The sequence below is a fragment of the Mercenaria mercenaria genome, chromosome 16, assembly GCF_021730395.1.
Source record: "Mercenaria mercenaria strain notata chromosome 16, MADL_Memer_1, whole genome shotgun sequence".
NCBI classification, from domain to species: domain Eukaryota; kingdom Metazoa; phylum Mollusca; class Bivalvia; order Venerida; family Veneridae; genus Mercenaria; species Mercenaria mercenaria.
In genome coordinates this window covers 14098472-14217896 of record NC_069376.1, presented here as the reverse complement: position 1 = coordinate 14217896, position 119425 = coordinate 14098472, and the positions used below count along the sequence as shown (strand labels likewise).

The window sequence follows — 119425 nt, the reverse complement described above, 5'->3', positions numbered from 1 at the left end:
TTGTCCATGGTTTTGTAACAACAGGAAAAGCATGTATTACCGGTATGCTCAGTATTACAGAATGACCATGTACGCCTGTTTTGTGTGGTCGATAACAGTGGGGAGCATAGTTAATATATATACTATAGATAACCATGGCTTAACCGTGTTGTCCATGGTTTTGGTATCAACAGGAAGAGCATGGGTATATATCAGTATAACAGATCTCCCAAATAATATCTGGACTGTTATTGTGTCAATAACAGTGGAGCAATAATAAATATGTGTACTATAGATAACCATGCCCTAAACTGTTGGCATGGTTTGGTATCAACCAGGAAGAGCATGGGGTATATATCAGTAGTACCAGATGACCATGTTCTTCTGCTGGGCTTTTTGAGATGTGGTATTCGATATACCAACTGCTGGATCACGATGAATATGATTACTATAGATAACCATGCCCTAAACCGTTGTCATGGTTTGGTAACAACAGGAAAAGCATGGGATAAAACAGTAATACAGATGAATATGTTCTGGCAGTTTGTTGTGGGTTCGATAACAACTGCCTGGATCAAGGTAAATATGCAGTACTCAAGATAACATGGCCCCAACTGTTGTCAAGGTTAAGAACGAAACAGGAAGACAAACGGTATATATCGTATTACAAATAACCATGTTCTGGCTGGTTGTTGTAGCAACATTTTCCCCCATGCTAGTTTTACTTTCAATCAAGAGCATTGCACCTATGAATACCAAAAATTCTAAGATAAAAACTAAAAGGTTAAAATTTACAGAAGAAGACCTGGAAATGAATTGTTTCTATGACCTACATTTCCACCTTTATCCAACTGAAACTCCCAAGAAGAGGAGCTTCTATAAAATCTGCTTTACTGGCCGATCTACAATGCAGAAACTTCCCATTATTTTAAAAAAAAGGAAGGACGCTTCTCCTAGCTGTTGTTCTGATGATACAAACAGCTTCCGCATATTTCCATCATTATTTCAAAGATGTTCATGTCTGAAAAGCAGCCAGAGACTAGCCAACAGAACCAGACCAAGTTGGGAATAAGAAATGACTTCTGATAAAGATAGTTTGATTATAAGTACCAAAAGTTTGATTTTGTTTTAAAGAGAGTACAATATCCTAGCAACCGAGGGGAAAATATTCCTTTTAATACAAATATCTAGACTGGATTGATTGAAACTTTTGTGAGGTGTAATTGTTATCCTTCCCAATTTAAAATTAAGAAGCATAATCTGTATTTAGACAGATAATCTTACACAAAATTACCAACTCAACATTTCTATTTGTAACTAAGTGGCACACCAAATTTTCCATTATCTATGTAAACATCATGTCATTATAGGGATTGATAGTTTATTTGTTTATAGTAGCACATGTGACAGTATGGCATCCAATAAAATCAACATTATTTGCAATTTTTTTTTTAGAGTACTGAAGTGCACTTAAACACAGGTGAATCTTCGAATTATTTGCAGTTTGTTGTATGCCCCAGAGTGATTAAGTTACAATTTTAACTATTATAAAACCCAATTAATTTAAAAGAAACCATCCTATATTTATTACAACAACAATGTTACTATAAATAGAACTACACATACCTAAATATTCCCATATCTATTTTGCGTTATAATCTTCCACTACTATTTGAAAAATGGACTATATATACCGTTCTGGGCGTTAAACACACCTTCGATATCGGTATTACAGATAACCAATGTACTGTCTGTTGTTGTGGTTCGGGTAAAACAGCTTGGAGCAAGGTATATATGAGTACTATAGATAACCAAGGCTCCCGACGTTTACAATGGTTCGGTAATAGCATCTGCCGCATGGTATGAATTCTGATACAGACACATGCTCCAACTGTTGAACCACAACATTACAACCAGTTGGTGCCTAATTATCTTATAGTACTGAAACTGATCTCCGGCTGGGTTGGTATCGGACCAATGACAACAGTCAGAGCATGTTTATATGCTATAAGTACTGATACAAACAATGATCTAATAGTTGTTAAAAAACAACCACGATGAAATAGTGGGGGTCCTGGTACAAACCCATCTGTAGCAGTTGTTATACAACCACGGACAAACAATTGTGGCCTGGTTACGTACTTATTAGTACGAAGAAAACCATGTGCTCTCTCTGTTGATACCGGCAATGACAACAGGCGTCGGATTTTACTATAATTTCAATTGTACTGATTACAGAACAACTCACAAAGCTGTTGCTAACCGGACCATGACAACAGGCCGGCGGAGCAAGGTTTTATTGTACTGAGAAAAAACCACGCACTAAGCTGTGTTTACAAACAACCAACGACAATAGATTTGGGGACCCTCGGTTATCTTAAATAACTGATACAAGAATCAAGCTGGTGTTTGTTGTAACCGACCATGACAACAGTTGGAGATAAAAGTACTGATACATACCATTCTCCAGCTGTTGTAACGCAACCATGACACTTGTTGGGGCCTGTATTATCTATAGGTACTAATACAGACAGACCATGCTCTATAAATACCTGTTCTTACACCAACCATGAGAACAGTTGGGGCCAGTTATCCTTAAGCAATGATACCAGACCATCATCCGTCCATTGTTTTCCGGCCCATGACAACAGTTCCAGCATGTTAACATAAATACGGCTACCGATCATGCTCTTACTTTAATTTTACTTATTTTGTTGGTTTAAGTCGCTAACCGACACAATTATATCGGTCAAAAGGCGACTTCCCCCCCACTTTGATGGTGAGGAAGACCCAAGGTGACCCCTCTGTGCTTTAATTTCATCACGAGAGCGGACCACTGGTAGAAATCACCGTCGACCACTAACGTAAGCCAGCTTGATGGCTTCCTAATCATAGCAAATTACAACGCCCCACCGTTAGGCTCCGAACCCCCCTCGATCATGCTTCTATACTGTTGTTACACATGCACATCCAGACAACCGTTGGGGCCTGATATCAAAAGTAGTGATGAGGCAGAACATAGCTCCACTGTTGTAGCACACAACCATGACAAACAGTTGGGGGTGCCATGTTATCTAAGTACGGGTACAGAAGATGCTCCAGCTGTTGTAAACAAAACCATGAAAACCCAGTTGGGCCCTGGTTACATTAGTGCTGATACAAACTATGCGCTAGCTGTTAGTTACAAACAGCCATGAAAACATTTGGGGCCTGGTTACTATAGTACTGATACAAACAGATGCTCTGTCTGTTCTTGACCGGTCCATGACAACAGAGATCCGAGCATCTTTATCTATGTATTGATATAGGACCTTGCTCAGAGCTGTTGCTTTCCTTGTTCTCCGGGACCATGACAACAGCCAAGCCGGTAATTGTACTGATAACGCCGGCCACATCCTCTGGCGTTGTAACACAACCATGTAGGGAAGTTGGGTCCTAGGTATCTACATACTAATACAGACCCATGCTGCGTAGCCTGTGTTAACCGGACCAAGACAACAGCCGGAGCATGATTCATACTATAGTACTGATGTACAGACCTAGCTCCACTGTTGTTGTCCGGATCATGACAACAGGGCGCTGAACATGTTTTATTCTATAGTACTGGCTCAGATATCATGATCCAGCTAGTTGTAAACGTCAAACCTTGACAATTGTTGGGCCTGTTTTATCTATAGTACTATACAGACCATGCTCTATACCTGTTCTTCTTTTCTTTACAAACAACCATGAAATCAGTTAGGGGGCCAGATTATCAATAGTACTGATGACAGATTAAGCTCCGTGCTCTTTGGTACCGAGAACCATGACCAACAGCCAGGAGCAAGTTTAACCTGTAGAAGTTGTACAGAACATGCTCTAACTGTTGTTACCCAACCCCTACAACCCAGGGGGGGGGGGGGGGGCCCCGGCCATGACAAACATTTTGAGTCTGGTTTATCTAAAGAACTAATACAGGACAATGCTCCAGCTGTTGTAACACAATCCAAATGACAACAGTTGGGGCCTGGTAGTCTAGAGTAATGATCAAAAAAAAACCATTCAATAAGGAGCGGTTGTCACACAACCATGGCAATAGTTGGAGGGGGGGCCTTTGTTATCTAAAGTACTGATACAGAACAAGCTCCAGCTGTTTTAAACAACCATGACAACAGCTGGGGGCCAGGTATCTAAAGTACTGATACACAGACCATGGATGTAGCTTTGCAAAAACAACCATAATCAAAAGTTTAGCATGTTTTATCATTCTAAAGTACTGAGATACAACAATGCTCCCAGCTGTTGTAAACACAAACCTGAAACAGTTGGGTCTGGTTTTAATTAGTAACGATGACAGATCAATGCCTTTAGGCTGTTGTCAACACAACCATGGACAACAGTTTGGGTCCATTGTATATCTACATTGTCTAGTACTTATACAAACCAATGCTCTATTTACTGTTGTAACAAACCGAATCATGACAACAGCCGGAGCATTTAAAAAACCAAGTAACTCTGATTTAATTATTTAATACCATACTCCAGCTGTTGTAAAAACACAACCCTGAAAACAGTTGGGAGGGGGGTTGGGGGCCTGTTAAATTTAGACCTGATTTAGGAGACCATAGCACCATAGCTTTTGTCAACCGGTGAACGACAACAGCCGCCGCAGCATATTTATATCTTATCTATTGTAATGAATAGGACTATGCTATCTAAATAGAAACTGTTGCTACTATATCGGGACAAAAACAACAGCGACCGGAGCAGGGTTTATCTATTGTAACTGATACAAGGACCATTGCTCTTGTTGCACTTGTACAATAGAACCATAAAACAGTTGGGGGAGTTTGGGTGGGGTTGGGGCCTTAGTTATTCTAGAGAAACTGATACAGACCTAAGTTTTCTAAGCTGTTGTAAACACAACCATGACAAAACAGGTGGGGCCCAGGTGTCTTGGGTGTGGGAGTTAGTAATAATACAGATTAAATCACCTCCGGCTATTGGTTACCGGACCATGTCCACAGTTAGAGCCTGTTTACATATATTACTGCTACCGAGAGACCATGCCCTAACTGTTGTTACACCAATCATGACACAGTTTGGGGTCTGGAATTATTCTTATAATACGAAACAGGGACACATGCTTTAAGCTGTTGTAAAGAACCGGACCAGACCACAAACAGCCGGAGCATGTTCAATCTATATTACTACATACAGAACCCATGCTCCAGGTGTGTACACAAACAATGAACAACAGTTTGGGCCTGTGTATTTATAGTAATAATAAATACAGACCATGCTCCATACTGTTGTTACCGGTCCATGTCAACAAGCCTGGATCATTTATCATTGCACTGATATAGTACCATGTTCTAGCTGTTGCTATGGCATACCGGACCAACCAGGCCGGAGCATGGTTATAAGATGCTATTGTACTGATACAGGCCATGCTCCTACTGTTTGTAAACACAACCATGACAAAAGACTGGGTCCTGGGTATCTGTAGTAAACTAATACAGAAAGACCATGCTCTAGTTGTTGTTTAACCCAACTATGAGAATAGTTGGGACGTGGGTCATCTACAGAACTGATGCAAGAGAAAATAGCTGGTTCTGTTGTTGTTGGCTAACCATGACCAAAAAACACCGTCAGCCTGTTTATATTAATCTATAGTACTAATAACAGAACAATGCTCTAGCTGTAGTAAACACAACCATGACAAAACCAGTTTGGGGTGGGCCAGGTTAATCGTTAGTACACAACATCTCACAGATCATTCTATATTCTCTACACAGGCGGCGGGGCGTGGTGCTGGGGATAGTAGAGGACCGGGTGGGGGCTACCGTCGGGGCCAACAGGGTCGGGGGGGGGGGGGGGGGAGCGTGAGGGGGGTGGGTTTGCACAAAAGGGGGGGGGGGTGGGAAGAACACAATATACGCCCACGATAGGATGGGGGGTGACAAACGAAGGGGGGGTTTGGGGGGGTGGTGTGGCACATAGCGATTCGTGGGCTATACACAGATTAGAGTGGAGGTGGCGGGGTGTGGTATTAACGTTTAAAAGGTTTGGTATTGTAGGTTAGACGAACCTTGCGGTAAAGAGGTGTGGTTTTAAATACATTTATAACGGGGGGCGGGGTTCGAAGTAGTGATGGATGACAAGACTGGTAAAGTGGGGTACAATACCAGGAGACAATAATTGGGGTCTGGTAGAGAAAGTAATGGATGCAGACCAGTGATGTAGCTGTTGTAACACAACCATGTAATTCTGGGGGGGGGGGGGATTGTTATGCTAAAGTACTGATAGACAATACTCCAGCTAATGTAACACGCAGAAAGCATTTGGGCCTGATTATATTTAAGACAGATACAGACCTGCTCTAGGTGTAAGTCACACAACCAGAGAATAGTTTTGGGGCCTTGTTTATCTACATTACTGATACAGACCATGCTGTAGCCTGTTGTAACCGACCATGACCACAGCCGAGCATGTTCATCTATAGTACTGAACAGGACCAGCTCCAGCTGTTGTTACAACAAACCATGACAACAGTTGGGGGGCCTGTTTAGTCATATACTAATACAGACCATGCTCCCATCTGTTTGTTACCGATCCATGACAACAGCCGGAGCAATTTTATCTTTTGCAACTGATATAGACCAATGCTCCAGCTGTTGCTTAGTCCTGACCATGACAACAGCCGGAGCATGTTATCACTAGAGTACTTGGGGGGGATACAGACCATGCTCCAGCTGGTGTTTTGCCGGATCATAACAACACCGGAGCATGGTTTATGTATAAGTACTGATAATATCATGCTCCAGCTGTTGTAAACGCAACCTTGCACTTGTTGGGAGCCTGTTTATTTATAGTACTAATACAGACCATGCCTAAGCCTGGTCTTAACGCAACACAAATGACATCAGTTAGGCCAGGTTATCATTAGTAACTGATACCAGATTATGCTCCAGCTGTTGGTAGAAGACCATGTCCACATAGTCAGAGCATGTTATACCCTAAAATTATAGCTTATACAGAACATACTCTAACTGTTGTTACCCAACCATGACAACAGTTTAGGGGTCTGGTTATCTATAAGACTGATGCAGACAATTCTGCAGCACCCAGACCCTCCATACGACGACGACACCAACCATGACAACATTTGGGGTCTGGTTAGCCTTAAGAATGATGCAGACCATGATGTACCTGTTTATAATTTAGTACTGATACAGAAACCATTGCTCTAGCTGTTGTTACCGGGTCAATGACAACAGCCGAAGCATATTTATCAATTGGAAAGATTATAGACTAGGCTCTAGCTAGCTGCCTACCGGACAATGACAACAGCCTGAGCAGGTTTTACTATGTACTGATTCAGACCAACCAAGCTGTTGTAACCAACCATGAGAAAAGTTGTGTCGTTTGGTATCTATATGTACGAAATACAGAACCATCTACTTAAGCGTGTTGTTACACAACCATGAGATTTGTTTGGGCCTTGTTACATTTTTTAACCGATACAGACCATGCTGTAGCTGTTTGTAACCGCCTCAATGGACAACAGCCGGAGGCATGTTCATCTATTAGTACTAATGCCAGACCATGCTCCAGGTGTTGTTACACAACCATGACAACAGTTGGGCCTGTGTATTTTATAGTAATAAGATACAGAACCATGCTCCATCTGTTGTTACCCCGGGGGGGGGGGGGGGGGGGGGGGGCCATGACAACAGAGCGGAGCATTTTATCTTTTGCACTGATACAGACCAGGCTCTTAGCTGTTTCATCTAGCCGGACCATACACAACCGGGGCTGTTTATCATTGTACTGATTTATACCCAAACTCCAGCTGTTGTAACACAACAATGACCACATTGTTGGGTCTGGATATCTATAGCAACTGAAACAGAGCATTGCTCTAGCTGTTGTTACCGTCATGACAACAAGCCGCCTGCATGTGTATCTATGTAATGATAATAAGGACCTAATGCTCTAGCTGTTGCTAACCGGACAATGACAACAGTCGGAGCAGGTTGATCTATTGTAAAGATACAACCATGCGCTAGCTGTTGTAACACAACCATGAAGAAAAGTTTTGGGCCAGGTTATCGTTAGTTACTAATAACAGATTATTCTCCGGCTTTATTGTTACCGGACAATGTCCCACAGTCAGAGCCTGAGTTTACATTATAGAACTGCTAACAGACTCATGCCCTACTGTTTGTTACAACAAACATGACAACAGTTGGGGTCTGATTTAACTAAATAACTGATACAGACCATGCTGTAGCTTTTTGTAACACAACCTTGACAACAGTTGGGGGGTCTGTATATACTAAAGTAATGATGTAGACCATCTGAACCGTGTTTATTGATGTACACACAACCAGACCAAAATTGGGGTCTGGGCATCTAAAGTACTGATGCAGCGACCATGATGTAGCTGCTGTAACACAACCATGACAAAAGTTTGGGCATGTTATCTAAAGTACTGATACCCCAATGTTCAGCTGATGTAACACAATCATGAAAGCATTGGGACCTGGTTATATTTTATTACAGTAACAGATCATGCTCTAGTTGTTGTAACACAACCATGACAACAGTTGGGTGGGCCGTTGTTATCTATAGTACTGATACAAACAGCACCGGTCAAGGACAACAGTCGAGCAGGTTTAACTATTGTTACTGAGACAGGACCATGCTCTAGCTGTTTTTGTAACTCAACCATAAGACAACGTTTGGTCATTGTATCCCATAGATACTAATACAGACCATGCACTAGCTTTGTTTTACACAACGCAGGAACAACAGTTGAAGGCCTTGTTTATAATCTATCGGGTACTTATACCCAACCAGTGCTCTATCTGATTGTTCACCCCAACCATGACAACAGTTGAGGCCTGCTATCTATAGTACTTATACACATCATGCACTATCTGGTTGTTTACACACCATGACAACCGTTGAAGGCCTTGTTATCTATAGTACCTTATACACACCCATGCTCTATCTGTTGTTACACAACCATGACAGCAGTTGGGCCTGGTTATCTATAGTACTTGTACAGCAGACCTACTTTAGCTGTAGTTAACGACCATGACAATCAGTTGGAGTCCCCCCCTCTATTTACTGTATTTATGAATACAGATCCTTGCTCTGACACATGAACACAGTGGGTGCATGGCTAAAGTAATTTCAAAACATAACAAACAACGATTGTGTAGAAAAAAAAATGATCAAATATGATCAAATTCTGCACAGTTTAACTTGTTGTGTTAATACCATCGATATAGCTATTCATAATTCAAACGTGAGTGCCGTAGAAAGTATTGTGATACCTTAGATCCTTCATATATATGTCAAATATTGAAGCATCCATTTCGAATGTAGTTGCCACAAAAAAGTAATTTATGAAACCGTAATATTTTGCCTCGTAAATGACTTATAGGCCTGCTCCATGAGGGATATGTCACTGGGTGAGAAAACTGTATACAGCGTAACCGGACTCGAACCGCGGGCCTTTCGCTTACAGGAACGAACTCTTTGACAGGAGCTACCCGGTCCCTTACCCACATTTTATCCACTTCAAACATAGTTTTTTGAAATTTAGAGAACGGGGGCATTCATTTTTCTCGTTAGTTTATCATAAGGGCAATGACTGTGAATTTAAAAGCAAAATAACTCAAAAAGACGCATATGTAAGATAGAATATTAATGCATAAAATCAAAAAACATCAGTAATTAGGTCAGGAAATACAAGCAGTTTTTGGCCTTCCTCTGAAGTGCAGGTCTAAACTAACAATTTAAACTTTGAAAGCACATGATGTCCTACAAAAGGAAAACACTAAGTATACAGGGAGTTTTGGGGGGGGGGGTGGGGTGTGGGCATATGTTTTATATTGATAACATTATATTAAATGTTCTGCTGGCGATTTTGTTTATTTGTATGTTTGTCTACTTGCTTTACATGAATTGAATATTTGAACCATACTGTGACTTCCAAACTTTTCTATTTCAATGTAATTAATATTTTGAACAAAATTGCATTAAACGTGCAGTTTCATGGTGTAAGCGTTAATAAAAGAAAAAATATCGAATTCAAATTGCCACTAAAACCAGATCCAGTTAAATGCAACAGAACATCGTTATTTCATTGTCATCCGCAGAGACGTGCCACTTGATAGTTTTCAAGGCCACATAAACGGAAAAAAAATTGACACCATCAGCTTATAATCATTTCGTTGTATGTTACATAACGTTTGACAACCCTACTAAGTCATAATGTACGGTAAGGATACGTCCACAATATGGAATTTAAATGAAGATGTATAATGTTGGAATTTTCCGACATCTATAAAAAAGTAACCAATTGGGGACGGCATGCGTGGCGAGGCGGATGTGCAGCAGCTCCAAAAGTATTATTTATTAATTTTTTCGTGCAAGCCATGCGCGCCTGTTGTCGTGTTATCCCTCTCCCGACATAAGACAAGATCCACCAAGCTGTTCATGAGACGCTAATAAATGGCTCAGCAGCCCCTAACAGGGTCAAATGTATCCCAGCATGAACAAAAGTTGGCCAGCGACCTAATAAAGATGCTACAAATCAGTTTTGATTAGAATACATGAGAAAAAATCAATTAAAGGATTTTTTTTTATTTATTATTATTATTTATTTCTAAAATAGGCCAACTGATCCCGCTTTAACGAATGCATATTCGCTTTTCATGAATCTTTGGACAATGACGTCACACCTACAAAAAAGTGAAGGTCAAGCAAAACATACAATTGTAATTATTTCAATATTTCTGTTTCATAAACAAAGTTCGACCGTAGTCATATCACATAGATAAACTGTATGCAGCGTACCTTCATTTCAGTGTAATGAGATTCAGTCATTATGTAGCATATATATAATGAAACAGATTTCAACTGAGTTCAATATTTGCATACCATACTAAAGACAAATATTCATTTATAATAAATCAGTTAAATAATTTAACAAATATATCAAAGCAAACAAGTACTCATTTTAATATGCAATCTGAATAAGTCACAAAAGCAAGAAACCTTTTCATATACAGACGACAATTGTAACAAGGAAAATCTTTTAAAAAGCACTTCTCTACATAAAAGACTCTTATCACACCCTTATTCATGTGATACGCAGACCGTATTCAGCTCTTTCTTTAATTTCATATATGTTGGTATTTGAACAGGTTTTTATCATATTTATTAAACTTACTTATCATTTTGAGATATATCAATATTCTTGCTAAATATACTGAGCCAAAGTTAGCTTTAAAACTGTGAACAGCGTCGTTTAGGATAAACGCTTTGTCTACATTTCACTCAGCGTAGCACAATCAACAGAGTGAAAGAAATTGACACTCTCGTCCAATCAGGAAGAGTGTTGCATAAATCTTCCATTTTGATAAATTATCTATAATGCGTTATCAAGTAGTTTGATTTGCAAACTGAAGTCACGTGGTATAGGTAACGAAAACGAATTTAGACGGCGTCACTGAAAAAAGATGAATATACAAGTTAACACATTTAATTTGTCGTTAAAGTTATCGATATTTTTTTTGCCCGTTTCCGTTTGGATTTACAAATAGAGCTCTGTTTAAATTTTTTACTAGCATTTACATGATGATCGTTTACTCAACATGTTTTTAAGCACAGTATCTTGACGACAGATTCAACATCAAAATGAAAGTAATTTGATCAATCATATTGCCATTGTCCGTTATGGATGAAAAAGTAAACATTCACTATATGGACACACACACTCGGATAGAAAGTTAGTCCGAATCCTACCAGCCTCTGTGATGGGTGTATGCGATACCCAAACCAAAATAGAATCCTTCCTGTCACAAAAAGAACGACCAAAGTCGGAACCACGCGCGATAACGAATCGTCGATGTATGTAGACAGAACTAATTGCCCGCTGATGCTGAGAACCAGCTGTTCCAATGTGTTTTGTAGATACTGTTTCTCCAAGGCAACAAATGCTTCCCCTTTTCCGTAGATTTGGTCAATAGCAACTGTGAAAATTCGTTTATTAATGACTGCTATAATTCCAAACATCAGTGTAAGAACTGGGATTGTTTGCCAACGGAGAGTAAACACGAGTTTGTCCGCCATTGTTTCGAATCGAACGCTCTTGTCCGGAAAAACGTAATATCCGGTAAAATATATACTTCCGGTAAGAATCAGTGATGTAACGATAGCCTTGACGGCCTTCTGGCGGTCCTGCATAGAAGATTTTGCCATAGTACTGGAGAAAAGCATTAGTTTTGTTATTAATTCGCACGTCTGAGATTTTAGATTCGTTTTCTTATTCCAACACAGCTTGACTTACAAAGACAAATACACTGAATATGCACCCAAATTTCGTTACACTTACTCTATGCGATGTCTTTCTTGTTGTTTTTCAACTAAATTGAAACCGATTGCAACTATTTACATTTATCATTTAAACACATGTAATTTGCAATTTATAATCACGGTTAACACTTAAACTCCTTTTGAAAACTATTAATAATGCACTTTTCACACTTTTTGACTGCGATGAATGCAACCGCATTATGCATGGATAAACAAGAGGTTTATAGCATTTTGCAATGTAATCGGCTCAGTGGAAATGCTATTTTCACAAATAAAACGTTTTAATTACTTTTATGATAGTTGAATTTTATTAAAGTGGAAGTGCATCGTTTAACAAAATATACCAAATAATTTGGTGAAGTAGACATTGCACGAGATAGAAAACCGAGTATCGACATTTAATGTTCAAAAATGCACAGCCGTATATCGACGACCATTGCCAGCCATGTCCAGTTCTAAGATCTGCATATTAAATGTATTAAACATTTTACTATTCTAGCATGAAACGGCTGTTTTAAAAATTGTTGTTTTGTTTTCTTAGCACGGGCACATTTTGAGTTTATGTTTAAACATATTTTATTGCAAATATATACATATATAAACAGATAACTACGTCAATTGTACATATAATAGGCAAAAGGGTCGACCCACAAGTTCTCGCAACGTTAGTAACGGGTCTTCCCAATGACAATTAATCAAGTACATGTGTGGTCAATAATAAATTTACAATGTCATAGCTACAAAAATAAGGAAAGAAAAAAAGAGTTGAAATATGTATATGGTACAAGTACATGTGTACTTATATAAACAAACACATTTTTGACAAGTGGCAATGTATAGATAGATATAAGAGTAAGAATGGTGCAATTAATTTGCATTAACATGTACTACATTTAGGTAAAAAGAGTTTAAAAAGACAGAAACGAGTACATGCGACTTATATAGACAAACATATTTGTGACTAGCCAGTGTACAAAAAGATGTAAGAGTACAAAAAAGATGCAATTCAATTGCATTAACATACATGTACTACATTTGGGGAAAAAGAACATAAAAAAGAAACAAATGGGGTCTTGTCACAAAATACAATATAAGTTTTGGTATCTAGAGATTGAACAATTTGATGGTACATATCTAATAATTGATAAACTGTAGAATGTCCTTTCAAAAAGCCGGACTGGTTAGAGTAAATGAGTTGATTAGCTACCAAATGGTTATACATATGTTTGTGTAGAATTCTTTCCGTAAGTTTTCCTAAACAACTTAAATCGGAATAAAGACATAATGTAAAAAGCTAGAAAGGACAGTAGGTAAGGGTAGATTCCTCGGAAGCACAGAGCATTAAAACAGCATCAGAGCCACGCAATTGCAAAGTAGGCCCACAACAAAAAGAAGCTGAAACGGAAATCATTGCAGATCGGTTTCTTCAAAAATCCAAAAAGTAAGTTTAAGGGTTAGGGTTAGGGTTTAAGAAGTTTAAAGTAATATATAGGTACAGATGTTTTCTCTTAAAGGGACTGGTCTGAGATACAGGGTCACATTCTCTTTCATATTCATTATGTATACTATACGCATATACTGCATTATTAAATCTATCATAATGATAAAAAAGTTTTTAAGATATCAAAACGTCAGATTATAGATATATATAAATCCTTAACTGCATTTAAAATAAAAAATAATTAAAAATATGAGACAATAGATATGTTTTATCAATAAATGAATGACTGCATGATATCATAAAATCAATTTATGATATCAGGTATCACAAAATGAATATATGTGCTCACAAAAAAGAGTGATTTTTGCAGTAAAACTGCACCCTGTATATCAAATGCAAAAGCGCCTCCGTTTTAGCGATAGATGAAAGGTTGATTGTTAAATACAGCTGTTTTCATATTATTTTTTTACCTTGGAGCGGGCCACGTGTTATGCTAATATTTGCTAATATATTAATAACGACATTTCGATATCATTAACAGTGATTTTGATAAATAATAAATTACGGATATACTACTTTAGGCATTTTAAAAATGCCACTTTAACACATACTTCAAGTAGGAGATTTTGTATAACAACGGAAATTGTAGGAGGACTGTATATCACACTTCTCATAATATCCTACTATTTCACTTCCTATTTCACATTTACAAATTACGTTTTGATATAGACGAAATATACAACATGGACATATGGGTCAGTTTTATTACGACTATTACTGTGATACTATTGACCACTGTCCCGGACATACTTCGTAAGTACATTTTTTGTCTGTGAATCATTGAAAGTTAGCATTTATAGTGTAAAACATCCTTGAAAAACGCATCATTTCACTCAGAGTACGGGATAACAAAATTCGTAAAATTTGATCAAAACCATGAATATTTGTTTTATTTGGCATGTAAAATCAAAACATATTTCACTTGTAAACACTGGATTTACAATTTCTCATCTGATGGTCATGTGGTGAAAGATATTTCGATCTTACACGGAAAGGAAACAATGATACATCCTTTATTGTGTACAACTGGTCTTAGTCATTTACGTATGTGATTCATTGATAAACTACTTTCATTTTGTGTGTTTGAAAATTTATAAACGCATTATAGCGAGCTCGAAGAGCAGGCCCGAAGGGCCTGCTCGAGAATCGAGCTTTACGGTAACGCAAGTATACTTTCACACTTGGTGATGGATTTGAACAGTTTCGTCGGAAGTTTTAAAAAAGCGCACCCTAGCGGACTGGTGCTCACAGGAAGTACTTCTTTCCGGAGTGAATGCAGAACTTCATTCAATTGTTAAAAATTATTCATCACTCAACAAGAATGAAAGAATGATTTCAGGTTGTTTGAAAAAAATATTATTTGCATTTAAAAGATCAAGCATCGGCCAGAAAATGCAAAAAAATTCATTAATAAGCAGAAAGAAACGGGAACGCGGTAATGACGTCACCGTGACACCGGCTCCCATAAATTTTGCAACGTATGATATTCACTGTTATAGGCATGGTGACACTAAATGTAGACTTTTTTCAAGCGAATAGGTTCTCCTGAATTCTTGTGACTAGTGAATAGTTTGTATGTGACAAATAAATGATGCATAATATGCGGAAACCCCGAGCGGGGCCGAAGGCCCCGCGAGGGCTTGGAGCTCCTTTAGACAACGTGTATGATGTATGCGAAATAAATGAAAAAATACTGAAAACAAAATAGAAAATCTATCTATACCATGCAATTTACATTTCGTCTCCAGCCCGGGACGCCGCCATTTTTAAAAATCTTAATTATCCTGGCGCTTATGGCGTTGAGACTGCGTTAAGCTTTTAAATAATACAGAACGGAGAAAAATTTGACTGGTTTACTGTATTTTTACGCTCGACGTCATACGGCGCTCATTCAATTATGTACAGAAAGCACCCCAATAACAAAGATATTCTTAATAAAAATCCGTTCCAGTCTCCATGGACGTCTGCAAACATCGTTGTCGTCTACTGCATATCGTTGTCAGCAACAGAGAGACCCCTTATTTCTACAGGGTATTCCTTGGCATGGTTATTCAAAATATTTATTTCTAAAAACAAAATAGAGTGTCTTTTTTAATTTGTATCAATTTTTACAGCGTTTCAACTGGAAACTGACATAATGAAAAGATAAATCTAACTGAAAATGTGAAAATAGATCTAGATTCTAATCATTTCAAAGTACAAAAAGGATGTCTTCGTCCAAAGAGCATAGCTGTAGTTTATATTCATTTTTTTTTCTGTAGGGAAGTGCCAAGAAAAATGTGAAATTAGATCTTTTACTTCAATGGACAACCCATTTTGCAAAAATATGGGTCCCTCAAAATAAAACAATTTATTATATTCTACAGTTCATCCAGAAGAAAGAAATGAAATTAGCAAATCTACTTCAGTAAATGAATATTCTGCTCAAATCTGCTTATAAAATGGTACATATTCCACCAGCTTTTCTTACAAAGTATTCAGACTTTTAAAAGATAAACTTCGTTATCCCGTTTATACAAAATCTGAGACCGATGAACAACAAATTAAACTTGAAAATGATATTGAGGAAATAAACACACACATATCATTTTAAATAAGACATACAAATGCTATTCTGTTAGATGGGACAGAGTTAATTTTAAAAACAAAAAAGAGGCAGAAATGGTAAATTTAAAGAGAAGATAAGAACGGTGTCTAAAAAACCTATATAATGGTGTTCATGCCGATTCCAGCTAAAGAAAAACATGGTTTAGTTTTTTCTGTTAGTCTATAAAAAAAGACTAACTTTCTTTTGATGAAAGTGAATCTGAAAGTGATAACGATGAAAGGTCATGGAACTTCAAACGTGTAAATAATTACTTAAAACTGTTTTGTTCTTCTACAAGAAAATATTGAATATGTAGTTAAAGAATTGTTCGTAATGTTACTTGTTCGTATTATTTTTTACATTTAATTATGTTCAACGGTGTATGACATGTTAGTCACTAACTGTAAGGCTCATTAATTTGTTTACTTAATAAATCTTAAGTGTTAGAGTTATAATATTTGAGGTCTAAAATAGCAAGTTTTATATCCTTATTTCTTTTGTCAAATTAACAATATTCCAAAATATACCTATTGCATAAACCATGCCATGCCAAGCCACAAGGATGAACTATACAATTATCTCTATACATAAGAATTGAGGTATATAAATGAAACATTATATACTCTGCTAAAGTAGTTTTAAATAAAATTTATTAGAATTTCACCTCAATAAAAATTCTTCACAAACTATTCCTTAAGATATCACATTCATATGTTATAAGCACATTCATATGTTAAGTACAATTTACATCACCTAAATTAAAATCAAATTTTCATCCACTTTGATAATCTTTATGTTTTTTTCCTACTATTTTAGCAACCTGGGAATTTACTGCCAGACGTACTTGATTGAATACAAATAGCCGTTATGAAAATGGCCTACTAAAGTACGATATACATAGAGTGGCAATAATTTATTTTTCATATATGGGAGTAACCCCTAGAAGTAAAAACTCTGGGTTTCCGCATTATAGGTAGCACCTAATTTCATATTATTTTTAGATAAATCCGATTTCTTTGAGCTCGGTTTGAGGCTTTGCGTTAGTTCATAGTAGCTCGCGTAGCTCGCCTTACGGCAATGTGTACGCGAATATAACAAAATGTGCCGAATGGGACAAAGTGATGTAGCTGAAAAATTTTCCTCTCGTCTGGGCGCCGCCATTTTGGGTGCCGCCATTTTGTTCTACTTCCGTCAAAGTCGGGAAAATCGTTTTGTTTTTTTAAATTTTATATTTGAGTTACAATCTCTATGTTCATTAGGTGTCTTTATTTTTAAAAAAGTTATGTTATGGAAATAATTTCAATTTTGCTTTTATTTTACAAAGCGCGTGTCCCTAGAGGACAGGTGCTCACAGGAAATGCTTTGTTGGCAGTGAATACAGAACTTCATTTGATTGCTGAATATTATCCATCACTCAAAAATAATGCAAGAAAGATTTCCAGTTGGTAGAAAAAAATATGATTTTCTTTTAAAAGATCAAGCATTGGCCAGAAAATGGGATAAAATTTCATAAATAAGCATAAAGCCATAAGAACGCCACAAACAGGTAATGACGTCACCGTGACACCGGCTTTCCATAAATTTTGCAACGTATGATATTCGCTGTTACAGGTATAATGACACTAAATTTTTGTTTCTTTTCAAGTAAATATGTTCTCGGAATTGTTTTATGCAGTGAATGGTTTCTTTGCCGTTTAAGCTACGCTCGCTCAGAGGCTTTGCCTTTTTCATATTAGTTCTTTCATGAAGTACTGTTTAATCAAATTAAGTTTTGTTCTTAATCATATTTGACTTGTATCACGAAATTTTCGTGTTTATAACATACTTGTAATAAGAAATTCATACTTACAAATACAACATACCCGAAGATTATAAGCCTGTCGCCATTTTACGATCACATGGTTTTACCATCGTCACGTGATTTCTTTGGATAATAAGATACATAATAAGATAAAGGTAAATAATTCGCTTTATTACCTGTTTTCTGTGAGTGAAGTATTGAATTATAAAAGGGAAATATATAAAGTCATTTCACTGTCAAACACATGTTTTGTTCACAGAAATGGAAATGGTTATAACTATAGGCTACAGTAAAGCAGAAGACATGGATGAAAAGAAAATTTGTTTTCTTACGTGTAAAATAAAATACGTATCTTTCACTCGTAAACCCCCAGATCTTTCATTTGAACATATTGAATCTTAAAGAGTATTTAATGTTGTTTTTTTTTGTTGTTGTTGTTTTTTCCACTAAATTGTACTTATTGTACTTAGTGGCATCGTTAAATAGAAAGGATAGAACTTTCATATCATTAATATGTTAGAGAATGATATGTTAGACTGTCTACAGCTAAATGTGCTAATCTGTCACACTACATCGTATAGCGTTAACGGACGTCCAACGTAAAAAAATTCAATCCGTTCGTGTTCGTTCGCATGCTTTTCTTTTCCGTTTCTCATGCGGCGCCTGCACTCCTTGTTCGGTGGAAGGTTTTGAGCATGTTCAAAATTTAGAACGTACACCACCGGACAAAGTTTTCCGTCAGATGTACGGTACCAATGCGATGGTATGCGTTTTTTTGTTACTCGTGCGTTACCTATTCTGTACTTGTCCGGTACGCATCCGTTCTTGTCCGGTGGACCTGATTCACGGCCGGACTACTACTGGAAATTCAACAGATGTAACGTATGTTCAACGGACGATAACTGACGAGAACGTTTTGTCAGTTTCTCATGCGTTGCGCTTACGTTTAACGCGGTACAAATCCGTTACTAGTACGGTGATATCCGTTAATTTAACGTTATTCGTCCTATATATGTGCGTTAATCTTGCGATCATTGTGCGTTTTATGCGCGCCATACACTGATCGCGAGAGCACCGAGCAGCAGCGGGGATGCCTTTCGTCACCGGATAACTTTCACCGCAATTTTATATACGTTTGGCGTCCGTTAGCGCTATACGCTATGACTGAAGCATAAGATAAAGTTATACATATTACCATTGTTTAAATTTAGTATTGTTTCATAAACTAACTATAAAAAAAAATTCGGATACGTTTCTAAACATATAGTCTACATCAAGATCCACGGGTTCTCATTCCAACAAAAACGCTAACGGACATAATTTTCAAACAAATGAATTCAATAGAGAACAGATACCTTTTTCTGTAAAATTCATTTTCCAGGAATCATACCCAATGGTTCAAAATGTAAAGAAAAATTTGAGTGATATAAAAGTTCATATTTTTACCTGAGGGTCACTCCAGAAGCATTCCAACTATCGTGAAAGACGTTATTCAACTTTTTATGATTCGAAACTTGTGTTTTCAAATGCACGTGACTTCATTCGAAGTCACATTCATTTTTCAGAATTGCATAATCATAGGTTAATTAATGCAATGCAGACGTTCTCTAGTATATATATATATATACAAAATTATATGCAAAATTTTCCCATATGGATTTACTGCATGGTGCTTTATTACACTCTTGCTAGTGTGAGAGAAGCGATGTGTAATTCCGTTCTACGCTCGAATTGCAGTAGGTAGCATTAACTGTTACGTGGCGTTGTAAAAAGCACCAGTCCTGTTACAGATGTAACGTGTAAACAAAATCAAAGTACATCTTGAATTTCCAAGGACCAACTGCACTTCGAGATATACGTCCACTTGAAAAAGTTAAAATTAGATAATTTAGTGTCTTTTACGCCCCTTTTAAAAACATCATGTCGCCAGATTCTGTGTTGATACTTTTTGTCAGGACACTCAACATGTTTTGTTTTCCTTAATGTTCTGTACCTTTTAGTTATAGTTTTTCCGAAATAAACGCATATGGAAATGCAGTATAAGTTTCTTGACACAGAATGTTTTAACATTATATACTGTAATGTACTTTATATTTTGATATGCGTTCATAAATTTGTCTTCAAACAGCAATACAGCCACCTGGATTTCTTGGATGCTACAAAGACAAGTTGGGGAGAATATTTAAGAATATCAACAAAACACTCGATTACAATATATATGAACGTGAAGATGTCGTCAATAAGTGTATCAAATTTTGCAGATCGTCTAAAAATAGATATGCAGGCGCAAAGGTAATTAATGCCAAACTTTCTCGGTGTACAGACTGTGTGTAAAACTTATGTTCATTCTGAAAAATGTACTGACCAGCGTTCTGTCATGTTAGAAAAGTTTGACGACAAAACTGTAAGTTACATTAAACGAATTTTCACGATAATTTAATCTATATATACTAATGCATGTACCCGCGGTGCTTGAAGTGTAGAGCTTAGACTTTGAAAAGCTTATTTTCGCTTTGCTTTGGTATTGTGAAATATGAATAAATTGCAAACGGAAAAATAGTAGGAATCTATATTATGCAACTAATATGGTGGTTCAGGAATATGAATATGCTAGATTTATTTGCCTTTCTTAAGACTTAAGTAAGTGTCAGATTTAAACGAAAAAAATAATAAAAACGCTATCTGAGTGTAATTGGTAGAAACATGTTTTTATCCTTAAGTTTATGTCTGGTCTATCCTGTTATCAGAACAATTTCAATTAATCTAATCAGAAATAAGGTGTTGCTGTAATTTGCTTATTTCAGCTCTATTGTAAAGAATGCTAATTTATTTAAAAATATGAATGAGTAAGCTTCCTACAGAAAATACTGGTGAATTATCAATATGAACCGTTTCAACTCCAGCGGGGTTTTGAATGCAATAACTAAGGACTTAGTGAATGCAACCATATAAACTAGACCGTATGATATAAACTAATTTTACTTCTGTTTTAAGTTTCACAGTCAAAATATGAAATGTTTTTGCGGCACCGTTATTCACAGCAGTGATCCAACAAGCTGTGAAGAGTACTGTCCAGGAAACGGGAAGAAGGAATGTGCAGGTCCTGAAGCTATAGGCCTGTACGATACCTGGCGTAAGGCATACGTATTCACGTAAAACAATAAACGTTTCAAAAATATTTTCTTTAGTGTTGAGGTTGAGCACATATTATTACAATAGGCAAATTTATAACGTATTTTCCGTTTACGACTTCGGAGTTGTTTTCTTTTTTTTTTTTACATGAAGCCATGTACATTTTGTATGCGCTTTAGAATGCCGAATTGCCTAACAACATAATCTCACAGTAATAGCCAGGTCCTATTACTCATTAAAGGTCCACTATTTTGTGATGCACGTGCACTTCATCTAAGAAATCAGGAGTCTAGTTTAAATAAAGGTCGTATAGTGAGAGGAAGGGCTAAATTTGACCGAGGCAAATTAGAAACTGCATTTTGTGTGTGTGTGTGTGTGTTTTTTTTTGTTTTGTTTTCTTTAGAGTTATTATACTACCAGAAGCAGTCATTTCGGTGCTAAGCGCCAACGGCAAAAAGCATGGGTGTTACCCTTCCGTCGGGGTCCGGAGAAAATATCATAATATGACACAGTGTTATCGCATACAAGTGCATCGTTTTGTTTTAAAGTACTGTCTAAGATATTTTGAGACGGAGAATACAAAGCAGTTGAGGTAGAAAATTGACAGAGACGAATTTTGCAGAAAATATTGACCTAAACAAGAACTTCAGTTGCCCCAATTTAGTTGTTACGGCCGTGACAGTCTTAGCCTTTAGCCTGCTGGCGGCAAATGATTCTGCCTTTGCGACCAGTGCAGACCAAGATCAGCCTGCGCATATTTGCAGGTTGACCATGGCCTGCACTGTTCGCCCTTCGGTCAGTAAATTTTAAAGTAAACACCTCTTCGAATAATAATTGGTATTGCCTAAACTGAATGATGGACCAGTCCATTTTGAAAATTAGCAGGCTAAGGTTAGATAATTATTTTACTGAGCTTGTTGTAAATGAACCAATGAAGAAATTACTGTTTTTCGTCAACAAGTAATGTTTCAAATAATTTTTCAAAATCGGAACTCAAATGCCTATTTTGTATTCTCTCTGAACAAATATCCGATCCGATGTATTGTAGCGTGTGCAGCTGAACCCTGTAAGAACAGCGCCACCTGTGAAGATATCGACGCAGACAATTATAAGTGCAGTTGCACTAAAGGATGGAAAGGTGTTAATTGCGATGAAGGTAAGAATATTATAGATCTACCATTTCTATTTATAGTTATAAAGACACATCACAGAAATATACTGCTAGGGTGATCTGGTTTAAGCGCCTGTTCCGCAATCAGAAGGTCTCGGTTTCCGGTCCTGCTAGAGTCGGTTCTTGCAGGGAGGTCAAATATGTATCAGTTGTTCAAGGTTCTTGTAAACGAAGAAAGGCCGGTTGGTAAGACGCCGGCAAATAAATACATGTATTTAATACAGACTGACTATATCTGCCTGGTGCATAACATTAAAAATAGCTTTTTTGTAGTACTACGTCAGTGTCTCATAAGCCAACTTTGTTTGCCCTTTCAAAAGGGGGAGCACAATAATAAACAAACAATTTGAATACTTTACCTTTACACTATATGTACAATAAACAAGAGCATTTGAAAAAAAATTTAATTCTCTTGACTGTGAAGCTTATTTTAAAATGCTTTGTAAAAGATAGGTTTGTTCTTGAAACATGATTTTCTTAAGAGTAACGCAATACGATGCATCCATATTTGTTAGAAAATTAGTCTCAATACCGAATATCTATGAGACCCGCATTTGGTTGACATTTCAACGGTCTGGAAATCTGCATACACTACATTATCAAGTGGCTATCAATGTTGAGAACTTTTATGTCTGCTACTTGTTTCTTGTTTATCCCATAATAGCCACAAACGAACGCCGAACAGCAGGTATTTTGCAACCATTTTACTAATTAATTCCTTAAAGGGAGGTAATTCAACTTCTGTAACACTCACAGACACTTGGGGGTCAACACCCCTCCCCCTCCCATGCCGCCCCTGACAACCCTCAGTCAATACATTTTTGTTTTTTAAAACAAACTGAGCACATGCCTTGATCATCCAACGACTTTTGTTACCATTTCAACATGTTTGAAAAATTCCCATACTCTATCAATGCTCAAAAAAACTAAAGACAACTTACTTCGCAATGTAAACACGATTTTCTTGACCAAGGAATAGGAGAATAGATTCCAGCTTGATGTTGCGCAGTCAAATTTACTACACAGAGCCGGGATACAGACGTTATCGTTAGCGGTTAAAATAAAAATACTTGCTTTGAAAGTCAATTGCCTCGGTGGTCGAGATAGTACAGATGCTGGTTCTGAAAGAAGTTTTTTGGGCAGGGCTACGGGTTCGCTCCGCGCTTCGGGCATTCTTTTTTTTTTTAATATAATATTTTCATTTTCTTTTTAAACAATTTATTCTCAAGATATAAAAAAATATCTAAAAAAAAAAAAAAGGATTGCCCACATAGTGCGGAGCGAACCCGCGGCCCTGCCCAAAAATAAGCTCACAGAACCAGCGTCTGTACTATCTTAGCCACCGCGGCAGTTGACGTCATGAGCGAGTATTTTTATTTTAACCACTAACGATATTGTCTGTGTCCCGGCTCTGTGTAGTAAATTTGACTGCGCAACATCAAGCTTGGATCTATTCTCCTATTCCTTGGACAAACTATTTTGTGTTGAAAACGCTCAGACTAAGTTGTCTTTAGTTTTTCTGAGCATTGATAGTATATGGGAGATTCTTTAAACATATTGAAATGGTAACAGAAGTTGTTGTATGATCGAGACATGTGCTCAGTTTGATTTAAAAAGCAAAAATATATTGGTTGAAGGTTGGCAGGGGCGGATTGGAAGGGGGGGGGGCAGGTTCTGACCCCCAAGTGTCTGTGGTAACACTATGAATATGTAATGTCACTAAAAATCTGGAAGTTTTTCTATCAGATATGTTTGCAACGCTATTTATATAATTCATCATCTCATCAACATCTCATATACTCTCATTATCACCATCATTATCATCATTATTATCATCATCGTCAGTAACTGTCATGCTACGGTAAAGCAAGACAATGTCCGTTCATGTTTAGTCCAAATGTTGGACAGTCTCAGTCAGTGAAAGAAAGTTCGATCTTTCACTGAAACAAAGAAAAATACTGCAGACATATAAAGACACATTAATTGCTAATATTTCAGGAGAGGAAGTCAATCACCCAAACGCTGTAGAAGTTTTGGTTCCCACGGTGCTTACAATTGTTGCGGTTATTGCAATAGTCATATTCTTGATTATTAGGTAAATCAATATGTTTTTATCATAATTAATTTACATAACAGCCACCCTTATCGGTCGCCACAGAAACCATGACTACAAATTTTAACTGATTTTGCAAGGGCTGTCATTGTTTGAATCATGACAAATTAACTCCATTGGAATCATGACAAATTAACCCTTTTTGAATCTTGACAAATTAATGCTGTTAAAGTCCTGACAAATGAACTCCATTGGAGTCGTGAGAAATGAACGCAGTTGGAATCTTGACAAATTAACTCTATTGAATTGCAGCGATTATAATGGTTTCGCAGATATGTACAATTTGTTGCATTGAATATATAGCTATGCTTTTAGTAAACGGTCCCTTCGGAACTAGAAATGAGGACTACCTTGACCAGATGACCCGGACCGTAAACGGGTGATCTGGCCATATTTCAGGACGACCTGGGCTATGTTTTAGAAAGGTCTGGACCACGTGATATAACAATATACGTGTATTATCAATGTTTTAGAATAAATGTACCATTTATTACTGTAGGCGGGAGTTAAGTGATGTTTTTGTTACTGAATATGTATACCTTGAGACTGGAGTCAAGACATTTAATGTAGAAATCTAATTGGTATTATAAGTAACCTTGATGTATGGCAATCGCAGCTTTTCGTGCACTGCTCCAAAGCTTTGGAACTCCCTTCCTGTCAAGATCAGGGAAGCTGACACGCTAGCTGCTTTCAAAAGCCTGCTCAAAACCCACTTCTTTGTACAATATTTTGTTAACTGACCGATACATTTATTTTTTTTTATCTTGTTTTTTTTTTTTTAAATTATACTTTTTTTCATTCATGATTTTTGTTAATGTGGAATGCATTATCTTTGTATACGTATTTGTTTGTATTTTTGCAATTTATTCTGTAAAGCACTTTTAAACGTGTACAAGTGCATGAAAAGAGTGCTATATAAATGTGGTATAATAATAATAATAATAATAATAATAATAAGTGTTATATCGTGTAGCGATAAAACATAGGCAGTTAATTGTTCCAGTAATTTACTCAATTTGATACTAATAGGTTATGGCGAAGTTGCTTACAGCAAATCTACGGTGCCCCTAAAGTGACATGTTACACACTTTTTTCAAGTTAGGTAATGTGAGACTTTTTTTTATTTCGTTTAAACGAAATGATTTCGTTTAAATGAACTGGTTATTTCGTTAAACGAAATAACTTATTTCGTTTAAACGAAATCATTTCGCTTAAACGAAATAAATAAAAGTCTCACATTACCTAACTGGAAAAAAAGTGTGTAACATGTCACTTTAGGGGCACCGTACAAATCTTATGCAAATGGATCAACTTTTTCATTTTTCAACAGATACGTTCAAATTTTTCTTGAAGTGGGTTTCCATAATTGCTAATCACATATCTTTTCAGGCGAAGACGGAACAAAACTACAACAGATATATCTCACAAAGGAAGTGCTGGTGGAGTTGACAATCAGTACGTTGGATACCAGAGACATCCTTCCCAGCAACCATCTATCATCTATACTCCGGAATCGTATTCATCTCCCTACGCCGAAATTCCACTGGAAGGCTTTAACAGAAGTTCGAAAAATGACCCTAGTGCCGCCAGCATTAAACCCGATAACCAATATAATGTTCCAAATGTGCAATCGTCTCCAGCCCTGGCCACGTGTTCCAATTACTCACATCTAGAGATAAATCAAGCAATATTGAATTCAGCTGAATCGAACACGTATTCACATACGACCGTGCTAAACGACAAAAATCAAATTAAGCCCACATCATCTACAGATGGTGTAGAAAACACTTATAACATATTGCAGATTTCCTCTAAACCGAAAGTGGCCAACAAATCGGCAAATGATATTTCTGATGCTTCAGTTTACAATCATGCAAAAGCAGGAGGTCGAAATCCAAAGAATACCGGCATAGACGATTACTCCCACTTAAATACAGTAAACAGATAAAACTTAAAAAGAACATACATTTAGAAGCCAGTTCACTTGGCGGACCTTTATTTACATAGATTATATAGTTTGACATTAAATGTGTGACACAATCTCTACTGATTTCCCCTTTGCAACCAGTGTAGATCATGATCAGTCTGCACATCCATGTAGTTTGATCATGATCTGCACGATTCGCTATTCACTTAGTATATTTTTGGTATGCTCCCCTTTTAACAGTAATTGTACCCTCCAAATTGAAAGATAAACGAGTTCGTTATAGAAATTTAGCAGGGTAAGGGTTAGACATTCTGCGTTTGATTTATCTGTTAAATATATCGTTCTCATACGCTATCCTGTTTGATACGATATAAGGTAATGGATCCGTATTCAGACTCGGCAATATTCGTAAAACTACTCGGCAATTTTCGTAAAATTACTCTCATTATGTAATTTGGCATTCTCCGGACGTAAAAAAAACGTCATTGGTCGGTTTTCATAACATTTCTATTACCGTAAATGTAATGTTAAATATGTAAATTACCCGTAGTGCCATACTTATACCAGTATAATCTACGTCATAACAAGTTACGCAATATCATGAAATTATATATGTTACACAGCAAACTATGCATACATAATACTAAAGCTCGATTACATGCCGATCTATTTGTAACTTAGGTTTTAGTTTTAATGACCCATACAGGTTTCCGTATATTCGTAGTTGAAACTTCTATACAACAACCTTGTGATCGCAATCCACTTGTCAACCTTGTGAACTTTCCTTTTTTCGGACAAGATAGACATTACAGTGGACACTGACACATTCTTCTTGTAAATGTTTTAGTATATTAAATTAGCAAATATTCTTAAATGTTATGATGAACCATTGGTCAACCATGAGCTATCCAAGGAAGACAACAGTGGATGAACTTATTGATTGAAGTGATGTTTATAATATTCTAATCTGCAAAATTCGCTTTGTTCTTGTATGAAACCATTTCAAAATTAAATCGGTAATTAGATAGATGTATAAAAATGCTATAAGATGTACATGTAAATGAATCATAACGGCAATGAAAGTGAATATTATGTTATACAAAGGAACGGTAATTCAAGTCTTGATCTGCTCATTCCCTCCCTTGGTATAATAATGGTATCACTTTGATTCGCTAGTGATTTGTGATATCTAGTATGTTAATAGTCTATACAAAATGCAAAAATTAAGTATGCACGTGATATATGTAAATGAATGATTTTAGTAGTAATGGCAAGTGAAAACAGAGATATGATTCATAATAGCAGAGCTACCGGCGCCGCAAAGCGGCGCCGACAGCGTCGCATTACAGTTAGACGTGTGAAAAAGAAAATGAATAAAACTGTGTATAGAATTACTAATTTACTATCGAGTTGAAAATTCGTGGTAAGTTTCTGGAATCGGTGTTGTTCGGGTTTCTTCCAGTACACAATGCTCATAGTAATTAATCAGTAAGACGTCAGTAGACGCTTGCTCTTTACGGTTGACTAAAGCGTTTCGCTTACTGCTTTGAACGTTGAATTAATATGTAAATGAGCGTCTGATAATAAGAATTTAGTGCTAAATACATTTTCTACGAAGACAAAATAGATAAGATACAATATTTTCAATGCAAAACGATTTTCATCACGCTGTCATAACCGAAATTCATTATATAACTTATATTTGTGTTGATGACGTCATACTTCCACATTGGTGCAGTGGTTAGCGAGTTCGCATTGAAAACCAAAGGTCGGGAGTTCGATCCTCACAAGAAGCATTTTTTTTTTTAATTTCTTTTTTTTTTTCTTTTTTTTTTTTTTTTAGTTTTGGAAGTATTGTAAAAACTAAAGGCATTCATGTGAAATTTAGCAAGTGTTTTGTTAGTGATGTCTGGTTCCAATATACTGTCTATACAGTAGTCAGTAGAAAAACCTTCATTTTTTTCAAAAAACAAAAACAAAAAAAAAAAGGTTTTGGGATCAAAATATACAGGCACTGAACTGTGAAAAGCACATAATGCTCTTCTCCCCGTTCACATATATATCATCCACAAGCTTAAAAATCGCTCACCAGAGTTTATCACTAGGAAAAAAACTACTGATTATGAATTATCAGTAAACATAAAAAAGGTTCCTACTATACCGTCCCTATTCTTTAGTGCTAAAAGATTAACCAAAAAATGTCATAGACTGCTTACTTAGCAGCTCAGTAAATAAAACAGGGGTTTTCGAGAATTTCGGCACACAAGAGTTTTTCTCTGGGTAAAATTTTCATCATTAACTTTTAGATGGCTAGTCTTTTGGGTTTAAAACTTTCTTAAATTCGTAGATCTATATAGCATATTCGCTTGTCAAGATTTAATCTTAATGCATTCTAAGACATTCAGTCAAAAATCATGAATTATCATTAATTCTTAAAATTTTAATAGATCTAAAAGAACATAAACTTCCTCAAACAGATCCATAATTCCAGATAATTCCAGCAGCACTCCTTTAATTTTCAAGGGGCACTGGTGATTTTTCAAGGGAGCTCTGCCTTCTAGGTAGCACCTAAGTTCATATTACGGTCTAAGGGAAACTACTCGTTACCTGTAAAGCTGATTTATTTATTAATGACCGTGCTTGCCTTGGTATAATTTTTTGATATCGCCTTATTCCGTAAATGGGATATATATTTACGGCTCTGTAACTGCATTGTACACTTCGTGTAGTACCAAATTTACGCCATATCATCATGTAAATTTTGGCTCATGGGTCTTAAGACCTTCTGGTTGTTTCTAGAAATAAACTCTTGAAACTTTTTTTTATAATACTTGCAAGAAGATAATGTTTGACCAATTAAAGTATGACCAAAATGAATATTTGAAGGACGTCATGCAAAACAGGTATCTCAATATATAAAGAAAGGATAGGGGCATACCGTTTGTGTTTATACTTTTTGACAAAGTCTGTAAATGTTGTAAAGTTTGAAGAAAGTATATTATAATATCATTGCGTTGAAAATTATCTTGATGATATAAGTAGTTAAATACATTTAATATTTTCTGTATCATAATATAAAACCATGTACAGTAATGTATTGAAAAGTAATGTATTGCATTTTGTAACCCCATTTATGCGAAAAGTGCTATAGATGTTTTTACACAAGTTATTGGTTGCTATGCTAATCAGCGGATGTTTTGATTTTAACGCGCATGCGCTCTTTACGTGTGGCAAAAGAACTCTCAACCATTAGAAAACCTACATAGAATTATCATTATATTACGAATTGTTTTGCCATTATAAAGATAATTTCAGTCAAGCAATTTATTATACATTCTAACATGGCTCGATTTGATTTCCAGTTAAACAAAGAAGAAAATCAAGCTCGATATATTCTGCGATAAACAACGGTTGACGCGCGGACCGGTAAGAGAGCATTATGACGTCATAATTGACGTCATATTGCCGCATGACGTTCGATACATTACTCCTCGCGTAAAGGAAGTCCAGTATAATATCTATTAAAATATAATAATGAGCATGTCAGAATGAAAACAATCAAGGCTTTCTTGTTATTTATCGTCTAATTTACCACGGTTCATCGTTCAGATGCTTCAGTATTTAACCACTCGGGCTAACGCCCTCGTGGTTCAATTCCTATGCATCTAAACTCTGAACCGTGGTAAATCAGACGATAAACAACTCGAAAGCCTTGATTATTTGCTAAGTATACTTTGATTAAAGACATGTATGTTTATTAAACATATCTTACCTGAAAAGCCTGTTTTATTCTTATTTTCGCCAGGAAAGAACAAGCATTTCCAGTCTTTTCATCATACAAATATAAAACTTGTTCCTTACATTTAAAAAAAATCATATTCTTTCATTATATCTATTTTTCCCACAACTTCAAATAGGTATTTCTCCGCCTTGAATAACATCTACATTATTTGGGGTCGCGGCTCCATGTCACTGAAGTTGCTGTTTTAAGTGATATACCGGAAATCATTGCGTAACTATTATGCAAATGACATGATAATACATAGGTCACCCGAGTAATCAAGACCGTAACTTAATTTCGGGAGTCTCCCCTAATTAGAGCGGATCATAAAAGTTACTGAAGCAAATAAGATGGCTTTGATGTGATATGCATTAATGCCTTCGGTCATCAATGCCATTAAAAAACGCACTCGGATTGATATATCACGTGGCGGAGCTGTTTTGTGAATCAAAAAGCATTTCACGTGATATCTAGTATTTTAAAATCTATGAGAATATACTTTGGAACTTTAATGGACATTTCCTTTTAAAACGATGGAAGTGTAGTTAAAAAAAAATCTAAGATATTAATCAAATCAGGGATTATAACTACACACTGAAGGAAAATACCTGTTATATATCTCTATTTTTTATTTCTTATGTTGACATGCTGGATCATTTTCATATCAAAAATGTATCGCACAGAAGTAATTATCCGTGATTTAATAGAATAATTAAGATAAACTTGAATTCCGCAAATAATAGAACAGATAAGGAATGTAAGTGTATAACACCTCTCCCCGCTACGCGCCCCCTCTCTATGAAATCTGACCGCCGCATTCACCATTCCAACCACTTTGATAATGTCAAATAAAAATCTTTCAAATAAGAAGAAACAATAGAAATATAAAATAACAATTTTAAGGTGATTATTATTATTTTTGAAAACTGATTGAATTGATCCCCATTTGAGAATAATTGGATACAAAACCAAAGGCTGAACTATTTTAATTGAACATTTTATTTTCAACTTCGACTTTTAATTATATTTCAAGTATCATGTAAGCTAATTGCGACACGTGATAAGTTATGTGAGATCACGTTAGGAAATAAAACAAAATCTTGTTATTACTTAATTAATTCATGGAAAATATCATTTTTTCATTTTTCTTAACCAAAATTTGTCGAGATCAAACGTGCTGAATAATCCAAAATCATCAATGATAATGCGCACTAGTTAAAGCTGTGGGATTGCAAAGATCTACATATATTTTCCTTTGTCTTTCGGTGGATATTTACTGTAAAACAAACTCATTATTGATCGAATAGAATTTAAAACACAATATAAATCTAACGTAATTTATATTGTGTAGTCATGTCTTTTTGCCCTACGTAGAGTGCGCATGCGCGAAAATTGTTTCCCGTTGCTAAGGAAGTAGCTCTCTGTAAAAAGGTCTATATATATATTTCAGTGTTACAATAACGTGTTAGATTTTCAAGATTAGTATACTTATCACATACCTATATAAATTCAGTAAAAAAACGGCATATGTTTCACAAGTAAATATGAAAAAGCAGAATAAAAATCGGTATTGTATCTTTTGTATTGTATGTTGCCGGTCCGCATCCTTACTTCTTGCGTAAATTTCTGCATGTGAAAAATCTATCTAGCAGGCTAAGATAAAGATGCAAGCTTCAGTCATGTGCCTGCCCGTACTTTAAATCATGCACGAAGTGGTACCTTCACCAAACAGCTAGAAAGTCGCCACATGACCTGAATTGAAGTAAGGTGACTCTGAGTTCAACAACAACAATTACAACTGGCGGTGATTTGGGTATGACTATTATTGTTTGTAGGCCTTTCAGTGTATATCGCAAACTTCGACACCCTATTAAAGCCAGTGGAGCCTATGGGACCTCTGTATCAGATACACAACGGACGCTTACATGTATAAATGCTGTGTAAAGCAGTACAAACTTTATTTAGGGGAGAGGTGGCCTAGTGAGTGGATAAGGTGTCGGTCGCTCAATCCAGGGGTCGTGGATTCGAGTCCCACTGCGGTCAAGACCATGACTCCTCATAGGACACCAGCACTGGTTTTTTTCACAGCAGCGGACAATCGAGCTAAAACAGAACTGAGCTTTACTGTATTTTGTTCCTTTTGTTGGTGGACAACATAACAGTCCAGTACAGTAACAGTCGGTTTCTCTGTCTCTCTCTCAATCTCTTTCTCTGTTCTGAGGGCTTTGTCTCACTATTTCCCTCTGGCCTACCAGTCCAGTTTTGGCGTCAGCTTAGTCTTCCTTTTCCAACAATTTTGTCATTTTTCAAAGTCTGGTATCAGATAATGAAAATACGAAGTGGCTTTTCTTTTGGGTCGTTGTTATTTTCGGACGTTCTGATACCTAAGTAAGCATATGTTCGCTAGACCAAGTTTGATAGAGATCCATCAAGCGGTTAATGAGAAGAAATCAAGTCCGCGTCAAGGTAACTTGAAAATTGAAGGATACTTGGACATGTTAGTTATTGTCTGCTCGTGAAATTAAATTAACAAATAATCAAGGCCTTCGAGTGGTTTATCGTCTGATTTACCACGGTTCAGAGTTCAGATGCGTAGGAATTGAACCACGAGGGCGTTAGCCCGAGTGGTTAAATACTGAAGCATCTGAACGATGAACCGTGGTAAATAAGACGATAAATCACAAGAAGGCCTTGATTATTTTCATTCTGACATGGTCATTGATATATTTTAATAAATATTATGCTGGGCTTCATTTACGCGAGGAGTAATGTATCGGACGTCATGTGGCAATTTGACGTCATAATTGACGTCATAATTGACGTCATAATGCTCTCGCGCGTCAACCGTTGTTTATCGCAGAATATATAGAGCTTGATTTTCTTCTTTGTTTAACTGGAAATCAAATCGAGCCATGTTAGAATAATAAATTTACCCCAGTCGGTTTCTCTGTCTCTCTCTCAATCTCTTTCTCTGTTCTGAGGGCTTTGTCTCACTATTTCCCTCTGGCCTGTTTGCTCTGTGTCTGTACTAGTAGAGGATGAATCTGGCGCCTTTGAACGTGTTTATCTTGAAAAGGGCGCCATATAAATCTGGTACAGTAATAATAATAATAATAATAATTATTATTATTATTATCAATCTGGTACAGTAATAATAACAACAACAACAATTGTAACAATAATAATAATAACAACAACAATAATAATAACAACAACAACAATAACAACAATTGCAACAATTATAACAACAACAACAACAATAATACTAATAACAACAACAATAGTAGTAATAGTAACAACAACAATAATAATAACAACAACAATAATAATAATAACAACAACAATAATAATAACAATAATAATAAAACATGTATACATACAATATACAAGTGTGATTCAACACCAGCTTTAGAAAACGTAAATAAACAGATTTTTTTTCCTTTATGAGCAAGTATCTACGTCATGGTATTTGTTGATTCAGACGAATGTCGAATTCATCAAAGCGATAATATGTTATACTATTACTTATGTATGACGAATTGTTTTAATCATTGAACTTTTGGTGATATTCATGTGAAATTAATTTCCGTGTAAGTCTAAGTCATACTTTCTGAATTATTCGAGTTACAGTACAGAGGCCAAATGAAAAAGTATCAACACAGATTTATCATGACACGAGACAAATGTAGCACGCCCTCTAGAATCGACTGACGGAAAAAAGACGCAACTACTTAACATTTGAATTGAATGGACTCCATTATCTTGAAAGCAACACTGAGCCAGAGACCAAGCCTTACGAGTGCCACTGATGAATACTCTGAAAGCAACACTGAGCCGGAGACCAAGCCTTACGAGTGCCACTGAGGAATACTCTGAAAGCAACACTGAGCCGGAGACCAAGCCTTACGAGTGCCACTGAGGAATACTCTGAAAGCAACACTGAGCCGGAGACCAAGCCTTACGAGTGCCACTGATGAATACTCTGAAAGCAACACTGAGCCGGAGACCAAGCCTTACGAGTGCCACTGATGAATACTCTGAATGCAACACTGAGCCGGAGACCAAGCCTTACGAGTGTCACTGATGAATACTCTGAAAGCAACACTGAGCCGGAGACCAAGCCTTACGAGTGCCACTGATGAATACTCTGAAAGCAACACTGAGCCGGAGACCAAGCCTTACGAGTGCCACTGATGAATACTCTGAATGCAACACTGAGCCGGAGACCAAGCCTTACGAGTGCCACTGATGAATACTCTGAAAGCAACACTGAGCCGGAGACCAAGCCTTACGAGTGCCACTGATGAATACTCAGAAAGCAACACTGAGCCGGAGACCAAGCCTTACGAGTGCCACTGATGAATACTCTGAAAGCAACACTGAGCCGGAGACCAAGCCTTACGAGTGCCACTGATGAATACTCTGAAAGCAACACTGAGCCGGAGACCAAGCCTTACGAGTGCCACTGATGAATACTCTGAAAGCAACACTGAGCCGGAGACCAAGCCTTACGAGTGCCACTGATGAATACTCTGAAAGCAACACTGAGCCGGAGACCAAGCCTTACGAGTGCCACTGATGAATACTCTGAAAGCACCACTGAGCCGGAGACCAAGCCTTACGAGTGCCACTGATGAATACTCTGAATGCAACACTGAGCCGGAGACCAAGCCTTACGAGTGCCACTGATGAATACTCAGAAAGCACCACTGAGCCGGAGACCAAGCCTTACGAGTGCCACTGATGAATACTCTGCTTAATGGAAGGATCCAACCACTTAATAAAATCTACAGTAACATCATTTCTTAAAACGCAGTATAGCATATATGGTCAACTCAGTTTCATGAAATTAGTGCACGAGAGTTTTCCAAATTATAAAACTAAAACATACAAGACCGGAAAAAATAACACTCAATTTAAGTTTGCCTTATTTTGTCATTAACAGTTACTTAGGAAATACAGTTTTTCATTGATTACAAATCGAAGGAAATATGACTGTGTTTTTTTTTCACTTGCATATCGAAAATTATTCAAACAATAGAAATCATGGTGAAGTTTTGGAATAATCTGAGTTTGGTATTATGTTTGATGTTTTATGGGGTGGTGCAATGTAAGTAATTCATTTTTTTTTAAATTAAATCGATTAAAAAAATCTATATTAAAGTTAAACAGTGAGTATCTTTCAAAAATATTCTATATTTAGACATTCACTTCAATGTGGAACATTTTCATCAAATATCTCTAATTTTATTAAATATATGAATTAATTGTGTATGTTGAGACACATTCATATTTAAATGTCCTTTAGTAACAGTCTCTCTCTCTCTCTCTCTCTCTCTCTGTCTCTCTCTCTTTCTGTATATATATATATTCCAGTTGTTCAGTTGTACTGCATACTCATACTGTATTCAGCTATTCAATGGGTTCTGCCCCCTAGACATTTTTGAAAACAGGCATGAAATGGTGGCCTCTGGTGCATTTTTAGGTCTAAATTCGAGGAAATGAAGAGGTAACTCCCATTTTGATAGGGGGCTCAGGGTTTCTCTCCCTGGCTTCTGGTGCATTTCGTGGTCTTAATTTTGTGGGAAAAAAATAGAATGTTAAAAGAAGCCTTGTAAATCGTTGGCTTTCTTAAAATATTATTTTCAATACAGCGCAACAGCCATTCGGTTACATAGGATGTTACGAAAAGAGCACATTTGGAAAAAACATCACGACGGCGGTGACGCGAGAAATCCATGGCACGTACTGTATTGACGTTTGCAAGACTTTAATGTACAGATATGCTGGTACACAGGTGAAATAGTGCTGATAATTTAATGAAGAAATAGCTGTGTTATTGTATTTTAGTATAAATCCAGAGAATTTAATAGATACCAATCTGAAAAGCATTGCAAAAGGCAGTGATTTTGAAAAATAACAAGTTAAAATTACGTTCTTCTTTGTATTTATATCATGGCTGCATCTGCTTTTCTCTGCAAACGCTTAATAAGTAATTAGAAAATTAAAAGTAGTTATAACTAAAACAGAATAATAAAATAAACAAAAATATACTGAACTGTCCAACACTCGCTACCACTGTCTGTGAGGATGTGCAATGAATCATAAAGCGGAAATTCGGCTTATAATTTTGTTAGCGTAACGCTTTAGTTAACAACAGTCTTAGGTAACAATAATTACAAGACAGCTAGGCCTACTTTTTTCAGGGTATACATTGTAAATGTGGCCATACTATCCGAAGTCATTCCAAACGAACAGATTGTACATTTGTATGCGCAGGGCTGAGGAATGAATTCTGTGGGGGCTTAGAAAGCATGTCAGTGTATGATATAAGTAGTAAGTATGCAGTGTAGCATAAAAGTAATAATATTTAATTTAACAGAGATATTTTGACTTCTACAAATAGTTTTGGCTACTGAACGACAGTGTGTTTAATTAAGAAATAACATATCTCATTCAGTGATTTGTTACTGAATAAAATCATTGTTTCGAATTCAAATAAGAAGGAATTATATCACGAGGGCGTAGCCCGAGAGATATAATAATACGCATCTGAACGAAAAACAATGATTTTATTCAAGAGCAAATCATTAAATGAGATATACTACTTCGATTTTAACATGTTAAAGTACATCCTTGACGACGTCTATTAGATATTTGCTTGTTTCCTTTGGTTTCTTTTCCAGCGCGCCGCTATGCCGTTTAATGCTATGACGTAATGACTGTGGCGTAAGAACAGTGAATTGTTGTAAAATAACTTAACATACAGTTTTCAACAATCTCTATTTAACAGGGAAAGGGAACTGGTCGTGTTAGAATATATGATATTTATTTTAAAAGTAGTTGAGTTACAGTTACATGCACATTAGAAATACACTCGTTATATGTTAATTCTGGAAACAGGTGAATTGTATCCTGTCCTTTGTTGTCGGTGTCAAGAATAAATAAACCTGTTACAGCTGTATTAAATCAAAGTTAAAGGCCTAGATCCACTACTATATAACTACCACCAATTAATTCAACTTATCTGCTGCTAATCAGAAATAATGTAATACTAATAAATCAGAAAGCAATAAGCACTGTAGTTTTGGTTGCGTTCTGTGCTCCTATAAGATTTTCATATATATTTCATTATTTATTACAGTAAAGACCCAACCGGAGACAATTACCACACCGCGAACTACAACAACAACAACTGCCAGCACAATATCGACTGTCACGATTAAAGAATTTACCGAACCGACTAATCCTGATCTAAGTGAGACCAATTTACGTGTATCATCATGTAAAAAATCGATATTTCAGTGAACGTTCTGGAATAAATATGCGTTTCAGATACAAAATTTTATCGACGATTTAATCATATTTTGGCAATATGTGGAAATCAGTGAAATTTTGATATTGCATGTTTTCTTAGAAACATCCTTGTAGCTTACAACTTAACAGACTAATATCGGTTGACAATGCAATATTTCTGAATCAACATAATGACCCTACAGATATAGAATTCTGTCTAAGATCCCCTACACAAATTGTCGAAAACCAAACAATACGCTTTCAAAAAGTAGTTGAAATGTTATGTGGCAAGGAAAGAGTTTATCCAAAATGATTCCAAGAGAAATTTTCATCAGGTTCTTTTAACTCTGCTTCAGTTACAGTAACGACGCTACCTGAGACAACTGTTACACCGTCATCTACTCCAACAACTGTCACTATAATGTCGACTGACACGATTAATGATTTTACAGATCAGACTACTGGGGATCAAAGTAAGACCAATGTCTCTTTGTCAAGACTTGTGTAGAAATTTTATTTTTCTCTGTAACAATAACTGGTATGGTATCTATCTCTTAGTGGTCTGTTAAACAAATCTCTTAGCGGTCTGTTTAACAAGGTGTGGTTCAGCTGATGCATCTGATATACTTTAGTGTACTAGTATTCACATACATGCAGTAAAAACTTACTGAAAACAATCACTCAATTTATTCTCTCCTTTTTTTAAGGATTTAATGCTAAAACCAGTCTTTTACATTTTAGTAGTCGCCAAGAATAAAACTACTGCGACTGGCTAGGTCTTGTCATTGACTACATTTCATTATCAAGTATAAAATTCAACTTCTAATTTAAAATAAATTAAAATAAAGACTATTTGATAGTCCAAAACGTACGGATCCCTTTCCAATGCAGTATTTCTATACTTGTTTTCAGTCATTAATGTATTTAACGGACTATCATGCACTTCTAAAGTTTAGACTTTAACCGCCAGTAGTAGGACTGACACTTTAAAAACATCATAATATACCATGTAACGTTTGGACATTTTTAAAACACCAGCTTTAATCTCTATTACAGCCAATAAGGAGACAGAGAAAGTTGGTATACAGTCAGCAACTAGTTTGCAAATTAGCGCGAAAGCAACAGTTGAAATCATCAATATGTCTACCGATCGTATCAGAAAACAAACAAGTATATGTAAGATACATTTTAGCATTATCATCCTCCCGCGTTTACTTTTGTTCTCAAATTATATTATAAAAATCCACACGTGCTACATCGTTCTCTTTCTTACTAACAATTATTTACAAAAACTTTATGAAATGAAGTGATTCTCGCGTTTATACATAACTGCCAAACTGCCGAGATTATAGACTAAAGGAATAACTACATTTCAGTTAAACCGACTCTGCTATGTTTTGCTTGGTTGCATTATTTGCCAGCTCTAGTTAAGTAACTAGATTTTATTTATATTTGTTTCTTTATTGTTACAGCAATAATGGAACCAAAATCAACAAATACAGTTTTGTCAACAGCCATGAATACTATCCCGTTAACAACAGACACTACAAGTATTTCAATCAATATTTAATACATCTTATTTTCTTACTACTGCCATTGCTGGATCAAAGAATAGATCAGATAAAATAAATTATGCTGTCAATAGATTTATCCGACATTATCTGAAATCTATATAAATCAGTTAATGAGACTCGAACTTTTCTGGTCCTTTGGGGTCACGCAGTTCATTCACCAGCGTTTTGCGTAAAGCAATTGTTTGTTTCCTGTATCCCGACTTTCCCCTGAATTTTTGATCCGACCCTTAATGTTTCTACGGTCTTGGAGAATATTTTTTCAAGTTTTTAACAAAAAGTTGCAAAACTGCACTTTCTACACTTTAAACATGACCAGTAATGTTAGAAATCAACTTACTGATACTCTAAAGGCATAACCCCTTTATTTGTATTCATTTGTTTTTGACACAAAAATAATTTCCGAAAAGTCTCACTTAATTAAAAAAAAATTCTGACCTACCTACCCTTACGTTTTAGCATGTAACCGGAAACAAAGAATGTTTTAGGCCTTAGGGTGTTTCATATTTCATTACCACTCAAGAATAGACTGAATCAAGACAGTCTGTAATTATTATGTCTATTGACTGGTTGCGTTCTACTCTTGATACACACGTCTTTTCTATAGAAATACCCATCTTTTTAAGCGTGTCTATCAATGTTGTAATTTTGTTGTACAGAAATTTTGTCAAATATGTCGTGTTTCATTGTTTGATACCATTTTGTATATAATTTATCATGATTTTTCGTTTTTAATTTAATGTACAACCCCAGTGAATATACTGTGTGTAAAATTAGGCGTTTAATCAAATAAAGCAGTTTCAGTTTCAGTTTTAGTTATTTTCTAGACTTGCCTTTTCTATAGGAAAGATCAGAATCATACGTTTGTGAAAGTGTTAAACGCATACACAGAAAAGATGAATGTTTTTAAATACATTGTGTGTAGCATTGCAAATATAAAGATTTAGAAATATTAATTTAAACATACCTTCTTGTTATAACGAAATTATAAAAAGTTATATACTTTTATATATATTTTATTTCAAGAATTGGCAAACAGCGGCTCTACTGCAATATACATCTTAGTTTCGGTTATCTCTGTAGTGTTGATTGACGTCACTGCAATCGTCATCGTCTGCAGATGGAGGTGAGAAATTCAAAGAAAAAAAATGATTTCAAACTCATTTTATTTGTCAGGCTTAAAGCAAAATTGTATCAACAAAAGGTTGTTGTTACCCTACCGGTAGAACAATTTGGATCTTGCAACTACTCAAAAATTACTCAAAAAAGCTAGGTTCATAAAAACTTGGTATGTAAATAGAGGACAGTATAAAGATTATCACGCACGTACACGACTTATGTTTGTGGGGCATAGGTCAATGTCACTCTTGAAGGTCAAGTAAAAAGTTTCCGCTTCATAACGTTTATATGCATTGATTGATTATATGGATTTGTGCTACAGAAAAATGTTTCCCATGATGAGACAATGTGTCAAAATATGATGTATGTTTGTCAGTTAAAGGTCAAGGTTACTGGAAATGGTCAAGTAAAAGTAGGCTTCCACTCCATAACTTTAAATTGCATTTAAGGATGTTTTGTTACAAAAAAAATGAAACAATTATCTTGTCATGATCGCAAATCGTACCCTGTATTAATGTTTTGTGCTCAAATTATAATGATTTTAATAAGAATTTCCATTCTAGCGACCTCTTTGTAATGAAGTGACTGAAGAAATATTTAAATGCCTATTATTAAAATAGTATTATGTCACGGTAGAGCAATCTGTATATTTAGAGTATTCAACATAGAAAACATGGATTTTCGGTATTGGCAGCCATATCGGACGCTATTTTGAACTTTTTAAATGATTTTCGTCTTTGGATTTTAGGTTTAATGTTTTTTAGTTTATCAAACAACAAAAATAATATATTCATGAAAATCCTTAGTGTATATGTGCATGGCATGTTTTGTTTCCTTGGATAGACGAATGTAGGGACCCATCGTGCACCATTTCAAAGCGTGCTAAATGAATTCCATTGAAACTGATCGAGAAATATGAGGACACCCATACACTCATTTCCCTCAGGTATATGGTGACAACACTTACTATTTCCACTGTTTTATGGAGTTAACAAAGGTTAGGGCAGCCATTAACAAAGCATGTCAACTCTTTTTTCCTGTGCCAAAGCGATGCTCCGGGAAATTAATCACAGTAAATGATAGCTCTAGTTTCCATTGTCCGTAGTATGAGTAGTAGACAGTGGCATGTCTATTGGCAAACGTATTTTAGATATACAGAAAGTGGTGATGTGTCAATATTTGAATTTAAGGACTTTGTAATATGGTCATCTTTCAAAAGTTCATGATTAAGCCACTGACAACAATAATTAAAATACAGTTTGATATCTTGTGCGCCCTAGTCCTCGTCCGTTATTACCTGCGGCCTGGAGTCCGCATTTATATTGGAGTGCAACAAGTAGTGTAGCACATGGGACTGAGTGAATTCACGTGGCATTTTACCGATATGCGACTGGCTTATCGCATTAATGGAACGCCATTTTTTGCAATACACATGTAGCTGACATCAAATAATATAATGATATATTATATAAAATGTTTGTGACCTGAATCACTCATTCATTATTGCATATAATGTATTCAAACATTCAGCAATGATCATCATTGATACGTAGTTGTGCACAAGAGATTTTTAAAATGCTTTAAAAAATTTATAATTTCCCAAATTATGATCCTGTGATGGTTTGATCTATATGTCAACGAAGTCCAGGTGAAGGCATGAATTACATTTGTGATAGCTCTAGTGAAATATTTCAATAGTCCAGCAATATGACCAGTTCAGCTAAAAGTTATGTTTACATGAAAGGGGAATATAGTTATTTTTGCTTAAAACAATGACTTTTAGAATTAAGAAATACCAAAGAGCTTTAAAAATAAATTGAAGTTTGGTTAAAAATATATTACCGCCTGTTGCATTTCTGTGTATTTTATACGTCTTTGGGAATACTTATTTCGTAGATCTACTTGTAAAACATGTAGAATGAAGTAATATTTCCTACATTTAAGCGTAATGGTATAATAAAAACAAGCACACTATTAGACCTTTCTAAAGTAAACGTAAATCGGAAACGAATTACTGAATCCGTAAATGTTATTTGCAAAAAACAAATAGTCTAAGGGAGGTTATTATTGCATTACTATTGGATGAAATTGTCTCCCATAGACCACAAATTAGCCTAAAATTTTACGGATTCAGTATTCCGTTTCGTAATTACGTTTACGTTGGAAAGGTCTATTAACCCACAAGTAGACTGACATCAGTCGTTAGAGTCATTAAATGTAAAAGCACCTAGCTATAAAATCAATCCTCTCTGATACCACTTTCTGAAAAAAGTTTAAAATATCTCTTGCCTCTTGAGATGAGCCTAGAGAGAAAATGTTGGGTTTTTTTTCTGAGAAAACATCAGTGTCAGTATGACAATTAATACTATAACATATTTTTTTTTATCTCAACAGACTTTGTAAGTAATGAGAATATATCAGTTCAATTGATGGCTATGCATTTCCACTACCGTCCATGAACAGGCTCAATCAAACCGAGCCTGCAAAATTTTCGTTTTTGTAGTGTTGAGCGACCTGTAAAGTTTCCACTTTTCTCTATTTAATTTCTGCCAGTTGTTAAGAAACCGGATATAGTTAGTTTAAACATATTTCATTTCAAACATATGTGCATAATACAATTTACAATTTACAATATTGTTATCATACATGCTGAAAAAGGATTAGATCCGAAAGCTAAGCTTATAAAGGTCTTCTACGCTATGGGATAACTTACAGTAAATTTCGCAGTATTAGTGTTCTTTATAAATATAAATCTAGTACAATCAATGATCCTAAATCTTCAATGATATACAAGTATAGCATATGAGAAACTTCCTTTCTCTTTTTTTTTTTCAGAAAACAGCGGTTACCTAAAGACAAATATGTTCATAGCGAAACCGTATCTAATCAGTGTGCTCTATACGACGTAGTAAGTTTAAAAGAGGACGTAGATTTCGGTAATGTACAATGGGAAGAAACGTCTGCATATGGATACAGCAAAGTAAATATTAGGTCGACCAAGCGTGTTGAATCAGACGACAGTGTTGAACTGCATCAAGAATCCAGCTTTTCAACTCTTCCTGGCTATTCAAATGTAAACCACATATTCCAAAATACAGAATATGCTTCGCCAGATTACGCGAACACGTATATTGCAGATGATCTAGCTTACGGAAGATATTGGACAGGTACCACTGACACTTGTGGCATGTATGACACAATACGAAGTAACACAAAAACAAAAAATATTATCAAAATGACAGATTGTTGTAAACCAGCGTATGATCATATGCTATTTGGTAACCAGGGCGAGAAAGATTAAGTACACACTCAAAACTATACTCCTTATTATTGTAAAATTCAATTTAGCACAACAAAACATTTGTTTTAACTTACGAACAATTATCAAAAAAGTGAAGTTGACGAATCAGGCAGAATTCTTATTACTTTAGGTGATCAGGACGACTAATCTCTCATGACAGAGACAGAGACAGAGACAAATTAATAAAGTAAGAGTGGTATAGGACAATCGAATATAGAAATGTGAACCTATGGGCTACGAAAGTGTATTTAATCTTATGGGCGAAATAAATTTGTTCAAACATACAAACAGCTGAATTTCCGATAAACTGAAAGTTATGGCATAATGCCATTTATCAGGATACCGAGCTCGGCATACAGAAATGAAAACTGTTTTAAGAATTAACGACAACCTGTGTGGGAGTAAAAATACATGTATATAACGGCAACCATGTAGCTAGACTCCCAATGAAATTTAGTTTGTTTATTGTGTCTCAGAGACATTATCGCCAATCATGGAGTTAGATTCCCCATGCAATTTAGTTTGTTTATTGTGTCTCAGAGACATTATTACCAATCATGGAGCTACATTCCCCATGCAATTTAGTTTGTTTATTGTGTCTCAGAGACATTATTGCCAATCATGGAGCTAGATTCCCCATGCAATTTAGTTTGTTTATTGTGTCTCAGAGACTTTCTCGCCAATCATGGAGATGGATTTCCTATGACAAAGCTGGTAATTAAAGCGTAAAACTGCTGTTTCAGTCACTTCTTGAGGATGTTTTAACAGAAGAGTGTGTTAACAGAGATATTCTCGTGCTCAAGTACTGATAAAACTCTTGTTTTGCATGTGCGCGTTCCGTGGCAAAGTGTAAAAGTATTACGGCCCGAAAACGGATAATTCATAAGGAAATAACAGCCCACATGTTCACGTGCATTTTATGGGAATTCAATGGCGTTGAGGGACAGCAAATCCTTTATAGGTTTTTTAATGTTTTATGTTAGATTAAATGTAGCGCAAGTTCATTTCGTGTTACAAAGTACTTAGAATCTATAGGGATACGTTGGTTCTCTCGCCGAACTGATCTTGAGTACCAACCGATCCTTCAGGATCCGACAGTTGTTAAAGAAAAAGCATGCGTTATCACTACATTGTAACAATCTGACGGTTTAAGTCCGATCCAAAAATGTTAAGAATAATTGTTGCTTCGCCGTTTGGCTGATGCTAATATAAAAGTGCTTGTAATTTCCTGGCGATCAGGTGGCAAACTTAAACTGTAAGGTACATGAAATATAGAATTAGGATCAATTCAGCAATACACTAAATTGTTATAGTAACAAAATTGTTTATATTCACTAAAGTATTAGCTTACTACAGATTTTAAGCTTCCGCGTGGACAAGATACTGCGCACTTACAATAGGGGTTTTCTCAAACTGCATATTTCGTTTAAATAACTGATGCAATGTTGTACCTCAAAATGGTAGGAATGCATTTTGGTAGACACTACCAACATGCGTTACTCGTAACGCAGTTTGGTAATTTACAAAAGAGAAGGACCAAAATGCGTTGGATTTGTACACATCCAACGCAAAACGGTATTAACACAAATGAAGAAAAAAGCCAAAATCTGCAATAAATATTAAGAGAAAATCATCCGCATTTATATATTTATATAAATACTAAGATACATGACATTGTATACCTTAATGCGGAGAAAACTTCATTTCTGAGTAAAGAATTATCAGTGATTTTTTTACCCATCCAAACACATAGAAACCACCATTTCCACGCGTTGTCCGCGGAGGACCCCGAAATACCATTCGCATGTATAAGCGTAAAATATTAAATACAACGACAGAGAATTTAACTGTTGGAAACTTCTTCAAATAAGCCCAAGCCAACCTTTTAACCATTCTTTCACGTTGTGTTTCAAAGATATCTGTGGTGGACTCTCGAAACACTTCAGCTTTACAGAGGGAAAATGTTTTTGCCGGAAATATTCATCTAAGACCCCTTAAACATACACAAAAATTATTGTTACATGTATTTTCAATCTAAAATTTGGTAAACATCAAATTCCAGTATGCGGGGATTATGACAATTTAATTCTAGACTTCTTTTAAAGCATGGTTACTGTTATACTTGTAATTTTTGTATATTATGCATTTTAAAGACTTCTGAAATTTGAGACGTGTTTGTCGAAGAGACATTGAAGCAATTCTGATATGTTTCATTATAAATTGGCTGTATTTAATTTGATTGAAGGCTGTTGTATGACATTTAGATTTGTATGCCTTATCTTACCTTATCTTGCCTTTTATGTATATGTTGGATGTTTTTAAAAATGTCTAGGTGGAGGACCGTACCATACATTTATTCTTCGTTTTACAGAATTCAACATATTTTGCAATTTATAGATCTCGTTGGACTATTCCTCTGACAACACTAGCACATATAAACAACAAAACAATTCAACGCTATTGCAAAGGAGGCGTCATCTGAGGTCCCTTTCGCACAGACACCTACATTCTGGTTGTTTTATAAGGGAACTATATCTCGGGAAAGGGAAATTTTAACCCCCTCCCCGCTATTTTTATAGTAGACATTCCCTCCTTTTATCTCTCTTAGTGCGTAATGTAAAAATTAACACAGCTCTTGATGTAGAAAAAAACTGTATTCCATTCCATGATCTTTAACATATCGTATGTACCTTTACAACGCACTTTGTCGCTACCAAAACTCGGGTCGAATTTTAATAGTGACTACCAATACTGTTCGCTTATAGTTTCTCTAATAATTTTTGCAATACGGTTTGCAAGCGAACAGTATGGATTCTCACCAGACTGCACCGATGCGCAGGCTGCTTTGCCCTATATTGTTTTTTTCTAATGACGCGGCTCAATTATTATAAAAAGAATCCCATTCGTTGAAATTATTGCGGTTATTCCTTTAGTGAATAACCGTTTGTTATTGGAGTTCGATTAAATTCTGTGAGATCATTGGACCGGGTGGAATTTATGGGAGCACCGCCTTGCTACTTCCTTTTGCAACTTCGAGAAAAGATAGAAGGTTGGTTTTAAGAACGATCAAGATTTTTTTGAAAAATAATTCAAACACCCGCCCATCCCACCCAGAATCTATATCAATTTACTTCCACGTATGAATATTAAGGTATGAATTTAGAGTGTTATGTTTGGTGCTGCTGTGTTATTTTGTTTTTTGCAACTTCGAGAAAAGATAGAAGAAATAATCATGGGGAGAACAAGGAAGCAGAAAAAAGCCGCTGAGACGCCAATCTTAAGCTTGCCAGATGCTGTGGCGGAGAAACGCCGGATAAAGGGGACGTCGGAAGGTGATGCCACACCAATGACGTTGCAAGAAAGCACGACCCCGGCGGCGTCAGATTTGACTGGACCAAGCCTTGCCCAGGTCATGCCACCAGCACTACCAAGGGTAGAAGCTGACAGACCAAGCATCTCTCAGGCTCAGCCTATGGAACGGGATGTTATGAACGGTATAAATTTTGTTAGTTATAACGTTGATGATAATGGCCAGTTGGGTAGCGTTCCGGTCGCTGTTTCAAGTATACATGCTGATTTGGGGTTACATGTCGCCGAAAGTGTTAAAAATAAAATAATATCTGGCCAATATATTGATTTAGGATCACTTTTAGAAATGCAGCCAGGAGAGCAAGAAACGCGAACACTTGAGATGGGGCATTTAGGCCAGCTGTTTGTTAAGCCCGTAAAGAAAAATAAGATCAATACAATCGAAATTTGGTCAGATGCATTTCTGGTTTACGCATCTATTTTCTTAGCATTTCATTCGCATAGAACGCAAGAAATTTTAAAATACATGAACGTTATTAGGTTAGCGGCTAAACGTCATCCTGGTTTAGGATGGAAAACCTATGACGAGCAGTTTAGGATGCGACTGGCGGCTGACCCAACTGGCATTTCTTTTGCTCGAATTGATTATGAGCTTTGGTTGTTGTATGTAGGTACCCCGCCTATGCAAAGGGACAACAACAGTGCTAGGAGCAATTTTAGTTTCAAGAAATGCTATGATTTTAATTATAGACAGTGTCAAAAAATGCAATGCACGTATAGACATGCTTGCTTAAATTGTAACGGCTCTCATCCATCTAACATGTGTTCTGTTAACAGGGTGCAAGGTCAAGGATTTACTGGAGCCCGGCCAGGCAGAGCCTCTGCTACCCAGGGCCAGCGTATGGCCGGGCCTCACTCATTCACAGATGTCCGATCAAGAAACTATAACAAAAAATTTTGATTTAACTTTGGGCAAATCTCCTATAAATGTTGATTTGTTGATTTCATATTTAGAAATATATCCAAATAGGAGGGATGCTGAATTATTAAAAGATGGTTTTTTGAATGGTTTCCGGCTTGGTTTTGTAGGGAATAGGGTTGCAGTTGACTCAATTAATCTGAAATCTGCACGTTTAAATTCAGTAATTTTAAAACAAAAGATATGTAATGAAGTTGCGATGGGTAGATTTGCTGGTCCATTTAGAGTTTCACCCTTTAAAAATCTAAAAATCTCACCAGTTGGCTTAATCCCCAAGTCTGACGGGGGTTGGCGACTTATAACTCACTTATCTTACCCGGAAGGGAAAAGTGTAAATGATGGTATTGATGATAAAATTAGCTCAGTTAATTATACATCATTTGACAGTGTGGCAGATATGATTTTTCGGTTGGGAAGAAACTCGGAAATATTTCGGCTTTTACCTATTTCCCCGGATGATTTCTGTTTACTAGGTTTAAAAGATAATGATGGAAATATTTATATCGATAAGTTTTTACCGATGGGTTGCAAGATATCATGTGCATTGTTTGAAAAGTTTTCAACATTCTTACAATGGTTAGTTCAGTACTTTGCAAAAAGAAATACTATGGATCACTATTTGGATGATTTCATTTTTGCGGGAGCTCGCAATACAAATCATTGCAGAGAGCTTGTTTCGTCATTTTCATCAGTTTGTGCTGCCATTGGGGTTCCTATTGCGGAAGAAAAATCAGTAGGGCCTTGTACAAAGTTGATAATTTTAGGACTGGAACTAGATTCAATTTGCATGATAGTTAGGATTCCCTTGCATAAAGTTGAAGAATTGCGTGAATCTATATTTAATGTTCTGCAGAAAAAGAAGGTTACATTAAAAGAGTTTCAGTCATTGGTTGGCAAGTTGTCCTTTTTTAGCCAGGCTATTCGCTCAAGTAGAGCGTTTTTAAGAAGATGCTATGACGTTATGACAGGTGTAAAAAAGCCACATTACAGGTTACGTATGTCAGTTTCAGTTAAGCTGGATTTAAGTATGTGGTTAACATTTCTTGAGAAGTTCAATGGTATAACATACATACCAGCAGCCGACTGGTTGGACAGTGGTAGTTTGCAGCTATTTACGGATAGCGCAGGTTCTTCTCATCTCGGTTGTGGTTGTTTTTATAGTAATGAGTGGTCGTTTTTTGCATGGCCTAAAAGCTGGTGGTGTGAGGAAATAATGGCTGATATCACATTTTTAGAAATGGTTCCGGTTATTCTTGCTTTGAGTTTGTGGGGAAAACAATTGCAATATAATAAAGTTTTATTGAGAATAGATAATGAAGCGTTAGTAGGGGTTATTAATAAACAGACATCCAAGTCCAAACGTCTCATGCAGCTGGTGCGTCAATTTGTATTATTGGCTATGGAATACGGAATAGTTTTTAAGGCATTACATATTTCCACACACCTAAATTCAATTGCTGATTCTATTTCCCGTAAGCAGTGGGACCGTTTCCGGAATTTAGCGCCAGATGCGAACCAGGAACCTCAACAGATACCAGATCGTTTTCGGTCAATGATTTACAATCTGAAGCTGCACGACTATTAAACGCTTCAATTTCGGATAATACAAATGATGCTTACAGTACGGGCCTTAACTCTTTTGAGCGCTTTAGGAGGTTATATAGTTTGCAAGACTTTTGGCCGCCAACTTAGAGCAAATAGTTATGTTTATTTCTTGGTTGTCGTTACAAGGTTTGGCACACTCTACGGCACGTTTGTACGTCAGTGCCATCGGATTTCAATGTAAGATAAAAAATGTTCTTGATATATCTAGGCATTACATTATTGAAAAAACTTTAGAAGGTGTTAAGAGATCTTTCAGCAGAAAGAATCGGGAACCTAGGTTACCAATAACACCTCATTTATTGCAGAATATTTTGGCAGTTATACCTATAGTGTGCTCAAATTTATATGAAAGTCATTTGTTTTCAGCAGCGTATTGCCTTGCTTTCGCTGCTTTCTTGAGAGTAGGGGAACTTGCTGTAAAAAATACAGTATCACTTTCAAATGTTCTTTTAATATCTGACGTAAATGTTAATGAAAAGGAAGGTAATGTAACAATTGCTATTCGATATTCTAAAACGGACCAATATGGGAAAGGATCAGTTCTGAAAATAAGAAGGACATACTCTAAGATTTGTGCGGTCAATAACATCATTGAGTTTTTTAAAGCGACGTCCGAAAGTACGTGGCCCCTTTTTCTGCCATTTGAATGGAAAACCGCTTACACGCTATCAGTTCACATCTGTATTGAAAAAATGTGTAGGTAATTTACAGGTAGATTACGGAAAATTTACATCTCATTCATTTAGAATAGGGGCAGCAACTGCTGCAGCTATGGCAGGTTATCCTGTTGACACAATTAAGCGAGCTGGCCGATGGCGCTCAGAGGCTTATCGTGCCTACCTTAAACCAGAGTCAGTTTACACGCTTCCCATTTTAACATAAATATGTCGAGCTGTGTATATATTCAAAAGGAAGTGTGTAAAATTTATAAATTTAGAAAAATGTCAGATTGTTATAAATTTTCCGTAGTGTAATTTGAACAAAGTTGTTCTAGGTACAACAAAGATTTGGTGTGTTGGATCCTCAATAATCAAGCGGGCCTTTCTTGTTGCAAGACACCGGCCTGTTGGGCTGAATCTGGACTTGGAATCTGCTGAGTTGTGGTGGCAAGGATACGGTGGTCTATCTTTATTAGATGTGATTGGTAAATTGAAAACCTTGCAGAAAGTTGGAGAGGTGCCAGATATTATTCTGTTGCATTGTGGGGGCAATGACCTTGGTCGTATTGCACTTAAAAACATTCGCAATCAAATAGATGAGATAATTAAGTTTATTGATGACAAGTTCCAAGCTAAAATTGTTTGGTCAGAGATACTTCCTCGCTCCTCATGGCGCTATTCTGACAATCATTACGCAATGGAGCAAGCTAGGAAACGAATTAATAGCTATGCTGCTAAAAATGTAATAAGAATCAAGGGTTGTTATATTAAATATCCTGACCTGAGGGAGGTAACTCGAGCTTTATATACAGAAGACGGCGTACATTTATCTTTTCTTGGCAACTGTTTATTTTTAGCACAATTATCTTCTGCATTACAAGCATTCATGTCTGGTAAAACATTTTGTTTTGAATAAGCCGTCGTGCGATTATGATGGTTCTCGTACTCGTCCAGCAATCTGTTGGTGGATATTCGCTGTTCCAAAAGTGTTTTTGTTATCTCTTTTGGCGGTGGCTAACATCTTGTTCCCAGATATATCTGAGATCAGCGATGTTGCCATTTGGCAGACAGCGAAATCCGAACAGAAGTTACTATACTTAGGTTTTTTATTCTAATTATTCAAATCGCTTTGACTGCGAAAGTGAAATAGTATTTTAGCATGTTTGGTCAGGGACATTTGTATGACTTGGTCACTGATTCCCAGGATCAGTCATCAATGTTTATGGCCGAATGGAAAGTTCAGCAGATTTATTAAAAAGTTTCACTGTTTGGGGGCAGGCAATTTATTGAACTTAGCCTTTTGGGGCATTTACTGAATTTACCCTTTTGGGGCAAAATTTTTGTCATGGACATTTGTATGGCTTGGTCACTGATTCCCAGGATCAGTCATCAATGTTTCTGGCAAATGGGAAGTTATCGGATTTATTAAAAAGTTAAACTGATTTGGGGCAATTTATTGTATTTAGCCTTTTGGGGCAGTTTTTGAATTTAGCCTTTTGGGGCATTATTTAAATTAGCCTTTTGTGGCAGTTTTTAACGGATTGCTGAAAGGTCGCCCTAAAAGACAATTTGTTCGGTGACTGGTTGACCTAGTGGGGTCAACATGACGAGTGCGGGAACCATGTCCAGTATATCCAAACCATAGAGAAGGCAAATACAGTCGTGAAATTTTTGTAAATTTTTATGAATAAATGTGATAAAACTTACAATAGACTTGCTTTAATTAGTGGTCGACTGGATGTGAAACAACGAAATATCCCGAGTGAAAGCATACTACATAAAATGAATATGAATGTCAATCTTTATTCGCATGTCAGTTTTAATTAAAACGTTCATTTGAAACGAAGATACCCACAGGCTTGCTTTCAGTCGGGTGTTGTTGTTTGACAATTAGTTGACCTTGAATCTCCCAATAATTCATTATTAGCATTCTGAACAGCTCTCGGTTTTCTCTATTTTATGCTATATTTTTATATAGTAATCTGTATGATTTTGTGAATTTTACAATTAAAATACTAGATGGAATGAATATATAGATCTACATGTAATATAGGAAACCCAGACGGTCTTTATCGCACACTTGGTCCTTCCGTATTGTATCCGCTGTAAGTTTTTGCTTTGCTGTAAGATTTAGAAAATTGAAGTAGAAAAAGTGACAGAAGTGGATAATACAAACCAAATTTGGTAAAAAGATAATTCTAACACGACTCATATTAAACAGTTTATGAATCTTTGATAAAATATTAACATTTTACCCCCTACGATTGTTACATTTATAAAATACTGTGCTATACTTCTGTTCAATTACATACGAATTATGCAAGGGCCAAACAGTTGTAAATAAAATATGTAAAAAAGATCCTTTTGGAAGCAAAGAATGCAACCAAGAAGAATAATAGCAGACTAGGTTTGATTGCGAGGTAAGAAATGAGCAACTCCTCTCACGCCCCCAGCATTTCTAAAACATACATGTAATTTAAATTATGACAAAATGTCGTTTGCTCAGTATTCATAAGTAACGTTATAAAAAACAAAAAAAAAAGACAAAAAGAAGAATATCTAACAGGGAATGCCACGTACCAAACTCGCAGCCTCCACAAAACGAAACCCATAGCACGTAGAAATGCATACCACTCGCAAACACACACGCACACGCGCACACACACACGCACAGAGGACAAAACGAATAAACAAAGGAACACAGTGGGACACCGCCTTGGAAAGGTCAGTGGCAAAAACACCACTGGGGAGCTTAAACCGGTTTATGGTGCGCACCCAACCTCACTGTTACCCCCACCATGTTCCAAAATTACGGGACAGTGCAAGTAAAAGTAATCCCCGTCAGGCGAATCTCTAACACATGTAATGGAAACAAAAAGGCATGGCAAGTAAAACACAAAAATGCTCGTGTATAAATATATAAAAAGCAAACCTTAAGAACCAGAAACGTTTACAATAGTAAAATTTAGCAAACTATTTACGTAAATTGTAATAACGGTAGCCTTGTTGAAGAAGTTTATTTGTAATATATTGATTGCATTCATTGAAATCCTTGACATGACTACACGCTCTAGCAAACCGAATTAATTGAGAAATATATACCCCGTAAGATTTAGCCTGAGGAACATCCCCATCATGAGGATGTGACGTCATACAAAAGTTAAGCCAGTATACTGGGTCTAATAAAAAATGATGACTGAAAATTGTGATTATAAGTTGCGGTAGGGTCTGTGATGTACTAGCTCAGAAACTGTACAGAAGCATAGGATTTCATAATAGACTTATATTCTTACAGTGAAAGCATGAATTTCTTAAGATGTAAGAGACATATACACCGCACGTGTGCTTTCCTTCTGGTGAACCTTGTTAGCATGCTCTAAACGCGAATTACCCCCAATTTCCTTTATATAGGTTAGCTTCTCTACTCACTATTCCAAAGCGGGTGCCCCTATTTTCAACTTGTCGACCTGTCTGTCTTGTATTTTGTGTTGCGTATGTTGTCTTGTTTGTTGTTAGCGTTTCTTTCCTCTTTCTCCTCACTCCCCCTATCGCCCCAACCTTTTCCCTTACAGTTGCGCTCCCTTGTTTTTGCAGCACCTACCCCTTAACTATGAGTAAGTTTTCGTGCTAACCTTAATTGTGGCTGCCAGAATCCTTAGCCGGTGCCCGATTGTTGTTTTTATTCTGCATAGAGCTATATGTGTGCTTGTGTGTCTTGGGTGGTGCCCTACAGTGGTGGTGTATCTTACTTGTCTGTTTTATCTGTTTTAGTTAGTTTCTGTAGGTGGGTGTGTTTGTGTCTTGTTTATGAATGTCTGCGCTACTGTGGTTTACGTTGTAGTATAACTGTGTTTAAGGAACATAGTTTCCCTTTGTATATTCATCCTTGTTCTACTTTTCCCGTCAACCCCTCCCCAACTTACATTCTGCCTCTTACCCCTTCCTTCTACTCTATCTATATTTTGCATAAGTTTAAAATGTAGATCTACTTGTTGGATTTTAGAAGCAACCCGTCTGTAATATTTTCCCATTACAGCTTCTTTTTGTTGCGGGCCTACATTGCAAATGCGTGACTCTTTGGCAGTGTTTGTGGTGTTCTGTGCTTCCAAGAAATCGGCTACCCTTATCTATTATATCTTTAAGTGTTTTGAGAAACTTTCCACTGCGTAAATTATCCGCTGTCCGTTTTAAACACTCCACGTCGATAAAAGTTGAAAATCTTCGTTATAGGGAAACGGTACTACACTGTTATTATTTTCTATTTTCGTCTTCATTGGGCTTTTGTTTAGTAATCCAGAAACTTGTAAATTAATGTAAATTGAAAGAAAATAGTAAAAAAATCATTTGAATTATATCCGTTTTATATTTCTACTATATATGGAGTGATGTATATTTCTTATCACTATATCTTTTTAATAACAAAACTTCAGATGCTTATATGCAGCTCTAGTCTTTGCCTGTACCCTGGTAGTCATGACAACTTAGATAACAATATGGATGATGAAGTTTATGAACTGTAAGCATAAGAAAGCCATCGTTTGATGTAGGTTACGTCGTCAGTGAAACGTAGCAATGTTCATCTACATGCTGACTTACTAGTTCGTCGTAATTGATGTCTACGTAATCATGAACCGTTACCGAGCCAGTGCGAAAACTCGGTTCGTTTACGTAATCATGAACAGTTACAGAGCCTGTGCGAACACTTGATTCGTTTACGTAATCATGAACCGCTACAAAGCCAGTTTGAACACTCGGTTGTTTTACGTTATCATGAACAGCTACAGATCTAGTGTGAACACTCGGCTCGGTTATGTAATCGTTGTCAGCGTTACCCACGTTCAAACCATGAACGTTACTCTGTAAAATTCCGCTTAAATTTTCGCCAGCGACTGCCGCGGTAGTTCTTGGGATTTGACTCTGTAACAGCTCACTTATACAGTCGTTGTTAGCCTTTGCTGCAACACGACTTGGGAGGTCACTCTCTAATGATGTATTTAAGCAGTCGTCATCGTTTTCCACTGTACGGTTAGGAACGTCACTCTTAGAACTCATTGTACGGTTAGGAACGTCACTCTGAGAACTCATTGTACGGTTAGGAACGTCACTCTTTGAACTCTTGTAAGGCTATTCTTGGCATTAGTTTCATGTTGTAACCGCTTCTTTCTATAATTTATTAGTAGGATAATAAGTAACAATACATTTGGTAATCATCTTTGACAGCGAGTCAATTTTAGGTGTGACCTGCAGTTTTGTAACTGTCTTAGATGGGCCTACCACACACCGTGACCTGCAGTTTTGTAACTGTCTTAGATGGGCCTACCACACACCGTGCCAAATATGCAACTTTAGCCCATCTAAGAAAACAAAACCAGAAAAGAAACATTGTTTCTTTGATCTGGGTCAGTCTCTAGATCTGTTTGGCTGATTTTCGAAATGTGTGCCCCCCACCCAACTCTGAAAATCCTTCCTACGTGCCTGAAGTTTCAGTATAATAACTTATAAGCTGAGTCTTTTTCATTGCGATGTCAGTTATCGTTCGAGAAGATTCCCCGTTATGTTGGAATATTTTGTTAAAAGGTAAGAATGGGGAATTTTAACGGTATTGTGGATTATGTCGTTAAAAGGTGCATTCCTTCCCTAAATCCGTTATCCACTCATCATTAGTTTAGTCATATCTTCCATATTGCTGATATTTCATTTATTTAATTTCCTTTGTGACATTTTTCGAGGTTGAAAATTATATAATATGATCATAGTAACATAGTTTTATTTAAAACAATGTCTTCTAAACCTTTGGGAAATTTTACTATTTGTGCAATAAAAGAAATTGTCAAATCGTGGCTGGGCTTTTAAAATTCTTTAAAGTCTCTGTGTGCAGCAATGTGATTCTAATATTAATACTGCTTCTGCAGTTTCTAAATATCGCTTAAAAGTTGTTTATATCCTTCCCCGCACTGTGTATATATGCAAGCATTGAATGTACGTTATTTAAAGTATGAAAACCTTTATTCTGACCTTAGTCAGTATATTGTACAGTCTATACGTGCTCACATCCAGTAGGAGCGATTTAATGTTGGTGTTTATATCTATTCAACTAAAATTCACTTTAGTGTAGTGACTGTAAATTAATATCGTAATTCTGATTAAGATGTCTATGTTTAAAATATTGTATATTAAGTGAAAATACCAGTACTGTCATCTATTGGTAGATATTTTGGATAATATAAAAGCTATGTAAAGTAAGGAAATGAAATAATTATGTCTGAAAAACAAAACCTCCGGATCAATACGATGACTCCTGCGACAACAGCTACAATAACAATGACACCCGCTTGAATCGACGTGTAAATTTCTGCTGGAAAACAAAGTGTCCTGTCTGAAAAAGAAACATCAACACTTATATAACTTAAATACATGTTACTGAAGGCTCATCAGTAGGGTTAAACATTTAGTTATAAAGTCATTTGAAAAGGCAATTCGTTTTCAAAATTTGAAAGTAGGTTGGTGTATATATACGTGTTTATCTGAGGTCGATTGTGAAGCAAGTTCTATAACTTATACGTATTACCCTCATCACCTCATTTCAGGTGTTGGACCCCCTCCCACCCCCGTGGCCGGGTGGTTAAGGTTACTGACTTCAAATCACTTGCCCCACATCGGTATGGGTTTGAGCCTCACTTGGGTCGTTGAATGCTTCATGTTAGGATGTCATCGAGCTGGCTTACGGAAGGCCGATGGTTCTACCTATGCCGGTGTCCGCTCGTGATGAAATAATACACGGAGGGCCACCTGAGGTCTTTCTCCGCGATAAATGCTGGAAAATCGGCGTTTCGCCAATAATTGTGTCAGTAGGACATTAAACCCAACAAAATGAATTATTTCAGGTGTTACACAAGGTATGTTAGAAGTTAAATACTGAGTGTCACTCAAGAGAGCTACTGGTTCGATTTTTCACGGCTCTCGTACTTTTATTTATATACTATTACAGTGTAAACATAATGCAGTGGCACGTGTGTTTATTTATTAAATATCTTAACATGATTAAAACATTCTGCGAATTTCAAGCTTATATTGTTTTTCAGAATCATGACAGGTACGTACGTTGTTAGTGAGTTTAATCAAATTCATTCAAGAGCTGTTACGTACCTAAGGTTTGGTTTACATTTCGGTATGCCTGATGCCGGCTTTGTTCTAACTTATCCAGACAAAAAACACTTTACAACATGATCTTAGGGGTTTGACACGGATAACAAAATCGTCAAACCGTTTTCATTATTAAACTGTTTTTTGTAAATACTGATACTTTCAAACAGGACTAACTTTAAATATACCTTGATAGAGCAGTTCCGTAACAACATTGTTCTTTTCAGTTGCTGACATTTCATCAGTAGTCTCAAAAAACTTTGACCTATCTGCACGTTAACGTGACGCCATTCTAGCATAAGAGTGTTTTAACGAAGAAATGCATACTAGTATTAAAATTGGTCAGTTGCAGCACTTTAGAGAATGTGTTATTAAAGTCCTGGTATGTAATAATGCAGCTGGTAAGAGCAAATGCAGATCTTTTAAATGTATGAAATCATTTTAATAACGAGTAGAGACAAAAAAAATGAAAAGTGTGTTTTTTTTTCAATTGTATAATAACTGCCACAAAGTTTAATTCAGGCATCTGTGAATACTCGGGCAATACTTCTCACATGCAGTATATTCTTAAAATGAGACAAATATAGAATCACTATGTACAATGCATCCAAGAAAAGGAGATGCACGTACCGAAAATCTGATCAAATTATCAAACTTTTTCAACACTCAGATGAAAGTACCAGGTATAGTTTACCTGCTAAATTTTTATAATGAACTTGTCCTTCTGTGTAGGCTGATCATGTTTTACACTGGACGCAAATGCAGAATAAATCGTGTCAAGCATGAGTAGGGCTAAAAATCATGCTGATGTTAGTATTTATTGAGTTGTAGCAAATACAATTTTCTATATACAAGTAGAAATAGATGGAGTTCTTCTTCCTTTTATTCCGAGTGGTTGGTTCAGTTAACTCTTCTATTGTGTCAGTCGATATTATCAAGGTAGTGTTCGGAACCGCAGTATGAATTTCAGTTGTCTTTGGTGTAACAGCCTTCGTTACTACTGTAATATAAAAACAGAAAGCAGAGTATGGTTTAACTTGACAATGTAACAAATTTGAGGGAAAAATGCACTTTCCTAACTGCGAAAAGGTTCATTTAGGTTCACAAAATGGATGTCCATCCGGGCTAGAATTGCCAGAATACATTTTGCATCTGAGCTAGAAATATCGTCAAAATATATTTTACACCTGAGTTAGAATGTTTTCAGAATACATTTAACACCTGACTTAAAATCGTCAGAATACATTGTATTCCTTAGACAGAATTGAATACATTATACACTTGACACGGAATTGTCAGAAGACATGTAGAACTGAGTAAGAATGTCAAAATACATTGTACATCTGAGAAAGAACTATTGTTAATATACATTTTACACCTGAGATAGAGTTATTGTCAGAATACATTTTACACCTGAGTTAGAATCGTCAGATTATGTTGTATACCCCAGACAGAATTGTCAGAATACATTGTAGAACTTAGTTAGAATTGTCAGAATACATATTGTACACTGAGACAAAATTGTCAGAATACATTATTATAGAACTGACTTGGTATTGTCAGAATACAGTGTACACCTTAGTCAGAATTGTCAAAATACATTGTACTCCTGAGACAAAATGGTCAGAATACGTTATAGAACATAATTAAAATTGTCTGAATACATTTTGCATCTGAGTTAGAATTGCCAGAATAAATTCTACACCTGAGACAGAATTGTCAGAATACATTATAAAACTGAGTTAGCATTGTCAGAATACTTCATAGAACTAAGTAAGAACTGTCAAAATACATGTTACACTTGATTTAGAATCGTCAGAATACATTGCACACCCGAGACAGAATTGTCAGAATACAATTTACACCTGATTTAAAATCGTCAGAATACATTGTACACCTGAGGCAGAACTGTCAGAATACATCATAGAAGTGAGTTACAATTGTCAGAATACATTGTACACCTGAGTTAGAATTATTGAAATAAATTGCAGGACTGGGTTATAATTGTCAGAATACATTGTACACCTGAGACAGAACTGCCAGAATACACCATAGAAATGAGTTAGAATTGTCAGAATACATTGTACACCTGAGTTAGAATTATTGAAATAAATTGCAGGACTGGGTTATAATTGTGAGAATACATAGTAAATTTGAGTTAGAATCGTCAGAATACATTTTTCATCTTGGTGATAAAAGTGTTTAAATTAATTAAAAGAGCATATATCGTGACAGCAAAATTTCTCAAATGCACATTTTAAGAAAATGAGAACATTTAATTGTTTGACCTTATCGATTTTTTTGTCTGATCATAATTTGGCATCACAGGTAGTGAAATATTGCATACAGTAAAGTTCTAACAGATTTCAATTCAAATATGCTTTACTTGTCAAGTTGATACAAAATAATAAAATGTTTAGTTTATTCATATCTTGTTGACTAACAACATGTGTCTTATACTGAAATTTCTTTTAAAACATCGTAGATTTCAATTTAATCTACAATTCTCAATATACTCAGTATTAACATATTACAAGTGTATTTCTAGTATCCACATAATTTTAACTTATATTATATGGAATCGTATAATACCATATACTAAACACAATGTAAGTCAAAAGCCAAAACTATTTGCAGATTTCCATATGTCTATGTAATATTAAACATTATTATTTTATTTTATACTTCGTACTTACACCTTTTACCATATACTGACAAGCTTTTTAAGTCCCCACAGAATTCATTCCTTAGCACTGCGCATACAAATATACAATCTGTTCGTTTGGAATGACTTCGGTAGTGTGGCCACACTTACAATGTATACCCTGAAAAAAAGTAGGCACTGTCCTATAATTGCTTCCTTAGATGTAGTCTGGGTGACTTCTCCATATGAAGTTTATTTACATGTAACAATACATTTGCAAATTTGGAGACGAACTTATGTCGGGATATTGTCAACTTCTCAGGGTCTGTTTTGTAAATGCGGTCAAATCATCCGAAGTCATTCCAAACAAAAATATTGACTGTACATTTGTGTGTCCAGGGCTGAGAAATGACTTCGAATAATGTGACCGCATCTGCAGCTTTTTCTTGACTCGAAGATGATGTAATTTTTACTTGGTTGGTACTTCCCACTAGTATACACATTAATCTTATCATATTTAGAATACTTCCACCCATACTGTGATTAAATATTTTAAGTTGAATTAAGTATCAACACTATTTTACCCGTGTACCAGCATATCTGTACACTAACGTCTTGCAAACGTTAATACAGTGCGTGCCATGGTTTTCTCGCGTCACCGTCGTCGTGATGTTTTTTTTCCAAATGTGCTCTTTTCGTAACATCCTATGTAACCAAATGGCTGTTGTGCTGTATAGAGATAAGAAGAATATTCTGCAAAAAGCCGTCTCTACCTATTTGAAATTTTGTATAGCCATAGAGCTTCAAATGATTTTCAACGTGGGTTTTGATAAATAAATTGCCATAAGATAGGCTAAAACGAAAATACGATCCGTCTGCATATACGTAAAAAACGTCTGTAAAATGTAGTATTTAAGAAAGGAGTAAAAAAAAAACACGCAAGTTTTTATTAAAGTTGATTCTAATATTTGTCATTGACGGTTCCTGGTATGGCCCTAGATAATGCTTGATATTTTTGTATACGTGTGTTAATGTTAATATTTGCATGTGTGTGAATACTACTGTGTAAGATGCTCCGTGCGTTGTAAATATCAGAATGAAATATTTATATTTTACCCTAGTATAACATTTATTCAATTATTTTAAGTGTAATTAAATGGGAGCGTTTGTCTAGTGGTTAAGGTCGGCCACTCAATCAAGTGGTTGTGGGTTTGTTGGTTCGAGCCCAACTGGGGTCACGACCATGACTTCGCATATAACACAAGTACTGGTTTTTTCCAGAAGCGGACTCGAAAGAGGTTCATATAAGCTTAAAGCTTTCATCATAGTCGAGCTAGATTTTCTAAAATAAATAAGAATAAGCTAAAAACTGAAGTGTAATATTTTATATATTATGATGACCCAAAGATAAAAAACTTAAGGGTAGATTTCCCAGAAGCACAGATGACCCAGAACACAGTATTAGAGCCAGGCGTTACAAGTAGGCCCACGACAAAAAAAATAATGATTGGAAAAAAATTATAGCAGACGGGTTACTTCAATTATCCAACAGCAAGTACATTAAAAACTAAAAAATATCAGAAATATAGTATTTCAAAATAAAACGTTGGTCTCTGTTAAAACATGCTTACGCTAGAATGACGTAAAAGTTTTTGTTGCGACCAAAGAAAGAGCGCTTCTATATTTCATCTACTGTTTTAGATTAAAGGCATATTAGGATTGAAATAGTTTATAGCAAAACCGTGTTTTAACACTAATTATACACTCGGGTGGTAGAACGTCGTGCAAATAATTTCACTCGGGCTGCGCCCATCGTACATAGATAGTGTTAAAGCACTCTTTTGCTATAAATTATTTCTTACATGTTTAAGCGTTCAACAGACCCTACCTTGTGAGAAAAAAAAAGTTACTTTATCGAATGCGGAAAGAAATATAATATCAATAGCAACATTTCTTTTTAATTATTTATATCAATATATAACATTACGAGATATGATACGGATGTACTTACTGTAAACAAAGTGATACTTACATTGTACAAACTTTGAATAAAGTGTTATACAGATTGTCAACCTGAATGTGTTCCAAAACTCCATACTGCGTCCTGCTATGGGCAATAGTTTGTGATTGATACATGTAGATATGACTTATCAAACCTATTGTTTATCTGTGAGTAATTGCTTTTCCTCGGTAATTATTGATGACAACGTCAGGCGAAATATGGTTGTTTGTTACTTATTTGGTCTTGTGTCTTTTGTTTTCTCATAAAAAAGCACAACATGTTTTGTTTTTTGTTTGTTTTTTTCATCCACAGCTTAACGATGAAGAAATAAAAATTGACAGTGGTCAGATTTATTGTTCCGATTTACATCTCTTTTAAATAAAGTAAATTACATTCTTATATGAAAAAGCATTACGTTTCTTTAACATGCGGCTATAATATTCTTTAAAGGTTAAAACACGACAGTCCTCAGGCCATTATTCATTTTCCAGGCCGAATATTACCTCCCGGCCCAGCTCTAGCGTGCGTTAATGTTTTTAATGTTTTTAATACATATGTTTGGTTGCAATACTTAATAAATAGTTAAGGGGGAACTTTCGTCTCAAAATTGCGCATGCGCAACATACGACAATATATGGTAAAAATATAATGTGAGCGCTATACTTATTCTTGCACATTTAGAAAAAATACAGACTTTCTTGACCGTAAGGAGCGAGAGCAGTAAAAAAAATATATATATTTTTTTTTATTTCTATTTTTTTGTTCCTATCAAACTCGTCAAATGGTTCGCAATTCTTAAAATGAAGAACAACACATAAAGTTAGCCTAATCTGAGCCATTCCATGAAAAAAAAATAGATCTATATTTATGAAAAGCAGTCATGACATTTTCACTGGGAGGAAACCCGCAACTATATCGAAATTTTGAAATTGTGTGGTGCGAACCATGTTGTCTTACAACACATACCCGAACACCTTTTCAACTCAGAATTCTAGCTCCAATGTAAATATGTGCATAAACAAGCACTGTAATTCGGCGATAAACAACAGTTTAACGTGAAGACCAATGACAGACCATTATGGCATCCAATAACACCTCCAACGTCCGCTCGACCGCCATGTTGAAAACGCACTGAATATGATGACGTTTTATGTAGCCATTAGTTTCACGCACACGTGTTCATCGTGCGGATATTGATTATGAGTTTTGCGGCCCGAGCCGGTAAGTAATAATCAGTGCGTGAAAGCAATAACCTGCGGAAATCAAACTCATTTTTGTTACTATATGTAGTAACATAAGTATTCAAGAGAATATTATAGACATTGACGCCATGTCGGTTATTTGGCGCCATAGAGGCATAGAGAAAAAATGTCACTTTAGTTGATCTGTTGCTCTACATTAAAGTCTTTTCAAATTCAACGTGATATAACACAATATTTCAACACCTACTCCATACGCAATGGTAGAATAGAAGACAAGCAAAATAATTCATTTAACGTTTATGCACTTTGTGATTATTCCACGGGACGTGTTACCTCTTGTGTTTTTATTGTTGAAATACGGATACGATGACGTCATGTCGACGTAACGTTTGTGGTTCCTTACATGCGCCATTAAATTGAGCATCGCTGTTGCCTCCACTTTTTTTACATAGGGCATAACACGTTCTTTTGCATTAACTACAATGTTCGTCATTAAGTCAGTGCCGTTTTAAGGAACATGTCGATAAAACCGTGTTTGATGGTGTTGCTTGATTGAGTCATATACTTACATTTTTTTTTGTCGTGAACGTTCACTCCAGTGGTCCACTATACTTGTATTGTGTCTGATCCATTAGGACCATCGAGTCAAAAGTTTAAATGCACATGTATACTGCAGTGCATTTGTAACCATGCTTCGAGTTATATACGAAACAGATTTTTGCTAGTGCACAATTCCTACTTCTATTTTTATATTTTGATAATTCACTTAATCGTAGATTTTATTAAAGTTGCGGCTGTAAAAATCATCCCGTACTTGGATTAGGTGTTGGTATATTCCCTGGCACATTTGGATTATTGAGTATATTCATACTAGCAATGTGGATCAACATGCGTCCTATACACGAGTGGCATAACACAGATGGGATAGATATACCAGAAAAAAGGAATAATGTTTCATATGTCATAAATGAATTTGAACCGTATTAAGGAGACTGCGAATCAAGTTCTCTAAAATAAAAGATCAACATCAAATTTGTGTAAGGAGAGGAGAAAAAGGTTTTGAATGCTCAGCCTTAAATTTTGAGAGAGAAAAAAATCAAACGACACCAAATCACAGAAAGAAAGGTTTTTGTCACTTGAAAATTGAAGAGCATATAAATAATGAATATTACTCTACAAGACTAATGTTACTGCACTGATATAGATACACTGAATTCCGGAAAAAGACTGCATAAAGGGGCTAAAGTTCCGGACAGTTCAGCACCTTTAAAATCTCACAATTTTCACACAACTGTTACTAAGCTCCGTGTAAATGCATTTGCAATAATGTCACATTGGTGAAATTTCACATAACTAGGTAAAACGCAGTTTTCAACACTAGTTTATTTTTATTTCTTTACAAATGGCATTCATTTACCTGTTTAGATATTTGCCACATGCGGTGTATTAATGAAACATCAAATAGTTGTGCAAATAGATCAAGGGTTAGGGTTAGGCTTGTCTGTTTGTCCACTCAATTTCTAGAGAAGGCTATTTATATTATATCAAAAACTCGACACATACAACTTTTACAATTCAATGTTACGGTAGTTAACCTGACCTAGAGTGGGCAGAACAACGCTCGGCGTAAAAACTACATATCTTAAATCTAAGAAAAGTAATTTAACATTAACTGACAGTATTTTCTTTATCTTCAGTTTGAAGAACAATCTTAGAGTATTCAATCATATTGTCTGCGTATTTCCTGTCAATATTGACAATTCGAAACAATTCCTTTACGCGATGCATTGTTCTCAGCAATGTGTCCTCCAGCCCAACCGCCTATGACCACATGTTCCACCTAACAAGGTTTTCCCACAGCAGGCTGCATATATTATTATGTTGCCCAAAGGAATTTATCCTTTGTTTGTTGAGCTTAAGAACTTTATTTTTCATAATATTGCATCAAGTTTAGAACAATAAGGTTATAAGTTCCGTTGTGTGTCATCTACGTTTAAGTAGGTAATTTTACTTTCGAGATAATACGAACAGATAGGCAGTAGTAAATGTATGCTCTGGGGTGTTCATCAAAGAAATGAATTTTGGTGACAATTTCTTATTTAAAATATGGACACTGTTTGGACAGTATTTTCTGAGATAGAGAGTATATAAGCCATTTTGGATTTCTCATGAATTCGTTGAATCAATACTACTTCTAAGCACTGTAACCCAATTTTATGACGAATTCATGTGAGTCATTGTATATAAAGACGTGATATGTCCGAGTTCATTTACCACTTTTACCTACCTTTATTTGAATGGATAGCCTTCAAACGTCCAAGTACTATGCTCTGCCATTTGTCACATATTTTCGCGGGTACAGCTAAGAACTTTTCGATCCGAAATGATTATGTCTGTAAGATGCTGTGATGTAAAACACATTACGATGCAATAATTTCGAAACTCTAGTACAAGTCTCTCAGAAAGTTATACTCCAGAATGTTTGAACATCTGCTGCACTATTATTCATGAATCTATCACACTTTTAAACAGGTACAAATATACCAACCGACCCTAAATCAATGAGTTCTATAATATTTTGTCATGCTACATGAAATCCGAACACTACACTTTTACCTTTTGTTTTTTCGTAAGTATATCTTTGGTCATTGATATATACTGCAACATTGAATTGTAAATTTTTATATACGTAGATTTTTAAATATAAATTTGCCTTTTCTGGAAAATGTATGGACAAACATTAGTTTGGTCTGTTGGTAGAAATATTTGATGTTTCATTAATACACCGCATGTCGCATATATTTCTAAATAGGTAAATGAATGCGATTTGTAAAGAAATAAAAATAAACAAAGCTGAAGACGTGTTTTACCTACTTATGTGAAATTTCAACGATGGAACATTAATGCAAATAGATTTATATGAAGATATGTAACAGTTCTTTGAAAATTGTGAGATTTTTAAGGCACTGAACTGTCCGAGATTGGGGTACTTTATGAAGGTTCAATTTTCATGAGACACAACCCTTTCTTATTATTATTTGGTGTCGTTTTGCTTTTTTCTCTCAAAATGTAAACTACGTGTTAAATGTTAAAACTTAATTTCTCCTCTGTATACAAACTTGATTTTGATATTTTATTATTAGAGATATTGAGCCGCAGTCTCCTAAATGTAAATTTATTTATGAGAGATAAAACATTATTCCTTTTTTCTAGAGAACTATCCCATCTTTGAAATGCGACCCTCATATATGACGCCTGTTGATCTACATTGCTAGTATGAGTACACTCAATGATCCAAAGAGGCTATAGGGAATATAATAACAAATAATGCAAGTACGGGATGATTTTTTACAGTTGCAATGTTCATAAAATATAAAAGAAGATGAAATATCAAAATATAAGAATGGAAGTAGGAACTGTGCACCAGCATATATATCTCTCTCGTAAATAACTTGAAGCAGTCTGCAGATGAAATATAGTATACAAAGTCTTGTACATTTAAATTTCATCTTGACAAAAGTTACTACTGAACCTTGTGCTTTAATCATGTTTGATATAATTAATGTCCGCTTGTATTGTTTTCTGATGCTTTCCATTTAATTTATAAAACTTTAGGCCGATATTAAATATATTTTGTCATATATTTGTGAAAATATGAACTTAATGTCTGAAATTGAATATTAACAGACATGATTCAATTGAGTCCCTCATGAGAGGTAATGAAACCTTCAAGATACATAACGTTCCCTAATACCGCTTTAAACATATCTCTTACCCGCCCGCTTAGCTCAGTAGGTAAGTGCGTTGGTCTACGGATCGCGAGGTCGTGAGTTCGATCCTCGGGCGGGGCGTACGTTCTCCGTGACTATTTGATAAACGACATTGTGTCTGAAATCATTAGTCCTCCACCTCTAATTCATGTGGGGAAGTTGGCAGATACTTGCGGAGAACAGGTTTGTACTGGAACAGAATCCAGGAACATTGGTTAGGTAAACTGCCCGCCGTTACAGTCATGACTGAAATACTGTTGAAAAGCGGCGTTACACCCAAAACAAACAAACAAACGGACTCTTATATAAACTATCGTTGAAGGATTCCATGGTCTCAATGGATCCGTAGAACACTGGGACGAACGTTATTGGCTGCCACACACTAAGTAAGAATGAAGTTAATACAGCCTTTTAGAAGAACAATATAACTGAGCAAACCTTTACCGGACTCGATGTTATTGAGACTGCTTAACTTGCAACTCTAGTTATGTGCCCTATAGCAGCTGTCTAGATTAATAACTGCTCGGAATATAAAACTGAATGGTGTGACAAGAAATGTTAGTATAGATCTTAATCAAGTAATACATCAGACTCGGTTTTATCGTCTTGTTCCTGCTGCAAACGGCACTGACTTAAGCGAACATTGTTGTTATAGTAGTAGACGTAAATGGATTACGTGATTACAAGAATACTGAATTAAGTACAATGTATGGGCTTGTGAAGACAGGTTATCTTATTATTGGTTATGCATCATTTTAACCAAATTACACAGAAGTATATCGAGACATGAGGAAGGAAAAAAATCCTTCCAGAGAATTTCGTGCACGTACTAGAATCGTATATATCTAAGAAATAGAATCATGTTTCAATATAATATTTAATGCAAAAAGGAACGTTTTAGGTCCTAGTATGTCTTTTATGTAAATAGACTTGTGGAGGCAACAACGAAACACTATTCCATGGCACATGTAAGGCGCCATGTACTACATGTATAGGTCAACATGACGTCAGCGTATCCGTATTTCAACAATAGATACACGGGAGGTAACTCGTACCGCGGAACAATTTAAGAGAGAGTAAATGTTAAATAATTTAGTTTATGCGCCTTATTATAGATCAGTGTATATGAAAGTATGTGTTACAATGTTTTTGATTCTGAAAAGTTTTAATGTAAATCAAATGAAGTGGCAACTTTCTCGGCGCCTGGTTGGCGCCAAATAAACGGCATGACGTCTATGTTCATGCTCCTATATAGATGTAGCCGCATTTTATAGAACCATAAGTAACAAATAATTATAATTCGCCTAAAGCTGTCATTTACAATTACTCATGAAAAAAAGAATTACTCACTGATTTACAATAGGTCTGATAAGTCATGTATCAATCACAAGATATTGCCGTTAGTAATACGCAGTATGGAGTTTTGGAACTGTTTCAGGTTGGCAATCTGTATAACATTTTATGCAAAGTGTGTGCAATGTAAGTATCACATTGTTTTACAGTAAGTACATCCGTGTAACATATTGCAATGTTATACATTGATATATCTTTCCGCATTCGACAAAGTAACTTTTTTTTCAAGGTATAATCTCTTAAACGCTTAAACATGTTACTTTGAAAAACTTAAGTTCTGATGTTTTTTATGAGCTTGCTGTTGAATTTTTGAACCAACCCGTCTGCTATATTTATCAGTTTCTTTTTGTTGAGGGCCTACGTTGTAACGCATGGCTCTAAGACTGTGTTTTTGGGTTCTCTGTGCTTCCGGGAAATCTACCCTTAAGTTTGATCTATTTTAGGTCATTGGGATATTTAATATATATATAATGAATGAATGTTATACTAGAGTAAAAATTAAAAATTTCATTCTGATATTTACAGAGTATGGGACATCTTATATTGTATGTATACACACAATGCATTCACCACATCACCAAAAACAAAGTAAAGTTATAACATCATTATCAAGGGCCATGCCAGCACTGACAAATAATCGAATCAATTTGATTAACACTTGCAATTTTCTTCATTCCTTTCTTCAAGATGAATTAAATTTACAACAATTCATCGACATGCCGGTATTCTATATTTCTAATTCTTTTTTAGTAATTTATACTAAAACCCCATATTGATTTTGTTAAAAGCTTTAAGGCTGTGTACACTATTATAGATAGGAAGATACTTTTTTTTTTTTTAAAATATACAAAAGATATTACACTGGTCAAGGCTATCCCACTGGTCAATGGTATCCCACTGCTAAATGTTATGCCACTGGTCAACGTTATCCCACTGGTCAATGGTATCCCACTGCTTATGATACATTTTATTTTGTTAGTGTTACCGTTTATGTAAACAAATTAAAGGTGGCAGAGTTACACCACTTTTGCTAACAATTCCGAGATATTGTTAACTTTTCCGGATTTGTTTTGTAGTCGCAGCCACACTATCTATATCCATTCCAAACAAATTGATTGTACAAATTTATGCGTAGGGCAGAGAAATGAATTTCGTGGAAGGGTGGGGATAATGGACTTAAAAAGCATTGATTGTCCGTATATGACATGATGTACAAGATTTAGTTTACCAAAAGGTTCCTTCTAGCGCATATTAAGGTATTAGGCCCCTAATAGTAATGTTTAAGAAATGGCATTTGCTTGGTATATTCTTACAGTTGACCGTGCTTTACATTGTGTTGCAATTTTTTAAAAACTTTTACCGTGCCGTTTTTTATAAATTTTGTATAATTAATGGTATTTCCTCAAGCTCAAGTGGGGACAAATTTCAAAGTGACGGCCTTTATCTAAAACGTTTACAGAGAATTCATTTTCCCATTATTTTTTATGAAAGAAACATCAAACTATTGGTAAACATATATAAAACTTAAAATAAAACTGTCAATATCATCTTTTTTAGGGTGCCTCAAGTAAACGGGTTTAATGTGACAGCACTCTAACTACAACATTGAAAAATTTAGGTCGAATGCTGTGAGTCTGTTTTGAATTTTGCTCGCTTCATTCAAAAATAACCTTGGAGCAGAAGTAAAACCTACCTATATTTCTTCCACAATATGTAATCTAAAGATTGAAGGCAAAGTAAAGAACTTTGACCGTATGTAACTCAGTATTTTTAAAGATGTCTAACTCTACCCCTTCTGTTGCAGAGGTAAATTCACTTTGAACAGCAAGAAATCGCTTATCAAATGATTTTTCCCATTTTTATGCAATAAATCATTAACAAGTCTTGAAAGAAGTGAAAACTTACCCGAAAAAAATGGAAAATAAGGGAAAAAAATGTTTGTTCCTGTGGGGTTTGAACCTACGCCCCTCTGAAAATTGCAGTCAAGGTAGGTTTATGGTAAGAATTGAATACTCTTCAAAAAGAAGGTACTCTTATGGGCTAACTTAATACAATCGAGGTTGGCGCAAACTATTGTATCTGTTCTTTATTAATACACTACAATTTGCCAAGCCTCGAATGTTTTTAGGATCTTTAATAAAACAATTATAAACTATGTGTTTTGCTAGTTTACGTGCATTCTTATCTATTTATTACAAAAATACTTAAGAGTTATTTCACACAAACATTTGTTTAACTTAGAATAATAAACAAACATCTTTAGATGAGCGATTCTACCTAAATATTATCAGCGGACAATAAATAATAAATACCATCACTCTGTCAAAATTTCGGGAACCAGTGTCGACGGCTGTGCTAGCGGCACAGGTCAGAATTTGGTCGTATATTTGCCTATACCTAATTAGCAAAAGAAAGGTTTTGCCAAATGCCGGTAATTGCACTGTACAGCTCCAGAACGACTAAACCAGGAGAAAAATGGTTTTTATATAAGTCGGCACCAATAAACTAATGGATTTGAAAAAGTGCGCACAAAATGTTCACAACTTGAAAATTGCAAAACAATTAATCAAAAGGCATGAAATTACAAAGTTTGAAATATTTATAGCTCAGTAAAGTGAAGAAATGCATGATACAGTTCTTGATAAAAACAAGGGAAGTAATTGAAATGTTGTAATCCGGTGATGGTACGTATCGTGCAATAGCATTCACAGACACGTGAAAAATCTCGAAAAACTTTATTAGTACAGTATACATGCTTTGATGGTAAAATAATAAAGTTGGTATGAAACAAAATCGTAAAAAGAACCTCTGGAAGCAGCGAGGAATGAAGCCGAGAAGAATAGTAGTAGACTATATTTTGGGGCGGGAGTCTATTTTTAGATAATGAATATTCATTTAGTGAATCTCGATTCTACAATATGACATGTAAGATTTAGGAGTTAGATAACTCTAGTTTAAACTAAATTATTGTGTTTTTTGTAGGTTTGTTTATTACGTAGTTGTATTTCACTAAAGATTGACTTAAAGATGTGTAAAACACATTGGCAAAGAGGTTATTTGTAATGAATATGCATGAGTACAAAATGCCGGCACCCTGCCGGAATTCGGATGCCTTTGATAATACCCTTGTATTCATTACCTGCTCAGTCAAGTTTGACATGTTCACCATTAGTGTTCCTTCTCATGAGAAGGAACAATAAGCAATCTAAGATAAAAACAGTAATATTTGATCTAACAGAGACATTTGAGCTTTGCCATCTTTGCTAGAAATAGTTTTAACTATTGGCCGGCATTGTGTTAAGTATATGCTGTTATAAGAAGTGTTAATTCAATACCATATGAGTTAAAATCAGGTGGATATTAGAAATATACTCGTATAATGTTAATATTAAAAAAGTAAGAATTGTATATCAAAATGAAATTAGTAGTGATTTAAAAGGCATTATCATTTTCTATCAAATTGACAAGTAAAACATGTTCGAATTGAAATCTATTAGAATTGTACTGTATGCATTGTCTGTAATGCCAAATTATGACCAGAAATTATTTTTTTTTTACGAGTAGGTTGAAGAATTAAATGTTCCTATTTTTTTAAATTGTGCCTCTGATAAATTTTGCGTCACGATAATTCTATAGTGTATTCTTATCTCAGGTGTACAATGTATTCTGATAATATTAAGTCAGATTTACAAAGTATTCTGGAAATACCAACTGAGATGTAAAATGAATTCTGACAATTCTAACTCAGATGTACATGTGCAATTTATTCTGGCAATTATTACTCAGATGTACATGTACAATGTATTCTGACAATTATTACTCAGATGTACATGTACAATGTATTCTGACAGTCCTAGCTCAGGTGTACATGTACAATGTATTCTGGCAATTATAGCTCAGGTGTACATGTACAATGTATTCTGGCAATTATAGCTCAGGTGTACATGTACAATGTATTCTGGAAATTCAAACTCAGATGTACATGTACAATGTATTCTGGAAATTCCAACTCAGATGTACATGTACAATGTATTCTGACAATTATTACTCAGATGTACATGTACAATGTATTCTGGCAGTTCTAGCTCAGGTGTACATATACAATGTATTCTGGCAATTCTGGCTCAGATGTACATGTACAATGTATTCTGGCAATTATAGCTCAGGTGTACATGTACAATGTATTCTGGCAATTATAGCTCAGGTGTACATGTACAATGTATTCTGGAAATTCAAACTCAGATGTACATGTACAATGTATTCTGGAAATTCCAACTCAGATGTACATGTACAATGTATTCTGACAATTATTACTCAGATGTACATGTACAATGTATTCTGGCAGTTCTAGCTCAGGTGTACATATACAATGTATTCTGGCAATTCTGTCTCAGATGTACATGTACAATGTATTCTGGCAATTCTAGCTCAGGTGTACATGTACAATGTATTCTGACAATTCTAGCTCAGATGTACATGTACAATGTGTTCTGGCAATTCTGGCTCAGATGTACATTTTCAATGTATTCTAGCAATTCTAGCTCAGATGTACATGTACAATGTGTTCTGGCAATTCTAGCTCAGATGTACATCTAAAATTTATTCTGGCAATTCTAGCTCACATGTACATCCATTTGGTGAACCTGAATTAACCTTTTTGCAGCTAGGAAAGTGCGTTGTTTTCCTTCAATTTTTTACACTGTCAAGTTAAACCTTGCTCTACTTTCTGTTTATATATTACAGTAGTAACGGAGACTGTTACATCAAAGACGTTTGAAACACAGACAGCAACAGTTACTCCAAACACTACATTGCCAATATCTACTGACACGATAGAAGAATTAACAGAACAAACCACTCGGAATGAACGTAAGTAGAACTCCATTTATCTTTTACTTTTATGTAGAGTTGTGTTCGCTGCATTCAATAAATGAGCCGTGCCATGAGAAAACCAACATAGTGGGTTTGCGACTAGCATGTATCCGGACCAACCTGCGCATCCGCGCAGTCTGGTCAGGATCCATGCTGTTCGCTAACAGTTTCTCTAATGGCAATAGGCTTTGAAAGCGAACAGCATGGATCCTGACCAGACTGCGCGGTCGCAAACCCACTATGTTGGTGTTCTCATGGCACGGCTCAAATAATATTATGAGTAAGTTCTTTAACTAAAATTGGCACCTATACTGATTGGTTGTTGAAGAAGATGAAACTTTTATAGTTGGATCTCTTCATATCAGTATAATAATAGAAAAATTATAGCAAAAGAGGTTAACATTTTGCACGATGGGCGGTATACGTCGGCTCAATAAACGAGTGCACAGCCCTCGTGAAATTTTGTGTACGACGTATTACCGCCCGAGTGTATAAATAGTGTTAAAACACGGCTTTGCTATAAATTATTTCGATTCTAATATGCCCTTAATCTAAAACCGTGCCCTCGTGAAATTATTTGTACGACGTATTACCGCCCGAGTGTATAAATAGTGTTGAAACACGGCTTTGCTATAAATTATTTCGATTCTAATATGCCCTTAATCTAAAACAGTAGATGAAATATAGTAGCGCTCTTTCTTGGTCGCAACAAAAACATTGTCGTCACCGTACGTTAACGTGAAGTCATTGTAGCGTAAGAGTGCTTTAACAGAGAAGAGCATATTAGAATGAAAAATCGTATCAGAATGTACTGCATGTGAGAAATATTGCTTTAACAGATTCGACTTGATTAACCTTTGTAGCAGTTATTGTATAACTGAAAATAAAGACTGTTCTCTTCCTCCGCCATTTAAAATGGGTTTCATACATTTAAATGGCCTGCATGAGGTTCTTTTAAGATACATTATTTCATACGGGGACTTGTATAATGCATTCTCTAAACTTCTGTTACGCGAGATGGCCGCAGTACTCGTATACTAAGTTTGATTGAAACGTGCATACTTTACTAAGTATTTTGTATTTCACAGTCACCTCTACATTAGACACTTCTGATGCAGTGCCAACAATTGAAAAGATCCATGTTCCTACGGAATTGCTCTATCAAGGTACATTTAAAGTTAGACTTGTTTGAAAGTATCAGTATTTACACAAAATAGTTTGATAATGAAAATGGTCTGATGATATTGTTATCTGTGCCAAACCCCTAAGATCATTTTGAAAAGTATTTTTTCTTGATACGTTAGAATAAAAGCCGGTATTAGATAAACAGCCGATGCATGAATTTGATTATACTCATTCACAACGTAAGTAACTACGGTAACAATTATTCTAAATGGTTAAAGTAAGTCTGAAATTTTTGCAGATTGTTTTAATCATGTTATAATATATCATATATAAACACACGAACCACTGAATTACGTTTACAATAGTGTATTAGCGGGCACCTGGGTAGAACCACCGACCATTCTTAGCCAGCATCTGTCGTGAAGAATTCAAGACCGAGTGAAGCTCGAGCCCAAATCGATGAGGGGCAAGTGGTCTGAAGTCAGCAACTTTAAAAACTCGACCACGGAGGCCCAAACACCTGAAAAGAGTAAATGAGAGTAATTAGTATAAATTGTGGAAATTTCATTAAAATCGACCTAGATACACGAAGCATAGTATACACCAAACTATTTTCAGTTTTCAAAATTGAATTTCCTTTTCAAATGACGTTATAACTGACTGCATAATCCTACTGATAAGTCTTCAGTAACATAGTACCGGTATCATAGTTATGTTGGTGTCGATGTTTCTTTTTCAGACAGGACACTTTGTTTTCCAGCAGAAATTTATACGGCGATTCAAGCGGGTGTCATTGTTATTGTAGCTGTTGTTGCAGGAGTCATCGCATTGTTCCGGAGGTTTTGATTTTCAGACATACTTATTTCATTTCCTTCCATAGATTTTATATTATCCAAAACATCTACCTAAAGATGACAGTATTAGTATTTTCACTTAAACAGTATTTCATACATAGACATCTAAATCGTAAACAAGCCTTTTCAAAAACAAAATACACTTTGTATGTCAAGATAATAATTTACAGTCACTGTACCAAATGTTGGGCGTACAATATTCTGACTAAGGTTAGAGTTAGGGAAAAACATACGTTAAATAGTGTACACTCAAAGCTCATTATTACCTTTTCAGCAACATATTCCAAAATCTTCTCAAACGAAAACCAACTATCGGTGGCATCGCAAACGAACAACACACAACAGATTAGTTATTAGACTGCATCTCATTTATTGTAGAACGTAATGGATCAATGAATCAAAGTTTGCACAAAGTTAAGAGTCATTCCTGAAACGCCATTTTGGTTACGTATTGGTCGTATTCTGGATCATATTTTTAGCAATATTACACTCTTTAAAGGTTTCACAAATAGGTAGTTAGAATTTCGTAGAGACAATGTTTTGATACTTATTTTTTCTATAAATGAGCCGTGCCATGAGAAAACCAACATAGTGGGTTTGCGACCAGCATGGATCCAGACCAGCCTGCGCATCCGCGCAGTCTGGTCAGGATCCACGCTGTTCGCTTTTAAAGCCTACTGCTATTAGAGAAACCGTTAGCGAACAACATGGATCCTGACCAGACTGCACGGATGTGCATGCTGGTCTGGATCCATGCTGGTCGCAAACCCACTATGTTGGTTTTCCCATGGCACGGCTCAAATACATTTTAGAAAGAAACAGTTACAACATGAGACTAGTTTCAAGAATAGCCTTTACAAGAGTTCAAAGAGTGACGTTCCTAACCGTACAATGAGTTCTAAGAGTGAAATTCCTAACCGTCCAGTGGAAAACGATGATGACTACTTAAATACATCATTAGAGAGTGACCTCCCAAGTCGTGTTGCAGCAAAGACTAACAACGACTATATAAGTGAACTGTTACAGAGTCAAATCCCAAGAAGTAACGCAGCAGACGCTGTCGAATGTTTAAGCGGACTTTTACAGAATAACGTCCATGGTTTGAATGTGACTCACGCTGATGTTAACAACGATAACATAACCGACCCAAGAGTTCACAGTGGCTCTGCAGCGGTTCATAATTACGTAACCAAACCAAGTGTTCACACTGGCTCTGTCGCTGTCCATGATTACGTAAAAGAACCGGGTGTTAACACTGTCTCGGTAGCGGTTCATGATTACGTAAACGAACCGAGTGTTCACACTGGCTCTGTAGAGGTTCATGGTTGCGTAAACGAACCGAGTGTTCACATTGGCTCTGTAGCGGTTCAGGATTACGTAAACAAACCGAGTGTTCACACTGGCTCTGTAGCGGTTCATGATTATGTCAACGAACCGGGTGTTCGCACTGTCTCGGTAGCGGTTCATGATTACGTAGATACCAATTACGACGAATTAGTAAGTCAGCGTGTAGATGAGCATTGCTACGTTCCACTGACAACGTAACCTAAATCAAACGTTGGACTTCTTGTACTTACTCTTTATTAACAACTTGCCAGATTGTTGTCTAAGTTGCCATGACTACCAGGACTCAAGCACTCAGGCAAAGACACGCGCTGCAAAAAGGACACAGCACCTGTTTACAAAAAAATGAAAATCAAGTTTTAAATCTTTTAAAAAATGCACTCAAATGTAATTATAATAATATATTTCTTAAAAACCAATCTAAGTATATAATGTTAAATAAATATGTATAAGTCATTAGCATTTGATATTTAAATATTAGAAAGGTATATGATAAGAAGAATACATCACTCCTATAGAGCAGAAATATCAAAGGAATATACTTCATTTGATTTTTTGTTACAATTTTGGTTTTATTTTAATTTACATTTATTTTACAAGTTTCTGGATTGCTAAACAGAAGCCCAATGAAGATGAAAATAGAAAATAATAATAGTGTAGTACCTTGCCTTATAACAAAGATTTTCAACTTACATCGACATGGAGTGTTTAAAACGGACAGCGGAAAATTTACGCAGTGGAAAGTTTCTCAAAACACTTAAAAATATAATAGGTAAGGGAAGATTTCTCGGAAGCACTAAACACCACACACACAGCCTCAGAGTCACACATTTGCAAAGTAGGCCCGCTGTAACGGAAAATATTACAGATGGGTTGCTTCTAAAATCCAACAAGTTCGTTTTAAACTTGTGCAAAGTATAGACAGAGTGGGGGGAGGTAAAGGGGTAGACAGGGGTGGGGGAGGGGGTTTCGAGGAAAGAGGAAAGTAGAACAAGGATGAATATACAAAAGGAATGCTACGTTCCTGAATCACAGATACATTATAACGTAAAACACAAGGCACACAGACGCACAAGAATACACATTAGCAGGAAAAGAAAAACAGAAAAACAACAACCAGACACCGCCTTAGGATTCCGGCAGCTACAATTAAGTTGGGCACGAAAACTTATTCATAGTAAAGTGTGTTTGTGAGTGTGTGTGGGTGTGTGTGTGTGTGTGTGTGTGTGTGTGTGTGTGTGTGTGTGTGTGTGAGGGGAGGGGGGGGGGGGGGGGGGGGGGGCTGCCAAAACAAGGGAGCGCAATTGCAAGGGGAAAAGGCGTGAAAGGGGGAGTGGTGAGAAAGAGGAAAGAAACGATTACAACAAACAAAACAACATACGCAACAGAACATACAAGACAGACAGGTCGACAAGTTGAAAATAGGTGCACAGGAATGGTCAGTAACCTATATAAAGGAAACTGGGGGGTTTAAACGCAATTAGGGCATGCCAGTCAGGTTCACAAGAAGGAAACACACGTGTGGTATATATGTCTCTTATATCTTGAGAAATTTACGCTTTCACTGTAAAAATCAAAATCTATTTTGAAAAACTTAGCTTCTGTACATCTCTTATTTAATATTTACCTTACCACAATTATAAATGGGTATTTCCGAACATTTAAGCAATAATGTTGAATGTTCGGAAATACCCACTTGTACTACCATCTTAAAACAAAGTGATTCCTACTGATTTAGTGTGTATAATTCCGAACTACGTAAGTATACAGGTATTGTCGGTATAGTGTATTGAAGATATTACCTATTGGACGTGTATTCCCGAACAGTGGGGGTAATTCCGAACAGTCCCAACATTTTAAAAATAGACCATTTGTTTGTTAAAAATGATAAAGATGAAATTAACATTCATTACGCTATTATTTGCATTTTTAGATAAGAACTTCATAAAAACAAAACGTGTAACTCGTATATACAGCGCATGCGTACTTAAACCTAAACTTGCAGAAACATAGCACAACATCTAGACAATTTTCTGCATGTTTAATGTCCGAAGCGTTGATTCGGTAAACATTCTTTTACATGATGCAATATGCAGTGTTATAACTGTCCAAAATGTTTATAAATCTTTGTTTATCTTAACAGCATTTGCATTCAAAAGGAAGTTTGTATGTAGGTGTCAAATAACTCATCTGTTATACATTTATTATTTTTATAGTCCGTTTTATTTGACCTGGCGGGGCGGAGATAATCTCTGACATATGCGAAGTAATGGTAATCTCAAAAAACGAGCAGAATAGGTAGAGCAATATAACTGTTTCATTTCGCAATCTTTGGTAAACCAACGACTAAAATTCAACGCTACATTGGTTACATGTACTGCATAAACTGCAACAAAAATGTAGTGGACCGTCGCGAAACCACGCCTCGCCAGGTCAAATAAAATGCACTATAGGGTGAAATCTGCGCTATCAATTGGTACACGTCGTGGACCTTGTCGTGCAGCATTGTCTTTGGTAACCCGAATTCTGTTGACAAGCTCATGCTATTGCTTCTTACATGAGTCGCCACCTCCTCTAACAGTCAGACCATATTGCTTCTTACATGAGTCGCCACCTCCTCTAACAGTCAGACCATATTGCTTCTTACATGAGTCGCCACCTCCTCTAACAGTCAGACCATATTGCTTCTTACATGAGTCGCCACCTCCTCTAACAGTCAGACCATATTGCTTCTTACATGAGTCGCCACCCCCTCTAACAGTCAGACCATATTGCTTCTTACATGAGTCGCCACCCCCTCTAACAGTCAGACCATATTGCTTCTCACATGAGTCGCCACCTCCTCTAACAGTCAGACCATATTGTTTCTTATATGAGTCGCCACCCCCTCTAAGTCTAACCATATTGCTTCTTACATGAGTCGCCACCCCCTCTAACAGTCAGACCATATTGCTTCTTACATGGACGGACGGATAGCTCAGTGGTTTGCACACTGGCCTTCCAATCCTGAGGTCGGGGTTCGATCCCTGGCAGCTACTCGGGAATTTTCAGAAACGCTTTTCAGTGTTTCCCGCCCAACTAGAGGTGTACTGGTCAGGAACCCAGGCAATCCTTGCGTGTATCAGTGCTATACACTGGGCACGTTAAAGAACCAGGCTGTCTATTCGAAACGAGCTAGGCTAAGTTAGCCGGATATGCCTGTATCTGATTTCTGATCTCTCTGTCGTGGAGGCTTTGTCTCACTCTGTCCCTCTGGTCAGATCGCTCTGTGTCTGTACTAGTAGAGGATGAATTATGCGCCCTATGTGGCTGTATTTGAACTATGTAAAGCGCCTTGGGCGCTATATAAATCTGGTAAAATTTAATGTACAACGCCGGTGAATATACTATGTGTAAAATTAGGCTTTAATCAAATAAAGCAGTTTCAGTTTCAGTTTCAGTTTACATGAGTCGCCACCGCCTCTAACAGTCAGACCATATTGCTTCTTACATGAGTCGCCACCGCCTCTAACAGTCAGACCATATTGCTTCTTACATGGGTCGTCACCTCCTCTAACAGTCAGACCATATTGCTTCTTACATGAGTCGCCACCCCCTCTAACAGTCAGATCATACTGCTTCTTACATGAGTCGCCACCCCCTCTAACAGTCAGACCATATTGCTTCTTACATGAGTCGCCACCCCCTCTAACAGTCAGACCATACTGCTTCTTACATGAGTCGCCACCCCCTCTAACAGTCAGATCATACTGCTTCTTACATGAGTCGCCACCCCCTCTAACAGTCAGACCATACTGCTTCTTACATGAGTCGCCACCCCCTCTAACAGTCAGACCATATTGCTTCTTACATGAGTCGCCACCCCCTCTAACAGTCAGACCATATTGCTTCTTACATGAGTCGCCACCCCCTCTAACAGTCAGACCATATTGTTTCTTACATGAGTCGCCACCGCCTCTAACAGTCAGATCATATTGCTTCTTATATAAGTCGCCACCGCCTCTAACAGTCAGACCATATTGCTTCTTACATGAGTCGCCACCTCCTCTAACAGTCAGATCATGTTGCTGATGTTTAAAACGAACCTTTAGCAAGCCAACTTGATTCAAGCCTGTAAGAAAATTGAACTCGTTTTACAAAGTAGTTGATCTACATATTTTTTTATTTACATGTATTTATTTATTTATTTATTTATTTATTTATAATCTAGCTTTAGTTATTTGCTTCAAATACAATATAACTCTGTAAATATTTCGGATAAACAGTTCCTGATATGATTGTTTGGAATTAGCCACACATTAATTTTCAAGTGTGTGTAATTCCGAACGGCCTATTTAATCTTTCAATGAGTTCCATAATAGCCTAGGAGAAATGCAGTAAACTACATTCCTACGGGACACTCGTGACGTAAGAATTCCATCAAAACGTCAGCGATAAAAGCCAAAACTTCTAGATCCTTACGTACTACTAAGATCGAAATACAAAAACAGATCATATCGACTTACCTGCAAGCTGTCGTATACATTCTGGTCTGTTATTTTGAAAACATGTGCCTCAAAACTTTTCATCGCTGTATGGTACGGAAGGTAGTATGATTAATTTTGTGGCGTCGTGGATTACACTCAGTCTAGAGCCTTTCAAGAATACAAATATGTCTCATTTTAACTGTGCTCAAGTAAAAATTGTAGTACGTTGTACATGTCAAATGAGTAATATTTTGAGAGGCAATTAACAAAAACTTTAACTATGCGTGTGTTTTTGTTGCTTTTTTTCTTCTTTTTTTCCCCCACATACTGGTCGCCATAGTGTTTCTAACTAAATGCTCAAAGGTGCCACTTCCGCATTAACCATCAACCAATTTCATTACCTTCAACGCTATACCTACATGAAAAAAGTAAATAAAACCTAGTATAGTAACCAATGCAAGGTCCAACTTGGATTTAACCAGACTTCTTGGATTCTTGCGTGACGATTGGCAATATAACAGAGTTTTTACAACAGCACGTTGTATTATAGGCACGAATGTATTTTGTCAGACCTGAATCTCACGCTGCGCACAAACGGCATGCACTATGCCATAAAAAAGAATAGTTCATTTTAGCTATGCATCGAAACAGCAAATACATTTGCTTTGCAAATGACGAAGACTGAAACCGAAAGCGCCTGATCTAAGTCATGACAATATAAATAGTTCCTGTTGTGTCATTTCGTACATAACACATTGTACAATTAATTTTTTACTGCTGAAAATATACACAAAACAAATTTGTCACTTTTACGTGTCAATTAACTTCCTTTAAATGGAAAAAAGTCCTTCGTCTGCCGAAAAGTGTCACCGATAATGATGGAAATGTGGAATAAATTGATATTTATTTGTTTCTTTATTTAAAGTGATAACGAAGTAAGTAGCCTGATAAATTATTTTATTATATATGTCCCGGAGAAATTTATCGTAAACTGAGTACTTTAAAGTTATGTGTATCGGTAGAACTATATATGCCATATATTTTTACTTGCGATACATTTTATCAATTAATGGAATGACAACAATTACAACATTTTGAATTATTCGATATTTTATGACGTACTAAGAATACCAAATGTTTCAAGGGAATCTCAAATCTAATGGAAATGCAAGTTAAGAACGCATTCATACAAAAAAAAATCTGATATTTTAGGAGAGGTCTTCACGAACATGTTATTAAACCATTTGCTGTTTGTGTTTATAATTTACATCTACTTAAAGCAAGACAAGGCAATGTAGCGAACAGGGCATTCTTGATTCTAGACCATACCTGATCTTTTCTGTTTAAGAAACCTACCTCTTGAGTCTTGAAAACTGTAAGAGCAGTAGATTTTTTAAGAGATTCTGAATAATTAGCATGCAAATGTAAGGATCAGGACAAGGTTATTATGTTAACCCTCATTATGCTAAACTAGACTGATTCTGCCTTTGCGACCAGTGTAGATCATGATGAGCCTGAACATCTGTGCAGTCTGATCATGATCTGCACTGTTCGCAATGGTACTGTCTAAACTGAAAACTGGACAAGTTCATTATAGAAATTAATCAGGTTATTATGTTAAGGACGTATGCTAGAATTTGGTGCGAAAATTTTCCCAATAACAGAATTTCTTCAAACTTTTTGTTGGAAATGCCGTTTTCAAGGGCAGATAACTCTTTTTCGATACCGGTGACCTATGCTTGTTATTGCATATTTTTGTTTCTTAGATGATTGACTTTCAATATCCAAAGCTTAAAGAAATTCTGTTATTGGGAAAATTTTCGCCCATCTCATATACAGGGAATTCTAGCATACGCCTTTAACAGCAAACAAACTGTAAGTTGTATTTTCGTTAAAAAGTATAAGAAAGAGTATACTTTCATTTTCATGATACAAGAACTGTTTTAATGAGATGTCATAATTATTATCATTAGGAAACCAACATGGTGCGTTTGCGACCAGAATGGATCTAGACCAGCCTACGCATCCGCGCAGTTTGGTCAGGATCCATGCTGTTCGCTTTCAAAGCCTATTGTGATTAGAGAAACTGTTAACGAACAGCATGGATCCTGACCAGACTGTGTGGATGCGCAGGCTGGTCATCCATGCTGGTCGCAAAGCCACTATGTTGGTTTTCTCATTGCGCGGCTCATTTACGTTATAGGTAAGTAGCATTCAAGCGTGAAATAATCACTCAAAACTGTTGTTAAACCATTCCAGTTATTTCTACAACAATGACTGTCGCAACAACCCAAGAAAACAGTACTTCTACGGATCAGTTCGAACACAACACAGGTCAGACAAAACTTTGACATTGACATTATTTTTTTTTTTCATTTCTATTGGGTACAATGTAATACGTAAAAAAGGGAATAGCAATGTCCAGTCTATGTATAATTAATGTGCAATTTCAGTTACCAGAATCCGAATTTAGCACTATAGTAATTTGCTGCGACTTTGTAAAAACAAATACAAAACAAACCTTAGGTATGCATATAGTATGTACATTCAACATGTTCAATATAAACAAATCTCTCCTGTGGCACATATAATCCACCCAGGATTTCATTGACTGTGAATAAGAACAGAAATACAAATATGATAGGTAATAAATATTTTAATGCCAGAGTTTCAATAATATCACTGCTTTAAGTCCTTTTTTTTTTCATTGTATTGGTATCCAAATACATTTCTTAATTCAAGGAGGGACGGAAGATGACCCAGTTTCCATCTACATCTTGGTTCCAGTTGTCATCATTGTTGCTGTGGCCCTAGTTGTTATGATTATTGTCTATCCTCGACGGTAAGGCATTTCAGAATCTGCATAATTAGGAGAAGATAACAGAACAGAACATTACAAACAGCTCATCAGATGTTTTACATTATATATCAGCGTTCACATATTGAACAAATTCATTTCGTTTATACAACACTTTCAAAAGTGTTTCCATGAGGTTTTCAAAACAAAACAAACAGTTAAGGATCTAAAAACAAACAATTATGCGAATTTAATAACAGAAACTGTAAAAAAAGACAAAACAAAAACCCAAACTGTAATTAGAAAGTGAGATACGAACCACAAAACAAGACTTTTTCGGACAGGTAAATTATTGCACAAATAAAACATTCGAGCCGCGCCATGACAAAACAAACATAGTGGCTTTGCGACCAGCATAGATCCAGACCAGCTTGCACATCCGCGCAGTCGGGTCAGGATCCATGCTGTTCGCTTTCAAACCTATAGCAATCATAGAAACGGTTAGCGAACAGCATGGATCCTGACCATGACTGCACGGATCAGTAGGCTGTTCTGGACCCATGCTGATCGCAGTGTCACTATGTTAGTTTTCTCAGGATGCGGCTTATATAGTAAGTTTTATTGGCGTCCGTGACTTTGATTGGTAGGAATCAGCTGTAGCATCTTAGTTTACCATACATGACTGTTTGTATCTTGGTTTCAAATTGCAAAACTTTATTGATAAATACATAGAAATGAGTATAAATACAATACTAGTATAAGGTAACGAACGATTCTAAGGCATACTAATATCTTAGTAAAAAGTCTCTAATACTATAACATGAAACCATTAATGTTTCTTTTGCTCATTTTAATACTACTATTTCATTTTTTAACATAATGTAAAATGATAATAGTATATCACGTTATGAGTTTGAATTATTCTGTTTGAATCACATTTTTGAGTGATTCCTCCACAAAATGGCATTACAACATTGAATGACTTCAGCTATTGCTTTTTTCAGAAAACGGCGACTTTTTGGTGACAATATTTGTTTTCACCGTAAGGAAGTGACAAACAACAGAAAACATTTCATTGCTGCAACTAACATTACATACGTGGGCAGTTTGCGAGACGACGAAACATGTATCAAGTGTTTCCCTGAGAGCGTGCGAAATTCAGCTGCCAGTTCGTACGATGAAATAAACATTAGTACTACACCGCCGATTAAAACATCTGAGACTGTATTCAGTACTGTTTCTGTTGGTCTACCGCAGGAACGATTTGAAAAAGGAGCAACAGAATCTAGTGACACGTATGACACTCTACAAACTAGTTCAAAAACAAATAAAATGAAATCGTCCGATTGCTCTAAAACGATATATAACCACGTAGTTGTTGGTAACCATACTAGTGACACCGATGAGTATTCACATACGCATGCAGTGCAGATCAACAACTCCCAGCCAGTACGTTTCAAAGTTACAAATGACCATTCCCTAAATTGTGATAACAAATCAAACGGTTCGGACGACCAGGACGACCACTCTGAGCATGAATATGTAATACTAGAACCAAACAAACAATCTATCATAAAGAAATGAAACTAGTTTGAGTAGTTTTAGTAAGTCTCTCAGAAAAGAATATACCACTTCGTTGGTGAAGCAACTGTATGAAAAAACTTCTAATATACAGAAGTTGATGTAACATCATATATATTTTTTTTAATAGAAACGTTATCATTTTTACACTGTTGTTAATAGTGACATTGATGCATTTATCATCCAAGACGGAAATTTCGAAGACATTTCCAATTTTACCATTTTTAAGTATTTAGTCAACCCCCTGATCAGTTTGCGTAGACGGTAAATCAGTTTTGACAGATGTGTACAACCATTTTTGTTTTGTTTAAAAGCCATTACTTAGACATATTCAGTAAGGCATTAAAAATCACGCTTACACCATATTCTGCAAATGCTTTATGTTTTAATATTACCTTTTATTACATTCTTTTTCACTTTTTGTCGATATATTATAGCTAAGTTTGTCAATGAGCATATCTTTCTTTGATTCAAAGGCAAATTGACGACGAGAACAAGCTGCTAAACATTCAGATAACTTCACCCAGTTCGAGATTGCGTCTCTTATATTTCTTACATCTGACATGTTGAAAGCCAGAATTAATGTCTATTTGAAAAACAAAGAGTTAGGGTTTAGCATTTTTCTGGAATCCAACATCTGAACAGGTACAAACAGCGGAGGAACATTTTATGACGTAACTTTGTGGTTACCCAAAACATTGGTTTCTAAATGATAAATGAAAACTTAGTTTTACTCATATAATGGGCGAGTTTACATTTGTTTTTTTTTTTTTTTTTTGTTTTTGTTTTTTGTTGTTTTGGGGTTTTTTTGACCCCATTTTCCCCTTCAGCTTGTAAACTATGACGTAATATCATATTGAAAAAATGCGTATCAAACACCTGAAAACAAAAGGTATATCACACCAGGATCCTCGACTCTAGCTTGCTTATTTGTAAGTTCTGTGGATTTACGTTAACCTATGGCGAGTACAGTGTTAACACCTATGATCTATCAAGTAAAGAAACAGTTCAGTTTATATAAAAATATATATATAGAAACGTTGTATTTCCCGCGGTTATCCATGCCGGTGTTAGTTTATTAATCATCATCACGAACACTGGCTACACCGCCGCTAACTAATGATGAAACGAACTATTTGTACACATAAACGGTTCAGATGTTAACTTTTGGTGCAGTTCGGAACTTTTAGCATAGAGCTACTATTTTTTCCTCTGTTCAGTTAAGCATAGCTTAATTGTCATTAATTGATAAACAGTTAGAATAAATGACTCAATATCATTAAATTCAAATATTCATCATGTAAAATCGGGATTTTTTAATCAAGAAATAGTAATTAATAAAAGACCTAAACACCGGAATAGTAAAATAAAATGTAAAATGATGCCTTTGACATGGAGACAGGTTCAATTAAGTTATCTTTAAAAAAGATATAGGGTTAAAGACTTAAACATTTAGCATATGCATATTACATTTCACACTTAGATTGAAGAGTTTAAGCATGAAGAATATTGACTGAATTGGCTTTCCATACAATTTGCGTTTGCATTTGTTTGTGTGACAGATTGCAGTTTGTTTGTGTGACAGATAATACTAGCAGTTTTCTTTTTTTTTTTTTTTTTTTTTTTTTTTTTTATTCAGCATTTTCCACATTCCATGACCTAATCTTCTGGGAATTTTTAGTGAATATGTTGATACATTTCATCACGTATTATATCAGCCTTGAAATATATGCATCTAATTAAATACGATTGAAAACGGCATGACTCGCTAAGATATATACATCGTAGTTATGACTAATAAAACAATTGCCTTAAGGTTTTACTCACATAACACAATAGTTGGATTAGCAATGAGCATTCACATATATTGTTTTTTTAACTTCCTTACATACTTGGGCCGTGGTGTTTCTCAATTACAAATAAATTGTAGCCGATACAAATGTTTGCGTATACATCAGAGGTACTGCTTCCTTGTAAAACAAAAGTGAACAATAATTTCCCCCTTTGTTCAGCTATGAATTATAAGTAGCATAGAAAAAAGATTGCAGAATACGTCCCGAGACGTAAAATGCATCAGGACTTAAGGAGGTAGGTTACCTTCATATTTGTATGTGCGCATGTCCAACCGGAAGCTAACGTGACGATTTACGACGACGTTTACGACAAACTAAATGTGTTTGTATATTCATTCTTCTGAAAACAAATCATGAACTTGTCTTCGATCTGATGCTTTATGGTTTAATAATGTAGAAATAATGAATACATTGCCGCAGAAACACTTCAAAACAATGTTGCCTTAAAATGACGTCATTGACGTCATGACGTTACGTGTCAGTTACCGCGCAAAATTAATAGCTTTTATCTTGAAAGTACGTTATTCTGTACATTTTCTTTATTTTAACTATTTTCAAATAACCACTATTTGCTGAAATATTTTTTATGAGTCTTTTTTGCTCTGAATAATAATCAATATTTTGCTTCTTTTAGTAGTTATATTGAAGTGTTATGCGGAATGTAAGAAAATGGATGATGGCAACCAATGTTATTTGGAATATAGTTGGGTGAAAGGTTACTTGTTACGGCCATTTTCAAATAAAAAGTCTAGCAGTTTGATTTGTAATACCTATTTTTCAGGTTCCATTGATAATTTGTTACTTACATACTAAAACTAATATCTAAAATTGTTCAAATTTCAGTAGAAAATTGTGATTTCTTGAACTGAATTGATGTTACCATGGAAACGAAGCCCGTGACCTATGTATCTAAATGTAAAATTCAAAAGCGTTGACACTGGTCTATCTAAGAAACACAGCTTCGGTTTTTTATTTTCATTTCAACAATATCCATGAGAATAATAGCAGCACGCTGAACGATTTTTCCATGAAAAATGGCAGATGAGGGGTACTGCTGTACGTATTCTTAGCTGTGAAATTTGTTTGAATAAATGCAAATAACACGAAAATGTAACCTACGTTAGAAATAATATGTTTTAAAGCTACATCAACTAGAAAGATAATCTTATTCAATATTTTTTTAAAGAAATTACGACAAACAGCAAGATATAAGCTATTTTAAACATCTCTGTTGCCATGGTTACTTTAAAATTTGAAAAAAATAGGGTACCATGTAAAGTGCTTGATATTTTGCTAATAATATTACCCAAATATTTCATGTTGGTCATTAACAGAATGGCACTGAAGCCGTCGAAAACCCCTATTTTTATACATAGTTGTTTAAAAATGAGAGAAAATGCGTTACCATGGAAACACGAGCCCCGCGACATATACATTTTAAGCTTATATTAGAAAGATAACGTGCATACCAGTAAAATTATCAATTATGCAGACTTCTACGGATATCAATGAAACTAAAATACATTGAAAAGTGTTAAATATCCGTATTTTCCTTCTTCTTTCAATATGAAATACCTTTGGAGGGTCATGTTCTTCAAACCAGGATAAAAACTGAACTTGAAGGGACAGAGACAAACGAAATTGAGATTGTAGCAGTTAAAACTTCATATTACACGAAAAACAAAATCATGCTGCGGTTCAACTAATTTGAATTTACCCTTGTAACAAGGTATCCTACCTCCTTAAAGTACATTGGGAGGTAAAAAAGTCCAACTCGTAAAGTGCACTGGTGCTTTAAAGTAGATTACTGAGTTTAATCGCTAAAGATTAAACTGTTTATCTAGCACAAAAGAATTATTAGCTAATTGGTTTTTAATATGATGACGTAATATAAGGAGAAGATTAGCACGCGCTTACAGCGCCCTCTATAATGAGCAGATCAGCACGCGCTGGGAGCGTCCTCTTTCTCGCTGACTTCCAACGAAGGTAGACGTGCTTTTAGTGCTCTGTCAAACTATTTCAATTTAAGTCTCTAAAGAAATATTTATAAGTTTATATTTTGTGATGTATTGATGTAAACACTATCTAAATGTGTTAAGAATATATTTTTTAAGTAATTTGGTTGCACGTTTGAAATAAATTAAATTAGTTTTTACAATTATATTTCGTGGCACCACGACTTCATTGATACGGGATAAAAATTGCACCATAATTTGTGATTTATGATAAATAATAAGAGTAAAATAACGGTGCAGTTATTTAACAATTTGAATAATAATAATAGTAAAACAGCAACAAAATAAAAACAGTAAACATACAAATAGATTCTATATATTTTTTTTTTCTCTTTTACATATATCTACACCATGCCGAAATCCAAACGTAATAGATCCTGACCTTGGCGGACCAGGTACAAAAAGAAGGCACGCACAAACCAGTGCCGGCTGATAACGACGACGTCGGACTGATAAAAACTCAGCCACCGGCTTCAGCTAGTATTTTGTTACAGACGTTAAATGCCGCATGAGCAGTACCGGATACATACCAGGTGATATGATCATAATTCATAATTTGTTTAAATAGTATGATTGGTGCTCATGTCAGTCTTTAAAATGAAAAAGAAACTGATTTGTTTATTGATTTACAGAACTTGTTACATATTAAAACCGAAGAACTTTCCAAGAAAAAATTCAATTGTCAATGATATGAGTGTGAGAAGTGGACCAACGCTTTTATCATTTTCATTTTCATTTCCATTTATGTGACCAAGTGTCCTGAAGAATATCTTAATCTATCGCAAATAAAATAATAATGCTTGCTGCATCTAAGCATCCTGGCTGGCAATAGATCTCTGTGATTCTAGTTACCTCCCCTAACTGTCCGTCCACAAAGTCACAAGCAGCTATTATTTAAAATCGGCGTAATTTAGGTACTTCAGTCTTTCAGACATGAATGCAAGCATAATGATGATAAATGGATCTATCAAATTTATACTTGTGCTTGTCTTGTGAAATACACGATATGAGCTGTCCTGAGCACTTCGTAGTACCTGTAGAGAGTCAGTCATTGACCTAAATTATCAATTTGTTTTGCCATTTGTGTCGTCACGTATTTATTACGTCACTTGGTGCATTTCATTTATAGTCATGTACCGTACAGGATGAGCACAACGTCTCAGGCTGATTCTAAATGTATAAGCGCAATATTATTTGTACATTTACTACAATTAAAAGTTGAATTATAGAACTTTTTGACAAAACAAATATTCGAAAAAAAAAAAAAAAATTATTCACATATTATATTCTCATGTGCGTGTTCCTTCACGAACACCTGGAATAAACATTGATGAACAAATAGAGTACAACTTCACACTGTGCTAAATGCTGTACGTTCATGCATATATTTGATAGCAGTTTTTCTATAGTTTTTTTATGAAGAGCATGTCAAATAGCGTTTTTGTTGACGAGATAAATGTTTACTAACGGCAAATTAAATATTTCTTTCGTTTTTCATAATTTATTTAATAATTAATATATTTATTTACGACCCTCATAATTTATGTCCATATTTGAATACCTAATGATAACGCCTGTGTTTGGACGTGTCTGAGTTGGACGTAAAATCAGACTGTAATGAAATGAAAGTGATAATTAGTCACGAGTTGGACTAGCAATTATATGACAATGCCGGTTACAATGTTCAACATTGACACTGAGTTGTGGATGCTATCTATGTTTCCATTACAACAGTCGTGTAGAAAAATCCGCAACCAACATATTGGATCTATATAGATCTCTCTCTCTATATATATATATAACAAGAAATATTTTTAAAGATGGCCGGCGAATTGTAGTAATGCAAGAAGTTATGAGGTTTTCGAATCATTTGTGTTATTCTATCATCTGTCTAACATTTTGCAATTTTTATAGCAAATCTAAACACTATACTTTAACACTTTTAAATGCTTTCCACAAAGGTTTTGTAGGTGTGCTATTTTGGTTCGTTTATTCTACGACGAATAATAACAGCAGTCGGCTAATCACACCCTTATTCATGTGATACGCAGACCGTATTCAGTTACTCTTTTTTTTGTATTTGACAAGGTATTATTATATTTATTAAATTTACTTACCATTTTTAGATATATCAATATTCTTGCTAAATATACGGAGCGGAATATAGCTTTAAAACTGTAAACAGCATCAATAAGGATTTACGCTTTGTCTGAAATTTCACTCAGTGTAACTGCTTGCATTATGTAGTCTGATTTGCAAACGTAAGTCACATGGCATGGGTCGGTCCAGGTCACGAAATAGTTCTTTGCACGGCATTTGCCAAAAAAAAAAAAAAATGCTGAAAGAGTTTGATAATATTTTAAACAGCTCATTGTCCATATGCCAATGCATGCCTAAAAGCGGTTGTAATCACACAACTTGTCTTTAGTGTAACAATTATAGACCCTCAGTATATAGTCATGTTAAGCATTCTTAAATTGGTAATGCGGTAAAGATGGTACAAGAAATGGGAAATCTGAACTTCTTGCAAAAGCTGACATATCATCCGCATTTAATTATCAATGTCTCATTTGGCCGGGAGACTTCGATCTGTTTGGTATTAAATCATGTGAAGGCTAATGGGACCCAGAAAATGGTACCACAAGGGGTGTTTTGCTCTTGCTTCATATCCGAAAAAGTATTAATATTGGTTTGTAAATTTTGATATTTTTATGGTTAATTCATATGACCTAAGGCAAAAAGCAGCATCATTTCATTCGGGTAAAAATGGACTAAGATCTGACAATCTTGCGCAGGTAGATCTTTGAATAAAAGATCCGCTAAAAATAAGTTATGATACTCACGACATTAAATGGTACTCATGATTCTTGAGAAAAATATTCAGTTTTAAGCAATACTTGTAAGCGGAAAAAGAATGTGATTTGTGTCACTGTTAGTCTCGACTCATTCAGGCAAAGCCTTCAAAAAATACTTGGAAAAGTATAATACAGCGATAAATTATTATGAACATTTTTGTAAACAAGTAGGAGAGAGCGCTGGCCACCAAGTCTCGAATCTCAGCTATAATGAACAAAATAAACAACTTCCTTGACAACACAAAGGAGGGAGCCGATATTTTTGCAGTAACGCGATCCTAAAGATCTGGGTCTGCAGATCATAATTTTATATCATTCACGGCTTCCTTTGCTTGGCTTCGAATCGGAGTTTCCTATTTCACACAAACGTTCAGACAGCTAATACGACTTTATTTCAAAACCTCTAAAACCGACAAAAGGAGGACCGGTTCTGTTGGTGATATTGCGATTAATTTACAAAACAGGATTTGTATAGATAATGTACAAACGTATTTGAAATACCGATCTAAAGCAAATGGTCCTCTTTTTGTCACTCTAGGCTAACCACTTACCAATTTATTGCTGTCAAAAAGGCCTTGAATTTTTCTGGATTAGAAGAGCGTAATTTGAAATCGCATATATTTAAGACTGGGGAAGTCACCACTATGTTTAAAGATCGCTATGGGATGAATGATGTCAGTCGGAAGATAGAGGTCTAATGCCTAAAGGTCCTACATCCGTTAAGGTGCGAGTCCGTTAATGGTTCGTACATCTTAAAATAATTTAAGTGATGAGCGGCAGCCAGACCCTATTCCAATGTTAATCCTATATTTTCTATGTAATACTGAGTCCTATATATCAACACATATAACATAGTAGCCTATGAAATACGGATACGGGTGTATATATTTTTATGTATATAAGGATAAGGATATAAATATAAGGATAAGGATGTATATATAAAATAAAAATATATATAAGGATATATGTATAAGGATAAGAATGTATATAAGGATAAGGATATATTATGTAAGGATAAAGATATATTATATGGATTCATATAAGGATATATTCATAAGAATATATATATATATAAGGATAAGGATGTATATATAAGGATAAGGATATATTATGTAAGGATAAGGATGTATATATAAGGATAAGGATAAAAAAGAAGAAAATTATAAATATATATAGCCCAAAATTTTCAAAATTATAAGGATAAGGTGATAAAAGGATCTGCCATATTGCCATTAATATACTTTGATGTATAGGCCGGCGATCCGCATTTGGCAAAGTAATATGTCCATGTTACCCCACGCTCTGTTACCGGTGCCGGAACAGAGCGTAAATTCCAATAAATCCAATACCCCCCCCCCCCTCAACCCTCACCTAAATATGTTTATTCATATAATTGACAATCTATATATATGGTACATGACATACATGACACCTGCTCTGATACAGTTGCCGGATCATAGCAACACGTATTTTGATTACATCCACTTTAAATATTAAAGCGATATTTTGCAGATTTTATGTTTTAATTGTTTACTAAGTAGCTACATAGACCCCACTTCAAGCCTTTAATACAAATCGTTTAATTTCGAATTTGCTTCACAGAACTATCTAAGTTTTTAATCAAAACGTTATTTTTCTAATACTTGTTAGCGATATTTCAGGCTATATAGTTGGATAGAAGGGTCTACACTAATACAGTATGTGCCATACAGGGCTTTCCAATCGACTAAAATTGAGAATCTTGGCCTTATGTCCATATGTGGGACAGTTTGTTTGCGGAAGGCTTAATGGTATGAAATGGGAGAATGTGCAGAAACAGCCCAGCACATTTTGAATTTTAAAGATCCTCCAGAAATTTCGATTTTGCATTACACAAAACCTACAATAGAAATAATTTAGGAACTGAAAAAGTTGTTCTAGACACCGGAACTTGAAGCTACAGCTTACGCAAGCTTTTACCTACACCCCGTCCATTGCCACGAAGAACATGGCGCTACATTCAGTTTAATTCCGTTGCAATAATAAGACAGCGGGTCAATAATTGTAGTTCCTATGTAAAGATAAAATGATAATAATAAAATGATAATAATAAATGTAGGTGCATACATTAGATATATCAGAAGACAGCCCAGCGATTATTATGATATGATATTATGCTGAATACAATTTCAAATGCAATTTCTTTACTAGTTACAACGGAAACATGAATACCCCTCGAAGTCATAGTGTTATTTGGTTACAGGCCATGGCTGTTGGCTTCATTTTTATGCTTTCCCGCTTTGGCGGAAGGTCCACTTACAATGCTCGTTTTTTGTAAGTGTACCTTATGGCGTTTTTAACGCATAAAAATCCGCTCTGCTACCGTTTCCGGAGCAGAATTTTAGGTACAAAGACTTCTAGATTATCATCATTGCATTTATTCATAAAGTTATTCAAAATTATATATTCACAGCCATGGCCAATATATGCCACTATCTAAGAATAAATTTCATCAAACTTTATTTGTATTCTGTTTCTTTTGTTGCTGGATAAAGACACGTGAAGCACACCGTGACTGACTTTATTATTTAAATTAGAGCCACCCGTAGCATAATGTTAAAATAATGGCTTTATAATATTACATAGCTCATTGCATTCGGAATGGTATTTTTGCTTGTTTGTTTTTATTTTCAAGATTTAAGTGTTATAAATTATATCAATTAAACGGTTGTGAAACTTCATTATATCATTTTAATCTGTCATAATGAAAGGATCATAAGAGGAAGACTTAAGAAGGGTAGAATACTTATTCTTCAAATAGTTGAGCTGAGCTAAAAAAAAAACATAGAATGAAACAAAGCAGAAAACATTTTATAAGCTTTTATTAACACAAACCACTTAAGAAAATAAAACAACGAATGCATCAAAAACCTGTATGCCCCTCATGTTGCAGTTCTTTGAAAACACGTGCAATTTTGTTTCCGAAACATAATGTATTTTCAGCAATATGAGTGATGTAATTTCGGAAGTATTGTGAATTTCCTATCGTAGCGTAACAGTTTATTATAGAAATGATATGTATCAAAAATACGTTTAACAGTAATAACCCGAGTTTGGAGTTCCTTATGCGTATGAATATATAAATATATCACGAAGGCCGAAGAACGACACACATCAAGTTAATTTAAAAGTAAAAATGTAACCGAAACGGACATGGTTTAACTTCCCCTTTGTACTATTGGAGTAAGTAATAGCGGCTTTCCTTTCACTTTCGTAAACTTTCATTAATTTAGGGAATGTAAAACACTGTAACACTGAAACTGCCTTTCGCTTCCTTGTTAATACTTCATGCAGTTTTGCATAACTGTACTATAGTTTGCATTAGTAAGCCACCATGTAAATATTAGTTAATTGTTTGAACAAGGCTTTAACTGATGTAAATGAATTAAATGGAAAACGAAAGAAAGTCCACAGGTGGCCCTAAACAACAAAAATGAAAACGTTGAAGGCTCGGTTTCACTGAGCCTACTCATAAAAGATACATCCTCTAGCTCTAGCTAGGTTGTGAAGACCTCAACATTTACAGAAATCACTAAATTAAACAAAATATAGGCATCTGCAGATAGGCTTATTCGACGGTGTACATAGAACTTTAATAATACACAAGAGTGGAATTCCATGAAAAGCGGTGTATAGTCCCAAAGTAACTAAAGGACTAGTCCTAAACATAAATAAACAATCTAGTATTTAGACAGGTCATCAAAGGTTAGGAAGTTTATCAGAGATATTACATAAACTAGGCACCGTATCCAAAGTATGTTGAAGCAATGATGAAATCAGGAATCACTAATTCCGAAATGTTGAAACTGAAAAACTAACTAATACCACCAACGCAATACATATGCTCGGCTAAAACGCTTTCCAAAATTACAAATGTATTTATTGCGTTTATATATCATAACATGTTATTACAGTTGACGATGTCTACCTATTCCCTTCAGGGTTACTACTGTTTCTGTGCTATAAGTATCTCAAAACACCCATTCGTACACACCCCAAACCTCTCCCTACGTTTTCTACTACGCAACGCATGTGTTAATTCCGGGAAAGTCCTTTCACTACAAATGCTTTAGATCCGCAATTGATATAACTTAAGCGTGTAAAGAAACTAAATTTTGTACCATATGTATACACATACATTTGCCAGTGTGTCATATTCGCCTGTATGTTTGTGATATAGACTTTTTAACCCTTATCATTCTGGACATAATTTATTCTGCCTTTGCGACCAGTGTAGATTATAATCAGCCTGCACAGTCATCCGTACAGTCTGTTCAAGATCTTCACTCTTCGCTATTCAGACAGTATCTTTATGGTAAGCACTCCTTTAAACAGTTAACTGTAATGTCCAAATCAAAAGATAGACAAGTTCATTATAGAATTTTAGCAGGGTAAGGGTTAATGAATAGAAGTCATGCAGCTCGTTTGGAAAATTAGTAGATTTGCCTGAGAGGCCACCTATGAGCCAAATATTGACCTGTCAAGTATATACGCCTTTGAAAAACACGACAGGCCGCCAAGAGTTGAAAGTATCCCTCCGCAGCTCGGCGTTTACTCCAAGCAAGTAATTACATAAATGCTATGTTAATTTTATGCAATTAAAAATATTAATGATATGCAAAATATTAATGATATTGTAAAATGTATATTGTTTTGCCAGGGTCTTACTGACATTGTTATTATAGTACATTTTAGAAAGTAAAACCGATGACCTCGTTCTCTTTTAGGCCTACATCTCGATTTCAGTTTTGTCCTCATAGCACTTACCATCTTCTGTCGTAGGCGGTAAGACATTTCGCAATCTTATAGCACTTACCATTTTCTGTCGTAGGCGGTAAGACATTTCGCAATCTTATAGCACTTACCATATTCTGTCGCAGGCGGCAAGACATTTTATAATCTCACAGCACTAACCATCTTCTGTCGTAGGCGGTAAGACATTTCATAATCTCATAGCACTTACCAATAATCTGCATCGTTTGTATCTGTACCAGTAGCGGGATTATTAGATTGAAAAAGAATTCAACAGAGTTTAACATTAACTTTTATCGTACTGGCGGCAAGTGATTCTGACTTTGCTACATCTGTGCAGACCAGGAGCAGGCTGGTGTCTTAGTTCGTTTCACCATAATGGTAGTACTGTTAAATTTATATTAGGAACTTTTTATACTAGGATTTTTTGTGAAATGCTTTTTAAAGAAACTTCTTAAAATTTTAACTTTTTTTTCATTGACAAAAAAAAAAACCATGAAAAAAATACGTAGAAATCTATTAAGTCGGCGACAGTGACAATATCTACAGGCAATTTCAATATTCCGTCCAGCGAGTCGATATATCCAGAGGCTATGTTAATATTCCGCACAAAGATTCGACAAAAAATATACATACTTGTTTAAGTACCTGGTAAAGATCAGTTGAAGCTGAAATGTCAATATTTTTTCCATATCGGTCGTGTGACTTAACGGAGATATTTTCAATTTCGCCATGGCTTAATAATAAATTTAAGGTGTAGATTTGTATGTAAAGAAAAAAGAAAATTAGACTCTCGGTCTTTCGCGGAATAATATTGTGCTCCTATTGCGTTACTGTGACCTTTGACCTATAAACCCCAAAATCAAATGGAGTCCTTTGCTAGTCAGGACCATACCCCTTATTAATATTTATGATCTTAGGCTAAAGCATTGTTGATTTATCATCTGAAAACCGAAATCGTTCAACTGTTCTGGGTCAATGTGACCTTGACCTTTGACCTATAGACATCAGAATCATTAGCGGTTATTTTGTTGGTCATGATCAGCCGCCTTATGATCTTTCATCCTAGGCCCAAACTTCCTCGAGTTATCATCCGGAAACCGTTTAACTATTCCGGGTAAGTGTGAGCCTAATCTTTGACAAACTGTCCTCAAAACCAATAAGGGACATCTGCTTGTCATGACCAACCTACGGACCGAAATACCGACCGACCGAATGACATTTGCAAAACAATATACCCCACATTTATCGAAGGAGGGCATATAAAATAACAGTGACTCATATTAAACATTATTACATACTTAAGTTACACTGGTACCGGAAACGTCAATATTTTTCCATACACTGACGCCTGAATTTCATATCGGGTGCGTGACGTAATTCAGTGCGTGTTGTTGCACTACTTTTTCTATTTAATTCAGTATTGTCAATCCTATCCAGGCTATTATAATATTCACATTATATTTACGTGTAGATGCGTATGTTATAAAAAGGTTATTATTTTTGCATCGGAAAATACGCACTCGTTCTTCAACGGAAGAATATTGCGCTCCTAAAGTCGCGCAATATTTCCGCTGAAGAACTCGTGCATATTTCCCGATACAAAGCTTATAACCTATAAATGTATTGATAACAAGGCGTCATATTCATAGTCTACTACACTGCACTTATTTCCCTTGTCGTATACGAGCCCTTAATTAAGCATATACTAGCAATGCAAACATCAAATGTAAGTCTTTGCACAATTATAGCTGATTGGGTCTTATTGTTTCTTGTGGAGATAAACCCTAAAATTTTCAGTGACAGAAATACATTAGAGTCAATAAATTGATTTTCAAGTCCTTGAAATAAACAACAATGATTTCACAAATGTGAAATTTATGATCTAGTTTTGTTAATATCAATAAGAGGAGTTTTACTTTTTAATTCAAAGTTGTGATTCGCAAGGAATGACAACTCTTGCTTTGGACTAGTACTTATGCAGAGATATCAATTAGTTTACTTCCTTTGCAATTACACAATTGAGTGGAAAATTAAAACGGTTTAAGACACAATATCATACTTTTATACACAACAAAACAGTTAGGATTTATTCGTATGTGTTTGAATAACACCACAAAGCCTGCTTCCTATGATTTTGTAAACTTATCTATGGTTAGAATTAATATTAAACAAGCCGACAATAAAAAGAAATACCAGTAAGTATTTCTATATATATCTATATATATTCTTTTATTCCACTTTTCAGTGACTGACATAACATAGCAATTATTTACATATATACATAGAAGATATTATAAAATATATGAGTAATGACAATATAACATTAAGTAAGTACATTTACAAGAATGGTAGCTATTACATATACAAAGTATAATGAAAAGTTGTTGAGAAATAAATTTGTTCAGCTCAGTAGAATGCATTTACGCAGCATTTCCCTGCATTCCTCATTACATAACTTATCGAAAAACGAAATAGAAGTATCATGTCAGTGAATGTACAATCAGGTTATACACAATACAGATTCGTGTAATTTTAGTCATCTAAGAAGCAACCTCCCAAGGAGGGTATCATTAGATGGATCTAAGATTATTTTTATATTCCAATGATACGTCGTGTATGTATTTACAGCATAAAGTGGTGAAGCTCTTTTGGGGTTCTTGGTTAACGCCAAATACAGCAAGTAGATTGTAATCAAAGAGACCTCTAATGAATGCTTCTGAATTTACTCTGTGAAAGAACTTATTTCTGCATGAATGGATTGAGTAAATCTTGTCCTTTCAATTCTATATGCATCACACTCAGCCAATATATGTCTGTTTATATCCTCAGTTTCTATTCAACACTTGTTGCAGGAATAGTTTCTTACGAAGTGCCGATAGAACAGTATTTTCACAGCACTTATAGCATGGATAATTTCACTGTTTGTGTTTGAGAAAAGCCATAGATGTAATGGTATGACCGATTCATATATTGATCTCTATTTCCTATACCTATTTCTTGTAGAAAATTGACTTCGCTCAAAACAAATATTATCTAATTCTTAATACTTATTTGGTTAAAAAATTGTGTGTTTTTCTAAGGAATGAATTGCTATTATGAATTTAGACATGCATACTAGCATTTCTAAGTGAAATAAGCTAACGGTCTGAATTTAATACTGCCTAAACCTGTTCTGCTTTTATTAAGTCAGTAAAATTGGAAACGAGTAGAAAATAAATGAAGTGTGCAAGCTTGTGTATCTGGCCCCGTGTTCACAAAACATTTCAAGTCTTAGCTGAGTCTGAGTATGAAACTTAATATGTCATTTCTATCTATAGTAAATAGCATGTTTAAAACTGAATTTCAATTAATAACTATTTTTAAGTGGCATTTTAATACTTTTGGTCAGTTTCAGTTGGAATTTAACCTCGAATATTTCCTAAAATTGATATTAAAATTTCAAACTCAAACTCGGCTGAGATCGAAAATTGTTTTGTGAACAGGGGGCCTGGTTAACTCAGATCATATGTAATTTGATTTTTGGTCATTTTTTTCTTTTCTTTGGTTGTTTGTGAAATATAAAATCCCTTTTTGTTTTCTCATACCTACATAATTATGACGAGGAAATTTTCTCATACATACATACATACATAGCCTAAATTTATGTCAAGCTACAATTTTCCTGAAAGTACTTGAGTCCGGGGAAGTGTTATATCCGATATTATTTCCTGTACTTCAGCTCGATTGTCAACTTGAATTACAAAATGGATAAGTTACATAAATTATTTATGAACTTATGTTTGTTAATATTACCAGCTATGGATTACATTCAATGTAAGTATAATACAGTAGGGTTATTATAACAGTAGCTTGATCTAGGATGCAGTATTCGGCTCGAGTGGATTTTGCCAGATCGAATCTATTAACGAGGCGCGCAAGCGCCGAATGTGATCCGACCTTACAAAATCCACGAGAGCCGAATACAAATTCCCAGATCTAGCTACTGTTATAATGACCATTTTATTATATACCTTTACCATTTTGATTCTTACTTTGTTCTTGAACGAAATCTTCAATGTTTATCGATATTAAATGGAATTTAGTGAAGTTTTTATGTGCGCTATTTATAGAAACGTGTCGGGTCATGCATATTAATGAAAATAGTCCGGCAGCATACAATACGGAAGGTACAATACGGAATTTAAAAGGTACAATACGGAATTTTTGTCTGTCTGTTCATATTAAATTGTGAAATACAAGCCGATTTTTTACAGAATTTATATAGGTATATAATAAATGGTATTCTAGATTCTTCCTCTTATTAACATAATGAATACAGCTTAAGGTATCCAAACTACAAAAAGGTAATATTTTAATGCCTAGTGACCTCATGCTTTCTGGTATTATTTGAAAGAATTGTGTCTGCTGAACAAGAATTTTTTTAATAAGATGACCATTATTAAAAATATGCAAGAATCATTACGGTCATGTTTTTTTTACTATGGAATGACAAATCTTACACTGTTATTATCATAATTGAAGATTATAAATAAAAAATAGAAATTCTATAACATATTTTGTCATGTAATTTTTAGGCTTTCCTGTCGCTTTAAACAGCACAAGCTCAGCTTTTTATTGACTTAATTGTCTTTTGAATACCTTTTGAGTTAATGCCTCAACGATTCAATTAAACGTTGCATATTAATGCTTATCAATTTAATACTTCTTGGTATATTCACTCTTACATTTTTCTCCATATAACAAACTAACACATTAAAATATACAAGAATATACTAGTATATCTTATTTTAGACCAAATGTTCAAGATTAAGTATCATATAATTGCATTATTTTTTTTCCTTAAAACCTTTTTTTTTCTGAAAATAGGCATGGATGAAGAACATGACTTGTCAGACTATCCAATCTGCATAGAAGGCAATTATCTAGATGGAGATAGAGGGAAAATAATACCGTATGAAAAGAATACAAACACTTGGTGTATGTCCCAATGTGTGTCGTTACAATACAGATTTACTGGTACAAAGGTAGACCACTCCCTATTTTTAATGTTATTTTGTTAAATAGACTATGTTATTATTTATTGAAACCATTGCAATTTTAGCTATTGGAGATTACACTACAATAGTTGATCTTATTTTGAGTAGCAACGAGTGGGCGTCATAAATTTTATCTCTTTAACATACCTTAAGAAATTTAAAAAACATATTGTTTTAACATCAGAAATAATTTGTTCAAGGAATTTCCTAATGTGTTCATCTCTCATAATTGCACAGTAAATAAAGTTTTCAAGTTTATAAAGTCCCAATACCATATTAAGTGTGGCTACCGTTCGTAGTACTCATATTCGGATCAGTTTTATTCGGATAATTAAAGGCAGAGCTGTCATTAACGAATAAGTGTGTTTACCGTGATAAGATAAACAAATCGACACAGATTTCAAATTTTACGCGTGGTACATTTACGTTGCATCTTCATTATTTAATAACCGCCTGGATGGCCTAGTTATAGAGGACCTGCTTAGAGTGCGGGAGATCGTGTGATCGCTCCCAAGCCGGATCATACTTAACAAGTGAAAAAATAGTACTTTTAGCTTTCTCGCTTGGCGCTGAGCACAAAGGGAACAGTGCTAGGACTGGTCATTCCTGTGTCAGTGTGATGCGACTGGTTAGTCATTTCGAAATAGTCCAGCATCCCGCAGAATATTTCTCAAGTCAATAAACGATAGGGGTCAGATTTTCTATGTAGAAATAAGAAGGGCATGTACGCATTTTACTTAATAACAAAAATACAAAAAATAGGTACCAAAACATTAGCCATGTTCAACATTTTATTCCTCACATGCTATTTTTGAAAAAAAAAATCTTTAATTTTGACTGACTCGCACAACGATTTATAACGCCATCATATCGCCGTTTTTCTCCTTCTATGTTCTATATAAAATCTGTAAAAATCTCATACATGCCCTTATTTAAAGCATATGTTTGTATATAAAAAAGCAACATTGATATGAAAGCTAAGGTGCAAGTGATTTCTTACTCTCAATCTTTTGAGTGATATATATTTCATTTTTGTAAAATAAAAATTTGATGAGCCCACAGACGGTTTATTTCCACTGACTTTGAAGAAGAATTAAATTCAGCACAAAGTTGTTGTTTTAGCGTCTTATGCAGACGATGCAATAATGCCTCGTGCACATGTGGCAAAGTTGTTGTTTTAGCGTCTTATGCAGACGATGCAATTATGCCTCGTGCACATGTGGTATCATGATCGGAATCAGACATTCAGTTTAGTTAATTTGTGTAACTTATACGTAATGAGTTTTAGTATACTTTTACTTTGCAAACAATCATTTACATGATTACGAGTTATACACTATTAGGAACTGCTTATTTAGATATTGCAGTTAATAGATAACGTTCGGTGATAAAAAGAAAGAGCAATTTCTTCTTATGTTATTATTATCACCTTCTTTCATTTACATTTAATAATTAGTGTCAGTTATGTCAATTAAACATTGAAGGAGATAGCTTTCTCTGTCGGCCCTTTGATCAGAACTGGAAACAATACTTTTGTGTAAAATCCACAAATCTGTCAGCACTCTATGGCGAACTAGGACGCTTATCACTCAATGTTTACAGAAAAATATCCATGACAAAATATTGGATTAAAATTCTAGCATTTAATGATTCATCCCTTACAAAGAAAATTTATTTACTTCTTAAATTTGACGCAGATCAGGAGCAAACTTATAATCGAAAAAACTGGGCTTTCCAAATAAAGACAATTTTGTCGGACCTAGGACTGTTATATATTTGGAATGAACAATTTGATATCGAAATCCCCTTTAATGCAATTAAGCAGCGGATTATTGATACATACTTACAATCATGGTATTCTAATATAAACAAATCTAATCGTTTGAAAACATACTGCATTTTAAGCATAATTTTGTACTGGAAAAATATCTAGAAATTGTTGCTGAAATCAAGTACAGAACTGCCTTGTCAAGGTTCAGGGTATCATCACACGACCTGTTTATTGAAACCGGAAGGTAGCATAATATTGTAGCAGTATTTACTACTATGCCCAGGTTACTCTGTTAGATTTTAAAATTCACTAACCTACAAGGAACACAAAAGCGGTTTACCGGGTTCAAGATGTATTTTATTATTTTCACATGACTCGTTTTACATCATAGACAAAATACATCAGTAACAGTTTATACATTTTCAGTTCACAATATTCAAAACAACTAAGCCATAATTACAAACTATAGAAATTAAAGTCCTATACCTAACGAAGCTAACGTAATTTTAAATAATTTTGTCTTTAAATTTAGATCCCGGTCCAAAAGGAAAAAAAACATACCCAAAGACAGTAAGTGGGGAAATGGCTAGGCTCTGACTAAAGGTAGAAGTTACCTGTCGAGAGTCTGTGAACACTAGCACAGAGACTGCCAAAATCAGGGCTTATATACCCTCGCATTGGTAAAACGCATGAAAAACCCATGCAGAAAAATTGCAGTACACATGGAGTGTTCAATAAATTCATAAAAGTGAAATTATTACCTGTAGCATTAACAATACATAAAGAATGATCAAGCTTATGTAAACATTTGTATCAACCCTTACATGACTGTATGCTAAAGTTACACCTGAGTGATTTCTATATCATAAGTATAGCAAGTACATGATAGTGTAAACCTATTACCCAAAATAAGGTTGTATAAATTTAAGTAGAAAGAATACGGTAATTAGCAAAATGCACTAATATCTATAATAAAGTTATAAGCAAAATTACATTTGAAAGTGCACAAGCTTATTTAACTTAACAGTGTTTCAATAATTATAAGACTATGACAAGGTTCAGAATACCGACTGCTAGCTATACAACAAACTTTAATTGTTGTTTTAAACAGTATATATCAGGATGCATTTGTAAAATAAGGCTAGAAAAAGTCATTCCTGCCACAATATCCCGCGCGAAGAAAGAATCTGTAATATCATATAATATGCAAAAACCGGAAACGGAGTTTCACTTCCTTCTTGTATGTCCTCATTATCGGGAATTAAGAGTTAAGTACTTCAAACCATATTATCTCCACTGGCCAACCCTTCAAAAATTTGATGCTCTTATGTCAACTTCTTCCAGAAAGATTATTAACAACCTTGCAAAATTTATTTTCTTTGCAAACAAAAAACGTATTACGTCATGAACATATTGTATTCTGTTCACTCATAACTTTTGTTCTTCAGAAATGTGTGAACTATTGCTCATTATGTCAGGAGATAAATTTAAGAAAGGGGAATAGGAGAAAGCAATAAGAAATGATCGGTCACGAAAAATGTTTATAATGTGTGTTGATTTAATTCAGAAATAATTGTTATGACTTGTTATATTTTCTGGTCCTTCGGGATCATTGATTTCAACTCATTTAGATTTGAAGATTGAATACTGCTTAAGCCGGTGCTAGGGGGCGTGGGCAGTGTTGCATTTTCCATTACTGCTCATGAACAGACTCAATCAAACCGAGTCTGCAATTTTCACTGTTTGCATTGTTTTCGGTGCTTCCGAGGGATCTACTTTCCAGATTTTGTATAGTTCGACCGCGTGTTTTGAGCCGTGACGGAATGATACACTTTTTCAATTGGGTTATATCGATAAGTTAATATCTGTGTTGTGTTTACCATAACTCGATTATATCGCTGGCGCAATTGGTAGAACCACGGGGGAGGAAGTGTCACACGAAGGATGGAGTTCTTCTGATAACCTGTCATGTTTTCTTCTGATAACTGTTACGGAGTTCGTCTGATTTCTGAATGACGTGCCAAGGAATCGTAGGAAAAAATGGTAATTATTTATCTTTAAATAGAGAGAATGGGGTGTAAAACTAAAGTTTGATGATCAAGGTTGCCTGATGTCTATGCGTCAAAAAAAACTGTTTAGTCTAATAATCAGCCCCACTACTTTGAAAAGAAGACATTTTGAGTAAAATATCGAAATCGTTTGCTCATTTATACATATTATTCTTCTTATTCACGTTCTTCATCCGCAGCACATGCAATAAAATAATTTTAGTGCAAAGTTGCAAACATATACCACTTTCTAACAATTTTATGCCCGATTTTTCAAATGTTACGGAATTCCGGTGATAACTCTGAAGATGTCGCAGAGTTCTTATGATAACTTTTATTACTGCCAGGGTGTTTCTTGAGCTATGTTAAGATACTTTTTAGCTAATTTTATTATTTAAAAAGGGTGTTAACGATGTTCTAACGTAATATATTTATCCAAGGCACAGTATTGTGGTTCTATAATGTACGGTATGTGTGTTTTTGAGTTCCAATGATAAGTTTTTAGTGTTATATTTGTTATTCTGACTAGATGTTACTTTTAAAGGGACTGTGTACGCTAATAATGATGATCTGGCTAACTATGGTTAATTTTTTAAATACAAATTGCACAGAAATGATGTACAGTGTTAAACAGTTACAGAAATATACTCTTATTTTCATTTCTAACACGATCCGCAGCAGTTGCTATATAAACATATAGCGAAATCGCCTATACATGAATCTACGATAAAATATAGCTGTTCCATTCCACCCTACGATTGTAACATGACTGTGAGATTCTATTCTGATTCCGTTATATGCCGACTAAATACTCGACTTTTTCAGTGCTAAGCAGTAGTAATAAAATGTACATCAAATTTTCTGAAACAAACAATTTCTAACTGATGAATTTATTTGTTTATATTTTTACCGTAAGAAAATGTTTCAGCCCGGTAAGTTTCAACCTCAACATCAGTGCATCTATCTGGTCGTGTACGTAGTTTACAATTTCTGCGCTGTAAGCACCACGAATGTCAACTAGATTCTACTTTGACATTACTAAAATAAAATTATAATTCATGTTCCAATCTTCCAGACTCAAGTGTTTACTTGTTTATATGCCGCAATGTTCTGGCGTGTATGTTTCAGTGCCATCATGTAGTGACGTGTACTATTTTAAGAAACTGCATATATATAAGGTTTGAATAAAGTATTTACATCTGATTTCTATATCTGACCTTAGATATTATTGAAAATAGCATTTTCACAACTTAATACTTTAATTAAAGTTTAATGAATATCGAAAAATTCCGTTTTATGCAACGCTTTCCATTCGTGGGAGGTTTTTGTAATAGCATATGGCCAGCCGAATGACATATTGAGCTAAATGTAGTGCTGTAAAATGCGCAGAATTTGCGTGGTTAGAATCGAAATAATAAATATGTTCCAATAATTTTATCAGTTAATAAAATATGGGCAGTCGTTCGGATGCGAATATTAAATCACTCGTGTTACGCACTCGTGATTTAATTATTACGCATCCGAACTCCTGTCCATATTTTATTAACTGATAAAATATAGGGACATATTTATTATTTCTTAATTAATTGGCTTGGAAATTACATTGTGGATTCTATTGTAAGAAAGTGCAGAATCCTCTTACTTTATAATATTTCCAGCTAAACTCTAAAATGCCATTCTATTCATCTTATAGCATTTAGATAGCACTTTAAAATTCACATTATTCACTTATTATGATATTCTATATGACAAATAGTATATGCACGTATGAGGATGACAACCCCCTATTTGGTACTCAGTATTCAGCGCATCGAAAATTATATGCATTCTGTAAGATGTAATGACAATACTGCAGTATTAACGCCAGTCACATTACGAACATGTCGGTTATCTGCCTCAAATCTGTGGTAAATATGCTATAGCATCATATGACTCATGTCAACTGATTACACATGAAGCGGTAGCTCGCTCTCTGTGTTGTGTAGTGTCGCATTGTGACTGTACTTTTTCAGTGTCAACTATATGAAGGATTTAAAAAATTATGATGGTAAAGTTATAATTATCATGGTAAATCATACTATATAGCATTATTTTTTATCATTAATCCGATCAACCACTTCAGAAACAGACAGCCTCTGCAAATGCAGCAAATAGATGTACCCTAAATTAAAGATAACGGATTTGATTTCAATTCAGTGATCAATCAAAACGGAAACCAATAAATCGTTGTTCACGAACATTAGCACATCCATTGATAGAACGAAAAAATACAATTTACTGCATTTATTATCTATTCGTATTTTACTATATATGTCATTATACTGCATATAGTTTTAAACTTTACAAAAGACTCATACCGTACATTATATAACCACAATACTGTGCCTTGGTTAAATATATTACGTTAGAACATCGTTAACACCCTTTTTAAATAATAAAATTAGCTAAAAAGTATCTTAACATAGCTCAAGAAACACCCTGGCAGTAATAAAAGTTATCATAAGAACTCTGTGACATCTTCAGAGTTATCACCGGAATTCCGTAACATTTGAAAAATCGGGCATAAAATTGTTAGAAAGTGGTATATGTTTACAACTTTGCACTAAAATTTTTCTATTGCATGTGCTGCGGATTAAGAACGTGAATAAGAGGAATAATATGTATGAATGAGCAAACGATTTCGATATTTTACTCAAAATGTCTTCTTTTCAAAGTAGTGGGGCTGATTATTAGACTAAACAGTTTTTTCTGACGCATAGCACAAGACATCAGGCAACCTTGATCATCAAACTTTAGTTTTACACCCCATTCTCTCTATTTAAAGATAAATAATTACCATTTTTTTTCTACGATTCCTTGGCACGTCATTCAGAAATCAGACGAACTCCGTAACAGTTATCAGAAGAAAACATGACAGGTTATCAGAAGAACTCCATCCTTCGTGTGACACTTCCTCCCCCGTGAGAACGTACTGATTATAAACCGCGAGTAGCGAGATTGGTAGAACATAGGGCTATATTCATAGACAATACTCCAACACCACTCATTGAGTACACTCAAATAAATTGCCTAACGGTCACGTCATTACTCAGGAAAGATTCCATTTGTATTCATAAAGGTGAGTGACAGTCGAGTCAACTCCCAAGAGTGAGTGACTGTTGAGGGAGGTCCTGGGGTCCCTTGAGTGTTTCGCAAGGTCTCATAATGTAAGATTAGATGATAAATTTACAATATTTAATTAATTTGAAGGTAAGATAACAGTGTCATGTTAAAGCGGATGTTCATATTTGTGCAAGGTATTTTGGAAAAATATATTTTGTTCTTTTTTTAATACGTGTTTTTGAGGACGACGAAAACGCAAAATAATACCCAACAAGTTAAAAGACTGTTTAATTAATATAAACGGTTAAAAAAAGACATAGGAAATCAAATATACATCTACGAAACCTAGCCTAACGGGGCTCATCAGTCACTCCCAGAAACACACGACGTAGTAACAAATATTTACATTTCACAAGCCTTGAGATCCGTTCATTCATACTGAAATATATACAATTCGTCAAATTAAATGTCATGAAGAACCAATCATTATTAAATCTCATTGTTTAATTATACAAAAAGATATGAGCCGTGCCATGAGAAAACCAACAAAATGCGTTTGCAGTCTGGTCAGAAGCCATGCTATTCGCTTTCAAAGCCTACTGCGAAACTATTTGCTAACAGTATGAATCATGAGCAGAGTGCGCCGATGCGCAGGTTGATCTGGATTCTTGCTGGTCACAAACGCACTATGTTGGTTTTCTCATGGTGCGGCTCAATTATGTTTTTAGTAATTGCAATTTAAAAGGTACGCTGGCTGGCATTCGGGAAACACCAACAATTAATGGCAGAGTTAAAAATTCAGTTGTTTAAATAAATTTCAATTCCAGCGAAAGTTAAACTCTATTTCTAAATATTAATTAAATTCTACTAATGCAGATGAGTAGATTGGCTGATGGACGGACGAACAGACAGAAGGATGTATTATAAAACAAATAGACAAACAAACGGATGGATAAACATACAGACGAGCAATAAGATGACAAGTTCCAGCTACAAAAATAATGATCAGCACTTTTGTATATCTTTGATGTTATTGTCATATAAACCGTTATAATCCTCTAAATCCATTGTGTACAATGAAACCATTACTCGAGCTGTCCTTCCGAAAGTTAAGATTGAGTGGAATTTATGAATATGACTTTCGAACTCCACTCACACTCCCGCAAGGTCTACTCGAGGTCCACTTGAGTGATACTTACCCAAGTTTGAGTCAAGTGTGAGTTTGAGTGACGACTATGAATATAGCCCATAGTGATTATAAACCGTTAAGTGCGAGTTCAATCCCAGATTACTACCATATGTTTTCTATACTATACATTTTTTTTCAATTTTATTTAAGTAAAACATTTTTGAAGATTCTTTTTGAAAAAAACACTTTACATATTTCGATTATAATGTTTGACTTTTTTTATTATTTCTATATTTTTAGCTCACCTGTCACATAGTGACAAGGTGAGCTTTTGTGATCACCCTTCGTCCGTCATCCGTCGTCAGTCAGTGCGTCCGTGCGTCAACAATTTCGTGTCTGCACGATAGTGGTTTCATTTATGATTTTATTTTAACCAAACTTGCACACAACTTGTATCACCATGAGATCTTGGTTCCTTTTTTTGAACTGGCTAGATCCCATTATGGGTTCCAGAGTTATGGCCCCTGAAAGGGCCAAACTTAGCTATTTTGACCTTGTCTGCACAATAGCAGCTTCATTTATGATTTGAATTTAATCAAACTTGCACAAAACTTGTGTCACCATAAGATCTCGATTCCTTTCTTGAACCGGCCAGATCCCATAATGGGTTCCAGAGTTATGGCCCCTGAAAGGGCCAAAATTAGCTATTTTGACCTTGTCTGCACAATAGCAGCTTCATTTATGATTTGAATTTAATCAAACTTGCATAAAACTTGTGTCACCATAAGATCTCGGTTCCTTTCTTGAACTGGCCAGATCCCTTAATGGGTTCCAGAGTTATGGCCCCTAAAAAGGCCAAAATTAGCTATTTTGACCTTGTCTGCACAATAGCAGCTTCATTTATGATTTGATTTTAACCAAACTTGCACACAACTTGTATCACCACAAGATCTTGCTTCCTTTCTTCAACTGGCCAGATTCTGTCATGGGTTCCGGAGTTATGGCCCCTTAAAGGGCCAAAATTGGCTATTTTGGCTTTTGCAGCCAGATAGAGACTTCATTTATGGTTTTATTTGATACAAACTTTTAAAATATCTTCAACAACAATAAGTCTTGGATTCCGTGACAAATCAGATCCAATCATAGGTTCCAGAGTTATTTTATATCTGATTACCTCCCCTGATTGTAATCAAAATTGATTTATATCAGTTAATACTTATAGGACTTATTTGAAATTTCATTATTGTTATTAGTTGGACTGAGACAATCAGGGTAGATATCTATGAACTGATTTTATGTCAAATTACCTCCCTTTATTTCAAATTAAAATGGGTATATCTCCATAACTAATGAAGATACTGATCTGAAATTTCATTTATGTCAACAGATTATTTGGCAGATCCTTCTTTTGTTCACTTACAATTTTTATTTTTTTTAATTACTTCCCTTTTACGTTACTATAAATAGCTTATTTTTAGTAACTTTTTTATTATTGGCCGTAGGGAAAACCCGAGACCACTTTTCTGTGGTACAACATGGATGGTACCTCCAATTTTTAGGTGTATTTTGACATATCTATACCTTGTAAGAATTTTTTTTCCTTTTTTGTTAAATTTCTTCCCTTTGTTGTTCCTGTCCTTTGGACTTAGATACTTTTTCCGAGGACCTTCTTGTCCTCAAGTGCAATGATAACAGGTGAGCGATATAGGGCCATCATGGCCCTCTTGTTATAGTTTGCTACTTTTATTTCAATTTAATTCATGTCATATAATTTCAACTTCACTTGCTGTGTTTGTTGACGACCCTTCAGCCGTGTCAGCCTTTAAGTCAGACGATGTATCGAAATCAGAATTAAGCTCTATGATCACCGGTGCTGGAAAATCAATAAGTAATCGGTTCAATGAACTGCACAGTTTTTTTCGAGCAATGACTATTGAAACAAATGATTAAAAAATGTAAAACAATGTGAAATTATCAAGACTGGAACCTCGAAAAGCAAGTTTATTAGAGCAACGCAATATCCTTTGGACCATGTATTTGTTTACATTCATTTCCATACCGCATTAGTTTGTAAATACGTTCCTACCCTTTTTGGGGAAATCAACTGTCCTGCATAAATCAGTCACGGCTCAAAACACGTGACCGACTTATACAAATCGACTACTGTAGACAGTATTCAGCTCACATTTATTTTACATGAAACCCATTTCTGTACTGTGAGCTTAATAAATTAACACTGATTGGAATAATAAAATGTTTTATGCATCACGCGTATATCATTTTTATTGGACCTGTAACAAAATTTGCCAATTACCACTAAATAAGGACGTTAAAACAACACAGACATAAACACAACATGTTTTATTTCTTACGAAAAGTTCCATTTTTACATAGTTTATAACTGAAGTGACATATCAGTCAATTAAGCTTGTTTAATTTGTTATGAAAACCTCCTGTTTTATTATATTTGAAATTGAAATAACACGCCAATCATCCAGATGAAATAGATGTCAGCATGCTTCGCAATATCATCAATAATGATCGATCACCCTACCAATACCATATAACTGTTATCTCCCCTGATATCGACTTTCTACCATATCGGTCAGGAGGTCAGAGACAACACTATAAAAGTGGCACTACTGCAAGAATACAACGTCGTTCGTTTGACCGACAATTTGTTAAAACACACACACACACGCGCGCGCGCGCGCGCGCGCGCACATGCGCAAGCACGCACAAACCTACACAAACTTACAGGCGGACCCGCATGCGCACGTGCACGCACTCACTGCTGTACTGAAACAACTGGCTGCTATTTGATGTTTTAGACCCCAAATAATTTCGCTTCATTCTCCAGGTGAGTGTCAAAACAGTCTGAAGGAGAGCTGTTTGATTAATACCCCAATACAACGTTAATATAGACAAATGTAGGCTGCATTGACCTTTGCACTTTTATGTAGGCATCAACAATTACAGTAAACGTTAATTTGACTATTGGATTCTGCTAATATGCTCCATGTATCGGAGTCTTCTGAGGATTGCACACACGTTATTATGCGTGTCTTTTTATGGCATTTTATGCCAGTAAGAGTGGCGTACAATGTCTGAGCATGCGTTTGTTATTGACTTCAAAGTGTTTCACATTTAAGTTACATTTTTTACTTCAAAGTATTACACATTAAAGTTAGATTTTTGACTTCAAAGTGTTCAAAGTATTACACATTAAAGTTAGATTTTTGACTTCAAAGTGCTAAACATCAAAATTGGACTTTTGACTTCAAAGTATTACACATCAAAGTTAGATTTTTGACCTCAAAGCGTTAAACATTAAAATTGGATTTTTTTTCTAATGGAAACGGAGGATTTAATATGACATGAATTTCAGCACAAGTTACAACGGTCATACATCAAGTATACCAAAAGAAACAAACATACCAGACAGGATTTAATAATTAATGAATATCAAAATATAAACCTGCAAACAAGTTGTTGTATAAACGTACTAGTATTTGTCTTGTGCGTTTTTTGTTTGAATGATTGTACATATAGTTGATGCTGATATCACATTTATATTTTGGGTAGTTAACATAAAATGTCTTATTTAATAATAATCAACAAGAAGTACGTTTGAAAAAACTGTTGACGTTGGAAGTCAATATATTGGTAATTAAGTTTTCCGAAACAAGTTGATACCGGACAACAGACATTATTGAAAACGCAATACTTTAAAATGCTAGATTATCTTCTGAAATAATTCAAATATCTGGATATCGTAATGTTCCATTGTTGCAATGATGTTTATTAAATGCTTTGGTACACCCAGTGCTATACAGTCATAAAAATGTACTCGACATGAATTATTCTATTTCATAACAAAGGGTGAGCTTTGCTATTGCGCTGACGGTGTTTGGAATAAAATAGAATCATCCACATGTGACACCAAATGTCCTGGAGATGAAAATGAAGTTTGCGGAGGAGAAGAACGAATATCATTGTATAAGACTTTGTGTATGTCACTACATTCCAGTTTTATGTCTGTACAATACAATTAATTATTTGATTTTAAATATCAATAAAATTAATTAAATATTAACAAAATTAACAACAACAATTATGATTTACTCATATAACAGTTAGTGTAAAATCTTCTCTTTTTTTTCATTCTGTCACTTTGATATGCTCATATAATAAAGCCTGGAATGAGCCGTGCCATGAGAAAACCAACATAGTGGTTTTGCGACCAGCATGGATCCAGACCAGCCTGCGCATCCGCGCAGTCTGGTCAGGATCCATGCTGTTCGCTTTCAAAGCCTACTGGAATTAGAGATACTGTTAGCGAACAGCATGGATCCTGACCAGACTGCGCGGATGCGCAGGCTGGTCTGGATCCATGCTGGTCGCAAAACCACTATGTTGGTTTTCCCATGGCACGGCTCAAATTATTTTTCTCACAGTTCAAACTACAGAAACAACCGCGAAAGAAGTAACAACACAACCATTTACAACATACACCAGAAATATGCCAACGCAGACTGGATCAAGTACAAAAACTCTGATCACAAAGGAAAGCTTCTTATTAGTAACAACGCGGAAAACATTTGGAAATGAAAATGTTTCACCCAAGGGAGGTTTGCAATCACAAGAATACCCATTTCCTATTAATCAAACATCTTATAGCAACTTCGAAGCATTATGACGAAAGTCATGTTTGAATAGGTACATAAAGGATCTTAAGGCAGTACGAAGAAGCCTGCAAGAGTATTCACTTTCATATACATTTTGTGCACTGAGTTTTGTTAAGTGATGTTTTGACTTTGTATTTAAGTAGAAAATGAACTGAATAAAAGCAAACTATGATACCATGTGATAAGACAAAATATTACACGACATGTTTAGTATTATTCAGCTTCTTTTGAAGAACGATAATCCTATAAATATTCATTAAAAACTCTTTGTGTCATTGCCTCTTAAATAGTACATATCATTATCGAGATACGTGTTGTTGGTTATCATTCTCTCATTATTAAGGTTTATAGTACCTCAACTCTATTTCAGAAAATAAAGAAGGCATTTCAACAGCAACTGCAGTCTACATTGCACTTCCGCTTGTAATCGTAATGTCTGGAGTCATCGCACTGGTCATTTGCCTAATTGTGAGGTAACAGCCTGTCTAATAATTGCATTACTGGTTAACATGTGATAAAGTACAGCCGTTTAGTTTGAACTATCTATTTGTTACATTAATATCTGTTTCAGATTAGAGAAAATATTTGATAAATATGGAGTCAGCCTTTCCATTTCTGTGGAAGAAAGATATCGTCATAGATAGCTCTACAATTAGTTTAGTATCACTCATATATACATTTTTGAATGTTTGTGCTAGCATAAATTCAGATATTCTGAAATGTTGAATATTTTTGTTTCACTTTCTTGTTAAGGCGACGGAGAGTTAAACGTGTATCACGTGTCAGTTACCATACAAGTGGCTCTCAATATAGCAGTCATACGCCTGCATCTGGCAGTTGCAATAACTTGGACAACGAAAATCTTCTTGAAGAGCATAGACATAACAAGCGGAGTACTACACAGCTTGTGAGCACTGCTGCTGGGGAGACTAGAAAGTCAACGGCAGATAGCGGTACTGAATACAGCACAATACTTTCAGCAGAAAGTCCTCAACGTCTTCATGCTTATGGTTGTCTCAAAACACAGCCAGATATTGTTCTGACGATATCATCTGAGTACTCTCATGTGACAGTAACAAGAACTAGTTCTAATTCAAAAATAACGGACAACACATATTCACATATTGGACATGACAAATTAAGGGAGCATTCTATAGACAATGAGTCAGAAAGAGATAGCACGTATAACAGCCTACAGGCTTCACCTCAGAAGCATGGAACTGACAAAAGTATTAGGTTTGAAAGAAATCACGATACTTTATACGACCATACAAAAGTAGTTCGTGGGAGGAACTTGAAAGCGAGTAAGGCGGACGAATATGAGCCGTTTAATTCGTTGGAAACAGCGAAAGAAATCGCTGGCAAAGGCAGTTCTAAAGGTGACAAAGGAAGTCATGTATGTGTATCATTTGACAGCAAAGAAACTGACTTGTATGAGGAAGCAGGTCATGCTTATTTCATACTTGAACCAAAGAAATGAAAACGAGATAAAAAAAATACTGCTTTGAGATGGATTCAGCAAAATGCATTGAGCTTTTGGGCAAACATCAACTTTATAGCAAATATATCTTTTTTGTAACAAAAAAGAAACACAGCATGTTTATGAATAACATACAGTTTTATTCCTACAGGGAGCCAGTGACGCATTCAGCTGATTAATCCCCCGAACTCTCTTGAAATCAAATGGATCTCTTTAGATAATACTTCATTTCTTATTTCCTAATATATAGAATATTTTCATCAATGTAGAACTCTGTCAGAGACAAAGATAACTCAGGATGATTATAAAATAAAAGGATTTGACAATTCAAGGTTTATATTCTAATGACTTCATTGTTTTCTGTAAATACATGTTTATATACATTTTACAGAACGCGACTATCAATCAGATTGTATCTATGTAATATTATCTCTATCAAAATAGTTGTCATTTGTTGGAAAACTATTAAAAATTGCAAAATAGTCTCTGGCTTATTAATCTTTTAAACTTATTTTTATAAAAGTTACTGTCGGTGAGATAATCTCTCAAATATAATGCACTCGATTCGGATAGGCAATACAAATTTGCTATATACATGTAGTTTGATTTATGAGCATTCACTTGCTTTATAAGCATAAATTAGGAGTATGGGATGAACATCATCGACAGGTTGGAAATAGTTAATAATATAACATCTTTTATAAGATGTTTTAATGATACAGCAAAATATAAGATAGTAGTATTACAAGCCTAATAGGGTGGTTGTAAACGAAAATAGAAACTCTAAAAAAAGGTTTTGTTAACAAGTTTGCCAGACATCTCCATTCCGCTTTGCTGGTACCTCGTACTGTCATAAACTCGAGTGGAATAAATGGCTAAACAACGACCACCAATAAATATCACATGAATACGCGATAATTTTTTATCTATCGAATTTGCTCTTGTTATCATTGTCACCTTTCAAATAATTTCCGCTTTAGAATATTAAACATATCCAGTTCGAACAATAGAAATACAAAACTTGGATTAAATTGAATATATCGGGCCGTAGAGTATTAAATATGGATATTCTGCTAACTGAGTTTAAGATTTTGTCTCCAAAGTTGTCTCAGAAATACCTCACCTATCCCATACATTGTATGATACATCGCACTCGCATCGTTTATATCATAAATTATATTACTGCACAGTGTTCTACAAACTGAGATTACTACGTGGGCAGTTTAATAAAATTACTTTAATATCTAATTCATATACTTTCATCTCATTTTATTGTATTCATAATTTCATACACATTAATGAAAGAATGAAATCGGTGGATGCGTTTGACTCAGTCATACTATGTGGCTGACATGTTGTTTAGACTAAATAACTGACTCAAGGTACCTTAAAAAGAAAAATCATACTTAAATACGTACTATTTATGAGAATACACATCAGCCGCGCCATGAGAAAACAAAACACAGTGGATTTGCGACCAGCATGGATCCAGATCAGCTTGCGTATCCGCGCAGTCTGGTAAAGACCCATGCTGTCCGCTTTCAAAGTCTATTGGAATCAGAGAAATTGTTAGCGAACAGCATGGATCCTGACCAGATTGCATGGATGCGCAGGCTGGTCTGGATCCATGCTGGTCGCAAAAGCACTATGTTGTATAGTCTTTTCTTTTTCATGGCGCGGCTCATATATTATAGATTAATCATTGAACATTGTACCTCACTGGTAATTGAATAATTATAATAAAGACGCTGTGTAACACTTGTATTTAGGTCAAAACATTTCTGTAATGTCTGCAATCCAATACGCTCAGCAGTCAGCTGATAATGACACGCCTCCGGGAACTTACATGCTGCTGATTATGTTTTGTACATTGAACCTATTGTTTTGTTACTATGCTTTGTACATTGAAAAGTTATATGTACTCTTCAATCTGTGGATGCAATAAAGAAATCTATCTATCTATTTAGCCTTTTGGGTTTAGACTATTAAGATTTTCGTTGTTGCTCATTGCAGAGCTGGAGCGGTCTTCTGCGCATGTCCGGAAGTGATTACCAATTGGATGGCATGGCAAATATACGCAAATGATTACATGTCCGCACGCATTTAGTGTTTTATATGTATATTATACTGACTAAAGGTTCGAGTTATTATTACGAATGTTACAAAGTATATACATTAAAGATACTTATCATTCTAATTGCTTGAATCCGGTATAAACCGGAGTCTGCAATTTACGCAGGCGCTCAAGGTCTGCAGTGTGTCACAGTGTAAAATGTTTATACAGCAATTTGATATTTATGATGGATGAGTTTGTGTTCAAATGCGATCATAAAGCTACCAAAAGCGATTATGAATCTTCCAAAAAGCGATCATGAGTCTAGCATAAGCAATCATGAGTCTACCAAAGAAGATTATAAATATAAATGTAACAAAAGCGATCATAAATCTACAAAAAGCGATAATAAATACACCAAAAGCGATTATAAATCTACCAAAAGCGATCATAAATACAATTTAAGCAAACTCTAAAAAATAGTAGGAATAGTTAAATAGTGTAATACACTCCACACGCAATATCTTAAGAGTTATAAGCAAGGAAAACGTTTTGTCAGAGCTATCATGCTGTGTCTGGATTCACGATCAATAGGGATAGTTTTTTTTATACAGTTTAAATGTGTTCTCGAAAGTGATTTAATCATTTTGCCGGTACCCAATTATGTTGCCATTCTAACGCAGAAATTATGTCTGTGTGCCCAAGTCCTTGCTAAAATATGAATATAGAATAGATTGTCTCAGACATAGGACGGAAACGAGATAGTAAAGACCTTCCATGAGGCTAGAAGACATAACAGTAACAAAAAATTATTTTAGCCAGTGACCATTTCAGCTCCGCCTAGGCACCGCTGTCTTGGGGATAACACTGGATAGAGTTTGAACCTAATGTGGTGGGCCTACTAACATGATTAAGCCAGTACACTAACCAACTGTCACTTTAAGTTTAAACCAAGCATGTTCCAATTCAAGTTAAAACCTTTCAAAGTAAAAGTTTTTCTAAAACCTCAAATCCAGAACGAAAGTTAGACATGCCTTTTTTGTCTTGAAATCAATTCTACAAAATAAAGACTGTTTCAGGAATAAGAGTAAATGGTTATTAACAAAAAATGAACTGATTAACTAGTAAAAACTGACTGACCAATGATTCGAATATATCTAATAACAATATATTTATGGAAACTTTCCAGGAACAATTATAGTGGACTAACACCATTATTTTCTCAAAAGTTGAGAGGTAAAT

At 35.4% G+C, this 119425-nt stretch overlaps 6 protein-coding genes across 8 annotated transcripts; all 6 read left to right on the top strand.

The window, feature by feature from the left end:
• The first annotated feature begins 14378 nt into the window (after positions 1-14378).
• LOC123540367 (uncharacterized) lies at positions 14379-27809 on the top strand. 2 transcript variants are annotated; one of them, XM_045325343.2, is made up of 6 exons: positions 14379-14608; positions 20372-20535; positions 21238-21376; positions 22424-22531; positions 24545-24641; positions 26049-27809. In XM_045325343.2, the coding sequence occupies exons 1-6, from the start codon at positions 14539-14541 to the stop codon at positions 26605-26607; spliced, it is 1137 nt and encodes a 378-aa protein (XP_045181278.2). In that variant the 5' UTR covers positions 14379-14538; the 3' UTR covers positions 26608-27809. The 2 variants fall into 2 exon arrangements, with proteins under 2 accessions (XP_045181278.2, XP_053382117.1); XM_053526142.1 differs by lacking the exon at positions 14379-14608 and adding an exon at positions 18490-18577.
• Positions 27810-34732: 6923 nt separating this feature from the next.
• Positions 34733-45858, top strand: LOC123540915 (uncharacterized). Its single transcript, XM_053526141.1, has 9 exons — positions 34733-35477; positions 36022-36164; positions 36574-36703; positions 37512-37625; positions 38020-38136; positions 38720-38839; positions 39136-39213; positions 40261-40360; positions 43189-45858. The coding sequence occupies exons 1-9, from the start codon at positions 35414-35416 to the stop codon at positions 43652-43654; spliced, it is 1332 nt and encodes a 443-aa protein (XP_053382116.1). The 5' UTR covers positions 34733-35413; the 3' UTR covers positions 43655-45858.
• A 2283-nt stretch (positions 45859-48141) lies between these two features.
• Positions 48142-49527, top strand: LOC128549248 (uncharacterized). Its single transcript, XM_053525769.1, has one exon. It carries the CDS (start codon positions 48142-48144, stop codon positions 49525-49527), a length of 1386 nt encoding a protein of 461 aa, XP_053381744.1.
• Positions 49528-68339: 18812 nt separating this feature from the next.
• LOC128549483 (uncharacterized) lies at positions 68340-76974 on the top strand. Its single transcript, XM_053526143.1, has 5 exons — positions 68340-68446; positions 73064-73189; positions 74281-74358; positions 75057-75156; positions 75984-76974. The coding sequence occupies exons 1-5, from the start codon at positions 68383-68385 to the stop codon at positions 76714-76716; spliced, it is 1101 nt and encodes a 366-aa protein (XP_053382118.1). The 5' UTR covers positions 68340-68382; the 3' UTR covers positions 76717-76974.
• Positions 76975-81723: 4749 nt separating this feature from the next.
• Positions 81724-85724, top strand: LOC123541377 (uncharacterized). 2 transcript variants are annotated; one of them, XM_045326836.2, is made up of 4 exons: positions 81724-81867; positions 83241-83315; positions 83724-83823; positions 84783-85724. In XM_045326836.2, the coding sequence occupies exons 2-4, from the start codon at positions 83255-83257 to the stop codon at positions 85360-85362; spliced, it is 741 nt and encodes a 246-aa protein (XP_045182771.2). In that variant the 5' UTR covers positions 81724-81867; positions 83241-83254; the 3' UTR covers positions 85363-85724. The 2 variants fall into 2 exon arrangements, with proteins under 2 accessions (XP_045182771.2, XP_045182770.2); XM_045326835.2 differs by having other exon boundaries at positions 81725-81916.
• Positions 85725-99694: 13970 nt separating this feature from the next.
• On the top strand, positions 99695-116614 carry LOC123541402 (uncharacterized). The gene is made up of 6 exons (XM_053526140.1): positions 99695-100689; positions 101743-101900; positions 113844-113973; positions 114420-114593; positions 115021-115123; positions 115404-116614. The coding sequence occupies exons 1-6, from the start codon at positions 100620-100622 to the stop codon at positions 116128-116130; spliced, it is 1362 nt and encodes a 453-aa protein (XP_053382115.1). The 5' UTR covers positions 99695-100619; the 3' UTR covers positions 116131-116614.
• Positions 116615-119425: the final 2811 nt, after the last annotated feature.

Bases quoted from the DNA above. Each gene is read 5' to 3' on its own strand.
- LOC128549483 (XM_053526143.1), top strand. From the start codon at position 68,383: ATGGAGTTTTGGAACTGTTTCAGGTTGGCAATCTGTATAACATTTTAT. The intron at 73,190-74,280 runs GTAAGTAGAACT...TGTATTTCACAG, and splicing joins ACAAACCACTCGGAATGAAC to TCACCTCTACATTAGACACT. The intron at 74,359-75,056 runs GTACATTTAAAG...TTTCTTTTTCAG, and splicing joins TACGGAATTGCTCTATCAAG to ACAGGACACTTTGTTTTCCA.
- LOC128549248 (XM_053525769.1), top strand. From the start codon at position 48,142: ATGGGTAGATTTGCTGGTCCATTTAGAGTTTCACCCTTTAAAAATCTA.
- LOC123541402 (XM_053526140.1), top strand. From the start codon at position 100,620: ATGGATAAGTTACATAAATTATTTATGAACTTATGTTTGTTAATATTA. The intron at 100,690-101,742 runs GTAAGTATAATA...TTCTGAAAATAG, and splicing joins AGCTATGGATTACATTCAAT to GCATGGATGAAGAACATGAC. The intron at 113,974-114,419 runs GTATGTCACTAC...TTTTTCTCACAG, and splicing joins ATCATTGTATAAGACTTTGT to TTCAAACTACAGAAACAACC.
- LOC123541377 (XM_045326836.2), top strand. From the start codon at position 83,255: ATGACTGTCGCAACAACCCAAGAAAACAGTACTTCTACGGATCAGTTC. The intron at 83,316-83,723 runs GTCAGACAAAAC...TCTTAATTCAAG, and splicing joins TCAGTTCGAACACAACACAG to GAGGGACGGAAGATGACCCA. The intron at 83,824-84,782 runs GTAAGGCATTTC...TGCTTTTTTCAG, and splicing joins ATTATTGTCTATCCTCGACG to AAAACGGCGACTTTTTGGTG.
- LOC123540915 (XM_053526141.1), top strand. From the start codon at position 35,414: ATGGTGAAGTTTTGGAATAATCTGAGTTTGGTATTATGTTTGATGTTT. The intron at 36,704-37,511 runs GTAAGTATGCAG...TATTTATTACAG, and splicing joins GTCAGTGTATGATATAAGTA to TAAAGACCCAACCGGAGACA. The intron at 39,214-40,260 runs GTATTTCAATCA...TTTTATTTCAAG, and splicing joins GTTAACAACAGACACTACAA to AATTGGCAAACAGCGGCTCT.
- LOC123540367 (XM_053526142.1), top strand. From the start codon at position 18,505: ATGGAAATGGTTATAACTATAGGCTACAGTAAAGCAGAAGACATGGAT. The intron at 21,377-22,423 runs GTAAGGCATACG...GATGTATTGTAG, and splicing joins AGGCCTGTACGATACCTGGC to CGTGTGCAGCTGAACCCTGT. The intron at 24,642-26,048 runs GTAAATCAATAT...ATATCTTTTCAG, and splicing joins GTCATATTCTTGATTATTAG to GCGAAGACGGAACAAAACTA.